The 141964-nt window shown below is 43.0% G+C and overlaps 9 protein-coding genes across 19 annotated transcripts; 2 read left to right on the forward strand and 7 right to left on the reverse strand.

Moving 5' to 3' along the window:
* Nucleotides 1-9344: 9344 nt before the first annotated feature.
* LOC106575711 (transmembrane protein 131) lies at nt 9345-45192 on the reverse strand. 2 transcript variants are annotated; one of them, XM_045698007.1, is made up of 35 exons: nt 44945-45192; nt 43660-43721; nt 42369-42409; nt 36637-36705; nt 34664-34784; nt 32177-32293; nt 31666-31869; nt 31340-31490; nt 31078-31134; nt 30762-30932; nt 30536-30644; nt 30194-30347; nt 29740-29910; nt 29121-29231; nt 28778-28912; nt 28191-28295; nt 27822-27908; nt 27320-27548; nt 26966-27219; nt 25829-25938; nt 25602-25653; nt 25325-25479; nt 24446-24588; nt 24009-24195; nt 23685-23870; nt 23260-23418; nt 22692-23101; nt 22200-22479; nt 20926-21068; nt 20581-20745; nt 19963-20386; nt 19590-19714; nt 14162-14353; nt 11949-12109; nt 9345-11194 (listed from the first exon to the last, which is right to left on the reverse strand). In XM_045698007.1, exons 1-35 carry the CDS (start codon nt 45066-45068, stop codon nt 10904-10906), a joined length of 5655 nt encoding a protein of 1884 aa, XP_045553963.1. In that variant the 5' UTR covers nt 45069-45192; the 3' UTR covers nt 9345-10903. The 2 variants fall into 2 exon arrangements, with proteins under 2 accessions (XP_045553963.1, XP_045553962.1); XM_045698006.1 differs by having other exon boundaries at nt 25587-25653.
* Nucleotides 45193-49722: 4530 nt separating this feature from the next.
* Nucleotides 49723-57112, forward strand: LOC106574741 (cyclic nucleotide-gated channel cone photoreceptor subunit alpha). Of its 2 annotated transcripts, none has more exons than XM_045698008.1 (9): nt 49723-49996; nt 52274-52412; nt 52671-52721; nt 52936-53103; nt 53357-53413; nt 54495-54581; nt 54690-54791; nt 54889-54995; nt 55098-57112. In XM_045698008.1, the coding sequence occupies exons 2-9, from the start codon at nt 52318-52320 to the stop codon at nt 56453-56455; spliced, it is 2025 nt and encodes a 674-aa protein (XP_045553964.1). In that variant the 5' UTR covers nt 49723-49996; nt 52274-52317; the 3' UTR covers nt 56456-57112. The 2 variants fall into 2 exon arrangements, with proteins under 2 accessions (XP_045553964.1, XP_045553966.1); XM_045698010.1 differs by having other exon boundaries at nt 53360-53413.
* Nucleotides 57113-58837: 1725 nt separating this feature from the next.
* Nucleotides 58838-66596, reverse strand: LOC106574742 (ubiquitin-protein ligase E3A). Of its 4 annotated transcripts, none has more exons than XM_045698011.1 (12): nt 66108-66596; nt 65304-65348; nt 64531-64845; nt 63667-64346; nt 62982-63548; nt 62672-62816; nt 62274-62479; nt 61863-62027; nt 61530-61685; nt 61356-61429; nt 61019-61162; nt 58838-60752 (listed from the first exon to the last, which is right to left on the reverse strand). In XM_045698011.1, the coding sequence occupies exons 3-12, from the start codon at nt 64817-64819 to the stop codon at nt 60632-60634; spliced, it is 2547 nt and encodes an 848-aa protein (XP_045553967.1). In that variant the 5' UTR covers nt 64820-64845; nt 65304-65348; nt 66108-66596; the 3' UTR covers nt 58838-60631. The 4 variants fall into 4 exon arrangements, with proteins under 4 accessions (XP_045553967.1, XP_014006243.1, XP_014006247.1 ...); XM_014150768.2 differs by having other exon boundaries at nt 64531-64769; nt 66108-66594; XM_014150772.2 differs by having other exon boundaries at nt 64531-64769; nt 66065-66594.
* A 14728-nt stretch (nt 66597-81324) lies between these two features.
* Nucleotides 81325-85088, reverse strand: LOC106575703 (uncharacterized). 5 transcript variants are annotated; one of them, XM_014152349.2, is made up of 10 exons: nt 84999-85088; nt 84104-84123; nt 83732-83932; nt 83348-83553; nt 83066-83113; nt 82712-82756; nt 82457-82496; nt 82291-82352; nt 81671-81754; nt 81325-81552 (listed from the first exon to the last, which is right to left on the reverse strand). In XM_014152349.2, exons 2-9 carry the CDS (start codon nt 84117-84119, stop codon nt 81677-81679), a joined length of 696 nt encoding a protein of 231 aa, XP_014007824.1. In that variant the 5' UTR covers nt 84120-84123; nt 84999-85088; the 3' UTR covers nt 81325-81552; nt 81671-81676. The 5 variants fall into 5 exon arrangements, with proteins under 5 accessions (XP_014007824.1, XP_045553968.1, XP_014007827.1 ...); XM_045698012.1 differs by having other exon boundaries at nt 81653-81754; XM_014152352.2 differs by lacking the exon at nt 83066-83113.
* Nucleotides 85089-100244: 15156 nt separating this feature from the next.
* Nucleotides 100245-106812, reverse strand: LOC106575700 (uncharacterized). Its single transcript, XM_014152340.2, has 8 exons — nt 106531-106812; nt 105678-105878; nt 105297-105502; nt 104815-104882; nt 104399-104418; nt 104013-104213; nt 103640-103833; nt 100245-102436 (listed from the first exon to the last, which is right to left on the reverse strand). The coding sequence occupies exons 2-8, from the start codon at nt 105865-105867 to the stop codon at nt 102431-102433; spliced, it is 885 nt and encodes a 294-aa protein (XP_014007815.1). The 5' UTR covers nt 105868-105878; nt 106531-106812; the 3' UTR covers nt 100245-102430.
* Nucleotides 106813-108782: 1970 nt separating this feature from the next.
* Nucleotides 108783-124323, reverse strand: LOC106575667 (importin-5). Its single transcript, XM_014152296.2, has 24 exons — nt 124134-124323; nt 122255-122335; nt 120850-121042; nt 120570-120672; nt 120305-120401; nt 119998-120102; nt 119552-119795; nt 118980-119067; nt 118056-118162; nt 117743-117867; nt 117357-117446; nt 116972-117145; nt 116330-116548; nt 116062-116145; nt 114928-115060; nt 114615-114736; nt 114266-114362; nt 113949-114121; nt 113658-113825; nt 113233-113355; nt 111337-111556; nt 110737-110965; nt 110360-110501; nt 108783-110127 (listed from the first exon to the last, which is right to left on the reverse strand). The coding sequence occupies exons 1-24, from the start codon at nt 124209-124211 to the stop codon at nt 110041-110043; spliced, it is 3282 nt and encodes a 1093-aa protein (XP_014007771.2). The 5' UTR covers nt 124212-124323; the 3' UTR covers nt 108783-110040.
* A 2013-nt stretch (nt 124324-126336) lies between these two features.
* On the forward strand, nt 126337-127495 carry nud15 (Probable 7,8-dihydro-8-oxoguanine triphosphatase NUDT15). Its single transcript, NM_001140970.2, is given in 3 exon segments — nt 126337-126606; nt 126696-126892; nt 127060-127495. Coding segments are annotated over 3 exon segments (456 nt in total). The 5' UTR covers nt 126337-126451; the 3' UTR covers nt 127164-127495.
* On the reverse strand, nt 127396-130490 carry LOC106575668 (carboxypeptidase O). 2 transcript variants are annotated; one of them, XM_014152297.2, is made up of 9 exons: nt 130274-130490; nt 130012-130078; nt 129826-129927; nt 129521-129625; nt 129060-129176; nt 128686-128779; nt 128254-128456; nt 128050-128134; nt 127396-127869 (listed from the first exon to the last, which is right to left on the reverse strand). In XM_014152297.2, the coding sequence occupies exons 1-9, from the start codon at nt 130351-130353 to the stop codon at nt 127604-127606; spliced, it is 1119 nt and encodes a 372-aa protein (XP_014007772.1). In that variant the 5' UTR covers nt 130354-130490; the 3' UTR covers nt 127396-127603. The 2 variants fall into 2 exon arrangements, with proteins under 2 accessions (XP_014007772.1, XP_045553970.1); XM_045698014.1 differs by having other exon boundaries at nt 130012-130099; nt 130274-130458.
* Nucleotides 130491-131893: 1403 nt separating this feature from the next.
* Nucleotides 131894-135121, reverse strand: LOC106591612 (carboxypeptidase O). The gene is made up of 9 exons (XM_045698015.1): nt 134890-135121; nt 134628-134694; nt 134382-134483; nt 133858-133962; nt 133632-133748; nt 133200-133293; nt 132769-132971; nt 132576-132660; nt 131894-132435 (listed from the first exon to the last, which is right to left on the reverse strand). The coding sequence occupies exons 1-9, from the start codon at nt 134967-134969 to the stop codon at nt 132170-132172; spliced, it is 1119 nt and encodes a 372-aa protein (XP_045553971.1). The 5' UTR covers nt 134970-135121; the 3' UTR covers nt 131894-132169.
* Nucleotides 135122-141964: the final 6843 nt, after the last annotated feature.

Consider the following 141964-nt stretch of genomic DNA (forward strand, 5'->3'; position numbering starts at 1 on the left):
TCTCAGAGACATACAGCTCCTCTCAGAGACATACAGCTCCTCTCTCAGACATACAGCTCCTCTCTCAGACATACAGCTCCTCTCTCAGACATACAGCTCCTCTCTCAGACATACAGCTCCTCTCTCAGACATACAGCTCCTCTCTCTGAGACATACAGCTCCTCTCTCTGAGACATACAGCTCCTCTCTCAGAGACATACAGCTCCTCTCAGAGACATACAGCTCTCTCAGAGACATACAGCTCCTCTCTCTGAGACATACAGCTCCTCTCTGAGACATACAGTCTCTCAGAGCCTCTCTCAAAGTACAATGAATAGTACTGCACACTGACTTCCAAGGCAGTCACGACTTACTATAGCTGCATGTCCCTGAATATCCAGTACCCACCCTCACACGCACACTCTCACACGCACACTCTCACTCGCACAGATTCTAGCTCAAACCTGACAGTCAGCAGCAGTACAAAGGAGCAGAACGGGTAATTACATCACAGGTTGGTGGCACCTTAATTAGGAAGACGGCTTATGGTAAAGGCTGGAGCGGAATTGGTGGAATGGTATCAAATATATCAAATGCATGGTTCCATTCGCTCCGTTCCAGACATTATTATGAGCCGTCCCCATTCGTACTGAATGACATGGAGCAGCAGCACAATGCAGCAGCACCACGATGCCTTCACTGCCTGATAGTCATGACCTTCACGGCTAACAGGACGGGTGATTGTAAAGCCAAGACAATTACCATCCCCGTATCAGGCTAATGAGCTTATTACCTTACAGCACAGCATAGGTAACCTTCTGTTGGGGTTCAATAATCACTTATTCCTGTGCGTCCCAAACGCCACATAGCCTATTCCCTACCTAGGGCTCTGGTCAATAGTGTACTATAGAAGGCTCTGGTCAATAGTGTACTATAGAAGGCTCTGGTGAATAGTGTACTATATAGGGCTCTGGTCAATAGTGTACTATATAGGGCTCTGGTCAATAGTGTACTATATAGGGCTCTGGTCAATAGTATACTATATAGGGCTCTGGTCAATAGTGCACTATATAGGGCTCTGGTCAATAGTATACTATATAGGGCTCTGGTCAATAGTGAACTATATAGGGCTCTGGTCAATAGTGTACTATATAGGGCTCTGGTCAATAGTGTACTATATAGGGCTCTGGTCAATAGTGTACTATATAGGGCTCTGGTCAATAGTGAACTATATAGGGCTCTGGTCAATAGTGCACTATATAGGGCTCTGGTCAATAGTGTACTATAGAAGGCTCTGGTCAATAGTGTACTATATAGGGCTCTGGTTAATAGTGAACTATATAGGGCTCTGGTCAATAGTGTACTATATAGGGCTCTGGTCAATAGTGTACTATATAGGGCTCTGGTCAATAGTGTACTATATAGGGCTCTGGTCAATAGTGTACTATAGAAGGCTCTGGTCAATAGTGTACTATATAGGGATCTGGCTAATAGTGTACTATAGAAGACTTTGGTCAATAGTGTACTATATAGGGCTCTGGTCAATAGTGTACTATAGAAGGCTCTGGTCAATAGTGTACTATATAGGGCTCTGGTCAATAGTGTACTATAGAGGGCTCTGGTCAATAGTGTACTATATAGGGCTCTGGTCAATAGTGTACTATATAGGGCTCTGGTCAATAGTGTACTATATAGGGCTCTGGTCAATAGTGTACTATATAGGGCTCTGGTCAATAGTGTACTATATAGGGCTCTGGTCAATAGTGTACTATATAGGGCTCTGGTCAATAGTGTACTATATAGGGCTCTGGTCAACAGTGTACTATATAGGGCTCTGGTCAATAGTGTACTATAGAAGGCTCTGGTCAATAGTGTACTATATAGGGCTCTGGTCAATAGTGTACTATATAGGGCTCTGGTCAATAGTGTACTATATAGGGCTCTGGTCAATAGTGTACTATATAGGGCTCTGGTCAATAGTGTACTATATAGGGCTCTGGTCAATAGTGTACTATATAGGGCTCTGGTCAATAGTGTACTATATAGGGCTCTGGTCAACAGTGTACTATATAGGGCTCTGGTCAACAGTGTACTATAGAAGGCTCTGGTCAATAGTGTACTATATAGGGCTCTGGTCAATAGTGAACTATATAGGGCTCTGGTCAATAGTGCACTATATAGGGCTCTGGTCAATAGTGTACTATATAGGGCTCTGGTTAATAGTGAACTATATAGGGCTCTGGTCAATAGTGTACTATATAGGGCTCTGGTCAATAGTGTACTATATAGGGCTCTGGTCAATAGTGTACTATATAGGGCTCTGGTCAATAGTGTACTATAGAAGGCTCTGGTCAATAGTGTACTATATAGGGATCTGGTTAATAGTGTACTATATAGGGCTCTGGTCAATAGTGCACTATATAGGGCTCTGGTCAATAGTGTACTATAGAAGGTTCTGGTCAATAGTGTACTATATAGGGCTCTGGTTAATAGTGAACTATATAGGGCTCTGGTCAATAGTGTACTATATAGGGCTCTGGTTAATAGTGAACTATATAGGGCTCTGGTCAATAGTGTACTATATAGGGCTCTGGTCAATAGTGTACTATATAGGGCTCTGGTCAATAGTGTACTATATAGGGCTCTGGTCAATAGTGTACTATATAGGGCTCTGGTCAATAGTGCACTATATAGGGCTCTGGTCAATAGTGTACTATATAGGGCTCTGGTCAATAGTGTACTATATAGGGCTCTGGTCAATAGTGTACTATAGAAGGCTCTGGTTAATAGTGTACTATATAGGGCTCTGGTCAATAGTGTACTATAGAAGGCTCTGGTCAATAGTGTACTATATAGGGCTCTGGTCAATAGTGTACTATAGAAGGCTCTGGTCAATAGTGTATTATATAGGGAATAGGGTGCCATTTGGGATACAGCCTTCTAGAAGAACAGCATCAGATCCTCCATGGCATGTTGTATCTGTTGTATAATTTAGTTATAAAGCCAGAGGGGTGTTGTATATGGCCAATATATTATGGCTAAGGGCTGTTCTTATGTATGACGCATCGCGGAGTGCCTGGACACAGCCCTTAGCCGTGGTATATTGGCCATGTATGGGGCGGCAGGTAGCCTAGTGGTTAGAGCGTTAGACTCGTAACCGAAAGGTTGCAAGTTTGAATCTCCGAGCTGACAAGGTACAAATCTGTCATTCTGCCCCTGAACAAGGCAGTTAGCCCACTGTTCCTAGGCCGTCATTGAAAATAAGAGTTTGTTCTTAACCGACTTGCCTAGTTAAATGTTTTTTATTTATTTAACACTTATTTTACCCGCTAAGTTGACTGAGAACACGTTCTCATTTACAGCAACGACCTGGGGAATAGTTACAGGGGAGAGGAGATGAATGAGCCAATTGTAAATTGGGGAAGATTAAGTGGCCATGACAGTATGAGAGCCAGATTGGGAATTTAGCCAGGACACCAGGGTTACCACCCCTACTCTTATAAGTAGTGCCATGGGATCTTCAGTGACCACAGAGAGTCAGGACACCTGTTTAACATCCAAAAGACAGCACCCTACACAGGGTAATGTCCCCAATCACTGCCCTGGGGAATTGGGACATTTTTTTAGACCAGAGGAAAGGGTGCCTCGATCTGACCCTCCAACACCACTTCCAGCAGTATGCGGTCTCCCATCCAAGGACTGACCAAGACAAACGCTGCTTAGCTTCAGAAGCAAGCCAGCAGTGGGATGCACGGTGGTATGCTCATACCCGTGGTATACAGTCTGATATACCACAGCTTTCAGCCAATCAGCATTCAGGGCTCGAACGACCCAGTTCATAAGGCTGGATATGATTCAGAGCACCATTTCTGAACAAGCAAAATAACCCTCAACAATTTCAACCCTTTCAGAATTTACAAATGTTCAGTTTGTCCCCCACTGCACCATAGCCATGTCCTCCACACACAGCCACGATGATGTCATCTCCCAGAGCTTATCTATTGTCAGCAGCCATCGCTCCAGCGATGGAGCAGGGACAAGGTTGTGTTCAGTAGGGTTGGGTTTTAAAATGGGTTAAAGGGATAATTCTGAATTTTGCAAATGAGGCCATTTTTCTAGTTCCCCAGAGTCAGATGAACATGTTTATGTCTCTGTGTCCAGTATGAAGGAAGTTAGAGGTCATGAATTTTAGTGAGCCATGCTAACTAGCATTAGTGCAATGACTGGTAGTCTATGGGTATGTTAAGATTCAGGGTCGTGTTCAAAGACAGGGGTTAAGATTCAGGCTTGTGTTGAAAACATTTGACAACAGTACAGGTAGAACCTCTCCGTTTCATAACGTTTTTCTCTCTACTGAAGAGGATCCATGCCTAAGGGTGGTAGGTAATGAGATGAGGGGGATCCCATTACAGAGGCCTATCAGACGTAACGCTAGGCTAATCTACACCCCATTACAGAGGCCTATCAGACGTAACGCTAGGCTAATCTACACCCCATTACAGAGGCCTATCAGACGTAACGCTAGGCTAATCTACACCCCATTACGGAGGCCTATCAGACGTAACACTAGGCTCATCCACACCCCATTACAGAGGCCTATCAGACGTAACACTAGGCTCATCCACACCCCATTACAGAGGCCTATCAGACGTAACACTAGGCTCATCCACACCCCATTACAGAGGCCTATCAGACGTAACGCTAGGCTAATCTACACCCCATTACAGAGGCCTATCAGATGTAACGCTAGGCTAATCTACACCCCATTACAGAGGCCTATCAGACATAACGCAAGGCTAATCTACACCCCATTACAGAGGCCTATCAGACATAACGCTAGGCTAATCTACACCCTATTACAGGGGCCTATCAGATGTAACGCTAGGCTAATCTACACCCTATTACAGAGGCCTATCAAACCTCAGGCTAGGCTAATCTACACCCTATTACAGAGGCCTATCAGACCTCAGGCTAGGCTAATCTACACCCAAGGAGATGGATCATCTGGCTCATCCCACTTTAAACAGTCCATTGTGTGGCTATAACAGAATGACATCACACTGTGACTGGGCTCCAATCACCGATCAAGTACAACACAGCTGGGTGATTATTAAAATGTCAGTTTGAAAAAATATATATACAGTTGTAGCCGAATATATTGGCACCATTGCACTTCTCTTAAATAATTCCCTATTTCTTTAAGAATACGTTAACTTTTGTTCTCCCCACCTTGTTATTCGATTTTCATCTTTGCGTAACCAATTTTATTTTTATGTTTCTATTTTAATTTAGAAAATAGACACATTGGCACCCTGGAGCTAGTACTTGGTTGCACGGCCTTTGGCCAAGATAACTGCCAACAAATACTTCTTGTAGCCATCAATGAGCTTGCTGCACCTTTCTACTGGCAATTTGGTCCACCCTTCAGTAGCAAACTGCTCTAATGCTTAAATGCTTGAGAGGTGCCCTCCACCAAGTGCTGTTTTCACCTCTCGCCATAGGTTTTGGATGAGATTCATATGTAGTCTCTACTGGCCACTCCAGAATCTCTTCTTGAACCATTCCAGGATACTTTTGATGCATGTTTGGGGTTGTTGTCCTGCTGGAAGACCCACAACCTTCAACAGAGACAGAGATTGAAACCCACTTAAACAAGCCTAAATCCTGAGGTAAAATGTATTTGGCAATACAAATCAGTACTGTGTTTACAGATGACCAAATGAAGCATTTAATGAAAAGAACACCCTCCCTACAATCACACGGGGGAGGTTTGATAATGCTGCGAAGTTGTTTTACTTGTATGAACATAAGATTCAACAACTGAGACATAAACTGAACAAGTTCCACAGACATGTGACTAACAGAAATTGAATAATGCGTCCCTGAACAAAGGGGGGGGGGTCAGCATTCAGGGCTCGAACCATCCAGTTTATAATACCTGGTATGTTACAGTCACTGATATCTAGATTAACAGACATGTAAATAGACAGAGTCTCTCTATAGCCCTCAGTCCACCTAGAACCCTGACGTCTTGTCAACATCAGTTGGTCTATAGAGAATCACTCTGGATTTATCTTGCCATACTGTTAATAAAGCAGTCCTCAATTGTAAGAGATATTAAGAGAATTAGGCTACACCCATTGCAGGGAACTTGTTTTATACACTACACAGTAGATCTGATTCTGCATGGGTAAGCATCATATCAGGTGCCTTGTCGGAGTAATATGATACAAGCAGTGGAGGCTCCTCAGAGGAGGACCATCCTACTCAGTGAATTTCAGAAAACATAAATAGTTCAACATTTAAAAAGTAAACCTTTTTAGATTAAACTTTAGTAAATATATTCACGTCACCAAATAATTGATTAAAACACCGTTTTGCAATGAAGGTCTACAGTAGCTTCAACAGCACTCTGTAGGGTAGCACCATGGTGTAGCTGGAGGACAGATAGCTTCTGTCCTCCTCTGGGTACATTGACTTCAATACCTAGGAGGCTCATGGTTCTCACCCCCTTCCATAGACTTACACAGTAATATGACGACTTCCAGAGGATGTCCTCCAATCTAATCAGAGCTCTTGCAGTATAAACTGACATGTTGTCCAACCGATCAGAGAATTAATGTAGTACTGAAAGCATAAACTACAGCTAGCATAAAATGTAAGTAGTTGACGCAGAGGGAAAGACAATAGTTTGTTTTGAATAATGTATTTCTTAAATTAAGGATAAGCAGCAGAGAGAAAGCTAGCGAGCTATTGTCATTGTATTTTTTTCACTTAGCTAATGCAGCGAGATAATTTAGCCTACTCAAACAGAGGAATGCTTATGTTAGCTAGCTGGCTAAGGCTATCCAACACTGGAACTCTTCCAAGCAAGGTAAGCTTCCAGTATAAATGTATTGCTAAGAGGGCCCGTCGGTGTAACTGCTAAACTGCTTACTGTACACTGCTGGTTTACTAACGTGTTACTTATAGTAGCCATGTTGACTATGTTTGTGAATAGGGTGAAATTGACAACAATGTAGGCTGTGTGTAGTGGTTATGTGGTATAAAGGTTTGGCTTGGGAAAAGAAAATTCCGCCTGGTCACAGACAGCTGCACTGAAGTCCACAAACGAAGGTTAAAGGTGAGAGGAGGAGAGCGTGTAGATTCAAGTAGGAATTATATACTGCTCAAAAAAATTAAGGGAACACTTAAACAACACATCCTAGATCTGAATGAAAGAAATAATCTTATTAAATACTTTTTTCTTTACATAGTTGAATGTGCTGACAACAAAATCACACAAAAATAATCAATAGAGATCAAATGTATCAACCCATGTAGGTCTGGATTTGGAGTCACACTCAAAATTAAAGTGGAAAACCACACTACAGGCTGATCCAAATTTGATGTAATGTCCTTAAAACAAGTCAAAATGAGGCTCAGTAGTGTGTGTGGCCTCCACGTGCCTGTATGACCTCCCTACAACGCCTGGGCATGCTCCTGATGAGGTGGTGGATGGTCTCCTGAGGGATCTCCTCCCAGACCTGGACTAAAGCATCCGCCAACTCCTGGACAGTCTGTGGTGCAACGTGACGTTGGTGGATGGAGCGAGACATGATGTCCCAGATGTGGTCAATTGGATTCAGGTCTGGGGAACGGGCGGGCCAGTCCATAACGGGCGGGCCTTCCTCTTGCAGGAACTGCTGACACACTCCAGCCACATGAGGTCTAGCATTGTCTTGCATTAGGAGGAACCCAGGGCCAACCGCACCAGCATATGGTCTCACAAGGGGTCTGAGGATCTCATCTCGGTACCTAATGGCAGTCAGGCTACCTCTGGCGAGTACATGGAGGGCTGTGCGGCCCCCCAAAGAAATGCCACCCCACACCTTGACTGACCCACCGCCAAACCGGTCATGCTGGAGGATGTTGCAGGCAGCAGAACGTTCTCCACGGCATCTCCAGACTCTGTCACGTCTTCAGTGTGAACCTGCTTTCATCTGTGAAGAGCACAGGGCGCCAGTGGCGAATTTGCCAATCTTGGTGTTCTCTGGCAAATGCCAAACGTCCTGCACGGTGTTGGGCTGTAAGCACAACACCCACCTGTGGACGTCGGGCCCTCATACCACCCTCATGGAGTCTGTTTCTGACCGTTAGAGCAGACACATGCACATTTGTGGCCTGCTGGAGGTCATTTTGCAGGGCTCTGGCAGTGCTTCTCCTGCTCCTCCTTGCACAAAGGCGGAGGTAGCGGTCCTGCTGCTGGGTTGTTGCCCTCCTACGGCCTCCTCCACGTCTCCTGATGTACTGGCCTGTCTCCTGGTAGCGCCTCCATGCTCTGGACACTACGCTGACAGACACAGCAAACCTTCTTGCCACAGCTCGCATTGATGTGCCATCCTGGATGAGCTGCACTACCTGAGCCACTTGTGTGGGTTGTAGACTCCGTCTCATGCTACCACTAGAGTGAAAGCACCGCCAGCATTCAAAAGTGACCAAAACATCAGCCAGGAAGCATAGGAACTGAGAAGTGGTCTGTGGTCCCCACCTGCAGAACCACTCCTTTATTGGGGGTGTCTTGCTAATTGCCTATAATTTCTACCTGTTGTCTATTCCATTTGCACAACAGCATGTGAAATTTGTCAGTGTTGCTTCCTAAGTGGACAGTTTGATTTCACAGAAGTGTGATTGACTTGGAGTTACATTGTGTTGTTTAAGTGTTCCCTTTATTTTTTTTGAGCAGTGTACAACAAGCAAAGTGATGATGCTGTTTGTATGTGGCTGCTATGAAAGTGAACTGTGTGTGCTGGTGATCAGGGGTGTATTCATTCCACTGATTGTTGAAAAATGTTTCTTAAACGGAAGCAAACGGAAACAAAAACGGGGATAAACCTACATGAATCTGACCAATAGAAACTCTCGTATGCAACTGTTTGAACTAATGATTACAACCTTGATCAGGCACCAACCGCTACCAGATACAAGCTGCCTTCAATACAACCTGTCTATTCTGTCATATATTAATATTATTCTATTCTAGAGCTGTGCTGCCACCTAGTGGAGCAGACCTGAAACAACTCAAAAAGGTGAGCTTGGAAGAGAGGGAGGAGCAGAGGAATGGAGGTTAGACATTTACATTTTAGTCATTTAGCAGACACTCTTAAATTGATTTACAGGAGAAAATTAGGGTTAAGTGCCTTGCTCAAGGGCGCAGACAGATTTTTCACGTAGTCGGCTTGAGGATGACTGGCTGAATGTTCTTAACTGCTAGGCTACCTTACGCCCTTAGCTATTGACTCAAGAAGTAGAATTGATTAGATAACAGGAGTTAAACGATTAAAAAGGCATACATAACACCAAATAAAGCACATTTTACACCATGATAGCTGTCTCATATGTTTTATATGGAAGCTGTGACAAATGTCCCACTTTCCAACATGTCAGAAAGAGGGGAAGCTTGTATCCACCAACATTTTTCAAACTGTTTATAAAGGAAATGAAAACCCTCTCTTTTAACAGACTTTAAAACTTAGCGTGGTCATTAAAATAACTTAAAAGCATCTCTCGCCAATATTGGCCATGAATGTTGTGAGTTGTTTGACAAATAAAATGTGTTCAGGCTTGCAATGGCATAGAAACGTAAAGTCATGGTCGTCTGATGCCAATGGCATAGAAACGTAAAGTTATGGACTTCTGATGCCAGTGGCATAGAAACATAAAGTCATGGTCTTCTGATGCCAGTGGCATAGAAACGTAAAGTCATGGTCTTCTGATGCCAGTGGCATAGAAACGTAAAGTCATGGTCTTCTGATGCCAGTGGCATAGAAACGTAAAGTCATGGTCTTCTGATGCCAGTGGCATAGAAACGTAAAGTCATGGTCTTCTGATGCCAGTGGCATAGAAACGTAAAGTCATGGTCTTCTGATGCCAGTGGCATAGAAACGTAAAGTCATGGTCTTCTGATGCCAGTGGCATAGAAACGTAAAGTCATGGTCTTCTGATGCCAGTGGCATAGAAACGTAAAGTCATGGTCTTCTGATGCCAGTGGCATAGAAACGTAAAGTCATGGTCTTCTGATGCCAGTGGCATAGAAACGTAAAGTCATGGTCTTCTGATGCCAGTGGCATAGAAACGTAAAGTCATGGTCTTCTGATGCCAGTGGCATAGAAACGTAAAGTCATGGTCTTCTGATGCCAGTGGCATAGAAACGTAAAGTCATGGTCTTCTGATGCCAGTGGCATAGAAACGTAAAGTCATGGTCTTCTGATGCCAATGGCATAGAAACGTAAAGTCATGGTCTTCTGATGCCAATGGCATAGAAACGTAAAGTCATGGTCTTCTGATGCCAATGGCATAGAAACGTAAAGTCATGGTCTTCTGATGCCAATGGCATAGAAACGTAAAGTCATGGTCTTCTGATGCCAATGGCATCGACTTGACACAGCAGTCATGAAAATGACTATTTTCACCAAAAATCCCTTTACTGCCAGTCTTAACTGATTGTAACCCTTAAATAATAATCTCTAATGGAGCGATGGTAAGGCTTAAACAATGTGCTTGATTCCAATAAGTAACTCTACTGTAATGCCAAAACAGCAGTACTAAATAATGAACAGAATATTATTTCTCAGGTTGTTCCTGATTGCGCTTAGGGCCGTCACTGCTATCAAAAACATTACTGAGGATGTATTTGAAAAAAGCAGCCGCATTTAACCACATTATGTCAGTCTGATAAGGATTCTTCTTTTATGATTCTTCTACTAATATTGTTTTGTTGATAAGTTTGCCAAGTCGTCATAGAAACAGACTAACTCTGAGGACATATTTGTGCTTAGAAATCCAACGTGTACATTATAATAGGAATTTGGTGAAATTCAAAACCAGGGAAAATGCATTCATCTTCTCAGTCTATCAGTGGGAGGAGACCGCGGTGACATCCCCTTCAGCCGGTGCTGCTGTCCGATTGGTTGGGCCAGGGCTCCGAGCTTCGTCTACTGAAGGTGGGCCTCCACATGCTCCAGGGGTTGTAGGAGGGGCTCAGCTGCGTGGTGGAGGGCTTTGTTGGGGCCGGGAGCGGGGTTCCACTGTCAGTGCTACCCATCAGATCGGTCAGGGGGGAGGCAGAGGAAGGAGAGAAGGAGTGTAAGGGGGAGTCAGAGGGGGGGCTGGTGGACCAGATGGAGGGGCTGAATGGAGGGCTGGAGCCCCACATGCTACTGCTGCCCAGGATGGACTGGATGAGAGAGGAGAGAGAGAGGCTGACCGTTAGGGACCTGGACTACTAGTACAGTCTGATGTCTTTGTGGAACAGACGTTAAAAAGGTCCAATGCAGCCAGTTTTATCTCAATATCAAATCATTTCTGGGTAACAATTAAACATACAGTGATTGTTTTAAATTAAAAATGGTCAAAAAGACAAAATATCTTCTGAGTAAAGAGCAATTTCTCAAGGAAGAATTTAGCTGGGACTGTCTGGGAGTGGTCCGAGTAGGGAGGGGAAAATTGAAAATGAGCTGTTATTGGCAGAGAGGTTTAGAACTCTTTCTTATTGGTCTATTAACTAATTTACCACATGGCGATGTCACCATGGAAGGCAAAAACTCCCTCCTACCAAAACAGCCTTAAATTTCAGGCCTTCTTTTCTAACAGCTTTACACAAAAAAAGTACATTACCATAATCTTCACAATTACACAGTATTGTGAAACAATTAATAATGTGATTTTCTGTTTTCACTAGGCCTTTAACTAAATGAAGAGTGTGACTCCAACACTGAAGATATTTCTGGTGCCATGTAAACGTCCCAAATCACACCCCGTTTCACCTGGGAAACTGCCTGCGTCTCTCCTGACAGCCATTCTACACTATAGATACTTTCGCATTTCAATGTGGCTCTGGTCAAAAGTAGTGCACTACATGGAATACTATAGGGTGTCAGGAGAGACACAGGTCATTTGACATAAGTATGGAGCAGTGAAAGAGGTCTTACCGTGGTGGGGGTAGCAGGGGAGCTGGAGCTGGGCTGGAGGGGCCAGGGCTGTAGAGGCTGCAGGGACTCGCTTGGCCAGACAGACGGGGTGGTATGTCTGAACTCAGGCCAACTCTGCTGGGGCTCCATAGCACTCCTCCCCGAGGTCATCCCACTGAACACTACACAGCACAGTCAAACATCAACTGGTTTCCATATACACTGAGTGTACAAAACATTAGGAACACCTTCCTAATATTGAGTTGCAACCCCTTTTGCCTTCGGAACAGCCGCAATTCGTCGGGGAATGGACTACATGCTGCTGAAAGCATTCCACAGGGGTGCTGGCCCATGTTGAATCCAATGCTTCCCACAGTTGTGTCAAGTTAGCTGGATGTCCTTTGGGTGGTGGACCATTCTTGATACACAGGGAAACTGTTGAGCGTGAAAAAAAAACCCAGCAGCATTGCAGTTTTTGACACACTCAAACCGGTGTCCAGGTAAGTACTACCATACCCTTTTGAAAAGGCACTTACAGTGCCTTCAGAAAGTATTCATACCCTTTCTTATTCCACATTTTGTTGTGTTACAGCCTGAATTCAAAAATGGATAACATTTATTTTCTTTCTTACCCATCTACACACAATACCCCATAATGACAATGTTTGTAGAAATGTTTGCAAATATACTGAAAATGAATTTACATTCAGGGGTATGAATGCATACGTATTCACACCCGAGTCAATACAAGTTAGAATCACCTTAGGCAGCGATTACAGCTGTGAGTCTTTCTGGGTACGTTTCTAAGAGCACTGCACACCTGAATTGTACAATATTTGCCCATTATTCTTGAAAAAAAAGTATTCAAGCTCTGTCAAATTGGTTGTTGATCATTGCTAGACAACCATTTTCAATACTTGTGATAGATTTTCAGGCAGATTTAAGTCAAAATTGTAACTAGGCCACTCAGGAACATTCCAGTGTAGATGTGTCCTTGTGGTTAAGGTTATTGTCCTGCTGAAAGGTGAATTAAACTCCCAGTGTCTGGTTTTCCTTTAGGATATCGCCTGTGCTTACCTCCATTATGTAAAAAAATGTATATTGAAAAGCTCCCCAGTCCTTAACAATTACAAGCATACCCATAACACGATGCAACCGCCACAATGCTTGAAAATGGTGGTACTCAGTAATGTGTTTTATTGGATTTGCCCCTAAAAATAACACTTTGTATTCAGGACAAAAAGTTAATTGCTTTGCCAAATGTTTTGGAATATTTTTGATTCTGTACAGGCTTCCTTCTTTTCACTCTGCCAATTAGGTTAATATTGTGGAGTAACTACAATGTTGATCCATCCTCAAGTTCTCGCCTATCACAGCCATTAAACTCTGTAACTGTTTTAAAGTCACCATTGGCATCATGGTGAAATCCCTGAGCGGTTTCCTGCTTCTTCGGCAACCGAGTTAGGAAGGAGGCCTGTATCTTTGTAGTGACTGGATGTATTGATACACCATCCAAAGTGTAAGTAATAACTTCACCATGCTCAAAGGGATATTCAATTCACTGCTCGACTGACGGACCTTACAGAAAATTGTGTGGGGTACAGAGATGAGGTATTCATTATGCACACAGAGTGAGTCCATGCAACTTATTGTGACTTAATAAAATATTTATATTGAAAAACACAATTCCACTCACTAAGGGGAATTGTGTGTAGGCCAGTGACCAAAAAATACATTTTAAATTCAGGCTGTAAGAACATAATTTGAAAGAAATACAAGTAGTGAATACTTTCTGAAGGCACTGTGAAACTTATGTCTTGTCCGTTCACCCTCTGAATGGCACACTTACACAATCCATGTCCTAATTGTCTCCAGGCTTAAAAATCCCTTCTTTAATCCGTCTCCTCCCCTTCATCTACACTGACTGAAGTGGATTTAACAGGTGACATCAATAAGGGATCATAGACTGACCGGGTGAAAGCTATGTCATGTTTTGTACACTCAGTGTAATTAATTTAACAGCCTCGTCTAGGGCCATGTTTTTCCTGGACGGTCACATGTCCATGAAAGACTCAGGGACCTACACCATGTAACAGATCACAACACATTATTCCATGCGATCTTATCTCAAAAGATGCTCAAGAGAGTGTACAGAGTGCAGGTGTTATTGTGTCCCAGTTAGACATATTCATGCACTTCACAAGCTATTCTGGCTGCTTTTTCTAACTGCTTACCTCCAGACAGGTTGAAGGTGTTGCTGGGTCCGAAGGCTGAGAAGGAGTTGACAGAGTTGAGGCTGGGTCTCCTGCCATTCCCTACAGGGCTCCACAACCCTGAGCTGTCTGATCCATCACTCTCTACAGAGGAGAGGTGTTGGAGGACATCTCTGTCTCTGCTCCCCACAGCTGTCTTCGCTGCACTACACCCTGGTGGTCGGAGGAGAGAACAGCAGGAGGTTAGCACAACGGCTACAGGAGGGGACACATTGAGCTTCTTCATTCACCCCCTAGCCAAACCCCTTCCCCCTGAAAGGACTGGATAGGTAGATGTGATATGGTAAGAACTCCACCTTGGAGGTGTGTCTCTGTTAACCTGTTTAGGATAGGGGGCAGTATTTTCACGGCCGGATAAAAAACGTACCCGATTTAATCTGCTTATTACTCCTGCCCAGAAACTAGAATATGCATATAATTTGATTTGGATAGAAAACACCCTAAAGTTTCTAAAACTGTTTGAATGGTGTCTGTGAGTATAACAGAACTCATATGGCAGGCCAAAACCTGAGAAGGTTCTATATGGGAAGTGCCCGTCTGACCATTTCTTGTCCTTCTATAGCCTCTTTATCAAAAATAGAGGATCTCTGCTGTAACGTGACATTTTCTAAGGCTCTCATAGGCTCTCAGAAGGCGCCAGAACGTTGAATGATAACTCTGCAGTCCCTGGGTGAAAAACAGTAGGGGTTTTGGAAAGTGGTCGTTCTGACAACAATGACATTGGTGCGCGCGTGCATGTGAAGACTCCATTTTCTATTTTCAACCGTCTCCCGGTTGGAATATTATCGCTATTTTACGAGAAAAATCGCATAAAAATTGATTTTAAACAGCGTTTGACATGCTTCGAAGTACGGTAATGGAATAGAATTTTTTTGTCACGATACTTATAGTAAATCTGAGTTTGGTGATTGCCAAACTTGGTGGGTGTCAAAATAGCTAGCCATGATGGCCGGGCTATCTACTCAGAATATTGCAAAATGTGCTTTCACCGAAAAGCCATTTTTAAAATCGGACACCGCGATTGCATAAAGGAGTTCTGTATCTATAATTCTTAAATTAATTAATTATGTTTATCGTGAGTAATTTAGTAAATTCACTGGAAGTTTTCGGTGGGTATGCTAGTTCTGAACGTCACATGCTAATGTAAAAAGCTGGTTTTTGATATAAATATGAACTTGATTGAACAAAACATGCATGTATTGTATAACAATGTCCTAGGAGTGTCATCTGATGAAGATCATCAAAGGTTAGTGCTGCATTTAGCTGTGGTTTTGGTTTTTGTGACATTATATGCTAGCTTGAAAAATGGGTGTGTGATTATTTCTGGCTGGGTACTCTCCTGACATAATCTAATGTTTTGCTTTCGTTGTAAAGCCTTTTTGAAATCGGACAATGTGGTTAGATAAAGGAGAGTCTTGTCTTTAAAATGATGTAAAATAGTCATATGTTTGAAAAATAGACGTTTTTGGATTTCTGAGGTGTTTGTATCATTGGATATTGGCGAGGCGTTCCGCTAGCGGAACATCTAGATGTAAGTTAACAACAGCTGGTGCACGATCTGTTATAGTAAAGGGACACTTCGGGATTTTGGAAAGGAGGCCCTTTCTCTACTTCCCCAGAGTCAAATGAACACGCGGATACCATTTTTATGTCTATGTCAGGGTTTCCGTTAGCCGGTAATAGCAGACTGTTGGCCGATATATATAGGCTTTAAAGCCTATAGATAAAACTGGTGCCAAGAAGAAAAAAAATCCCATTGCGAAATAATGCTTTTTAGCCTAAATACATTTGACTGGTCATGCTTATCAGTCTATAGGTTAATTTGCATAATTTTGTGTAATTCAATTGCCGTGTGTTACGGTATATTTGTTATGCATCTTATTTGTCACGCGTACATTATACAGATACAGAGCCTTTGAGAGGAACATATGTCAGATGCTGCAGCATCTCAAACGGCAACGGAAGGCAGGCTTCATCAGCGCATCACACACCAGTTTGCAATGAGCTGAGGCAGTATGCATTTTGAAAACATACTTCATTGTTTGAAACCTGAATGTTTTAATACATATGAGGCATGTCTTACCTTGCATCAGAGTAATCCATTAGATCTCCTCTCTTTCTACATTTCTAACAGGTATTTTCTTTTCGCATGTGCGGTACCCTTTCGGCAACAGTGTTTTGTATGAATTTGGGCTCTATTGTCCCACAACTGTCACAGAGTCTGTATGGAGTAGGCCATTTCTTTCTCAACAAGCTGACTAATAGAATAGGTCAACTGTTCTACTATTGGGGGATAGTACATTGACATAGGCTAGTGATTTTGCTGTTAAGTACTCGTCTTGTTGGCTTATTCAAAAATCTTCAAAGTGCATATCAGAATTTGGTAAGAAGGACCGCAAATTGTTGCATCCTCGACATGCATGTTCTGTTAATATGAATGATCAAAATCTAAATGTAATTTCTATCATTCTGAACACCGTGGGTGGACACCCTAATCAGGTTATGCACCCAATGCATATGGGTCCGGTAAATTTCTTAAAATGTCCGGTAAATTGAAATGTCGACGTCAAACGTCCGGTGCAACATTTTCCTGAGGGAAATCCTGGTCTCTGTGTCCAGTATGAAGGGAGTTAGCATTTGCTCACGAAACTACGTCTAACTAGCATTATCACAATGACGAAGTATATGGGTATCTACTAACATGCTAGCAGAGACATAAAAATGGTGTCTACGAGTTCATCTGACTCTGGGGAAGTAGATAAAGAGCCTCACTGCCAAAATCCCAAAGTAACCCTTGAAGGAAGTCTTGAGGTTCTGCTCGCTTCAGAATACCTCATGAGCTGTAGACCATACTATTTACCAAGAGTGTTTTCATTTACGTTTTTCATAGCTGTCTATTTACCGCCACAAACCGATGCTGGCACTAAGACCACACTCAACGAGCTGTATAGGGCCATAAACAAACAAGAAAATGCTCATCCAGAAGCGGTGCTCCTAGTGGCCAGTGATTTTAATGCAGGAAAACTGAAATCAGTCTTACCTAATTTCTACCAGCATGTCACCTGTGCAACTTGAGGCAAAACAACTCTAGATCACCTTTACTCCACACACAGAAATCTCTCCTCTGCCTCCATTCGGCAAATCTGACCATAACTCTATCCTCTTGCTTCCTGCTTACAAGCTAAAACTCAAACAGGAAGTGCAGTGACATGCTCAATACATAAGTAGTGCGATGAAGCGGATGCTAAACTACAGGACTGTTTTGCTAGCACAGACTGGAATATGTTGTTTTTGGATTCATCCGATGGCATTGAGAAATTAAACATCAATCAACGGCGTCATTAATAAAGTGCATCGACAGCCTGAAGCTATGGATTACAGGCAACATCTGCACTGAGCTAAAGGCTAGAGCAGCTGAACACTAATCTGGACGCTTAGAAGAAATCACACTGTACTCTCCCGACTAAACATCAAAACAGGCAAAGCATCAATACAGGACTAAGATCGAACCCTACTACACCGGCTCTGACGTTCGTCAGATGTGGCAGGGCTTGCAAACTATTACAAATTACAAAAGGGGAACCCAGCCACAAGCTGCCCATTGACGCAAGCCTACCAGACGAGCTAAATGCCTTCTATGCTCGCTTCGAGGCAAGCAACACTAAACCATGCATGAGCGTACAAGCTGTTCTGGACAACTGTGTGATGACGCTTTCCATAGCTAATGTGAGTAATACCTTTAAAACAGGTTAATATTCATGGTGTCAGATGGATTACCAGGACGCGTACTCAGAGCATGCGCTAACCAGCTGGCAAGTGTCTTTACTGAAATGTTTAAACCTCTCCCTGAACCAGTCTGTAATACCTAAATGTTTCAAGCAGACCACCATAGTCCCTGTGCCCAAGAGCGCTAAGGTAACCTGTCTAAATGACTATCACCCCATAGCACTCACATCTGTAGCCATGAAATTATTTTAAAGCCATCATCCTAGACACCCTGGACCCACTCCAGTTTGCATTCAGCCCCAACAGATCCACAGATGACACAATCTCTATTCTACTCCAGACTGCCCTTTCCCACCTGGACAAGAAGAACACTTGTGAGAATGCCGTTCATTGACTACAGATCAGCGTTCAACCCCATAGTGCCTTCCAAGCTCATCACTACGATCAGAAACCTCGGAATGAACACCTCCCTCTGCAACTGGATCCTGGACTTCCTGACGGGCCGCCCCCAGGTGGCGAGGGTAGGCAACAACATATCTGTCACGCTGACCCTCAACATGGGTGCCCCTCAGGGGTGCGTGCTTAGTCCCCTCAGGGGTGCGTGTAGTCCCCTCCTGTACTCCCTTTTCACCCACGACTCCAACACCATCATTAAGTTTGCTGGCGACACAACGGTGGTAGGTCTGATCACAGACGACTATGCCTCCATTCACATCGACAGGGCTGTAGTGGAGCGGGTTACAGCTTCAAGTTCCTCGGTTTCCACATCACCAAGGATCTACCATGGTCCACACACACCAACAGTTGAGAAAAGGGCACGCCTACGCCTCTTCCCCCTCAGAAGGCTGAAAAGATTTGTCATGGGCCCTCAGATCCTCAAAAGGTTATACAACTGCACCATTGAGAGCATCTTTACTGGCTGTATCACCGCTTGGTATGGCAACTGCTTTGCATCCGAACGCAAGGCACTACAGAGGGTAGTGCGTACGGCCCAGTACATCACTGGGGCCGAGCTCCCTGTCATCCAGGACCTCTATACCAGGCAGTGTCAGAAAAATTTACTCCACTCACCCAAGTCATAGACTGTTCTCCCTGCTACCACACGGCAAGCAGTACCGATGCACCAAGTCTGGAACCAACAGGACCCTGAACAGCTTCTACCTCTAAGCCACAAGACTGCTAAATAGTTACCCGGACTATCTGCATTTAACCTTTTTGCACTAACTTTAACTAATCACATACGCTGCTGCTACCGTTTATTATGTGTCACTTTATTCCTAGTTATATGTACATTCCTACCTCAATTCCCTAGGACCCCTGCACATTGACTCGGTACTGGTACCATGTGTATACTGCCCCGTTAATGTTACTCATTGTGTATTTATTATTACGCGTTTTATGTTTCTATTATTTCTCTATTTTCTTTCTTTCTGCGTTGTTGGGAAGGGCCCGTAAACATTTCACTGTTAGTCCACACCTGTTGTTGACAAAGCATGTGACAAATAAAATTTGATTGGCTAGATGGCCATATTGCTTAGACACATCCGATCATCTCAATTTTCCAAGATGCTGAGGGTGTAGGGGCTAGGCTGTAGGGGCTGGAGTGTAGGGGCGAGGGGTCCATTTGGGACATGAGTGGTCAGAGACAGGACATCTGACTGACCTGGGCTTTTGTCAAATCCAGCCGCCACCGCAGCGAAGGTAGGGTTCCCGTTCTGACCAGGTACGGAGACCGACTTGGTCAGCTTGTTCTTTATGCCTGATGCAGTAGACATCAGACCCACCTCGCTGGAAAACACACAGAAACAAAGACGACTTTGGTATTTACAAATAACCACTCTGATGTAGATTACATTATTATCTTGATCTACATATATTTTGGGGTTATTCTTTTTGCATTCTTCTTTTCATCACCCCTTAGGTTGTGTATGTTTCATGTCTCTCTGGCACAGGTAACTACACAGATAGTTGTATGACTTCTAGATCAGTTGAAGATGAAGAGCTGTGCAGGTCTCTGTTGTTGTAGGTTTGTTCACCTGGTAGCAGTGTTGACCATGCCGCTATAGGAGTCATACAGAGAGAAGCCAGACGAGGGAGGGGGAGGGGTTCCGATGGTTCTCTTCAGGAAGGGATCAGACGAGGGAGGGGGAGGGGTTCCGATGGTTCTCTTCAGGAAGGGATCAGACGAGGGAGGGGGAGGGGTTCCGATGGTTCTCTTCAGGAAGGGATCAGACGAGGGAGGGGGAGGGGTTCCGATGGTTCTCTTCAGGAAGGGATCAGACGAGGGAGGGGGAGGGGTTCCGATGGTTCTCTTCAGGAAGGGATCAGATGAGGGAGGGGGAGGGGTTCCGATGGTTCTCTTCAGGAAGGGATCAGATGAGGGAGGGGTTTCGACGGGTCTCTTCAGGAAGGGATCAGCGTTCATGGTCTGCAGGGAGATCTGCTGGAGACTGTCCACAGCTGAGAGGAAATGGGGAGATGCATTGTCATATGGTTGCCTTTATCACAATACTCAATTGGTTTGTTTTTATTTGAAAGACTGGATTGATACATGCTTGATTCAGGAAGTTAAAAAGAGTTAATATGCTAGAAGAGGTGGGGAACAGGTTTGGAGCAGGTATGAGGGGGTTGTGGTAGTGCACTACGTAACTCACCATTGTGTGCTATGTGGAGGGGTACACAGTCCCACTCCGGGGGAGGAGAGATGTCCTTCTCCCCCTCTGAGCCGCTGCTGTTCCCCAGCTCCTGCACCACCGGTTCGTTGAACAGGAACTTAGCCAGGAGAGAGGGGCGGAAGTCTTCCAGCTTCACACGAGGCACTGGGGTTTGAGAGGAGGGAACGAGAGGGCCACTTACTAGACTCAAACATAACCCTACACAGTCCTGAAAAGGTGTCTCCCAAGTCAGTGGAAAAAAAGCAGGTAGAACCCAAACAAGACATTTGCCATGTCAATGTGAGAAAACAGAAAGGTCAGTTAGCTAGAAAGGTAGTAACTGACCTCTTGGTTTAGGAGGTATGGGTCTTGTTATGGTAGTTGTTGTTGAGCTGCTGGCCAGGGCCTGCTGCAGCACCACCATGTTCTTGGAATTGAAGCTCTTGCGCTTGTTTTCCAGTGGGGTAACATATGGAAGCTCCAGTGAGCTGTGGAAAAACAACATGGAATAAAGTGGTCAATGTCTGGAAGCTCAATCACGTCTGAACAACACAAAAGGAATGCTTTACATGTGAGTGCTGTCCCTCTTTTTCACACAAGTCAGATTACTCCTGGGCTACAGAACCCAAAGATGTACAGAACTTACTAAGAGCTGAGCATGTCAGAATTTAAATTTTGTAATCGAGGTCATTGAGAAGAATGTGTACAAGCCGGAATAACCAAAGACGAACCAAACTTAAGACTCACTGTTTGTGATAGCTGCAGTTGTTTTCTAATCTTCAACTGTATCTGTAACTTCTGACAATTTGTCTTGTGTGTATTTTGTCTTTTTTGGGTAATATTATGTACCGTAATTTCCGGACTATTAAGCGCACCTGAATATAAGCCGCACCCACTGATTTTTTTGTATAAATTTTTTTTTACATAAATAAGCCGCACATGTCTATAAGCCGCAGGTGCCTACCGGTACATTGAAACAAATGAACTTTACACAGGCTTTAACGAAACACGGCTTGTAACAAAAAATAAAAAATTTGCAGTAAGCTTTAGTTGTCTTTTTGCACTGAGTCAATTCCTCACGCTGCTGTTTCCAACGTCTTATCGTCGACTCATTAAGACCAAGCTCCCGTGCAGCAGCTCTATTTCCTTTTCCAACAGCCAGATCAATCGCCTTCAACTTGAAAGCTGCATCATATGCATTTCTCCGTGTCTTTGCCATGACGCGGGTGACAAAATGCCTACCGTAATAAGTTTGAGAGCGCTCGATTTAATCTAAACAGTAAACAAAAAAGATGTTTGACCTTAACCCGTTCGGCAATTTCATTGGTCTAATGAAAGCTTCATGCCGCCAAAAAACTGAGCACGTCACAGAATATGTTTTTTTGTAGAAAAAAAAATTGAAAGCGGGAAAAATCCATATATTAGCCGCGTCATTGTTTAAGCCGCGAGGTTCAAAGTGTGAGAAAAAAAGTTGCGGCTTATAGTCCGGAATTTACGGTACACGTTGCTATTGGCCTGTTTTGCCTTCTTACCAGGTCGCCCTCGCAAAATAGGTTTTTAACCTCAAATGGGTCTTACCTGGTTAAATAAAGGTTAAAAATAAATAAACTAAACCCCACCTAGACTTTGCATCCATTTGGCTTTTCTCCTTTGTAATGGCTGCTGGCTTCTTGTTCTTGGACTTTGAGTGAGCTTCAGGAGTATCATATTTCTTCTTCCCTTTGTTGTCCTCCATTATGTCTGGGTTGGAGTTCTCTGTGGTGGTGGAGGAGCTGTCATCGTTGTCCTCCCTCAGTTCCTCTCCTCCCTGAGCTCTTCCCTTGTTCCTCTTCTCCCTCTCTTCCTTCTTCTTCGGGGCCTTGGCTTTGGTCTGCTGCACTTTCCCTTTGGCTGCACTGGCTGGAAGGAGGGAAGAAGATGAGACAGATTCATTACACTGTGTATACTGTGTGAACTGAATAAAATCCTGGCACTAATAGGAGTGTTCGTACTGTGTAGCCCTGAATGAGTCCGTTGTTAAATAAGCAGGTAATCACATTTTAAGGGCCATCCAAATTCTCAACACAAAAGCATATGTTTCTCAGGGTTAATACTAATATCCAGGTAGGTACCTTTGCCATGAACTGCATCCTGATTCCCCCCCTCCTCAGCAGACTCTGGTCTGTCCAGGTCTTTATCCATGGTCTCCACCAGGCTCACATAGTCCGAGTCCTCCGAGCTGTGCCGGCGTGGCCCATCTAGGGGACTTCTTCCTGGGGCTGAAGGACCAGCCTGTGAGGGGTGCTGCTGGTTCTCTGGAGCTGGCTGTGGCTGCTTGGGGCTCCGAGCCTTGCGGCTGGCCTGTTGGCCAGAGGAGGGGGTGCTATCGGAGACTTTGGAGCCTGGCTGGGAGGGGGGGATTGGGGGTTGTGTGGGGCCTCGGTTGTGGCCTCCTCTGGTGTTCCTGCTAGCAGCCCTGGAGGCAGAGCCTGGCATCCCTCGCAGGGAGTTGTGGTTGGCTTCTCCACTGTACCCATTCATACTGGGAGAGAAAATACTGAGAAGTCAGTAATTATAGAATAAAATAATATTTACATACTAAACATCTCTGATCTACTCATCAAACCATTTCAGATACTAAACGTCAACATAAGTCAGACACAGTTTACACAAAAACGTACATTTAGAAAACAAACTCACTGTGCATCGCTTTGAAGTCGTACTATTTCCCTGAGGTCAAAGGGCCTCCCTGTCTCCATGGAGGTGCTGGATGTTTCGAAACACATGCGTCTCTTGAACGGCTCCCAGATCCCCAGGGCCTCCAGATAGGCCGCTACAATCACCAGCAGAAACATAGAGCTGGGGACAACAGATTGAGGCAACGTTAGTTATCCTTACAGCCTTAGATACAGGGGAAATATCTGTCCAAGAAATGTAGCTAAATAAATGTATTTTGAACATGTAGAAAGGCTGATATGCCAAGATAATTCATGATATATGGGGTGCAACCTATGAGCCTAGTTCTGGATACTGGGCGGCTGAACTAATCTAGGGAACACACGGTCTAGGTGGGGTTCCGCCCATAGAATTAGAATGTGTTCTATTTGTGAGGCTCCTCCTCTCACCTCATGACGACAGAGACGATGACATAGAGCTCCAGCTCCCAGTTGGGTCTGGGGAGGACAGCAGCACAGGCAGCCAGCATGTGGTAGGGCAGAGAGGCGTTGAGGGAGAACACAAAGTAAGAGCCTCCGGTGGTGATGAACTTTAACTCCCGGATTACCCTGGAGGCTGTGAAGTCCGGCGTGAACCTGAGAGAGATGAGACACATCAACGTTGGTCATTGGAGGTACTAGTGATTAAACAAAGCAAGCACAAAACAATTGTAGTGATTCACGGGATATTTGTCTATCTATTAACTTTAAACAGCTAGCTGTAGGTTTACTTACAATATGACGATTTCTTTCGAAGCATTGGGTTTTAGTGAAAACTCTTGGCAATTAAGGACTTTAAAGCCAAATCCCTCACAGAGACGTCCGTTTATTTCAGTGGATTGAATGTTAATTTCCAGCTGTCCAGTGTTCTCTAACTTAAAGGATTTTCTCAGAGTGACGTTCGGCTCCTTAGACTTCATTTCTGAAACAAGGTTCACAAAGTTAATTAGTCACATACCTCTAACAACTTCCTCTTTCATTCATATCTATTTTTAGCTGCAGAGGGTTGTGTGTCTAGAGATCAAATATATAATTTACACAAATACACAAGCATAAACAAACTATCAAAAGGGCTCTTCAAGACTATTCTTGGAGTTCAACCCGCCTATAAGTAATGGTTTCCTGTCTGTGGATGCAGGGATCTACAACAAACTGGATTCTAGGCCACTCACTGTCTGTGCAGTCCTTCAGTAGAGACTCAGTCATCTTGAACCTGAGGAACCCCCCTGGTCCCGGGGCCTTGCCCCCTACCTTCAGCCTTTCATAGCTGCCCTGACCCTGCACCACCAGGAACTCCATTACCGTCAGGTTGTTCCTGTAGACACAGAGAGACATACACAGTTCATCAATAGAACAATAAACAGCACTTTAGATTTGATTCAAATTGCAATTCATCCACACAACCACCAATATGGCCAAGTCAACAAATGAACTTATCGAGAAAGTAAAAAAAACATTTAACAGTCAAAGGCTGTAAAAGATATATGGTCTGACTGCTGACTTCTCTCTGTAACCCTGTAGCTACTACAGCACCTGGGAGACTATATTCCTCTTCTGCCCAACAGAAATATTCATAGCTCAACGTCTCAAATCAGCACCCTGCTCCCAAAGAGGTGCAGATTTTTAGAAGCAACATCACAGCTTGCAGGAACTTCAGAGTGATCTTGACCTCAAGCAGTTAGCATAAACGGCAGGTAGCCTAGTGGTTAGAGTGTTGGGCCAGTAACCGAAAGGTTGCTAGATCGAATCCCTGAGCTGCCAAGGTAAAATCTGTCGTTCTGCCCCTGAACAAGGCACTGTTCCTAGGCCGTCATTGTAAATAAGAATTTGTTCTTCAACTGACTTGCCTAGTTAAATAAAAAGGTTAAATAAAATAAACACTGTACATTAAAATGGCACACTATCCCCTATATAGTGCACTACATTTGACCACAACCCCATAGACCCTGGTCAAAAGTAGTGCACAATATAGGGAACAGGATGCCATTTGGGACACAAACCAGAGACTTATGTAAGTGGACATTTGGTTACAGGGTATAGGGTTAACATGCCTGAGCATAAGCAGAGAGGAAACGGTGTGGTTGCTGACGGGGGAGAACTTCACACGTAACGACCTCACTTCCTCTGGCTGCAGCATTAGGTTGTAAACGTAGGGTTGTGTCGTCGAGCCCTCGGCAAAGCCTGCGCTGCCTCTGACCACGGGCGTCTGCAAAGGGGAAGGAGAGAGTCAAGTCTCAAACATTCATTGCGAAATGATTGTATTTGATCAACTGGCACGATACAGGACTAAAAGACAGAGCAAAGTAAACTCACGTGGTTTCTGTGTACCTGAAACTCCATTGTGTCAGGGGTGAAGTGTGGGAGCCTCTCCAGGGGAAACCTGGCGTGAAAGAATTAGAAGTTAAGACCATAGAATTACTTCTAGAATTATTTTCCATTCATTCTAACTCTATGGTGGAGAAACACCATCAGTGTGACATGAAACATCTTGCCAAAAGGGGTGACAGACAAAAACACTATTAGCAAACTAAAAGTGCATATTGAAGGCTACTCACATTTGTGCCAGTTTGTGGGTGACGGCCGGGAGGTTGGGATAGAGGGCTAACGGCAGGACTTGGACATAGACAGGGATGTCAGCTGGGTTCTCCAAGACAACCTCTACCTCCTGGCAACAGAAGACTGCTGGTTAGAACAGAAGGCTCAATACAGTAGCATGTACAGGACCCCGAGTTGTTCCTGACTATGTGACTTGACCAGGAAAACTCTTGGCTCTAGTTATAGCCTTAGTTTAGAGTTTCTCTGGTCACATGGTCAGGGAACCCCCCTGGGCCTGCCAATCTATCCTGAACAAAAATCTAAACGCAAAGTGCTGGTACCATGTTTCATGAGCTGAAATACAAGATTCCAGAAATGTTCCATATGCACAAAAAGCTTATTTCTCTCAAATGTTATCCACAAATTTGTTTACATCACTATTAGTAAGCATTTCTCCTTTGCCAAGATAATCCATCCACCTGACAGGTGTCAGATCAAGAAGCTCATTAAACAGCATGATCATTACACAGGTGCACCTTGTGCTGGGGGACAGTAAAATGTGCCGTTTTGTCACACAACACAATGCCACAGATGTCTCAAGTTGAGGGAGCGCGCAATTAGCATCTTGACTGCAGGAATTTCTAGCAGAGCTGCTGCCAGATAATTTAATGTTCATTTCTCTACCATAAACCACCAGAATTTGGCAGTATGTCAAAACGGCCTCGCAACCGCAGACCACATGTAACCAGGCTAGCCCAGGACATCCACATTCGGCTTCCTCACCTGCCACACAGACAGCTGATGAAACATGCGTATTTCTGTCTTTAATAAAGCCCTTCTGTGGGGAGAACGTATTGATTGGCTAGGCTCCACTGAGGAGCCAGGCCCAGTTACGTGAAATACATAGATTATTGCCCATTTTTTTTTATCAATTGACTGATTTCCTTATATGAACTATAACTCAGTAAAATCATTGAAATTGTTGCATTTATATTTTTGTTCAGCCTAGACATAGGAAAGATCTCAATTGCGCCCTGTCTCCTCCTCAAAACCCATTGGAGGAGGTTTGGCTTTCTCATCCAATGGGTTTTGAGAGGACGTGAGGAGTATGCAATTGAGATCTTCACATAGAATAGAAGTTAATGAATCCGCCTCACCGATGAGCTGGTGAGGCTGGTGAGAGGGAACAGGACCTGCTGGGAAGAGTTCATGATAGAAGGCCACTTCAGCTGAGCAGACACTCTGGTCTCAATGTTCTTCTGGAGGTCAGTGTTGGCCTCAAACACCGCCTCCGCCATGTGTCCTGAACTCTCCTTCAGTGCTTTCCATCGCCGACGGAGCATTTGATACAAATCTACGTCCACATCCCACATATCCTCCTGCATTGACAGCCCAGGCGGTCTGCTCTCAGCTGAAAGAAGATCAAGATGTTTTAATGAAGAACAAGTAAGTACAGCAGCAAACTAACCAGAAACCATTAAAGAAACACGCCAACAACCAAAAATACTCACATTTCAGAACAAACGGTACTCCCACATAACAGTGGTCGCCACACTGCAAGCTGGCGTCAAAATAAATCTTGGCGACCTTGGACTTGCGTTTGGGTTCCAGCTCGTCCCGGTTGTTCTTCAGTCTCCTGTAGTAGAAACGCGAGTCCTCAGTCAGAGAGTGGATCTGCTGCAGGGTCACTTTCTGAGAGAACGAGCTCACCATGCTTAGACTCTGCTGCACTACTTTACCCTGGGAGGGTCAGAAAACACGTAGAAAAATATTATAGAGGCAAAATACAAAAATGTTTGATATACTCAAAACAATATAGCAAACTACGACAAGTAGCTCAGTTGGTAGAGCATGGTGTTTGCAACGCCAGGGTTGTGGGTTCGATTCCCACGGGGGGGCAGCACAGACAAAAAAAAATGTATGAAATGTATGCATTCACTACTGTAAGTCGCTCTGGATAAGAGCGTCTGCTAAATGACTAAAATGGTCAAAAAAATATATAGTTAGTCTAACCGGAAAAGATGGCGGGAGGACAATGTGTTTGGGATAGCTGGTCAACGTGCCCACTGCAACGACTGCTTTCACTGGTATCGTTAATATCTGTTTACAGAAGAGGAATGAAAATCACTGACAATTCTTAAACATCACACAGGAGCAATGAACATATTAATGCATTTTATGTATTGATTTTCGTTTTTTTAATGTGTGTGTGTGTCGTTTATTTAACCAGAGAAGTTACGTTGACATTGACATCTCTATTTCAAGTGAGCCCTGGCTAAATAGAACAATTTCACAAAACTAAAATGTATATAGTTGCCGTAGCAACTCAAATAGCAGGACTTAGTGACAGTAGCACTTCGACGGGCCAGTTGACAGGTATACCTGGTAGTCTGTTGTGATGTGGATAGCTCCGTCGTAGGCCCCCTCCAGGTCTTTAGCCACCAGGGTGACCCGGAAGGCAGCGTAGTAGCCCGAGGCTAGGATCACCTGCAGGTGGAACAACAGAGCCGTCAGTCAGCCTCCTGATTTCCATCTACTTTACCTGCTGCTCTCAGACACAAGGCCACTTTGTTGGTGTTTCCTAGCAGATGAACACAGCATTCTGTAGTTATCTATACACACCTCCTTTCTACTCCATCTGTACAGGACCATGAGAGTGCTTACATACTAAATATGTAGGGGCGGCAGGTAGCCTAGTGGTTAAGAGGTTGGGCCAGTAACAGAAAGGTTGCTGGTTCGAATCCCAAACTAAGTGAAAAAAATGTGGTTGTCCCACAAAGCTATGTTAAGATGAATGCACTGAGTCACTCTGGATAACACTAAAATGTTCAAAAAATTAACTAATATTTCAAGGAAAAGAAAATGGAGAGAACATATTTCATAGCAGACTTAAATGACCTCCATTATCTCCAACCAAGTACCGCTAGATTCAGCCAGTCCAGGGACAGTAGTAGTTGTGATGCTGTTACCGTTTTGTGAGGAGAAGCTGAGGCGCTGTGTAGCTCTCTGGTCTTGGTCAACACTGTGGTTCTGTTGCCTCTCTCTATCTTCAACAGCTCCACACTCAGACTCTCTCCTGTCAGCAGCCACGGCCGGATCACCAGCTGTACGAGTGAGTGAGAAAATGACTCCTTGTCTCCTTTTCCGTCACACTAATCCAATCTGTTTTCAAACTGGTTGAGGTGAAGGAGAGATACTAGGTAGCCACCTCTAGTGAAGCATTGAAATAGTTACGCATGCATTCAAAAAGAGAGCTGTACTGCTTTATTATGGGATGTCTACAGAGCAGAGGGGTGTTGAGCGTGAGCCCACCTCGATGGGGTTGCTGTTGACAACTACAAACAGAATGCTGCTGGTGTCTGTAGCGCTGAGAACACCAAAGTCCAGGAAGTTCTCTTGCAGACTGGGCGGTAGGACAAAGGGCTGTTAGGAGGGGAGAAAGAGAGGAAGGGGAAAAATGAGAGTATACTGTTATGATATGGGGGCCAGGTCAGTGTTAGGACATGCACCAACACCCTATCCAGGGTACACTTCCACACACCATTCCTCCAGGGGGCAGCAGGAACCTTGTTCAGCCAGGTTGATAAGCACATCAGGTGATCGTCAGTCAGTGTCCCAGCTTGCAAGACATGAGGCTGCTGGTTGGTTTGATGGCCATGAGGCCTTTCGTTTTGATTTGAAATCTTTCGTTTAGGCATGCCGTTCGGAATTTTCTTTTTTGCACATATTTATGTTTAGTCACCATCTGAACAAATGATAATCTGCCTGGACTGGCGACCAAGAGGTCAAGATCTAGTTATGGGTTTCGTAACAATATGCATTTGCAGGTGTTTCCCCCACAATGTACTTGAGTGTGTGCAGGATTTTATTTGTGTGTGTACACTATTTCCCCAGTGTGTGTGTGTGTGTGTGTGTGTGTGTGTTGCAGTACCTCCAGGAATCCAGTGTAGGCGCGGACGGGGAGGTGGAACTTGGAGGCGTTGGTGACCAGCAGGATGTTGCTGTCGATGTGCTTGGAGGGCCGGACGGGCTGGAAGTGGAGGGAGAAGATGTAGCGAGACTCCTGAGGGGGGATCAACACCGGCTCACTGAAGTTCTGCACCTGAGGAGGAGAACATGGGACCGTTCATATACATACACGCTGCCACCTTAGGACACACTCAGAAGACAACAGAGCGGTTCAACACGTTTAAGACTTGACAAACCAAAGTCCCCTCAAGGATCAATAAAGTAGCTAGTTCTTATCTTAAGACTTGAGGGCCGTGATTAGTAATTGATTGAAGTTGGCTGTGTTTAAGCTGGGTTGGAACAAAAGCCTGCAAGCTTTGAGTTGGCCGACAGCAACAGGCCTCTGGAACACGATACAGTTCAAAATAGTTACTCACTAAGAACATGGTCTTGGCTTCATCTGGAAGGGACACGTCATGGATGCGGATGGCAAAGTGGAAGGTGTTGGTGAGGTGGATGGGCTTGACCACTGGCTCTAGCACACTGTCTCTGATGTGGAACAATGTGACCGTGTGGTCAAACCCCAAATACCTGACACACAGAGATGGAGAGGAGAGTTAGTGGAGACGTTTCAAATGTTCCGAAATTGTGTAATAGTGATTGGTTAAAGTAAAAAAAAAAAAGATTATTTAAAAAAAAATAATAATAATAAATTATCTTTTCACTGGTTAAATAAACTACTTGTCATTGTTATTGGTCAAGGAAACAGAAAAACCTACCCGTCTAGAACTTCAGCTAGGTATGGGATTTCAAGTTTGGAGTAGCTTTTCTCTTTCGCTTTTACTGTTATTTTACCAGAGGACTGGGAAGCTTTTTGAACTTTCGATGCTGGAAATCAAAAAAACAAAACCGTGTCAAAACAGGTTGGAACAAAAAGGCAGAGGTGCAATATGCAGGAGAAATTCCAGAAGGTATGGGGAGTACTGAGTAATATAGCTCACTTACCATCAAAACTAATACTGGCGACTTTGGTGTATCTATGTTCTCCAGCTTTTAGCGTGACGGCCTTGAAGTCTATTGTGATGGCATCGTTTGACGGCGTCGCTCGAACGCTCATTATTTGCACATCTTTTGCTCCGGAATTGAGAAGATGCAAATTCAACTGCTTTGGTCGATCTGTAAAACGTTTCAACAGAAAATACAATAAACAACTAATCAAATCACCCAAGAATCATTTTGAAACGTCCAAATCACTCAATATTTCACGAAAGCCTGACCCATTGGAGAATGAGGGTATAAACGTGAAGTGAACACAGCATACCTTGTGAGCGTAGCGTTCCAAAGTCCAACATTTCTATTGAGGAGTAGATTCCCGGTGCTGAGGACAAAGACACACAGGATCAGGAGATGTCTCAATCAGCCAGTCACAGATAAAAGTATAGAGGTATTATTACTATTGGAAATGCATGGTGAGGCGTTGCTATAGGAAACAACGTTATTGGAAACGTATGGTGTGAGGCGTTGCTATTGGAAACATTGTTATTGGAAACATATGGTGTGAGGCGTTGCTATTGGAAACGTACCCGAGGTGACCTCCACCTCTACAGGCAGGATGATGAACTCGTCCTGATTGGAGGCGTTTGTTTTGATTCTGATGAAGGCCGTGTGGTTGTCTGCGTCTCTCGACGAGAAACTGGCTCTCATCACCCCCTTCGTCTCAAACGGGGGAATCTCCTGACAACCACACAGGAAGAAAGAACAGAAAAGACATGTTTAGTCCTTCTATTCAGGGGTCAAGTAGTTGCCCAATTAAAACTCAGTTCTGGTCAGGTATTTGTCTCAATTCCAATTGTGTAGAAGTAACAGGATAATAATCTAAAAGCCCCTGACTGTCCTGATCTATACTCACCCACAGATGATGCGTTCCTCCCTGCTGCCCTGTGGGGAGCTCCAGGTGCAGGTCTCCTCCACTAGAGTACATCTCCACTACCTGCAGTGGCTCACTGTGTGGGTTGTGGATGTTTATGAGTGGAGAGAAGCTGCTGTTGACTGGGACTCGGGCCCCGATGAACGGCCGCAGCCTGTAGGGGTTGGGGATGCCCACACCAAACACCTGCAGGGGATAAGACACCAGCAACATAAGACTCATGATCTACAGCAGGGACCTACTTGATCTACAGCAGGGATCTACAGCAGGGACTAAGTGGCAGGCAAGGGAGAAAACCAGCAGAAAATGCAACCCACAAAGGATCCTTATATACAGTGTCCAGGACACACCTCCAGTATACAGACATATTACAGAACTATTAGTATAGTGACACATTATGTAAAACATACACACCTGACATGTAAACACGCCATGATTAATTATTAATATAGATATGACATATGATTCCGTAAACATATGTATTCACACACACCTGATATGTAAACACTCCATGATGCGAGGTATTAATAAATAAAGTATTCTCTACATTTCCTACTACTCGAGCGAGGAAGACCACATCAAACGACGTATTCCCCCCTGGTGGAATTATCTACAGGGAGAGAAGAAGAGAAGGGATGGGATGAATTAACTGGAGAGAAAGAATACGACAATTATCCAATCAAAAGAATGGAATCAAAAGGTCGAGCTACTTTTGGAACTGTAAATGTAACCAACCAATTAAGATCAGTCTTGGGTGTGATAAAGCAGTAAACATGAAGATTCTTGTCATGATGCCATTGATCGTTTTATAAGATACTGGAAGACAGCCAGACACAAACAAATCGGTTTAACAATAAAAATGTTTAAAGACCAGGTGGAAAGAGGGCGTATTTTGCTCCAGCCAACATTCTTCCTTATTTGACTTGATTATCCTGCACTACTCTCAGGACTCAAACATGCTGAGCAGCACAGTCACACCATTCACCATCTCCTCTGCTCAGGAGTGCACTGGATTCAGAGCAGTCATGAGTTTTACAATTCAGTTAACCTGTTGGGTCTAGGGGGCAGCATTTGCACGTCTGGATAAAAAAAATGTACCCGATTTAATCTGGTTACTAATCCTACCCAGTAACTAGAATATGCATATACTTATTATATATGGATAGAAAACACTCTAAAGTTTCCAAAACTGTTTGAATGGTGTCTGTGAGTATAACAGAACTCATTTGGCAGGCAAAACCCTGAGACATTTTCTGACAGGAAGTGGATACCTGATGTGTTGTATTGACTTTAAACCTATCCCATTGAAAAACACAGGGGTTTAGGAATATTTTGGCACTTCCTATTGCTTCCACTAGATGTCACCAGCCTTTACAAAGTGTTTTGAGTCTTCTGGAGGGAGATCTGACCGAACAAGAGCCATGGAACGGTGATGTCCCATTAGACACCTGGCGCGCTACTTCATGTTGGGTACCCTCGTTCCAATACGTTATAAAAGAGTATGCATTCGTCCACCTTGAATATTATTCATGTTCTGGTTAAAAAAGGCCCTAATGATTTATGCTATACAACGTTTGACATGTTTGAACGAACGGAAATATATTTTTTCCCCTCGTTCATGACGAGAAGTCCGGCTGGCTTACATCATGTGCTAACGAGACGGAGATTTTTGGACATAAATGATGAGCTTTTTTTGAACAAAACTACATTCGTTATGGACCTGTGATACCTGGAAGTGACATCTGATGAAGAGAATCAAAGGTAATGGATTATTTACATAGTATTTTCGATTTTAGATCTCCCCAACATGACGTCTAGTCTGTATCGCAACGCGTATTTTTCTGGGCACAGTGCTCAGATTATTGCAAAGTGTGATTTCCCAGTAAGGTTATTTTTAAATCTGGCAAGTTGATTGCGTTCAAAAGATGTAAATCTATAATTCTTTAAATGACAATATAATATTTTACCAATGTTTTCTAATTTTAATTATTTAATTTGTGACGCTGACTTGACTGCCGGTTATTGGAGGGAAACGATTTCCTCAACATCAATGCCATAGTAAAACGCTGTTTTTGGATATAAATATCAACTTGATAGAACTAAAAATGCATGCATTGTCTAACATAATGTCCTAGGAGTGTCATCTGATGGAGATTGTAAAAGGTTAGTGTATCATTTTAGCTGGTTTTATGGTTTTGGTGACCCTGTCTTTGACTTGACAAAACATTACACACAACTCTTGTAAATGTACTGTCCTAACATACTCTAAATTTATGCTTTCGCCGTAAAACCTTTTTGAAATCGTAAAACGTGGTTAGATTAAGGAGATGTTTATCTTTCAAATGGTGTAACATAGTTGTATTTTTGAAAAATTTGAATTTTGACATTTATTTGGATTCAAATTTGCCGCTCTTGAAATGCACCTGCTGTTGATGGAGTGCACCACGGGTGGCACGCTAGCGTCCCACCTAGCCCCAAGAGGTTAAAAGGCCCACGATGGCGGAATGTTGAGCACATGCCTCTTGTTTTTCAAAAAGTACAAAACCAGCACATGATACCCATAACAGCCAGGTCACATGGTCAGACTGACAGGCAGGGGAATCGGAATGGCCGGATAAATGAGCCTCTGTCCACCGACAAACACAGGGCTTATTCTTTCAGCCTTTGAACAAGCCATGCGTATGCCTGTAGAAGAGGAGACACCTCAAAACAGGCGATATCGGCTGTGTCCCAAACCAAAAGGAAGCTAGCTGCCTACCTGCCTGCTGCCTACCTGTCTGCTCCAAAAGGACCTACATTTGTAGGTAGCACTTTCCTCAGTAGGTAACTGACATTTAAGATGAAATTCGTAGGCAGCATTTTAAGGTGCCTTGGGATTGTGACACGCCAATTTTGACATCCTGCCTTGAAATGCTGCCTCAAAAAACTGCATCTTGTGGAATGGGACACAGCCATAGGGTTATACTTACTAGCTACTCACCCTGTTTTGAAAGAATGATGCATGAAAATGTGCAGTTGTTGCTGATATAGATATCAAGCTTATTTCCTCTGCACTAGGATTGTGCAAATAAACTTTCTCCATTTTTGGCATTCCAACAGGCCTGGGAACAGGAAGAGAAACAATGTTGTGAAAGCAGTCGCACAAACATATAGCTGTCAGAAACACAGCCATCAGAAACATATAGGCCTAATGGGGTTAAATGGAGTCTCAAAGAAAATCTGTTTTATTTCCATTTCCTTGGCTCTCCTAACGGATGTTGATAAAACGATCATGCTCCAGGAGGCCTCTTAACTGTGGAAATACCCAGCAGATAAGAGCACGTTTAAAACGTATCAATGCCAAGTTGTCAAATGATCTGAGAGGGTGATGCACAGAATGTGAATCTCAACAAAGTGACAGGAAGAAAATAAACAGAATAGTTGAATTTGTCCCATTTCACACATGTACAAGTCTGTATTATCAAATTGTATTGGTCGCATACCTAGCAGATGTTATTGCGGGTGTAGCGAAACGCTTTTTAAACTAGGGCTGAGCGATATGGCCAAAATATCATGGTATTTTTCACATTTTTGATGGTATTTTATGTTTTTTTGATTAATAAAAGTTCTCGTTTTGCTTTATGAGTAGTGCGTGACCCTACGGTGGCAAAACATATATTCTAAATGATTTCAATGGGTCTTTCTCCATTCTGATCGTTTTATCCTGTTCTAGTCAACTTCAACCTAAAAAAAATCCATCCATTTCTGCATTTCCTGCACTCATTTGAGATCATTTCCACACTGCCTTGATATGGGCAAAAATACTAGGCCTTATTTTTAACCAGATGTTGCAATTGTGATTTAGATCAAAACACTTGGGTGAACTTTTGGAATCGTGGAAATAGAATGTTTATTATAATTCTATAGTTAGAATATAAATAATAGTGGGCACTTTGAATACAGTGTTGTTTGACATGACAACATTTGAAAATGCCATGGACGAGTTATTGTGACAGGGTAGGAACCAAAGTGATGTTCAGTGTTTCCTAGGGGACCCTATAATCTTTGGCTACATTAAAATCTTTATTCATATAGCCAACGTATTCATGCTTTGCCTATTCCTCTTTGATTTAGAAGATACTGTTGCACAAACAACATGCTGATTTAAGTCTCCACCAGTACTGGTATCAGGCTGTATTAGCTAGCTACGTTTGATCTGACTCAGTACTTTTATTAACTGGCTAACACGATTTAGCTTAAGTTGCTAAGAAAATACAAACTAGCTGTTTGCAGATGTAAGAAACAAACGAATAATGTAATTATAGAACGCTTGTGGATTTATATTAAGATCAAAGTGGCAACATCGTTGTCATCAACATTGTTGCATATTGTGCGTTGACCATGCAGTCTGAACGAAAGTGTCGTGGTCAAGCAACAACAAATGCGGTCCTTGAGTGACAGGGGGTGGGACTAGGTCTGTGTGGAAAGCAGCATGGAGAGAGAGAGAGAGAGATGACTCAAGTAGAGGAGTAAACTATAAAAATGGACGTTACACACGGCGTATCACATTTAACAAACCAAACATTCAAATACAGTTATAGAAGGTAAAGTAAACACCCAAACCGGTCCGTGCATAAATACCGGTATATAGGAAAATACGGTCTACCGCCCAGCCCTATGTTAAACACGTGTGAATTGGAAATGTGTTTTTGTTACATAACCCAACTCTCCCTGAGACACCCTCGGACAATGGGGTGAGACACCGTCGGCGAGTGGGGTCACGGCCAGGGTCTGCCATTATCAACGGCGACCCAGGAGCAATTAGAGTTAAGTGCCTTGCTCAAGGGCACACTGACAGATGGCTCACCTTGTTGGCTTGGGGATTCGAACTAGCTACCTTCACGGTTACTGGCCCAACGCTCTAAGCGCTAGGCTACTTGCAGGTGTATCTGTAGCTAGAGGAAGTTAACTCACTGTTCATGGAAGTCCAGCATTGGCGGCTCAAAGCGTATGGGCCTGCTGTTCCCTCTCTGTAAGGGTGAGCTGTGGGAGAAAAAACAGGAACCATAGTGAGGAAGAGAAGGGAAACAAGGACGGCTTTTCATCCATGCTGCAGTCCTACTTCCTATTGCCTAACGCTCATGTTCCAGGAGGAGTGTTTGTGTGTGTAACGCAAATCATGTTAACATGTAAAAGTTCAGGGCAACCGCCAAAACAAGACAGGAAACCTGCCAAACCTGCTTTGCAAAAACAAGTGATCTACTGCAAGGTTGCTTCCCCTATATAATTTTGACTGACTATGACTACATATTGTAATTTCCCCCAAAAATAGTTTTTGCAAAGATAATTGAAGTCAGAGATATGCATTAAACAGATGTGTCATTGCATGTGTATTCAGCTCAGACAAACAAGATCTTTCCATGAGAAACAAGGCACCCAAAAGGGAAACCGCTCCCTGCACACGCCACAGACAGTATGACTTCACTGAACAACACGTATAAGCCGACAGCACACAGGCCATAAAAAGGTGTCACTGTGGATCCATGACCAATGTTATGCAACGTCAGGAACTCATTTGCTTCTTAAGTAGGAGTGCAACAAGGAATATATGTTTTTATTATTCCTTGGTTTCCAAGGCCTACACTTGGAATACAAATTAACTCTATGAAGTCATAGTTGTACATTAGAACTTAGTTGTGCTACTACTGTGGTCTTGTGTGCTCTAAGAGAGCAAGGCGGAAAAGAACTGCACATGCTCTTAATGTCGCTATGGGAGATTGACCTTCAGCTGGGTAAATCACACACACCCCTCTGTCTGTGTGTGTTTGTGTGTTTACAGAGCTATACAACCAACCAGACCTCTCCCAGAATGACTCCTCCACTCCTGCATTTTGCAGCGTTTATAATTGCGTTTGAACATACATTTGCAGGTGGCGAACAATGCAGACGGTGTTCAACTTATATTAATTGTAGATTACATTATAAATAATATGAACAGAGGTAGATTCCCTGTAGTTTTCCCCCTATAGCTTTAGAGTACAAACAAAGCCACATCATGTGTTGTTTAAATGGTCATAATGGGCCACTGACTGACTGAAAAAGGCCCCCGTGTAACAGCCAATCAATCACTCTAAATTCTTGAGGTTTCAAAACGCAAATACTAAGACATTGCTTTTCTGCGTGGCGTGCATTGGCCAACTTCTGATGTAGACTGAACGCTTAAAAAAAAAACTGTCAGCAGATAGATGGGACGCTTGGCGGTGTTAGTTCGCCGTGGGTGGAGGAGAGGTGCGAAGTTTAGCCTATAAAAAAAGATGCATCGTCAGTCAGCATCGTGACTAAAAAGCCACAAGCCATTTCCTGTTCCAACTAAGCAACTGAACAACGCAAAAGTCTCTTCTGAATATTATAGACATTGTCTAGAGAACTTTAAACCTGATGAATGCTGGCCAGGGGATAAAGTGAATCTGATAATGAATCTTCTGCATATTGTAGAGAAATGTAAAAGAAAGCTAAATGATACTGGCTGCTAGCCAGAAGAGGTGGAACCATGATAAATAGACACCTACTGCATTATATATAATAACTGGTGTGACGCCTAAGCAACGGAAAGACAAAAATAAAACAGAGAAAGGTTAATAAAATTAAGAAAACAGATTAACCACGTGTTACTAAATCTAATCTTGGCTTCAACACGATGCTGACTAGACAATGAATAACTGCTATTTACAAGCTGAACACAACTCGTCATCTGGAGAGGAAATACACAAGCCGCGGTGTTATTTCATGCTTTTGCTGGTCAATCAGTCCTTGGTGTTGTGGACAGAAACCTCAAGTCAAAGTGAAAGGAAAATTGCCAGGCTTGCGTATTTAACTTGTCTAGTTAAATAAAGGTTAAATAAAAGTTAACCATGGGGGCTCTTTCAACTGAATCGAAACTGATCTAAATAGCCAAAGCAGAACTTTGCTAAATTGCTAAATCTGTAGTGCTGGAAAAGTTGTGTCTTGATAAACCATTTGTGAGATAATCTTCAGAGACTGATGACGAAGTGCAAACACGGCATCTCAGCTGTTAGAAACAGTAGACCAGACACTCCAGTGTGTAATAGAACAGGCACCTGCAGCCATACCAGACAACCACAACATAAGGCTCTTCTGAGCACCGCCTGCATCCTCATACACACATGCTGCCCTGGAGTCAGGACATTAACCTTCATAATCAAGTCAGACTTTAAAAAGGCACATGCATACAATAACTAACAACGTACATTTTCGCTACAAAATCCATTCACCACCTTGCTTTTCCATTTGTATTGATCTCTCAATTGAATTCCTTGCTCTTCAAGCAATTCACTTTATGCAGAGAGACCCTTCAGTGCCATTCCATTTCATTTTGTAATTAAATGAATTTCTATACCTTTGAGACATCACTTCCTTCAACTGGGTTATACCAACTTCCTCCAATCTAAGTACTGGTTTAAGCCAACACTTCTAGATAAGAGAGCTATAAACGTAATTGCCCTTAGGGATGTTTACACAAACAATGGAGAGGAATCAAGTCAACTAAGAGGACAAAGGTGAACAGAGAGGGAGGCGTGAGGGGACTCCATTGACATCGATATGAGCTGTTGCTATTAGGGTCTATCAGAATGAATACATAAAAATAAAATGCAACATGTAAAAAAAAAAGTGTTGGTCCCATGTTTCATGAAATGAAATAAAAGATCCCAGAAATGTTCCATACGCACAAAAAGATTATTTCTTTCAAATTGTGTGCACAAATTAGTTTACATCCCTGTTAGTGAGCATTTCTCCTTTGCCAAAATATTCCATCCACCTGACGTATATCAAGAACCTCATTAAACAGAATGATCATTACACAGGTGCACCTTGTGCTGGGGACAATAAAAGGCCACTCTAAAACGTGTAGTTTTGTCACATAACACCCCAGACGTCTCAAGTTGAGGGAGCATGCAATTGGCATGCTGACAGCAGGAATGTCCACCAGAGCTGTTGCCAGAGAATTTAATGTTAATTTCTCTACCATAAGCGGCCTCCAACGTTGTTTTAAAGAATTTGGCAGTACGTCCAACAGGCTTCACAACTTAATTCCCAGTCTGGTGAAATCCATATATTTGGGCCAAATCAATTTATTTCAATTGACCGATTTCCTTAAATGAACTGTAAGTCAGTAAAATCTGAATGGTGTGTGTTGTTCCATTGTCATATAATTGGTACATTAACTATCAACATAGGATTAAAAATAGTTATCCAGACTGCATTTTGGCAACGTGTGTGTGTGTGTGCGAGAGATAGAGACACACACACACACACACACACACACACACACACACACACAGAGAGAACCAGTCAAAAGTTGATACACCTACTCATTCCACCTACTCAACAGGTATGCCTTGTTAAAAGTTCATTTGTGGAATTTATTTCCTTCTTAATGCGTTTGAGCCAATCAGTTGTGTTGTAACAAGGTAGGGGTGGGAATACAGAAGATAGCCCTATTTCGTAAAAGACCAAGTCCATATTATGGCAAGAACAGCTCAAATAAGCAAGGAGAAATGACAGTCCATCATTACTTTAAGACATGAAGGTCAGTCAATCCGGAAAATGTAAAGAACTCTGAACGTTTCTTCAAGTGCAGTCGCAAAAACCAAGCGCTACGATGCAACTGGCTCTCATGAGGACCGCCACAGGAAAGGAAGACCCAGAGTTACCTCTGCTGCAGAGGATAAATTCATTAGCGTTAACTGCACCTCAGATTGCAGTCCAAATAAATGCTTCACAGAATTCAAGTAACAGACATCTCAACATCAATTGTTCAGACGAGACTGCGTGAAGCAGGCCTTCATGGTCGAATTGCTGCAAAGAAACCACTACTAAAGGACATCAATAAGAAGCGACTCTCTTGGGCCAAAAAACACAAGCAATGGACATTAGACCGCAATGTCTCTGTGAGACGCAAAGTAGGTGAACGGATGATCTCCGCATATGTGGTTCCCACCTTGAAGCATGGAGGTGGTGGTGTGATGGTGCTTTGTTGGTGACACTGATTTATTTAGAATTCAAGACACACTTAACCAGCATCTCTACCACAGCATTCTGCAGCGATACGCCATCCCATCTGGTTTGTGCTTAGTGAGACTATCATTTGTTTTTCAACAGGACAATGTCCTAAAACACAACCCCAGGCTGTATAAGGGCTATTTGACCAAGAAGGAGAGTGATGGGGCTGCATCAGATGACCTGGCCTCCACAATTATTCTACAATGTAGAAAATAGTAAATACTGAGGAGAGATCCCTCTGTGAAACTTACTAAAACTCACATGATCCCATCCACCATAATAGTCTCTGTTAGTTTCAGAGCAGATGAAGGAAAGTGATAAAGGTGGAGTAAGACACTTTCAGACCAAATAGATTCGTGTGAAGGAGCCATTAAAGCCCTGGAGAGAAGCACTCAAACATCCTAACCAAGGCCTGTGCTTTGGCTATTTTTACACTAATAGATTTTTACACCTAAACAGACCTAGGGCACACACGTCGTCATGGGAAAGAAATCCTGCTGATGTTGACAATCGCCACGATGACGTGCTGCACCGTGGCCTTCCATCCCATCCATGTTTTCTGATGTGGTTCTCATGATGATCTGACCGACTTATTATGTCACGCCACATGTAGTTCTGCCTGATGGGCGTGTGCCGCCGGTGTGGAGTGCACTGTGCAGATTGAGTTAGTTTGTGACCCTAGCACAGAAACACACAGATTGCCAAACAATCCCTGGAAGCCTGTTTAGTTCACCTGTGTGTGTGTGTGTGTGTGTGTGTGTGTGTGTGTGTGTGTGTGTGTGTGTGTGTGTGTGTGTGTGTGTGTTTACTTAAGGAAAGAGACAGGCCTCTGATCTGGAGAAACCTCATTGGCTGAGGGTGACGGTTAACCTGGCCTGAGGAATGCAAGGCAGGACACACTGATTATTCAAGAGGATTAACATGTTTCAGACCGGTTCTTCTAAATGCCACCAAGGTTAAGTGTAGCGAACTGCCACCTAGTTTGGCTGAAAGCTTCATAACCGAGGTATAAAAGGGGGAACGTATTCACAGGGTGAGACTTTATGGAATCCACTTCTCTTTTTTAACGATGATGTCTGTCCACATGCTATGTAAACCTAGTCCCCTCCCGATGTGATCCTAACACTGCCTTGATGCAGGGGGGCTCTGATTGAGCCTCCTGAAAACTCTTAACATCCCTCCACTGTCTCCATAGTGACTAGGACACACACAGACCCACACCCTCCCGTCGTCTACCTCCAGTGAAACCCAGCAGCCAGTCGACCAGCTCCACCTCCCAGCAGCCAGCCAACCAGCCCCACCTCCAAGAGCATGACTATGTTGATGGAAATGAGAACAAGGTGTGGCAAACGGAGGATCAGTCTCCTACGAAGCTAAGCCGCTACATATGGAATTGGCTAGCAGCCATAAAGACTCAGGCATAGATAAGCTGAGTAGAGATGTGATTCGAATGCCAGGGTTTACCATCCCATTTAGAGTCTATCTATCTAGGTACGACTGGTGTTACATAAGGATGTTTAATGAATTAAGTGTTTACAGTCATTGTGGCCTGCAACAACAAATATGGTTCTCTCAGAGACAGTCATAGGTGCATTCAAATATAATAAAAAAAATATACATCATACCTTTTTTGATGATATGAACCCAGGTGAAGGTCAGGCTCTATCTGTAAAACAAAAAAAAAAATCAATTTCAGGTAACCCTCAGATGAGCACCAGGCGATCTTCATAGCTCTAGTCTGACATGACACGGCTCAAAATGTAGGAACAAAAAGAAAGTTATCCCACTCCTAATGATATCATCAGAACAAACATCCAAGTCTAGATGCAGAAAGTCGAAGGCAAATAAGAAAGTAAGACGTGCTGGTGCATGCAAATTTGAGCAGTACTGACATGATGATGATGTCATTTTAAAATGTTTTATAACAGCAGTCAAACAGAAGTGTTTCCACCAAAGGCCTTGTCTGACACCCATCAATTGAACCCAAACCTGGTGCCCAATTTGCATTGGATTCAGAATGTGCTGTATTAACTCTATATCCACCTCACTGCTAATTGAAAAATCATATTTTGCACTAGTGATTCAAGCATCAAAACCAGCAAAAACTTAACGTCTCTGACTATGGACCTCCTTCAATCAAACCGGCCTTTGCCATGTTTATGCATCATCTCTATTTACACAACTACTGCCCTTGTTCATCTAGGACCATTTAACCTGTGAAGTGGTGGCAGTCTACCTGTTGTTTCTTACCATTACCTCAACTTTTTTGCAATTCTAGGCCTATTTGACCATAGATAAAGAGGGGATGTTTATCTACTATGCAAACACTCCACAGGGGGGTTTAAATGAGTTGAGCCCTCAACTAATCTGTTAAGGCCAATCAGCACAGGCAGGCGAGGTGCTCAGGTGAACAGTGGTGGAGAGAGGAGGGGTGACTGACTTTCAGAGCAGTGACATGTGGGATGGACAGTGGATACAAAGATGTGCTGACCCCGCCAGGCCGACCAGAGCTAACTAGCCTCTATAAACAGTGACATGTTTGTAAACTGTGATATCTGGGTAGTATAACTGTCAATAATGTCCTTTTGGACATCTCACAAGTCCTGGCTGTGGTTTGTCTCATCTGAAACAGTGAACAGCACACGACCAAGGACACCCGATAAAGGCTAACCACAGACTAAGTGGGTAAAAATACATATAGCAGAGAAAGTGAAAGTTACAGCTTTAAGAAGATACTGATCTCATCTTAATTTTTACAGCGATTATACTTGATTTCACAGGCTGCTATTCACCTCGTGTTTACTGAGTAACTACATAGTAGCATGATAGTGTGTTCAGCTGTGCATGTTGTATAGGGAGGGTCATGTGCCTGTCTGTGGTCACTAGGAGGGGAGTGTAAGGAAACAGTGTCTTTACCTGCAAGAGGCCTCCCTCACCAAAGTGAAGTACCTCTAAGATTGTGTCTGATTGGATGAATGCTGTGGAGACACAATTTGTCAACAGTTATTAAAAGACCCCCCATAATTACATTCTGCAGGAAGTGGCAGAGTTGACTTGACAACCGTAAACACAGCAGAAAACAGATGAAAATATCCATGTCTCTGTTATTGGTAGGGTGTGTTAAGTGTGCATATAGGTCACCATTTTCAGTGCATTCCTTAAACATGTCATGATTATGTTCAGCAATGCAGAAAACAGCCATACTTTAGACAGGAAGCATTTCAACTGTGGCATTTAAACTCAACCCACCACTGCTTCACACATTGAAACTGCTGGTGGAAACAGTTCTCCTTTTCACCCTAGCTATAGGCTACATTTTTAGTTTTCAATGTTACAGTTCATTGGATATGGAAGGTGTACTAGCAAACGAATGCTTCCCTAAACAACTGTAGCCATCTAGCTAGCTACTGTGTTGTTTATCCTAGTGAGAAATGGGCTTAATTCTGACTGTATGAAACATAACGTTACTAGGATAGCTAGCTAGATAGTGGTTTGCTTTGCTAATAAGCTAAGAAAAAATGTTAACCTGCTAAATGAACACACCTAGTAAGCATGTCGTTGCACTGTACTCCAGTCCATGATGTATATAATGTGTAGCTTATATATAAAATGACAAATCAATTAACTTGAACTTGTCGGTCTTGACAAACTAAAAATACCACTTATTTCCTGGTTTAAAAGAACAGCTAAACCAGTGTGACAAGCACTAACATTAGCTACGTGAAGGTTGATGACAAGTTACTCAGGACTAGCGATAGATATCCAAATGATTACGTTAGCTAACTAAGTTCAGGATAGTCAGTGAAACATGACTGGAGCTAGCAAAACAATTGAGCTAGCTACGTTAGTTAGCTAACGTTTCCGCTTGAAATCTCAAGGGCCACTTTAGCTAGCTTGGGTAACGACGTTACCGACACGTTAAAGAAGCGACTGGACTGGTTAGGAATGTGTGACTATATTAACTAGCTAGTTTGGTCATAATGCAACCAAGTATTACATTTAGCTATTGAGCCATGTCCTTTACTAAGCCAGTCCAAATACAAGCCGACACCCCCCTCAATCACTGGACACCTTGGCTCTAGTCTTGAACACAGGCTAACGTTAGGTCGTTAACGGTAGCTAAGCTTGCTAGCTTACTAGCTAGCAATAGTACACTTGCTGGCTAAATGTAGCGAAAAAAATGACAACTAAAAATACAAACCTTGTTTATTTGCCTGAGCTATATGAAAAAGTGCAAAAAATAAAACACGAAGATATCCGAAACAAGACGTTTTTCCCCTCACTGGCAAGTGAAGGAAACTCGGTGTTCTTTCTGCTTGCGCCATTCTTCTGCTCTGACTGCATCACTATGATCGTGTGCTCCTAGCTATAAACATTGAGCGCAAGCAGTGACACGAGGAAACTTTGTGGACACTGTGAACAGTGCAGTTGGCACTTGGCAACAGCACAAGAGCAAGTACTTTGGTCTTTGCCCCTCGACCTTATCACACGTTTTAGTGTTTTTACATCCTTCATTTCTATTTTCTATTTCACTTGCAACAGTCATAAAAGTTATGTTCCATGTTCATACATAATATTTTTTATCAGCAGTTCCAGACTTCATAGATTTCACTTTTTTTAAATTATAGCAGTTAAATGTTTAACGTTTTGTTAAGACTAGACAGGCGCTATGTATAACGTGTCTTTTCTCTTAGCAGACACCATCTCTATCAGTTCACATGACAGACAGGAATTTTTAGACACAGGTCAGGCATTACTAATGCATTATGAATATCTGATTATCATCCTTACGCGTTGCTTTTCATTAAAATGATGGATGAAGATCAAGTGGAATAATACATTTCAACTCCAGAGGGCAGCAATGCTACATAATTTCCCAATCAAATTTCAATATCCCCAAATAAAGTTAGCGAGAATGGGGAAAAACACACTCACAATATATTTGTATGACCCAAATGACACCATAACCCAATGACGCCATCAAATCCAAGTTATAATGTATGACACACTTTAATACACTAAAGTAAATGTACCTCATATCATCTGTGACTCCTTCCCTGAGTTTATTTGAAGGGAGCAACAATCAGCATGCAGACATTCAATTTGTTTTGCTGATATATGGCCAATTGTTTTCCGTGCAAGGTCCATATGCCCTAGTGCTGGGTCCTAGGGGAGATAATACAGGCCCCCCAGGACACAAAGGTGTTCCTCTACCTTGACAACTGCACAGTTAGTAGGGCAGATCAGGGACCCAGTGGTGTGAATGGAGTGAAGCGAAAGATGGTTAAGCAATTAGAAATGCACATGGGTTTAGCAATTATTGTTGCGTTTACCCACAACACACTAAAATAAACAACTGCCTGGAGGCCAGTGGAGGTTGCTGAAGGGAGGACGGCTCATAACAATGGCTGGAATTGAGTGACTGGAATGGTATCAAACAGTGTTTAATATGAGCCGTCGTCCTCTCAGCAGCCTCCACTGCTGGAGACATACAGGATGGTGATGGGTTAGGCTTTACAGCACAGGGCAAGTAGATAACAGATTATGTAGATAACAGATCATGAATTTGATTGATCCTCAGTGATAAAAAGCAAAAATGTTTTGTTCATCATAATAATTTATATTATGCCACAAATGTTAAACTTTATGACCCGCCATCTGTATAAAATGTTAAAATAAATAAATAGGTGAGCCAACAATGAAGCATAATATCTAACAAATGGTTATTGTTTTACAGACACCCAGTACTGTAGTTCTCCAGGAGGACGGTTGGCCACCCCTGACCAACCTGTGGGTCTTTCCATTTTACTAAACCTGCAAAAGTGGATTGAGCCTATGAGATAATATGAAGAAACCCAAAGGAAAAGCCATGCCCTCTTCACTAATCCCAATTTACATACTCTCATGTTAACAGTCCTGTCTAGATCTGGCTGAGGATATGCACTAGATTTTATGTAGGCACTTTAATGTAAGATGTCCATGAGTGTCCTGAAAGGTGTCTGCCAAATCATATGTATGATTATTATTATTATTATATCTGGGGTATTATACAGAGACTTTACTATGAATGTCTTAGTTCCCTGATGTGTGTCCTTTGTGAGTCTTTGAATGTGTGGTTTGGTTAACACATTTGGGGTCTTATGTGCGTAGCCCATGTGTAGGGATGTTTATTAGGTACACCGCCCCATTCGCGAAAATGGTTGGCTTCTACAGACAGTGAGTCACGTGGCTTTGGCTAGCTATAAAAAGCAGGCAGACAGGCATCGAGGCATTCAGTTACTGTTCGATTGAAAGTTAGAATGGGAAAAACTAGTGACCTAAGCGACTTTGAGCGTGGTATGATCATCAGTGCCAGGCACGCCAGTTCCAGTATGTCAGAAACGGCCGGACTCCTGGGCTTTTAACACACGACAGTGTCTAGAATTTACCAAGAAGGGTGCGCGAAACAAAAAACATCCAGTCAGCGGCAGTCCTGTGGGGGAAAATAACTCGTTGATGAAAGGTCAAAGGAGAATGGCAAGAATCGTGCAAGCTAACAGGCGGGCCACAAACAGGCAAATAAAGGCGCAGTACAGGCATCTTAGAACGCATAACTCCTCGGTTCTTGTCACTCACCTGGTTCCACTCCTATCAGCTAAAAACAAAAAGAAGAAGCCCCAGTGGGCACACTATCAACAACACTGGACAATTGAGGACTGGAAAAGCATAGCCTGGTCCGACAAATCCCAGATCCTGTTGCGTCATGCTGATGGCAGAATCAGGATTTGGCGAAAAGCAGCATGAGTTCATCGCCCATCCTGCCTGGTGTCAACGTTACAGGCTGGTGGCAGTGGTGTAATGGTTTGGGGAATGTCTTCCTGGCACACGTTAGGTCCCATTGAGCAATGTTTCCATGCCCCAAAGAATTCAGGCTGTTCTGGAGGCAGAGGGGTCCGACCCGGTACTAGGTGGGTGTACCTAATAAACTGGAATATATGGAAATACTAGGAAATGCTCCAGGACAGCAGTGTATGATTTGTATTGGCCTGTTTATTCCAGCATAAAGAGATGTTTAATTGATCCCTCAGCACATTGACAATGACGCCTAGGATGGAGTGAATCATTGGTATCATGGTTAGACACACAATCTCACAAGATCAATGATTTCTCATGTGAGAGAAAAGGAAGTGGCTCCTCCATATTAGGATACATTTGGATATTTTGATAAACTGTATTGTGGGAGACCCTGAAGATCACCCTGAAAACTCTTCTTGATAACTTCTTCCCTGCTGACTGCAGTTGTCATTGCCTCTCTCGTGAATGTCCAAATACCATCAAAAGATTAGAGGCAATCTCCTTTGTAAGTACTAATCCCACAGTGACAGTGACTGCAGTCTGGCCACAAGGAGGCTTTTGGAGTACACAAGGTTCAAACGTAAAGACAAATAAAACACAAACAAAAAGACTTCAAGACAATTTCAGTCTATGGACTCTGAACCTCCATCTATGCCTCTAATATTACATCAGTGTAGATTTAGTCTACTATTTGAAGAGGGTGCCTGGTACAAATGCATGTCCCACAGTCACACAATCACTTTTCTGGCCCTTTATCTAACGTTGTATGGACAGTAAACACCTACATCTCACAACCAACAGGACAGGTCATGCAGTTTCTGGAATTGTTGTTGGACAGAATTAGCCTTTTATTAATGACTGTTAATTCAATGTCTATTTCTGAGCCCTTGATAAGTATTTATAGCTGTGGTAGTGGAGAAGCACTCTCTGAACAACTAATTAATTGCTTTACTCTCACGTTCATTCGGGTGCCTCTGCGGTTCCTTAAGTCCGTCATGACAAGCACTGACTTAACACTTGGACCAGGGAAACACATTAGTGGATCTAGGGACATGCTGGAGTCTTAAATCTAAGATTAGAACTTCTGTTCTACAGATGGAGGACGGAGGATTTCCCCTGTGTCTTCTCCTCTTTTCCCAGGTGGATGGGGCCTCTGTGGCCATGCAGTAGAGCAGCCTAGTGGGTGAGACATTCTGAACATCGGTGACATCTCACAGCAGCTCATGGCCCAGGCTGTGCTGAAGGAAAGAAGAGCCCCAACTGTGTCCTACCAAGCTAAGGGCAGAAAATGGCACTTGGCTCTTCCTGTATTTGTAAACTGTAGGTAAACTACCTGCCTGATACGACACAATACCAATCACCCAGTCCTAAATCGACCCCTACCCACAAGACACTTGTGTAGATATGAATGGAGTGGATAGGTGTCTGGAACATTATAATATTTTCACCTTGTCCTCTGATAGGCTAGGTGGAATTTACCCCATATTTCGACCACTTATCCAATCCGGTAGGGGACATTTCTTGTTATCTGTCATTATGCAGGTGAGGAGCAACACATAGCACATCTTTCAGTCCCAACGGAGGAGCATTGTTGCTAAGTGGGAGTCTAGGGACTCATTTTCAAGAAGGCAGGGAGAGGGGGTGAGTATGAGCTACGCTCTACATTTCTAATGGACTATGAGCTTTTTAGCCTCTTTAAGCCCCAGTTCATCTCATCCTTCTGACTCCTGCTCTATTATTCACTGGAGCCAAAGAATAAATCCGTCTTCCTTCTTAATATGCTCTCATGACCATGCACTTATGGCAAACTGGTCTAGAACCTTGTTTAGTCGAACCTGGTGGAAGAGCTGACATCTGGTCCAGGGCTGACTGACATTTAGGGCTCATTGCAAGGACTCTGTTGCACTACATCCCTTTGTTTCATATAACATCTAATGATAAATGATATGACTTCACCACCTGAACAAGTACTTTCTTACCTAACTGTAGGCTAATGACAAAAATTCCGACACTAAATTAATACTGCCCTTATGTGGTAGTCGTTAAACGTTGTAGAAACTTCACTTCGCAGCAAGCGGTGGCGCTCACAGATCCCTCCCTTCTCTCTCTTCTTCCCCCCAAGCAGTTTATGACTGTTCATGAAGGTGACGGAAGTTCGTTACGGTTTAAAGAAGGCTGCTTGGGTAATAAAGGACACAGGGGGAGCTGGTCTGGGTGCTGAAATATAATTCCAAGTCGTTGTGTCTACTAGTATATCATTTGAAAGTAATGTAAGGCCGTGTCTAGAGAGGAATTAATGATTTTAAAACGTTTGTGTAGCCTATGAAACGTAGGAGTAAAACATGGGATTATATCACATCGACAGTTCCTTTGACGAAGACATTTGCTTGAGGACTATCCTTCCCTAAACTATATTCAGGTACATTTAGACTAGAAATTTGCACAAATTGTGTGGTAGTCTAAAGAAACAACTGATTTATCCGTATTGTTGCAAATAATATAGGATTCATCAAATGTTATAGCTAGATAAAATGTTTTTTGTATAGCCTAAATTTAATCGGGAGCAACAATGAAGGATAGATCCAAGCAGCTTTGGCTACTTGGTAAGGCAATTTGTGAGGACGTTCTGATCAGATCACATTTAAGCAGACTACTGTGTTAAAAATAGGATGAACTAAATAACTAAATTAAATCACAATGAATTAACTCAAAGTTTGAAAAAGTCATGAAAAAAATTACAACTAGGATGTAGGCCTTATTCTAACCTTTTTGACAGATTTGTATTATTATCACCAGCTGCTGAAATAATTTATAATCAACCATAAAGACATGTTAACATAAATTATAGATACATTGGAAACATTGGAAACATCAAACATTCTGAAAGGGGAAAGGTCAATAAATTGGATTTAATTCAGTCTCCTTCGTAATTCTTAACAGTAGAGATGTAGCCTACCCGAAAGTGTTGTAAAATGTGTGGATTAATAAATTCATTCATTAATTATTCCTTGCATGCAGGTTGTAAAATGTTAGATTGAATGCGTGTGAATCCGTTATTTGACATTTTAAAAATAAGCACGAATTCATATTCCATTTCAAAAATGTTTTTCTTTCATTTCAAATAAAACATGTTGCGCAGAATAATACAATCATGCCTTACTACTGTATCAGTATTATTTTTCTAATCTCGTGTTTCATTTAATTGTTCAATTTGAGGTTCAGACAGGGCCTTTCAAAATATCATACACGGCATACTATGGGCAGGTCATGTCAATACACCGAACCATTTGCATGTAACGCTTTGGAAAGCAAAGCATTACTTCAGTGGGAGTCTATAATGCACTTGTGTGCATTGTGATTGTGGACCAACAAAAAAAAATCGTATTTTTTTTAGATCACATTTGAGTTTTTTGTTGTTGTTATTAAGCAAATGTCTTTGTCAGTACACGTCCAACGTAAAAATCGTGAAACAGTCTATATGAAGTGAGATTTTGTATGAATTCAAATTGTGAAAATAATTTGAGTCCATTCACAAAGACAGTATCCAAATAAAAACGGAATGACAAACACAAACAAAAATATACGAATATGTCATTAAATAATACAGCCATGGAGTGTACAAAACATTAGGAACACCTTCCTAATATTGAGTTGCACCCCCTTTTGCCCTCAGAACAGCCTCAATTAGTCGAGGCATGGACTCTACAAGGTGTCGAAAACGTTCCACAGGGATGCTGGCCCATGTTGACTCCAATGCCTCCCATAGTTGTGTCAAGTTGGCTGGATGTCCTTTGGGTGGTGGGCCATTATTGATACACACGGAAAAAAACAGCAGCGTTACAGTAGTTGACACAAACCTGTGCGCCTGGCACCTGCTACCATACCCCGTTCAAACGCACTTAAAACTTTTGTCTTGCCCATTCACCCTCTGAATGACACACATACACAGTAAATGTCTCAATTGTCTCAAGGCTTAAGAATCCTTCTTTAACCCGTCTCCTCCCCTTCATCTACACTGATTGAAGTGGATTTAACAAGTGACATCAATAAGGGATCATAGCTTTCACCTGGATTCACCTGTTCAGACTTTGTCATGAAAAGAGCAAGTGTTCCTAACGTTTTGTACGCTCAGTGTAGGTGTATATCTGTAGATAGATGTAATCTCTGAAACCTATTCAAAGATACAACTATTTGCCCTTCCAAGAGCTTATTTTAAACACTTGTTTCTTAGAAGACAGTGTAGGGAGTTGATCCTGTGTTACATTTAAGACTCAGCCATTCCTTATTCTAGAACAGCTTCTCAGACCATTGTTAAGTCTGTAAAAATCCCTTCTAAATCCACAGTGAGACATGTGGTTCACCATCCCTTAAAATCCCTATTCACGCTTCTCCCCTCTATGAGAGTGACAGAGTCATCCTAGACCTAGAGTTGTCCTAGAATAGATAGTTGAATCATAGTCATACACTTTATAAAGTTGTGATACATTACTATAAAATGTGGGGGTAAACAACTACTGATATGAACATTGTAGCGTCAATTTCTAGGCTTCAACATTGAAATGTCTCCGTTATAGTTGTAGGTATATTTAATACTTAAGAAACAATTGTTTTGACTTGTGAGACTGAACAATGTAAATAATCAAACCCTACATGTATCCTACTCTAATGTATCCTCACTATTCTGTTCTGTTCACAGCAGTCCACCAGCCTGATGCATTGGGGACCATAGAGTGAACCAAGATGCCTAAGATCAGCACGGAGCAGTCTTATCCCAGCCACGGCCACTGTTCGGTAAACACCCCCGACAACCTGGACCAGATTGAGAGTGGCAGCAGGTAAGAAATTTACAGGATTTTACCAGCTTGGGTTTAGTTTAGGATTTGAAAGCTTTTACTTTGAAGAGCCAACAACACACAGACTCCATTTTTGAATGCCAGTAAGCGTTCTGTGTGATCATGATTTATTTCAGTGTAGTGACACTCCAAACACAGGAAACACAAATGTTGACACGTCCCAAGCTAGTACAATTTCAGTGTATATTTTTAGCATGGTGGAGGCCTCACTCTCTTCCTGGTGTCCTCTCTACGCTGCAGCCATGAGGACCAACTGGACCCCTCCTTCACGGGGACAGGAGGCATGTCCAGGTCAGTGCAGATGTCTTTTTTCCATATCCTTATTTACATTTATGCCCATTTTGAGGACTACAATGGAAATAAGTCAATAGACTTTAATATGTTTTTTATCCTTCATAATTTATAATGTGTGTATAGTTGTTTCTCATTGTTTTATAATGCATGTATAGTTGTTTTCTCAATGTTTGAACATTGTTTGAACAACATTACAATGCATTTCTCTCAGGCTGTCTCGCTTCATGGTGTTGGTGAAGGGCTGGTCATCTCACAGTAGTCATCCCTCAGATGCCCTTCCTTTAGACTCAACCATGAAGTCACACACAGAGTTCAGAGAGGCCTGGAGGGCAGAGAGCATGTCCAACACCAGACTCTCTGACCAAGTCCGCAGGAGGAAGTGAGCCCCTGTGTGTGTGTGTGTGTGTGTGTGTGTGTGTGTGTGTGTGTGTGTGTGTGTGTGTGTGTGTGTGTGTGTGTGTGTGTGTGTGTGTGTGTGTGTGTGTGTGTGTGTGTGTGTGTGTGTGTGTGTGTGTGTGTGTGTTTGTGTTTTGCTCAATTTCTCTTTCTCTCATGTTGCAATTATTATGACTTAGAAATGAAATAGCTACTTAGATTTGAAGCTAACACGTGTATTTATATACTTGTTCAAGCAGTGGTCAATGGCCCCTTGCAGCATACAATATGAACAACTGCAACAACAAGGATGAGTAAGTGGACCAACTATAGCGTTCAGTTAGTATTCAGACCCCTTGACTTTTTCCACATTTTGTCACGTTAAAACTTTTTATTCTAAAATTAATGTTGTTTTTTTCCCCTCACCAATCAACACACAATACCCCATAATGACAAGGCAAAAACAGGTTTTTAGACATTTTTTCTGATTTATAACAAATAAAAAATAGAAATATCACATTTACATAAGTATTCAGAACCTTTCATTTACTATGTAGGTAGTAACTAATCTAATCAAATCAAATGTTATTGGTGACACACATATTTAGCAGATGTTATTGCAGGTGTAGCAAAATGCTTATAAATAAATAGCTGTATATGCTTTTGTTCCCCCCTCCCTGTCACTCTCCAAAGTATTTTGTGTTACATAATTGTGATCAGACACATATTTGTTTTTATAAATGTCATACTGGAGGACAAAACATGACAAATGACAAAGAAATATCAGGAGAAAGCCAAGAGACCTGTCACTACTCTCTTGACCCGACAGTAGCACGCTGCCCCCATCTGGTCTTGATAAATCATTGCACATAGTTTCATGCAATGGAAAATCGAATTGAAACCAAATAACACCCTCCATGAACATTACAATCCAATATCACCAAACAAATCTGTAAGAGTGACGTTAGTTCAGTTGATTAGCCTGATCCACCCTCCCGATTGCTGCGCTTTTGTTTCTTTTCACTTCGTATCAGTGGAGGCTGGTGGAAGCAGCTATAGGAGGACGGGCTCATTTTAATGGCTGGAAGGGGATAAATGGAACTGTATCAAACACATCAAACATATGGAAACCACATGTTTAACTCCATTCCATTTAATTCCATTCCAGTCATTACAATGAGCCCATCCACTCCTCCCACCAGCCTCATCTGCTTCATATAGAAAAACAGAATGTAAGCTTGCAAAATCAGGATGGTCGAACGAGGCTTGGTTGATTACACCCGCTATAGATAATCCTCTTATTTTCCCCTTGTATAATAGTGTTATGTGCTGTAGTTAGTACATGCTTCATTGAGATTGATAAAATTATGTGTGGAAAAATAATAATGTGTTCAGCAAAAAAGACGAGAAGAAGGATGAGAAGAAGCCGGATCCCCCGAAGCCACCTGATAAGAAACCGGATGAGAAGAAACCGGATCCCCCGTAAGTATATTCAGTTTCTATGGTTATATGGATGTCTTATATGTATAAACAAAAAAAAACGGATTATAAGTTAACAGGAAAAAGCTTTGTATTTTATGTTTATTTCAGTAAAGAAGTGTGGATCATTGACCCCGCCACAGATATGTACTACCAATGGCTGACAATAGTAGCTGTCCCAGCATTCTACAACTTAATGCTTCTGGTGCCAAGGTGTGTGCTGTTTTAGGATTCCAGTTTTATGGTTTCCCAAGATATTGTTGAGTAATTGTGAATGATCAATACTCTTGTGTTTCTGCTTGTCTCCCAGAGCTAGTTTCAATGATCTGCAGGCCAACTATGTAATGCTGTGGATGGTTCTCGACTACACTTCTGATGTCATCTATTACATTGACACGTTTGTGAGATCTAGGACAGGTAAAAACATTCTTGTTTAGGGTTGTTGAAATAATTTCTACATAACATAGCCTTGTTTAACAATTTAGTATTTGCGATAAAGCTTTGAAATGTCATCAACAGGTTTCCTGGAACAAGGATTGCTCGTGAAGGACCCAGTGAAACTAAAAGAACACTACCGAGCCCAGAAGCAATTTAAATATGACATCATATCGATGATACCTACCGATCTTGCCTTCATTCCATACGGTTACAACAATCCAGAGTTCAGATTCAACCGCCTCGGCAAGATGGCGCGCCTCTTTGAGTTCTTCGACCGAACGGAAACCAGGACTAACTACCCCAACATTTTCAGAATCGGAAACCTTGTGCTTTACATCCTGATCATCATCCACTGGAACGCTTGCGTCTTCTACGCCCTCTCCAAACTCCTGGGCTTCGGCTCAGACACCTGGGTGTACCCAAACATCACTGACCCCGAGATGGGCCAGCTGTCCAGGAAGTACGTCTACTGCCTCTACTGGTCCACCCTGACCCTGACCACCATTGGAGAGACCCCGCCCCCTGTCAGAGACATCGAGTACCTGTTTGTCGTCGCCGACTTCCTCACAGGCGTGCTGATTTTTGCCACCATTGTCGGTAACGTGGGTGCCATGATCTCCAACATGAATGCGGCACGCGCCGAGTTCCAGGCCAAGATCGACTCCATCAAGCAGTACATGGAGTTTCGTAAGGTCTCCAAGGTCCTGGAGGCCAGGGTGGTCAAGTGGTTTGACTACCTGTGGACGGAGAAGAAGACCTGCGACGAGAAGGAGGTTCTGAAGAACCTGCCGGACAAGCTGAAGGCTGAGATTGCCATCAACGTCCACATGGAGACGCTGAGGAAAGTGCGTATCTTCCAGGATTGTGAAGCCGGCCTGCTGATCGAGCTTGTGCTAAAGCTGCAGCCGCAGGTCTTCAGCCCCGGAGACTACATCTGTAAGAAGGGCGACATTGGCCGAGAGATGTACATCATCAAAGAAGGGAAGCTGGCTGTGGTGGCGGACGACGGGGTCACACAGTGGTGTGTGCTGAGCGATGGGGCGTACTTCGGAGATCTCAGTATCCTGGGCATCAAGGGCAGTAAGGCTGGCAACAGAAGAACAGCCAACATCAGGAGCGTGGGTTACTCTGACCTCTTCGCCCTGTCTAAAGATGACCTGATGGATGCACTCACTGAGTACCCTGACGCCAAGTACGCTCTGGAGGAGAAAGGCAAGGCCATCCTGATGAAAGACAACCTCATTGATGAGGAATTGGGAAACAGGGCCGACCCCAAAGAAATGGAGAACAAAGTCCTTACGATGGAGACCAACATGGAGGTCATGACGATCAAGTTCACCAGAATGATTGCCGAGTGGGCAACATACCAGGCCAAGGTCAAGCAGCGCATCAGCAACATGGAGGCCAGGGTCAAACCCCTTAGGCAGGGGGATGGATGAGGTGATGAAGGACAAATAATCACATGCAGAATATCTACTCTACATATTTGACAGACACGGACATTAAATGTAAATCTATAGCCCATACTCACAATTTAAATCTGGTTAAATCTAAATAGCTTTCCATCCAAGTGGATTATAACCATAAACTGTATTGTTGACTAGTCAAAAGCAGTGAAGGCTGGTGGGAGGAGCTATAGGAGGACAGGCTCATTGTAATGGTTGCAATGGAATAAATAGAACGCAGTCAAACATGTGGTTTCCATATGTTTGATACCGTTACATTTTTTGCATTCTAGCCATTACAATGAGCCAGTCCTCCTATAGCTCCTTCCACCAGCCTCCACTGGTCAAAAGTATACCTAGATTCAAACAGCCAAAAACTCAGCCAAAAAAGAAACGTCCTCTCACTGTCAACTGTGTTTATTTAAGGCAAACTTAACATGTGTAAATATTTGTATGAACATAACAAGATTCAACAACTGAGACATAAACTGAACAAGTTCCACAGACGTGGCTAACAGAAATGGAATAATGTGTCCCTGAACAAAGGGGGTGTCAGAATCAAAAGTAACAGTCAGTATCTGGTGTGGCCACCAGCTGCATTATGTACCGCAGTGCATCTCCTCCTCATGGACTGCACCAGATTTGCCAGTTCTTGCTGTGAGATGTTACCCCACTCTTCCACCAAGGCACCTGCAAGTTCCTGGACATTTCTGGGGGGAATGGCCCTAGCCCGTACCCTCCGATCCAACATGTCCTAGATGTGCTCCATGGGATTGAGATCCGGGCTCTTCGCTGGCCATGGTAGAACACTGACATTCCTGTCTTGCAGGAAATCACGCACAGAACGAGCAGTATGGCTGGTGGCATTGTCATGCTGGAGGGTCATGTCAGGATGAGCCTGCAGGAAGGGTACCACATGAGGGAGGAGGATGTCTTCCCTGTAACGCACAGCATTGAGATTGCCTGCAATGACAACAAGCTCAGTCCGATGATGCTGTGACACACCGCCCCAGACCATGACGGACCCTCCACCTCCAAATCGATCCCGCTCCAGAGTACAGGCCTCGGTGTAACGCTCATTCCTTTGACGATAAACGCGAATCCGACCATCACCCCATGTGAGACAAAACCGCGACCCGTCAGTGAAGAGCGTTTTTTCCAGTCCGGTCTGGTCCAGTGACGGTGGGTTTGTGCACATAGGCGACGTTGTTGCCGGTGATGTCTGGTGAGGACCTGCCTTACAACAGGCCTACAAGCCCTCAGTCCAGCCTCTCTCAGCCCATTGCGGACAGTCTGAGCACTGATGCAGGGATTGTGCGTTCCTGGTGTAACTCGGGCAGTTGCTGTTGCCATCCTGTACCTGTCCCACAGGTGTGATGTTCGGATGTACCGATCCTGTGCAGGTGTTGTTACACGTGGTCTGCCACTACGAGGACAATCAGCTATCCGTCCTGCCTCCCTGTAGCGCTGTCTAAGGCGTCTCACAGTACGGACATTGCAATTTATTGCCCTGGCGACATCTGCAGTCCTCATGCCTCCTTGCAGCATGCCTAAGGCACATTCACGCAGATGAGCAAGAACCCTGGGCATCTTTCTTTTGGTGTTTTTCAGAGTCAGTAGAAAGGCCTCTTTAGTACCCTAAGTTTTCATAACTGTGACCATAATTGCCTACCGTCTGTAAGCTGTTAGTGTCTTAATGACCGTTCCACAGGTGCATGTTCATTAATTGTTTATGGTTCATTGGACAAGCATGGGAAACAGTGTTTAAACCCTTTACAATGAAGATCTGTGAAGTTTAGGATTTTTACAAATTATCTTTGAAAGACAGGGTCCTGAAAAAGGGATGTTTCTTTTTTTGCTGAGTTTAGTTATTTGTCCTGCTTGTTTGATAGGTTTAAAGTGATACCAAAATGTTTATATATTGTAATAAATACAGATTATCCAAAATTGGTCTGTATTTGAATCCAAAAGATACTGGTAGTTGAATTTTGCTGCTGGTGTGCTTTTGAAATGTCTAGGTCAGTTGCAATGGACATTATCAGAAAATAATTGGATGTTTTTGGCTTACTATCATTTCCAAGTCATTTTCACTTAAACTCAGATTGTATTGTACTTGTTAAAAATAAAAAGCTTAAACTGTAAAATCAAATGCAAACATATTTATTTGAACTTTCAGTAATATGTTCTCTTTTCAGAGGTTGAACAACTTGGCTCTTTTAAGCCAATCGACTGAATGTATGGTCTTGATTAACTTCACTGGGGTACGAGACAGTAAAAAAGTGGGAAAGTATTTCAGAATCATAAATGACACATTCAATTCCTCAAAAGTCTTACAAATCCATCTTTTCGCATGTTTAAATTAACTTCAAGTACAAGTTGGAAAAAAGCAGTCACTTTTATTTAGCATGTTTTCATAACACTTGATTTTAAGCCTTCTTATCAATTACAGTTTAAAAAAAAAGGTAACAGTTAATTCAAACCAACCTATAAACTGACTGCTTCCATTCCAAGACCAGGGTGAACGTTTTCCATTCTCTGGGCCCTGGAGTCCTTTTCAATGTACAGGCGAGCAGCAACTTCAGCAGTACAAAACAGAGATACAAATAAATGAGGTACAGCAGAAACCCAAAGAAGCGATGGAGGGGAAGGCTCAGGCCACAATATCTGAAATGTATTTGTTGGGGCAGGTTCTTCACAAGCAGCCCTGAGCACCGTTGTTAAGTGGCATTACTGCGAGCTGGCTGACTGCTTATGCCCCAACAGACTGAAAGACGGCATCAGGATTCATTGACATTCCTAAGCAGTGATTACATCCCTATGGAATTGTCCAGAAACTTAAAGACAAAGAAACAAATCAACTGTTTACTGTGCCAGTGCTGAGGGAATTTTCAGAGCTAGCATTTTCCAAATAAAAAATTAACAATTTTAAAAAAGGGCTGTCGTAAGTTATTTTCTACCCGGAGACAAATCTTCTAGATCGCTGAAGAGGATCACTGGAGAGCAAAGATTTGTCACTGACACTTGGCAAATGTCTGTAGACATTTCATTTAGTACAAAATGCCTTGATTCTAAAAGGAAGATGCCCTAGCTAAACCTGGGACATATTTGGGGTTGGTCTTCTAGAAGTGTAGACAACCAGAATAAATGCTATTCTGATTATATAAATGTACTGAGGATTACAATATAATACTGGTTAGACAAGGGCAACACAGGAAGACTTTAGAAAAAAAATATTTGAGAACAATCATGTACTTGTGGCCAAAAGAAATGAACATTCTGAAAATGTCTAAGTGCACTTACAACAGCTCCGACAAAGTTTCAGTCTACTCTCAGTGCTCCAATGGTGAAAATAATGGTATGTGTCCCAAATGGCACCCTAATGGGCCCTAGTCAACAGTAGAACACTAGATAGGGAATAGGATGTCATTTAGGACAGATGCTCAAGGTAAACATTTTCTGAAGATGCTGTCTGAATGAAATTACTTCCCAAGTTCCAAACACTTCCATAAAAAAACGGAGTCTGGTTCGATTGGCTAAATAATATGGAAGGTGTGGGGGGGGGGGGCAGGACATCATATACACTCCAAGAGCTCACGGTTTCCCTCGACACATCAGCATCTGACTACAGCGATGCTACCGAACGATCGCAAAGTAACAGATTGCAATGAGGACTGCGATGCATGAATGAATGCAGCCTTTTCTGTCTCACAAATGGTAAAAGGTTTCTACATTGTCATTGTCACAATCCAGATTATTAAATAATCCCAGCCCTCCCCTTTCCCAACAAAAAAAGGTGTTAATCCAGTCAAGCATCAAAATAACCGATTTCAACCTTAAAATAAATAGTAAGGGGGAAAACAATCCTCTGTACATAATCAAATAAGATAAAGGATGCGTTCAGAACACATTCACACAACGTGGGAAAGGAAACGTACGTTTGATCACATGAAGTTCAATGAAGCTGCTCCAAGAGATCGGGAAGCTGGCACGGACAAATTCGACTACTAGAGCGCTCTACCTTTATATGAACCATTGTGTTGATTTTCGGCTTTTCTCATCTCGAATCTTAAACGATTTTGTGGGTTGGTCATCTTTCGTTTATTTTTTCTGATATGGGGGAAGGAGGGAGATTGTGAAAAGGAGTCCTTTTTCAGTGTGGCAGTCATGGCCTCAGAGCATGCCAAACCCTTTGGCATAGAGGATGGCTTTGAGCAGTCTCTCTCTCAGCTTCTCCTTGGTGTCGTACTCTGGGAGCAGCAGCACGTTGAAGCAGGTGTGAGATGTGGGTAACCTGCAGAAAGGGGCAGAGGAGAAAGAAGGGGTCAAAGGCCATTCCAATTGTTAAGGCCAACAGGCCATTCATTTGGAATGGGATTACCTTGAAGTTCCACTGTAATCTGAAGCCAATTCATCAATTTCCCCAAAAAGCCAAATGCATACAAAGTACATGGTTATTTATATTTATTTATATATACATAATTAAACACATTTGCTAGCTGCATGTTTCCAAAGTGATGCGAGTGAGCTCTGTGGGCTGCAGAAGGAAGACATCCTCACCTGTCTGTGTCGGGGCCGTTCTTGGCGATGATCATCTTGAGCTTTCCCAGGCCTCCGACAGGGGCTCTGTCTGTGCCCGTGGTGAACTGCAGGAACAGCCTCTTCTGCTCCTCAGCAAACGAGTGTAACGTCTCCCAGAACTCCCTGGTGGGTCAAGTACAGACGAGGCTTTATATTAGTGTCATATTCAGGGTTTTGGGTCACTGTCCCTGATGTCAGCAGCAGATCAAACCGCTGAATTTCAACATTTTTGGACTTTCTGCAGTCAAGTCCCTTTTGAAGTAATGGTCCATCACCTCCACACACACACACACACTAAAATAAAGCAATCCCTTACTTAATGATGCGTGAATCTCTGCTGTAGCCACCATCATATTCTGTCGTTTCTTCAAGTGCTTGAAAGTCTAGGTTCTGTGTGTGATAGACACATTATGGAGAGTTAAAATCATATTTAAAAACCACCAAAAAATTATAAATACAAAACCACTAAATTCTCTTTTCAACAGCTTACCCTGCTTCCACAGATGAGCAGCTCGATTTCCTCCGGCCGGAATAAATATTTCAGCGGGGACTCGTTGGTGACCATGTGAAAACCTCTTCTGAAGGCTTTGAACTGCTTCTCAACGCTCTTATTCAGCATGTACTCTGCATACTGAGCTACAAACTCCTGTCGACCACAAGATGAAACAACGGCATGATTCTCTGGACGGAACGCTACCTCATACTCTATTCAACCCCACTGGTCAAATAAGCTACATCTAAAATAGAAAAACCCTAATAATTAAAATGTCTAAAAGCATGATTTTGAGTGAAATCATTTTCTCCACAAATTCTTGAAACTCACTTTTCTGTTCTCGTTGGTGACTGGAATTTGATCACCATTTTCCCTTAAGTCGTACATGAGGGGGTTTCCGAACAGGTCCGTCTGGGATATCTGGAAGGTGATCATCATGTCCTCCTCCACACTACCCTCGTACTCTAACAGCTCCTTCAGACTCTGGTACAGAACCTGCACACAGAACAGGACACAGGGGAGAGCAGACAGAAACACGTTATCAATAACACCTTCGTACATACCACCATTTCAATGGTATTTATCTGTTAAAGTCTATATTGCCCTGAAAGAAACTAAGTAAAAAGAAATGTAACACCATAGGAGTCTACAGCCATGTCGCAGCACATTGGTTTAAATACCACTCTGGAGATGAATATCATTAAGCTAATTTTATTAATAAACAGGACATCAAATACTAACCGGATTGGAGTCTGCGAGGTCCCGGAAGGTTCCTTTCTTGCCCATGAGCTTTCTGTAGACCACCATGGGGAAGTGAACGTCCAGGATGCAATTGTTGTAGATGGCCAGGCCAAGGACGATGCCGATCAGCGTGAACTGACCCTCGTTCTCAAACGACGACGGGTTGAACCAGAACATCTTGGTGCGCTCGTCGTACGCAAACATTCCTGAGGAGAAGGAAGCTGTGTTAAGGACAAGGATCAACCTTCACAATATACAACACAAACCAACCACATCCACTGCAGTAACGACGAGGACCTTTATAAAACACAACAGCAACACAAATCAACCACATCCAATCCCAGTCTCACAGTGACGGTTCAGCAACGTATCGACCGACTGACGACTTTGTTTCTCACCAATATCTGGGTTGAAGATCTCCTCCACGACGAGCTGAAAGAACTCTTTGGAAACCCCTCCTTCATCTACACCTTGCTCTCCTTCAAACTCCACATACAACTGCTTCTTCAAGTCTGCAGGATTCTCCATGGCGATCATCTCAAGCTAACAGGAAGAACAGAATGATCTAAGACTAGTGTGAGGAATATAGTGGACACTCTCTCCAGTCAGTACAAACACCACTCCAATGCTTTTAAATCCTTGAGGGATAGTAGACAAAACAAGTGCACACATCGGGGTGGGAGAAACTAAACAGGGCCTTGGACTTACCCTGACGAGGGCATCATCGATGATGTGGTCTCGGCGTACTTTAAGCCTCAGGTAGGGGTTGAGCTGCTGTCCCTGCACCAGGCTGTAGAGTACTGTGATGCGGCGCTCGCTGTACATGCGGATGCGGTTGTCGTAGTACAGGCCCAGGTTCTTGGTCACGGCGTTGAGGATGAACGGACACGTCATGAAGGAGAACTTGTTCTCCGTCTCCACTTTAAAGAACGTGTAGTCCTTGTCCATCTCTAGGACTTCATTCAGGGGCTCGTTGACAAACTCCTGGAAGGGGATGAGGGGCCGCCGGCTGTCGGACGTCCGGATGGTAAGCTCAGTCTCCAGGGGGTCCACCCGGGGGCCCTTCTTGTTTCTCCTCTCCTCGCCCAGCAGCTCCTGCAGCGTCAACTCGCTGGACTCAGGGATGGGCTCCTCGTCCTCCTCTTCGTTGTGCTCCGTGTCCACCTCCCCTCCCATGACATTTGCATAGTAGACGATCTTCAAGCACTTGGTGGCTGCCACCACTGCATCGTCGTCGTTCACCAGGTTGCGGCTGTTGAACTCATTGCTGACAACCTTAGTAATTAAAATAACAATACATTTAATTTGTATAGTGCCTTTCATTACAGAGGAATTGCATAGCTCTATGTAGGCCGAAAAAAGAAAAGACAAAATGCCAGGAGAATCTAGCTACCTTGTATGTGATGAGCTGCTGGAAGGTCTCCATTATGCGGTGGATCTGTTCAGCACTGTAGTGAGACCACAGGCGGGCCAGCTTGGCCAGCGCGGGTAGGGGCAGCTTGCTCATGGCCCTGCAGAACTGGGGCAGGGCGATCTCCAGGTAGTCTGGGCTGTGGAGGTTACTGTTCTCCATCACCACCACAAACAAGTTCAGGTAGTTGGGGTCCCGGGAGTAGACGTTGTGGTACGTCAGGTCACATTCCACGTTGGGCGACAGGTAGACCAGTGCGTTGAGGAAGGCAGCTTCGATCTTATCGTTGGACAGCAGTCTCTGGTAGACCCTCCTGACCGCGTCGATGTCCACAGACACCTCGTCAGGACCCAGCTTCCCCACATCATTGTCCCCTGATGCAGCGCCGTCTAACCGGGATGAGGAACCGGGCGAGTCCTCCTCCATAGCAGCAGCGGAGCAGGCGGCCGCTTCCTCCTCGTCCTCGTCTTTGTCCTCGTCCTTGCTCTGGAGGGACTTAAGCTCCTCCTTGGTGGGTGGTTTGGACCGGCGGAAGCTCTGCACCAGGCCCTCTGCGCTGGAGAACACCCGTCCTATGACCCGGATCAGAGGGGAGTAGTCCTCCTTCTCTCCACAGATGTGTAGGATCTCATACACTTTCTCCTCTGTTAGGTAATTCACATCTGGAAACACATCAATGTAATACAGTTAATTAACGCAACACGTAATATTCAGTTACGGCTAAAAAGTTAACCGTTTCAGTTAAGTGTTCAGTCAAGATCGACGGTCTGTTTCTGAAATTCTGCACTACAATTGAAACACTCCAAAAAGTATTGATGCACGAATGAGTCACTTATGCCAACACACCTTTGAAGTCGTCCCTTACACAATGGTTCATTGTGGTGCCTTTCTTGGAGGGGTGTGGGTCGCACAGTTTGGCATTGATCTTGTACAGCTCCAGGGCCTTGACGGCAGCTGCATTGTTGTCCAAGCGGTGGGAGCCCCGGGACGAGGAGCACCACGCGTTCGAGCAGGAGTCATTTCCACAGCCCTCCGTTAACTGGTGGTAGTAGCGCTCTATTAGATGCTTGGCGGCTGCTCGCTTCCTGAATTGGAGGCCGTTCAGATTGGAAGCATGGAGAGTTATGAAACTCATGGCTGCGAGTCTCAATCAAAACAGCACTGAAATCAGTCATATCAACATCCAAAGTAGTAAACATATAAAAAAATTACAAAATTAAACACAAAGGGAACATAATGTCATATATTAATATCAATGTGTTCTACATTGGAAATGAGATAAGCCCCTAAACATTTAAGAATGAAGACGTTCATTTTCATTGGGAATTTGTGGACTGTGAGCATACACTGTGAGCCTGCTGCAGTCAGCAGACATAGCAGGAGGGATGGTGTGTGGAAGCCAAAGAACAACATTAATAATATGAAGGTCCTTGGATGGTGACAATGACAGAATGACTGTGGACATTCATTGGATAGTGAAAGGAGGGAGATATTAAATATTAGTATTCCATAGATAAAGGACATTCCATACTGAAGTGCGTGACTAAATTAACTTACTGTACTGTAGCTAGCTGCTGTATGTTAATCACAGAATGACATGCCTGTTAAAATAAACTTACATTCGGCTTGCTTCAGTGTTTTCTATGTCAGACTCCTCTTGTATTCTAAACAAACAAACACATCAATAGCGTAGGTCAGGAATATGTAGCTAAATCTGTTGACAGCCTAGCCTACCTACTACAGCTGAAAAATTAACTAACTTGTCTAGCGAGTAAAACGAATTTTACTACTGTAGCGTTAGCTAGCTAGTTAAGATAGCCACAACAACTAACATTAACATTAAGTGATCGCTAGTTAATCTTAGGTTAATGTAAAAACATGTCTTACTGTTGATGAAATGGCTATAGGAACAGCGAATGTAAATCCAGCAAAAGACCGATACAAGTAACTAACGTTGGCTAGTTAGCTAACGCAGACAGAGTTATGACAGTGCAGCTTGCTTGCTAACTAGTTAGCAGGCAAAGTCGTTCAGGTGATAGACAGCTGATAATACAATAGTGAGTTAACTAGCTAATGTTTTAGGTAACAGTTACAATTCAGCAATACATCGTCGTAACTGTACGTTAACTCAGAACAGCAAACTAACTAGCTACCTAACAGTTATGTTAATAACTAGCTAAGTAGCATTGCTAGCTAGCTGTTGCTAAATTCACTTTTCAGGCCTAGTCTAGCTAGATGGCTACGTTAGCTAGCTACCTACATACCTGGAAATCTGCTGGAATGTTGCACTTTTACGTCATTTTACATTTCAGTTACATAGCTAGTTAGCCGTGAAACCACAAGTTGGGAAACATTTCATTGCTACGATACAAAAACATACATCCTTCCCCAAACCACGACACTCTATTTATCTCCATGCCGACCTGTCGTATCCTCCTGCAGGGGATGTCTCGGCCTGTGGTAGCTCACAGTCCCTCTCGTCGGAATTCATACGAGATGTTCTCCCGCAGTTGCTCGTGATCCTGTGTAACTGTATGAATGAACACTTTCTCCACAGGTTGGATAAATTTTCAACAAAACGTTATGTTACTGCTAAAGGCTCTTGACGGTGATGGGCGATTGTATTGAATAAGGAACTTCATTTAAGGCCTATTTCATGCTCAAGTCTCTGTTTGGTGTTTACAGCCATCTTGACTTCAACAACCCGACCAGGGACACGTCCCAGAATGCAATGTTGCGGTTGGAATGTTATGTTCAAAAGCCTTTTCCCTAACTTTTGAGCTCAGTTTGTCATTGAGCAACTGCAAAAAACTGTGAATCCTTTGTATGCCTGTTACAAACGCCTCCAAAATAATTGCTATCCCTATTAAAGTTGTGGCTATCAAGTTTTCCTTGAGTCAGGCAAACCGGGTTCCGCTACTGTTCACTACACCGGTGTCAGAAGTGGGATACATGTACTAACGTTTTAATTATTAAACGTCTAGGCTTTGGGGACCCCTTTAGGTATATAATATTTTTGTTTAATTATTTGATAAAATATTGAATTTGGCCTTTAGTACTATAGCCTATAGAAACGCATTGAATAACACATTCATAAATGGCAACAACAAAAAAAGACAGCAAAAAACATTATCACAAGAAATAAGGATTTGAAGTGTCTGTCCTATATCTAAGCGAGACAAGAAAGCTCAGGAAATATAGATATGTTTTTTACACACATACAGTATTTAACCCCTTATTTTTGTTACTTATATTTACGCATAGACTCTAGCATTTAACCAGTGATGTTGAGACTTGTGCCCTTCCACAGATCCTGTTTCTTCTATATTATTTCCATTTTATTGTTACATTGATACAGCCAGGCTAATTCCATACATTAACACTGTAAATTATCTGTACTTCATCAAGTAGGCCTAAATTACATGCAATTAAAGATGTAATCCATAACATTTTTTCTGTAAGGGAATTGATAATCACTTTTACAGAAATCATACTAAATATTATCACGTGTTAATGGTTGGGCCAAAAGTGGATCGTCTTCATTTCTGGAATGTGGTCTTGCAGAGTCACGTGGATCTTGAAAGGATTAGGAAACATAAAACACAAGATGTTAGTGCTGATTTGACCTGTGATGATTACTGTAATTACAATGACAATATTAATGAATGCTTTAAACCTACTGGAACCTACTTTTGTCTGAGTTGAGCTCCATCACAGAAGGGCAGTTGCAGCATTGTAAGCACTGGAAATAAAATAATTATTTGAAAGTGACCTGCCTGCTTCAGAGATAGGCTGCAGTTCTGAATTTTCTTTAAATAGTTACATTATGGCAGATGTCTCCCCAACACTAGACAGGAAGATATTTAATAAACACTGAACAAAAATATAAACGCAACATGTAAAGTGTTGGTTCAATGTTTCATGAGCTGAAATAAAAGATCCTGGAAATGTTCCATACGCACAAAAGGCTTATTTCTCTCAGATTTTGTGCACAAATTTGTTTACATATCTGTTAGTGAGCATTTCTCCTTTGCCAAGATAATTCATCCACCTGACAGGTGTGGCATATCAAGAAGCTTATGAAACAGCATGATCATTACACAGATGCACCTTGTGCGGGGGACAATAAAACACCACTTTAAAATGTACAGATTTGTCACATAACACAATGCCATGTCTCAAGTTTTGAGGGTGTGTAATTGGCATGCTGACTGCAGAAATGTCCACCAGAGCTGTTGCCAAATAATTGAATGTTAATTTCTCTACCAAAAGCCACCTCAAACATCATTTTAGAGAATTTGGCAGTACGTCCAACCGGCCTCACAACCGCAGACTACGTGTAACCACGCAAGCCCAGGACCTCCACATCCGGCTTCTTCACCTGCAGGATCGTCTGAAACCAGCCACCCAGACAGCTGATGAAACTGTGGGTTTGCACAACCAAAGAATTTCTGCACAAACTGTCAGAAACCGTCTCAGGGAAGCTCATCTGCGTGCTCGTCGTCCTCACCAGGGTCTTGGCCTTACTGCAGTTCAGCGTCATAACCGACTTCAGTGGGCAAATGCTCACCTTCGATGGCCACTCTGTTCACAGTGTGAGTGCCCCATGGTGGCGGTGGGGTTATGGTATGGGCAGGCATAAGCTACGGACAACGAACACAATTGCATTTTATCGATGGCAATCTTAATGCACAAATATACTGTGACGAGATCCTGAGGCCCATTTTGTGCCATTCATCCGCCGCATTCACCTCATGTTTCAGCATAATGCACTGCCCCATGTCACAAGGATCTGTACACAATTCCTGGAAGCTGAAAATATCCCAGTTCTTCCATGGCCTGCATACTCACCAGACATGTCACCAATTGAGCATGTTTGGGATGCTCTGGCTCGACGTGTACAACAGTGTGTTCCAGTTCCCGTGAATATCCAGCAAATTCGCACAGAGGAGTGGGACAATATTCCACAGGCCACAATCACCAGCCTGATCAACTCTATGTGAAGGAGATGTGTCACGCTACATGAGGGAAATGGTGGCTACACCAGAGACTGACTGGTTTTCTGATCCAAGCCCCTACCTTTTTTAAGGTATCTTTGACCATTCATGTAAAATCCATAGATTAGGACTTACTGAATTTATTTCAATTGACTGATTTACTTATATAAATTGTAACTCAGTAAAATCTTTGAAATTGTTGCATTGTTTATATTTTTGTTCAGTATAGTAGTTGATGAAGTATAGTTACTTTTATAATTTGCAATGATTTGACATACCTTGAAAATGTTTAGAAACCAAGCTACTCTGCAACAATTTCTAACCTGTAAAAAAAGGAGAGGAACAATGAGTACATCAAATACAGAGATACTGTATTCAAAATTATGATTAATTGACATCATACCATGTCAAGCTTCTGCCTAATCTGTTTGACTGCTGCATCATTTTGAGGAGACTGCAGTAGTCCCTGGCTCTCATGGAACAGACAGTCCACTGTGAGTATTACATCACTTCTGGTCACTAGTCTGCTGCTGTCAGGTACAGTGTAGTCTGGGTTGGAGGTGTGATGCAGCACTACCAGAACGACATCTTTACCAGCTGTCAAGAGTATATGTAAAAATAAACCAATAAGCCTCTCAAATAAACTATTTAGTCATGTAATTTATAACATTGGCACAATGAGTAAATCTGGTGTGGAAAGAGAATATCTGGTATAGAAGGAAATAACATTGCTTGGGAAGTCATATTTGGGATGAGTTACTGTACTTGGAATCTGTTGCAGTGCTGCTTCAATATCAGTCCCGACGCGGGAGACGATGGGACAGAAAGCCATGATGACATCACTCTCCACTGGCGACTTCACTTCCGTAAAGCATCTTGTGGTGTTGTTGAATTGTCTCATAAACTGAATATGAGAATCCAAAGTATTGCCAGTCTCAACTGTGAAGTACTTCATCTTGTGTGCCACTGATTTTAAGGTCAGAAAGGTCATTGATAAAAGTATTAATGTTGGTGTTAATTGGAACATTGTTCATCGTTCAGCCAGCTATATGGGTATTGTAGGTTTAACCATTTACTTTATAGTGCACCCCTTCATAAAAATATTACATTATACAAAAGAGTCCTGTTGAAAATTACCTCTCCGTTCCAACTTGGATCTATAGAAAGTGAATGAACAGACAAAAGGGTTTATTAGTCTAGATAGATACATTCAGGATAGGCAAACATGTACAACAAGCAGTGTGCAAACCATCTATCTTATACATTAATTCCATTATTTGACTTTTAGATTGTAGTGAATTGTTAGATACACTGTTGGAGCTAGGAACACAAGCATTTCGCTACACCCGCAATAGCATCTGCTAAATATATGTACACAACCAATAAAATTTGATTTGATCTTTCTCCATGGTGCGAACTGCATACATCAGCGTGAAGCTATTTCACATTCTAAACTTTCACTTTCACTCTCTTATCTTTCACAATATCTTCTCTACAGTACTTCACCACCTAAATCCTCCCACTGGACCACATGATTTCTTGGAATTAGAAAGTGAAAGTAATGTGTTATTGTAAATGTACTTACTGCCTCAGTTCTATTCTACATTCATAGAATTACTCATCTAAAAAACATTCCATTAATTTCTGCACTACCAGTTTCCACTTAACCATGTCTACTGTTTAATTCCTGTTGTAGACATAGAATATTAAATGATCACAAAACCTTTCATGACACCCACCCAACTGTAAATGATAATTATGGTGTTCATATTGAACATGAATAGTCAATGAAAGGAAATGAGGAAAGTAGACTTACCCTGCAGCTATGGGATTATTTTCTGTCAACTGTATTGCAGTTGTGACTTGAAGTGATCTGTTCTAATAGCAAAGAGAAAGTGAAACTAAACAGCATGTGATAATAAAGGGAGGGGGCAATTTTTTCAGAAAGTCACAAATGCTGAGTTTACACAGGCAGCTGCATTCTGATTTTTCTTCCACTAATTGGTCTTTTGACCAATCACATCAGATCTTTTTCAGAGTTTATCTGATTGGTCAGAAGACCAATTGGTGAAAAAAATATCAGAATTGTGCTGCCTGTGTGAACACAACGATCTAGGCTATAGTTTAAACAACAAAGTGGGCACCACAGATTTGGTAAAAAGCTGAGGGGTGGGGCTGAAGAAATGTTACCACACTCACATTGATAGACAGAGCTATGGATGCTCCACCATCCATGATATAGAAATGATAGTTTTAGCCGTGGTTTGAGGCTATACAGTGTTTGTTAACAATTACATATTTAAAAACAATGGAATAAAACAAGTTTATATTTTGGGTTCTGATGGAGTTGACAGTTGAAGTAATCTCATAGTGCAATTAGAATGTATAGTCTTTAAGAATCAATGGGTTATTGACTTATGTATCCCTGCACATTGACTCGCTACCGGTACTCCCTTTATATAGCCTCGTTATTGTTATTTTATTGTGTTACTTTTTATTGTATTTTTTACTTTATTTTATTTGGTAAATAATATTTTTACTATTTCTTGAACTGCATTGTTGGTCAAGGGCTCGTAAGTAAGCATTTCACGGTAAGGTCTACACCTGTTGTGTTCGGCACATGTGACATTTTTGTTGTTGTTGATTTGATAGTGACACTGGCTGTCTGCACTCCTGGCACTTGCGGTAGAATGTCATTAGGCTGAACTGTAGAATTAATGCCATGTTTCAAACAACTGGGAGCTTGGAACTCGGAAATCTCAGACTTCAGGGCGTTCAAAACAACTGGTAATCTGAACAGAAATAGGGGAAAAAAATCGGTTTGAATGGTCATTTAACTATTCCAATTCGGGAACTCGGGCCTCTTTCTAGAGCTCCGACTTTCCGACCTGAGGATCACTGACATCATGGTTTGACCTCGTATTTTTTCTAATTCCCAGTTGTTGTGAACGCAGCAAAAAATTATTATTATATATTTTCTTTTGTCCCCCTTTTTGTCCCCAATTTCGTGGTATCCAATTGGTAGTAGTTATTGTCTTGTCTCATCGCTGCAACTTCCGTACGGACTCGGGAGAGGTGAAGTTCGAGAGCCATGTGTCCTCCGAAACACAACTCAACCAAGCCGCACTGCTTCTTGACACAGCACACATCCAACCCGGAAGCCAGCCGCACCAATGTGTCGGAGGAAACACCGTACACCTAGCGACCTGGTCAGCGTGCACTGCGCCCGGCCCGCCACAGGAGTCGCTAGTGCGCGATGAGACAAGGATATCCCTGCCGGCCAAACCCTCCCTAACCCGGACGACGCTGATCATGATTCATGTTCTATATTATGGAGCTCCACCCCATAGGGGATCTCTGCTCCTAGTGATTTACACCACTGCCGAGGCAGCGAATAGCCTGAGAAAAAATTATGCACACACCTGCAGCCAATGGGAATACAGGTGTCCCTGTATAAGGGGATGCTTCCCCTCAATCAGCCTCCCATTATCTTCCGCGACTGGATTGAAGGCGAGAAGAGAAGAGAGAAGATAAGTCTCAGGACGAACCCGCTGTCGATCTCCAAGTCTCAACGTCATCCTTCTAAATGAGCACACCATTTCCACCCAACCCAACAGCTCTTTTAAGAGCTCAGTGTCGCTGCTCCACTATGGCGGCTGTGGACTCACAACTTATGTTTCGTGTGCCTAGGATCACAGCAAGCTAGGGGCGGCCTCACAGATCCCCCGGAATACCCTAGCATGTCGCTTCTAGAGAAGACGAGGATATTGGGAAGTGTGTGGATTTTTCTCTTGAACCCCCTCCCTACGGAGAGTGCAACGTTTTTCTCATCTTTGGGCGAGGAAGAGACGGGCTCTGAAATTCAGCAGCCCCCTCCTACGCAACAGCCTCTCTGCGCTCTGGTTTTCCAGGGCTCATTGAGCGGGCTGCGAGCCGGCTGGAGATCACGCTGCTCCCCATTCCCTCCAACGCGGAAGTGGATATGATGGAGGGCGGCCCCTACTAGATGCCACTGGCACCAGCCATGCTCTCGCTCGATAATTATGTGGAGAGTTCATGGGGTCACCTTTGACAATCAGCGAGCCGGCAAAAAGCTTACACCCCATTCACCAGAGTGGACGGCAGACAACCCCAGGGGATCCCCAGGCTCCAGGACACCATGGCTGCGTACCTCGTCCCGGGTACGAGCTCCTGGCCGTCGCCCATAAAACTCACAACAAAGGACATGCTCACAGCTCAGCTGGTAAAGAAGTCCTTTGCACTAGATGTCCAGGCTGTAGCAGCAGCGAATAATATTGCCCTCCTGGCAGCCTCTCTGTCCCTTCTCACCACGGGTAAGACTGAGCTGTCAGGAGAAGAGATAGAAGAGGCGTCAATAATTTTCGGCGCCATACTTCATCTCACCCAGGCGTCGGCTGTGTGTGCGCGGAGGTCCATGGCCACTTCGGTGTTCGTGGAATGACACCTCTGGCTGTCTTTGACGGCCATGAAGGAATCCGACAAAGCCGCCCTCTAGAACGCCCCCACGACAGAGCGTTTTGGGAAGACAGAGGAAGCAGCTATCTAGACACCTGCCATTGGCAGGAGGGTCTAGATCACTTCCCAGAGTGCCTTCCAACTTCACCGTCTCTAGTAGACCTGGGTCTACAGCCAGACGGAGAGCCCGTCGAACCACAGCACCTTGGTGGGCCAGATGGGCCCCGCCCCTCCAGCCCTCCTGCAGCACCAGGCAGAGCAGGCGCTCCGCCGGCGAGAGAGGTGGTTGTGATGTCACCCTTGCGACACCCTAAGGGCGGCCAGAAGAGACGAGGGGGAGAGAGCACAGCGCCCTGTACAACGGCATCCACTGTCCCCCCCCCCCAGCCCTGCAAAGGCTGGGGAGGAGCCAACAGGGGAGCCAACGTGTTGTTTGTTTAATAAAGATTGGATTCCAATTGACTTTGTCACAAGAGAACCTCTTTTCCATACCAAACCAGAGACCGTTCAGTCTCAGTCTCTCTCAGCCCACCACGGGTGTGTAGCTGAGCATACACATGAGGACGCTGTGAGAGGGAATGATAAGAGGGCAGCAAAAAGGACGCTCATGATAAGCCGCCATGCTATACCTCATAAAACCATACACCGCAGACTCCTAGGAGTAATGTGGCTCAGGGTTTAAAGAACAGCCTGTGTACACAACCCCATGTTGGGTCGATGACGCAATCACTGTTGGGAGATGGCACACTAACTCAGGCAGGCGCCTCAGTGCAGTTCAGACCCGTGCTGCGTTCACAGAGGGATGGAACCACAAGGTTACGAGTATGACCAACGTGTCGTTGCCCCCGTTTCTCACAGAATGTGCTAATATTTCCTCCCCCTTTCGAGGGGAGCCCACCCTGGGCTGTGCAACCACTTCAATGTCAGGGGACAGCGGCGTCATGGGCCATAGAGGAATACAGTTCCTTCCTACTGAATGCACCACAACTTCGCGCTCTCCCACTCTCAGAGCATTATTGGGAGTGGCAGCGAAGTTGCACCCTCTCCCCCTGGCTAAGGGTTATGCCATCCAATTCCACCGGACTCCTCCCCCATTTTTGGGCATGGTGGAAACGGTGATGAAATTGCCAGAGAAAGTAGCCGCTCTTGTGAAAGAGATTACAGAACTTTGGGCAAAGGAGGTGGTCACAGTAGTTCCCCGAGAGCAACGGAACAGCGGGCTATATTCGCCCTACTTCCTAGTGCCAAAAAAGACGTGGGGAATGAGGCCAATATTGGATCTACGCACTCTCAACGAGAGCGTAAGCCAACGGCCCTTTCGAATGCTTATGACAAAACGTCTGCTGGAATGTGTCCACAACAAAGACTTTTGTATAAGCATAGACCTAAAGGACGCGTTCTTCCATGTACCGGTGCATCCGCGTCACAGGAAGTTCCTGCGTTTTGCCTTCCAAGCATCCCGGAGTCGCCCCTTCACTGTTGACAATGAGACTGGTGTTTTGCGGGTACCATTTAATGAAGCTGCCAGTTGAGGACTTGTGAGGCGTCTGTTCCTCAAACTAGACACTCTAATGTACTTGTCCTCTTGCTCAGTTGTGCACCGGGGCCTCCCACTCCTCTTTCTATTTTGGTTGGAGACAGTTTGCACTGTTCTGTGAAGGGAGTAGTACACAGCGTTGCACGAGATGTTCAGTTTATTGGCAATTTCTCGCATGGAATAGCCTTCCTTTCTCAGAACAAGAATAGACTGACGAGTTTCAAAAGAAAGCACTTTGTTTCTGGCCTGTAATCGAACCCACAAATGCTGATGCTCCATATACTCAACTAATCTAAATAAGGCCAGTTTTATTGCTTCTTTAAGCAGGACAACAGTTTTCAGCTGTGCTAACATAATTGCAAAAGGGTTTTCTAATGCTCAATTAGCCTTTTAAAATGATAAACTTGGATTAGCTAACACAACGTGCCATTGGAACACAGGAGTGATGGTTGCTGATAATGAGACACTGTATATCTAAACTCAGCAAAAAAAGAAACGTCCCTTTTTCAGGACCCTGTCTTTCAAAGATAATTCGTAAAAATCCAAATAACTTCACAGATCTTCATTGTAAAGGGTTTACAGTTTTTTCCAACTGCTTACACACAAAATCTTTTCATGTCACACGATTTTTGAAACCTCTCACTCAAAGTGCAAAACTACACACCAAATATCCAAAACCATAAGCTATTTCTCAGCCTTTGACTCAGTTGTCAATTGCATAAAACACTTTTTTCAAAATACTACACACAATTCTCTACCTAAAACACAAAAATCTAACAGGAAGTGACTTGCTTTCCTTTTCCAAACACAACCAATCAAAATGCTACACTTATTCACCAGGTCACACACACACTCCTCACATGTGCAAACACTAATTGCTTAACTGATCACTAACCAATCACTGCTTTACTGTAGTATAGGCCTATAAATAGGTCAAAGGTCAGATTACCTGTTTTGAACAATGGATGCCAACAATGGACAGAGAGCAAGAGGAGTAGGAGGGAGAGGCAGGGGACAACAACGAGAACAAATTCAAAGATGATGAGTTGGAAGAGGAGGAGTAAGAGGAGGACGAGGGCAAAGAAGAGAAGGAAGGAGAGCCATCTCTGATGAGATTAGGGCAACACTTGTTGATCGTGTGATCAACCACAGTTTGACCATGAGAGAGGCTGGACTGAGAGTCCAGCCCAACTTGAGTCGATTTACAGTGGCGTCCATAATTCGAACCTTCAGAAATGAGAACAGGTATCCAGCTATCTATTGACTATTTTAGCATTACAGTAATGTACTGTAAAATACCTATGACTGCATAGTATTGCATAAACATTTGTAACTCTAAGCCATCCATTTACTGCACTGCATTGAATGAATGAGGTTGGTTATCATGCTGTACTACCTTTTTTTTTGTACGTTGTTTACAGTTCCTACGCTGAACGCATACTGTGTTTGAATTCTGTTCAAAGTGGAAAGGCAAAGACATCATGGAGGACGAGGACGCTTGTTTACAGATGTACAAGAGACAGCAATTATAAATATGGTTTTGGCCAACAATGCAATTAGGATTCGAGAGATAAAAGCATATCTTGAATAATGACACCATATTTAACAACATCAATGCTGTAAGCCTGTCGACCATACAACACATCCTCCAACGGCACCGAGTGACGATGAAACAACTTTACAAGGAGCCATTTGAGAGAAACTCTGACAGTCAAGAATATGTGACATGACTTTGTAGAGGTATGTATGCAACACTACTTCCAGTACTTCAGACATACCATATTTACTCATCTGTATATCCTTTTGTCTGTTACAGAGTATTGGAGCTGGATGCCCATGTAATTCGCCATTAATTTATTTATGTGGATGAGGTTGGCTTCAACCTCAACAAAACCAGGCGCCGCGGAAGAAATGTAATAGGCCAGAGGGCAATTACCAATGTCCCTGGACAGCGTGGGGGTAATAACTGTGTGCTGCCATCACTCAAAACGGGGTCCTCCATCACAATGCCACACTGGGTCCGTACAACACCGGCCATATGCTCACTTTTCTGGATGCAATTTACACAATGCTTGTCCCTGATCCAGATCAGGAGCCTGCTAGATTTGTGGTTTTATGGGACAATGTTAGTTTTCACCGGGGCTGTTCTGGTCCAAAACTGGTTTGCCACCCATCCACAATTTGTAGTTTTGTACCTACCCCCATATTCACCTTTTCTAAATCCCATAGAGGAATTCTTCTCAGCCTGGCGCTGGAATGTGTATGATCTCCAACCGTATGCCCGCATGCCGCTTCTCCAGGAAATGGAGGACGCATGTGGGAACATAGCGGTTGCCTCTGTCCAAGGTTGGATATGCCATGCTAGGAGATACTTCCCTCCATGTTTGGCAAGAGAAAACGTATCTTGTGATGTGGACTGCCCCCCCGGGACCCACACACAATTGTGTTCTTTACTGTATTCTAAAGAATATACTTTTGGTTTACATACGTTTATGGTTTTGTTGTATGCTACTGTATACAACAGTAATGTTTGGCCGAATAAACATTTTCGGTTTCTACATTGTATTGGTGTTTACAGTGTACTTGTTACCCCTCTCAGCAGATTACTTTCACTGTAGAACATTGTATTGAAATGTAGATATAAGCCTATGAAAGACCAAAGAGCTTTAGATTTAGAACAGTGTTTACATGGTATATCCAAAAATGTACTATTATGAAAGCAGTGTTTGCCATTTGCAAATGCTTCATTCTGACTTGTTTATGGCATTTTGAATGCAGTGTTATTTTGAAGGAGATGTGAGGCGTTTTGGGAATTGTGTGTAGAGTTTTGAAAAAAGGAGACGGTTCTGAAAACGTGTAAGCAGTTGGAAAAAACTAAACACAGTTTCCCATTCTTGTTCAATGAACCATAAACAATTAATGAACATGCACCTGTGGAACGGTTGTTAAGACACTATCAGCTTACAGACGATAAGCAATTAAGGTCAGTTATGAAAACTTAGGACAACAAAGAGGCCTTTCTACTGACTGCAAAAACACCAAAAGAAAGATGCCCAGGGTCCCTGCTCATCTGTGTGAACGTGCCTTAGGCATGCTGCAAGGAGGCATGAGGACTGCTGATGTGGCCAGGGCAATAAATTGCAATGTCCGTACTGTGAGATGCCTAAGACAGCGCTACAGGACGGACAGCTGATCGTCCTCGCAGTGGCAGACCACGTGTAACAACACCTGCACAGGATCGGTACATCTGAACATCACACCTGCAGGACAGGTACAGGATGGCAACAAGTTCCCGAGTTACACCAGGAACGCAGAATCCCTCCATCAGTGATCAGACGGTCTGCAATTGGCTGAGGCTGGACTGAGGGCTTGTAGACCTGTTGTAAGGCAGGTCCTCACCAGACATCACCGGCAACAATGTCACCTGTGGGCCAAACCCACTGTCACTGGACCAGACAGGACTGGCAAAAAGTGCTCTTCACTGACGAGTCGCGGTTTTGTCTCACCAGGGGTGATGGTCGGATTCGCGTTTATCGTCGAAGGAATGAGCATTACACTGGGGCCTGTACTCTGGAGCGGATCGATGTGGAGGTTCCGTCATGGTCTGGAGCTGTGTGTCACAGCATCATCGGACTGAGCTTGTCATTGCAGGCAATCTCAACGCTGTGTGTTACAGGGAAGACATCCTCCTCCCTCATGTGGTACCCTTCCTGCAGGCTCATCCTGACATGACCCTCCAGCATGACAATGCCACCAGCCATACTGGTGGCAGATACTGTTACTTTTGATTTTGTTCAGTTTATGTTTCAGTTTATGTCTCAGTTGTTGAATCTTGTTATGTTCATACAAATATTTACACATGTTAAGTTTGCTGAAAATAAAAGCAGTTGACAGTGAGGGGACGATTCTTTTTTTGCTGAGTTTATATTTGACTTGGCTTTCCTCAATGACCGTATAGATGATTTGGCTTTGCTCAATGACTGTATATCTATGACTTGGCTTTGCTCAACGACTACCTACCAAAGGTTCCACTGTGTCCATTACAATGGAGAAAAACACGTCTCTTATTGAAGATGCCCAAACTTCAGAGATAACAATAGAAGTCAAAGATACTGGTTTCCATCTGGGGCAATGCGTTTCCCTAAATTCTTATGACAAGTCCAGCTCCAGAATAGCCTAATATTTAGAATACAGTGTAGTAAAAAAAACCAGCAACAACAGATAACATTAGCTAGCTAGAGCAGAAGGAGGAATTCCATTATGTAGCGTTTTGTTGATGGAAAACCCTGCTCAGGTGCCACTCCAGAATCTCCCATAAGTGTCCAAATGGGTTGAGCCTGGTGACTGAGACTGACACAAATACCCTTTAAACCCACTGTATTCCATTGAGACCTCTCTTTCAAAGCAGAATATATATGTATATAATGAGATGTTCTTGTCTCCGCCCTAACAATGGGAGTCGATGTCCCTAAGTTGAGAAGGCAGGAGGTCTGCTTAATAAACAGAATGTAGTATTCCCACATGGCTAGATTTTGATGGGATTGGACCCTTTCTCTTCGCTTCTTCCGCTCTGTTAAAAGTCACTGAGATCTCTTCTTCTATCCACAGCAGCCAAAATAATGGCAACTGGGCATTTCTCTGCATGACCGTAAGCGCGTTGTGATGTTAATTGCTTAATTAACTAAGAAACCACACCTGTATGGAAGCACCTGCTTTCAATATACTTTGTATCCATCGTTTACTCAAGTGTTTCCTTTATTTTGAGAGTTACATGCACATAACAGTTCATACAAGACTCAGTTGTTGGTGATCCTGTGTATCAAACATCTGTATGAATGTCCACTTCCTACTCAGGCTGGATAACATTTCAGAAAAACGTTATGTTACAGCTGAACACTCTTATTGAACAAGGAACGCTATTTCAAGGGCAATTCCTCCACATATTCATCATCACCAAACCAGTGGTGAAAACAGCGTGTTTCTATGATCTAGAAAGATAAGGCCCTAAAAAAATATTGTCTGTGACATCAGGGTAGGATTAAAAGTAAAAAATTGTAATTTTAAAAACCTGCAGTGAGTTTCTAGCCAAAGGGAGGGTATTTTCTTGATTCCTACGTCACAGCGAATCAGTGTTTGAAAATCTGCATTTTTAAATGTGCTTCATGATGTCATCAGGTATAACTTTTTAACGTTATATTTTTTCCTACAAAACGTACAAATGCTACTGCATGACTACATGACCAAAAGTATGTGGATAACAGTACTTCCACACTGATCTCGACAAACCATTTCTGTATGGACCTCGCTTTGTGCACGGGGGCATTGTCATGCTGAAACAGGAAAGGGCCTTCCCCAAACTGTTGCCACAAAGTTGGAACTACAGAATAGTCTAGAATGTCATTGTATGCTGTAGCATTAAGATTTATTTTCACTGGAACTAGGGGCCATACCGCGACCCATAAAAACAGCCTCGGACCATTATGCCTCCTCCACCAAACTTTACAGTTGGCACTATGTGTTGGGGCAGGTAACTTTCTCCTGGCATCCGCCATACCCAGATTCGTCCGTCGGACTGCCAGATGGTGAAGCGTAATTCATCACTCCAGAGAACGACTTTCCACTGCTCCAGAGTCCAATGGCAGTGAGCTTTACACCACTCCAGCCGACGCTTGGCATTGCACATTGTGATCTTAGGCTTCTGGCGGCTGCACGGTCATTGAAACCCATTTCATGAAGCACCCGACAAACAGTTATTGTGCTGATGTTGCTTCCAGAGGCAGTTTGAAATTCGGTAGTGAATGTTGCAATCGAGGACAGAGGGATTTTTATGCACTACACGGTTCAGCACTCGGCAGTCCCAATCTGTGAGCTTGTGTGGCCTACCTCTTCGGCTGAGCCGTTGTTGCTCCTGGACGTTTCCACTTCACAATAACTGCACTTACAGTTGACCAGGGCAGCTCTAGCAGGGCAGAAATTTGACAAATTGACTTGTTGGAAAGGTGGCATCCTATGATGGTGCCATGATGAAAGTCACTAAGCTCTTCAGTAAGGCCATTCTACTGCCAATGTTTCCCATGGAGATTGCATGGCTGTGTGCTTGAGTTTATACACCTGTCAGCAACGGGTGTGGCTGAAATAGCCGAATCCACTCATTTGAAGGGGTGTCCACATACTTTTGTATATATAGTGAATGTTGACACTGGTATTGTGCTGTAGATAATGACAATTAGGTTGAAAGTGGTGGAGTTGCCCTTCAAGGATTTTATAGAGTAAGGAACTTCATTTAAGGCATATTCCATGCTCTCGTCTCCGTTTAGTGTTTACAGCCACCTTGACTTTAACAACCCGACCAGGGGACACGTCCCAGAATGCAATGTTTTGTTCAAATGCCTTTTCCCTCACTTTTGAGCTCAGCTCAGTCATTGAACTAAAAAATGAAGCCTTTGTATACCTGTTACAAACTCCTCCAAAAGAGAAAGCTATCCGTGTTGAGTTTGTGGCTAGAAAGTTTTTCTTGCGTCAAGCAATCTGGGCTACCCCCCACTATTTGCTACACTGGTGTCAGAAGTATGATGCATGTGTAAACTAGCAGGGATGTTGAGATGCATCCCCTTCCACAGATCCTGTTGCTTCTTTATTATTTTCCATTCATTTTTATTAACATTTTTAATATCGGCCACAATTTCTATACATTACAACTGCAAGTGCTCTTAACATCAAAAGTAAAGACATTTTCTTAAGTAGGCCATGAAATTAAAGATGTAATCCATAAAAACAATTAACATGTCTTCATTGTTGGTACAAAAGTGGAACTGCTTTCATCACTTCTGGAACGAGGTCTTGAAGAGGGACATGGATCTTGAAAAGATTAGGAAACATGAAACACAAAATGTTAATGGTCCAGATTTGACCTGTGATGGTTACTCTAATTACAATGACCACATGAATGACAACCTACAACCTATTTTGAACCTACTGGAACCTAATTATTGTCCAAGAAGCGCCGCTTCACATATGAAAGCCATGTACAGACGTAGTTGTAGACTGTAGACACTGTGCACTGGAATGACAATAATGACAGGTGTGAGATCCACAGCAGTACTGACTCTTGTTTAACAGCTCCTTTATGACAGACACCATCCATACGTTTCACTTCTATTGATCTTTCTTTATAAGTGTCTCCCTGAAGAGGCACATGATTGATGATGTATAGTTTTATCATTTGGCAAATATTTGACATAGCATTATATACTGTACAAACTCAATAATAGAAAGGTGTTCATCATGTTTGGTATACTAAGTGTACAGTGTACAGATGTAGAATCTTAATTTGAGCCAGTTTACTACATCAGGAAAACAATCCTGCAGCAACAGGAAATGTGAATTGTTATGTGGACTATAATTAATGGACATTTTTGTAGGGGTTGATATTTTTTGTTAGGGCAAATCAAGTCTGAAATTTCATAGTGGAAATTAAAAACTTTAGAAGCCTTTTTAAAATGCAAATACACTACCAGTTTGCATTTCAGCATCAAAAGAGTGACCAAATTAATATCCTACATCTGTAGTTGTATCATTTGCAATGATTTGACAAACCATTATATTGCTCCAAGTCACAGATAGACTGTCAGAACGAGGTCTTGTAGAGGGACGTGTATCTTGAAAAGATTAGGAAACATAAAACACAAGATGTTAGTGCTGATTTGACCTGTGATGATTATTGTATCACATTGACCACATGAATGAACACAATAGAACTTACTGTGAATGAAAATGTAGTTGTAGACTGAAGACACTGAACACTGGAAAGAGAATAATAACTTTTGTGAGATCCACAACAGTTCTGACTGTTGTTTAACAGCTCCATTAATTCATTTATTTCAATTGTCTGATTTCCTTATATGAACTATAACTCAGTAAAACCTTTGAAATTGTTGCATGTTGCGTTTATATTTTTGTTCATTATAGTAGTTGATGATGTATAGTTACTTTTATCATTTGCAATGATTTGACATACCATGACAATGTTTTGAATCCTAACTAGAAAGCCATGACTTCTGGTCTGTAAAATAAAGGAGAGGAACAATGAGTACATCAAATACAGAGATACTGTATTCAAAATGATGATTAATTGACATCATACCATGTCAAGCTTCTGCCTAATCTGTTTGACTGCTGCATCATTACGAGGACAGTTCAGGAGTCCTCCCAGTCTCTCATGGAACAGACAGTCCACTGTGAGTATTACATCACTTCTGGTCACTAGTTTGCTGCTGCTCAAAATGATGATTCATTGATACAAAACCCCAATCACAATCTGTGTGACAGCAATAGAGATCAGTAACAAAGTCTTCATTGTGAATGTACTTACCAGCATGTTACCCTGTTCAGGGATACTGATCCATTCTTCAGCTCCAATCTATAGAAAAGACTCTATACTAATATTTGATCCATACTACAACCATTTATTTTCTCTTACACTATCAGACCCTGTGTAGTAAAATACTCTGGTCAACTATATGGTTGAGCATTTTGTGCTATTGAATGTTATTCATTGACAGTTATTGAACATGGTTGTAACCATACAGCAGAGGCTGTTGCAGGAAGAATGGGGAGAGTGGCCCTCCCTGAACCTTGAATTAGGGTTGGCTACCTTTGGCTGTATGTTCAGCCTCTTCAGAATCGCGCAGACTGCTGCATCATTACGAGGACAGTTCAGGAGTCCTCCCAGTTTCTCATAGAACAGACAGTCCACTGTGAGTATTACATCACTTCTGGTCACTAGTCTGCTGCTGTCAGGTACAGTGTAGTCTGGGTTGAAGGTGTGATGCAGCACTACCAGAATGACATCTTTACCAGCTGTCAAGAGAATAAGGGAACACGTCAAAATTAACCAATAATCCTCTCAAATAAACTATTTAGAAATGTCATTTATGCTGTTGGTACACTTTGAGTAAATCTGGTGTGGAAAGAGAATATCTAGTATAGAAGGAAATAACATTGCTTGGGAAGTCATATTTGGGATGAGTTACTGTACTTGGAATCTGTTGCAGTGCTGCTTCAATATCAGTCCCGACGCGGGAGACGATGGGACAGAAAGCCATGATGACATCACTCTCCACTGGCGACTTCACTTCCGTAAAACATCTTGTGGTGTTGTTGAATTGTCTCATAAACTGAATATGAGAATCCAAAGTATTTCCAGTCTCAACTGTGAAGTACTTCATCTTGTGTGCCACTGATTTTAAGGTCAGAAAGGTCATTGATAAAAGTATTAATGTTGGTGATAATTGGAACATTGTTCATAGTTCAGCAAACTATAATAGTATTGTAGGTTTAACCATTTACTTTATAGTGCACCCCTTCATCCAAATATTACATTATAGTAAAGAGCCCTGTTAAAAATTACCTTTCCGTTCCAACATGTATCTATAGAAAGTGAATGAACAGAAAAAAGGGTTCATTAGTCTAGATAGATACATTCAGGATAGGCAAACATGTACAACAACCAGTGTGCAAACATCTATCTTATATATTTCTTAATTCCATTATTTAACTTTTAGATTGTAGTGAATTGTTAGATATTACTGCACTGTTGGAGTTAGGAACACAAGCATTTCGCTACACCCGCAATAACATTATTTATTGCAACCAATAACATTTGATTTGATCTTTCTCTACAGTGCAAATTGCGTACAGCAGCGTGAGGCTATTTCACATTCTAAACATTAACTGTTTTGCTCTTTCACAATATCCAGCTCCGGAGTACTTTTCCACCTCGCTCCTACTGACCACATGATTTCTTGGAATTACAAAGTGAAAGCAATGTGTTATTGGGGCAGCAGGTAGCCAGTAACCGAAAGGTTGCTATTTATTTGAATTTTTACCTTTATTTAACAAGGCAAGTCAGTTAAGAACAAATTCTTATTTTCAATGACGGCCTAGGAACAGTGGGTTAACTGCATTGTTCAGGGGCAGAACGACAGATTTACCTGTCAGCTCGGGGATTCGATTTTGCAACCTTTCGGTTACTGGCCCAATGTTCTAACCAGTACCCTACCTGCCACCCCGATATCGAATCCTCGAGCTGACAGGTAAATGTGTCGTTCTGCCTCTGAACAAGGCAGTTAACCCACTGTTCCTAGGCCGTCATTGTAAATAAGAATTTGTTCTAACTGTTGTAGACATAGAATATTAAACGATCACAAAACCTTTCATGACACCCACCCAACTGTAAATGATAGTTATGGTGTTCATATTGAACATGAATAGTCAATGAAATGAAATGAGGAAAGTAGACTTACCCTGCAGTTATGGGATTATTTTCTGTCAACTGTATTGCAGTTGTGACTTGAAGTGATCTGTTCTAATAGCTAAGAGAAAGTGAAACTAAACAGCATGAGATAATAAGGGGAGGGGGCAATTTTTTCAGAAAGTCACAAATGCTGAGTTTACACAGGCAAATTGCCCCCTCCCCTTATTATCGCATGCTATTTCGTTTCACTTTCTCTTAGCTATTAGAACAGATCACTTCAAGTCACAACTGCAATACAGTTGACAGAAAATAATCCCATAACTGCAGGGTAAGTCTACTTTCCTCATTTCATTTCATTGAAAATTCATGTTCAATATGAACACCATAACTGCATTCTGATTTTTCTTCCACTATTTTGTCTTTTAACCACTCACATCAGACCATTTTCAGAGCTGATCTGGTGGAAAAAAAGATCAGAATTGGGCTGCCTGTGTGAACGACCATCTAGGCAATCTATAGTTCAAACAACAAAGTGGGCACCACTGATTTGGTCAACAGCTGAGGGGTGGGGCTGGAAAAATGTAACCACACTCACATTTATAGACAGAGCTATGGATGCTCCACCATCCATGATATAGAAATGATCGTTTTAGCCATTACACATTTCAAAACAATGGAATAAAACAAGTTTATATTTTGGGTTCTGATGGGGTTGACAGTTGAAGTAATCTCATAGTGCAATTAGAATGTGGTGTATATATAATTAATTCAAAAGTCCAAAAATGTATGTACCAATAGCAGATTGCCACTTTAATAAGGTGCATAACAGTAGTTAGACCAAGCACGATTTCAATTTGTTTGCTTGCCTCAATTGCTTAAAAATCTGTCCTCACATTGACTCGGTACCACTTGTGTATAGCCTCGTTATTATTATTTTATTGTGTTACTTTTTATTGTATTTTTTACTTTACTTAATATTTTCTTAACTATATTTCTTGAACTGCATTGTTGTTAAGGGCTCGTAAGTAAGCATTTCATTGTTTTCGGCGCATGGGACAAATACAATTTGATTTGATAGTGACACTGGCCTTCTGCACTCCTGGCACTAGCGGTAGAAAGTCGTTAGGCTGAACTGTAGAATTAATGCCGCGTTTAAAACAACTGGGAGCTCGGAACTCGGAAATCTCAGACTTCAGTGCGTTCAAGACAACTTGTACTCAAAAACAAAATGAGCTCCGACTGGGAAAACTCGGTTTGAACGGTCTTTTAACTCTTCCAATTCTGGAACTCGGGCCTCTTTCTTGAGCTCAGACTTTCCAATCTGAAGATAACTGACATCATGATTTGAACTCGTAATTTTTCGAGTTCCCAGTTGTTATGAACGCGGCATATTTTCAACCACAGATCATGATTTATGTTATTGCCCTATCATTTAGGCTTAAAACCCCGGTGTGTCAATGTAAGTAAGATAAAAAAAATCATAATCAAAATCAAGTCAGTTTAAACTAGAGATATGTTCCTTTTTTTTTTTGCATTTGATGCGTCTCAATCCACCACATCCGCCGATGTCTCACTTCTGCAGTGAAAGGTGGCAGAGCAAGAACTCGGTCTTATCACGAAAACGGCTGTAGCATCCGAACATTTGAGCTACAAACTAATGTGACCCCACTGTGGAAAGGGGAGATTCTCACGAACATTTTCTCTATGACCTCCACAAGTGTCAGGAAACTCATCTGAAGGTAACCAGTGCCAGTTTAAAAAAAAATGAATGGAAGTATGGAGGTACAGTAGTTTTGTGCCTACCCCAAAAAGGGTGTAAACAATATATACAGTATAGCCTATATATTTCCTTAGCTTTCTTATATCTCCTAGATATCGGACAGACACTTCAGAACCTTATTCCTTATGATACATTTTTGGTCTGTCTTTTTGCCATTTCTGTATGTTTTAAGCAATGCATTTCTAAGGGCTATAGTAGTAGGTGAAATTCAATATTTTAGGATGTTTTTATTTTTAGGGGGGATAACTAAAGGGGTCCTAAAATTCAAAATCAAATAGCTAAATGATCCATAGTATGACCCAATTAAAACCATTTCATATGTCAACCCCCCAACAGCTTAGACTTTTAAGAACTAAATTGTTAGTACATGCATCCCACTTCTGACACCAGTGTCAGAGGGCAACATTGCATTCTGGGATGTGTCCTGTGGTCAGCTTGTTGAAGTCAAGTTGGCTGTAAACACCAAAACAGAGACTAGAGCATGAAATAGACCTTAAATCCATGGAAGACCATCTTAAAACAATTCCATGTCAGCTTAGACAGAAAGAATAACCGTGAATTCATAGAGGCAGGAAGTGGTCACCCCATGACATGTGGTCACCCCATTCCCCAGTCCTCCAGTCAAGACTCCTCCCGCTACAGCAGCTGGGTCCTACCAAGTCTGACACTTCTAGGAGTTTCTAACACCTGGGTAAACATGTCATTTTCACATGAGCAAAACTACACCAGTCAATCTTGTCGTGGAAAGGTTTAAAAGTCTAATTTCATCATAAAACCAGATATTTCTTAATAGTTTAACAGGGTGTAGAAGAAACTGGATTAATACTTGTGTTCATTTGTTTTCCCTTTGTGCAGGTGAGACCAACAACGCTCCAACCGTCAGGATTCAGGAAGAAGAGGGTGTAGACCGCTCCAGTGGGCGTCAACACATTAGTGACTTAAAGGGGAGGGGTCATCCTCTGTAGGGGGCGGGGTCTCATTGACAGTCGCTCACAGACAAACCAACCTGGTCCCTACAGTTAGTCGAGTGCAGGGGAGACTGACTGAGGGGATAGGGAGGGGGGCGGCAGGAGGCTGCAGTGAAGTCCACACACACGCTACAGATCAGAGCTGGAAAAGGAGGTGGTGATCTAGGAAGGAGGAGATCCAGGAGCTAGATGTTTAAACATGGTCTTGTTGCTTTCCAACAAACAAAGGAAGGGGATAAGGCTTCTCAAGCGGTGTTGAGGAGGTCCTGGATGGCCTTCTGTTGAGTCTCATTCAGCATCGCTACACACTGTGTCCACACGGGGGCCAGTCGTATGTAGCCATAATGTACATTTTGTTGACCTTTTCTGCTGCTTTTGAGACAAGATTTGATCCCTCCTTGGGGCACTACTTGTTGAGTAAATAAAACACTAAACAATCGGGGGTTTGGAGGGACGTCATGTGCGACTGACGTGTTTTCAGTTTGCTCCCGCAGTATTCTTAAAGTGTATGTGAATTTTGCAGAAGAACCGTATTTATTTTCAAATATTAGTTTGGTGATCCCTTTCCGTAAAAACCAAGACTACTTTGCTTTCGAATGTCAGCATGTCAACGAAACATAAGGTCAAATACATGACTTTGAGAAAACCCGGCCTACAAGACCCACTCTCATCACCGCCCTCTCCTGAGTCTGAAGGCCCGGGGATTCACACTTTACCCGGGGGTGCGGCTTGGCCTGGCGGCGCTGAAATTACCATTCTCGAGGCCATCAAACTACTACGCACTGAGATAATTGAAATGAAAACAGAGGTAGTTGCTACGATTGAGGCCCAAATACAGGAGGTTTCTGATACGTTAAAAGCAGATCTAACTATCCTGCGGAACGAGACGGTGCCAACAATCACATCACTCAAAACAACAACAGAGTTGCACACTACAACGATTGCAGCACTGGAGACCTCCGCTACCAATGTCTCCGACTTAACTACCTCTCTGGAGGCTGACGTGAAACGCCTGGCTGCGGATTTGAAAAAGGTGCAGGAGAGTTGTGTGAGTTTAGAGGGATTCTCTCGCCGCAATAACCTGAGACTGGTATCGGTCCCAGAGTCAGTGGAAATGCCTCGCGCCACGGATTTTGTTTCTGGGCTGCTGAAAGATGTTCTTGTGTTGGTGCTGACATCTTCAGGACAGGAATACCGGTTTACTTAACAGAGGAATAAACACACATGTTCATCATTGGTGTTTTAACAAGAACGGGGGAAAATGCACTTTATTTATTTTCGCACATGCGCAGTCATACATCTCTCATAGGGCATGACTGTACCAGTGTAAGAACACAACTCAACAACATATTAGTCCACATGCCAACACCCCCACTTGCTCTTATACTGTACAAGTCGTATTCAACCTAACTTTATCAACACATTTAGCTTACAGTTATTCATCTCACAAATGTCAGTTTATATTCCAAACATGTAACCCAAGAATTTTTCATTTTTGAACTTCGTTACAGGTTTAGTCAAAACATCTGCAGCCATGTCTGCCGTTGGACAATATTCAATACTTATTTTACCATCACTGAGTGCAGATCGAATGAAATGATATCTGATGTCGACATGTTTACATCTCTGACGACATACTGGGTTCTTTGACAGAGCAATTGCACCTTGGTTATCTTCAAAGATTGTTACTGGTGTATATTGGCACTCACTATCCATCTCGCCCAATAACTGTACAAGGTACAAACTTTCTTGTGTAGTAGCAGCCAGTGCCATGTACTCTGCTTCACATGTAGATAAAGCTACTGTTGGCTGCTTCTTAGACCTCCATGAAATGACAGGTCCACATTTAGTTAAACTAAAACAATACCCTGTTATGCTTCGTCTGTCACTTTGATCTGCTGCCCAATCAGCATCACTATATGCTACGAGGTTGAGTTTTTCCACCCCCTTTTTGTAACACAACTCCTGATTCATTGTTCCCTTCAAGTACCTCAACACATGTTTAGCTGTTATCCAGTGTTGCTCTTTTGGTTCTGATAGGTATTGTGACAGCTTGCTGACAATCCAACTGATATCCGGTCTTGTACATGTCATCACATATATCAAGCTGCCTATCACTTCACGATACCTTTTTGAATCAATAAGTTCACCATCACCATCAAAGTTTAGTTTTTGTTCACATGGTGTTGACCTTGTTTTACAGTCTGACATACCAAACCTTTCCAGTATCTTGGTTATGTACCTTGTTTGGTTCATCTTTATTTTCCCTTCACTTTGTGTAAAATCAATGCCTAGGAAATGTCCAAGCCTCCCAAGATCTTTCATCTTAAATTTTTCACTTAACATTTATTTTACACTTGTGAGTGAGTCACTATCACTAGCAGCGATAATTAGATCATCGAGCCAAATTATCAAAATGATCCTTTCTGTTGCAGTTTGTTTGTTATAAACATAGTGATCAGCTGGGTTCTGTGTAAAACCATTTTCACTAAGGTGATCATGCAACATTTTGTTCCAGTTCCTTCCTGACTGTTTCAGGCCGTACAGTGACTTGTTCAGTTTGCAGACTAGTTGCTCACCTGTATCTGACCTGACTTCAAAACCCTCTGGTTGCTCCATGAACACTTCACAGTCAATAGGAGCATGTAGATATGCTGTTTTGACATCCATCTGATGTAACTAAGTCATACTGAGCTGCTAGCTGCATCAAACAGCGTACTGATGTCATATTTGCAGTTGGAGAAAAAGTCTCCTTATAGTCTATTCCTGCCACTTGACTATACCCCTTTGCAACATATCTTGCCTTGTATGTCTCAGTCTCATCTGAATTGTTTTTGACCGCATAGACCCACCTGCCCCCCACTGCATTTTTACCCTCTGGCAGTGTGGTTAATGTGAATGTATCATTTTCCCTAAGGGAATCCATCTCCTCCTTCATAGCAGTAGCCCAAATCTCTGATTTTGGTGAAATCATTGCTTCTTTGAAGGTTTTTGGTGCATTGCACATTACTCTGTAGCAGTAGTCAACACTAGGTGGTATCTGGTCATCACATTTCACTTTACACTCATAGTCTTTTAAGTACTGGGGTTTCTTCCTCGCTCTGTCTGGATAGCGTGGACTCTGACCATCTGAAGTCTCAATTTGCACATCTTGTGTCTCTTCTGAGTTTTGATCTGCCATCTTGGCTTTCGGCATGGGGTTTTCAAATCTCTCCCCATGAAGATCATCACTGATTTCCAAATCTGTCTGAGTTTGGTGTTCGACTACACCTTTTGTAACACACTTGACTAATCTGTTTTTAAGAACTTTCCCAGTGTCTGGATAGTAGACTAGGTATGCTGGACTATTTTTATCATACTCGACAAAAATACCCTTTTCACATCTTGAGTCTAACTTTTTCTTGTTCTGTCTATATGCATAGCAAACAGATCCAAATTCTTTCATCTTTGTAAGATCAGGCTTTCTCCCAGTAAACATGTAGTGTGGAGTCTGTCCTACACGCTTATTGTAACACCTATTGCGAATTGCTGCAGCAGTCATTACAGCATATGTCCACAAGTTCTTTGGTAGGTTGCTTTCAAGTAGCATGCATCTTGCCATTTCGAACAGTGTTCTCCAATTTCTCTCAGCGGTCCCATTTTGATGGGGTGAGTAAGGGGCTGAAGTTTCATGTCTTATGGCGTTCTTACTGAGCAGTGACTGGAACTCTTTGGCTGTGAACTCTTTGCCATTATCTGACCTGACACACTTTATTTTCCCATAAGGGGCCACATCAGCAATAAACTTCTCAGTAGCTTTTACAGTATCACTCTTTGCTTTTAGGAAATACACAAAAACTGCCCCTGAATAATCATCCGTAAATGCTAGAGTATATCTGAACCCATCTTTCGCCTCTGGCTCAATAGGGCCAGCCAAATCAGTGTGCACAAGCTCAAGAGCCGCTTTTGCCTTTTCATCAGGCTCTCTGTTTCTGTTCTGAACAAATTTTCCCTGAGTGCAGATTTCACAGTTGAGGGTAGATTTGTCAATCTTACCTGTGATTTTCATTCCCTCTATCACATTTTCTAACTTTGACACATCCTCAAAATTACAGTGGCCAAGAATTTTGTGCCATGTGTGAATATCATAGCACCCATGACATCCATCATCATTTTCATCACTTACAGTGTTAAGATAGTAAAGTCTATCGTACTCCTCAATGTCAAAAGTGGTACCGTTCTTGTGGATGAGCTTGTTACACCCCTGTCGAAAGTTGACTGAAGCTCCGTTGGCTGTCGCTGCTTTAACAGAGAAAATGTCCTGTGGAAACGACGGCACGTACAGCGCCTTCGTCAGCGTTGTTTTTACCCGACGACCCGTGTTGTCTCTCAGGTAAACCTCCGCTGCACCTCTCCTCTCCGCGACACCATTCGTTCTTGTTCCGTCAGCCAGCTTCACGGAATGTTTTTCCGGTTTGAAAGTCTTGTCAAACTCCTTAAACTTCCCGATGTCCGTGACTATATGTGACGTTGCTCCCGTATCAACCATCAGCCCTTTCTGTTTCAGTCCACTAACCTGACAGTCACTTAGTCTGAATGCAAATGTGTGGCTTTCAGCATCTGTTGCTTGTTTCACATTGTCTCTTCTTTTTCGTCTGCAATTTGCGTCAGTATGAGTGGAGTTCTTGCAAAAACTACACCACTGTCTCCGTTCTTTGCGCTCTCCAGTAACGGTACATTCCCTTGAAATACATCCACAGGTACACCTCCAATTGACTCAAATTATGTCAATTAGCCTATCAGAAGCTTGTAAAGCCATGACATAATTTTATGGAATTTTCCAAGCTGTTTAAAGGCACAGTCAACAGTGTATGTAAACTTCTGACCCACTGGAATTGTGATACAGTGAATTATAAGTGAAATAATCTGTCTGTAAACAATTGTTGGAAAATTGACTTGTGTCATGCACAAAGTAGATGTCCTAACCGACTTGCCAAACTATAGTTTGTTAACAATAAATTTGTGGAGTGGTTGAAAAACGAGTTTTAAATGACTCCAACCTAAGTGTATGTAAACTTCTGACTTCAGCTGTATATATAATTAATTCCAAAGTTTAAAAAATGTATGTACCAATAGCAGATTGCCACTTTAATAGATGGTACATAACAGTAGTTAGACCAAGCACAATTTCAATTTCTTTTCTTAACTTCTTAAAATTTCAATATTTTCTTAACTCTATTTCTTGAACTGCGTTGTTGTTAAGGGCTCGTAAGTAAGCATTTCATTGTATTCGGCGCATGGGACAAATACAATTTGATTTGTTTTGACAGTGACACTGGCCGTCTGCACTCCTGGCACTAGCGGTAGAATGTCGTTAGGCTGAACTGTAGAATTAATGCAGCGTTTAAAACAACTGGGAGCTCGGAACTCGGAAATCTCAGACTTCAGTGCGTTCATGACAACTGGTACTCCCCCCCAAAAAATGAGCTCCGACTGGGAGAACTCGGTTTGAACGGTCTTTTAACTCTTCCAATTCAGGAACTCGGGCCTCTTTCTTGAGCTCAGACTTTCCGATCTGAAGATCACTGACATCATGATTTGAACTTGTAATTTTTCAAGTTCCCAGTTGTTTTGAACGCTGCATATTTTCAACCACAGATCATGATTGATGTTATTGTCCTCTAATTTAGGTTTAAAACACAGGTGTGCCAATGTAAGTAACATAAAAAAAATCTAAATCAAGTCAGTTTAAACTAGAGATATGTTCTTTTTTTTGCATTTGATGCGTCTCAATCACCACATCCGCCGATGTCTCACTTCTGCAGTGAAAGGTGGCAGAGCTAGAATGATATTTGTCAGACCACTAGAAATATTATTTTATTTATTTATTTATTTCCCCTTTATTTAACCAGGTAGGCAAGTTGAGAACAAGTTCTCATTTACAACTGCGACCTGGCCAAGAATAAAGCAAAGCAGTTCGACACATACAACAACACAGAGTTACACATGGAATAAACAAAACATACAGTCAATAATGCAGTTGAAGAAAGTCTATATACAGTGTGTGCAAATGAGGTAAGGCAATAAATAGACCATGGTGGCGAAGTAATTAAAACAATATACGTATGTGCAGAAGATGAATGTGCAAGTAGAGATACAGGGGTGCAAAGGAGCAAGATAAATAAAGAAATACAGTATGGGGATGACGTAGTTGGATGGGCTATTTACAGATGGGCTATGTACAGGTGCAGTGATCTGTGAGCTGCACGGACAGCTGGTGCTTAAAGCTAGTGAGGGAAATATGAGTCTCCAGCTTCAGTGATTTTTGTAATTCATTCCAGTCATTGGCAGCAGAGAACTGGAAGGAAAGGTGGCCAAAGGAGGAATTGGCTTTGGGGGTGACTACAGATATATACCTGCTGGAGCGCGTGCTACGGGTGGGTGCTGCTATGGTGACTAGTGAGCTGAGATAAGGTGGGGCTTTACCTATCAGAGACTTGTAGATGACCTGAAGCCAGTGGGTTTGGCGACGAGTATGAAGCGAGGGCCAGCCAACGAGAGCGTACAGGTCGCAGTGGTGGGTAGTATATGGGGCTTTGGTGACAAAACGAATGGCACTGTGATAGACTGCATCCAATTTGTTGAGTAGAGTGTTGGGGGCTATTTTGTAAATGACATCGGCGAAGTTGAGAATCGGTGGAATGGTCAGTTTTACGAGGGTATGTTTGGCAGCATGAGTGAAGGATGCTCTGTTTTGTGAAATAGGAAGCTGATTCTAGATTTAATTTTGGATTGGAGATGCTTAATGTGAGTCTGGAAGGAGAGTTTACAGTCTAACCAGACACCCAGGTATTTGTAGTTGTCCACATATTCTAAGTCAGAACTGTCCAGAGTAGTGATGCTGGATGGGCGGGCAGGTGCAGGCAGCGATCGGTTGAAGAGCATGCATTTAGTTTTACTTGTATTTAAGAGCAGTTGGAGGCCACGGAAGGAGAGTTGTATGGCATTGAAGCTCGTCTGGAGGGTTGTTAACACAGTGTCCAAAGAAGGGTCAGAAGTATACAAAATGGAGTCGTCTGCGTAGAGGTGGATCAGAGACTCACCAGCAGCAAGAGTGACATCATTGATGTATACAGAGAAAAGAGTTGGCCCAAGAATTGAACCCTGTGGCACCCCCATAGAGACTGCCAGAGGTCCGGACAACAGGCCATCCGATTTGACACATTGAACTCTATCAAAGGAGATGCCCAATCTTCAGAGATAACAATAGAAGGTGAAGTCTAAGTTACTGGTTTTCATCTGTGGCAATGCTTTTCCCTAAATGCTTACGACAAGTCCAGCTCCAGAATAGCCTAATATTTAGAATACAGTGTAGTAAAAAAAAAAAAACAGCAACAACAGATAACATTAGCTAGCTAGATAAGGTTAACGTGCTAGCTAGCTACATTGACAGCTGTCAGTTACCTATTTGTTGATGTTTGTCCGCTCCACGTGGAAGTCACCCACTGCATTCCCACCCACAATTCGTGAATATGTAGGCCTATAAGTAGTCCGAGTCATTTTTCGGAGGTGGAAACTAAACAAGAATATAGGCAGCAATTACGTCAAAATGAGGGCGACATTGCCCTCTGATGGGTCCTTTAATATAAGGTAAAGTACAGGTAGGCCAAAATAAAGGAAACACCAACATAAAGTGTCTTAATAGGGCGTTGGGACACCACAAGCCGACAGAAGAGCTTCAAAGCACCTTGGCATAGATTGTACAAGTGTCTGGAACTCTTGGAGGAATGCGACACTATTCTTTGGGGAGGAATTCCATAATTTGATGTTTTGTTGATTGAAAACCCTGCTTCAGGTGCAGCGCTAGAATCTTCCATAAGTATCCAGTTGGTTTGAGCCTGGTGACTTAGACCGACACAAATACCCTTTAAATCCACTATAATCCTTTGAGACCTCTCTTTAAAAGCAGAATATATATATATGTATATAATGAAGAGATGTTGTCTCCGCCCTAACAATTGGAGTCGATGTCCCAAAGGTGAGAAGGCAGGAGGTCTGCTTAATAAACAGAATGTAGTATTCCCACATGGCTAGATTTTGATGGGATTGGACCCTTTCACTTCGCCTCTTCCTGTCTATTCAAAGTCACTGAGATCTCTTCTTCTAGCCATGGTAGCCAGAATAATGGGCAACTGGGCATTTCTATGCATGACCCTAATCATGATGGATTGTTAATTGCTTAATTAACTAAGAAACCACACCTGTGTGGAAGCACCTGCATTCAATATACTTTGTATCCCTCATTTAATCAAGTGTTTCCTTTATTTTGAGAGTTACATGCACATAACAGTTCATACAAGACTCAGTTGTTGGTGATCCTGTGTATCAAACATCTGTATGAATGTACAATTCCTACTCAGGCTGGATAACATTTCAGAAAAACGTTATGTTACTGCTGAAAACTCTTATTGAACAAGGAACTTCATTTCAAGATCAATTCCTCCACATATTCATCATCACCAAACCAGTGGTGAAAACACTGTGTTTCTATGATCTGTGATTAGACAGATAAGATCCTTAAAAAAAGCTTCTCTGTGACATCATAGGGTAGGATTAAAAGTAAAAAAGTGATTTTCAAAACCTGCAGTGAGTTTCTAGCCCAAGAGAGGGTATTTTCTTGCTCCCCACATCATCGCGAATCAGTGTTTGAAAAGCAGTGTTTTTAAAATGTAACATTATATTTTTTCCTACAAAACGTACAAATGCGATGTTTTCACATACACTACATGACCAAAAGTATGTGGACACCTGCTCTTTGAACATCTCATTCCAAAGTCATGGGCATTAATATGGAGTTGGTCCCCCCTTTGCTGCTATAACAGCCTCCACTCTTCTGTGAAGGCTTCGGGGACTTGCTTCCATTCAGCCACAAGAGCGTTAGTGAGGGCGGGCACTGATGTTGGGCAATTAGGCCTGACTCACAGTCGGCGTTCCAATTCATCCCAAAGGTGTTCGATGGGGTTGAGGTCAGGGCTATGTGCAGGCCAGTCATGTTCTTCCAAACCATGTCTGTATGGATCCTGCTTTGTGCACGGGGGCATTGTCATGCTGAAACATGAAAGGGCCTTCCCCAAACTGCTGAACAGTAGCATGATTCTGATTGCTTGACAGGCGAGAGCAGGATATTCTCCCACTACGCTGCACCAGAACTGTGGCAGTGTCATTTCCAGGATGCGCATGCTCAGTCCGGAATCAAATGACAGCTCCACCAGCTGATCCTCTTCGTTGCTTGGCAACGTGACGCTTCCCATCTCCACTCGAAAGGGGTCCCGTCGTCTCGTTTCCTGTTCTCCTCCGGGAAGAAGTCGCAAAACTTTCTCTGCAGCTTGACAAGATGCTGTTTAAAAAATGTTTTTTCAATGTGTCGCCGTGAGCTTTGTTGATCAGATTCTGAATCTTAAAATCAGCATTAGGAAACATGATTTGCCCAAACGCTATGCTTCATCTTGAAGGCATCCACTTTGTCCCTCTATTCTAATCGATTGTGACCCCTCCCTTGCATTGACACATTGTGTTAAAGACACTTTACAGTTGGCACTATGCATTGGGGAAGGTAGCGTTCTCCTGGCATCCGCCATACCCAGATTTGTCTGTGGGACTGCTCCAGAGTCCAATGGCAGCGAGCTTTACACCACTCCAGCTGACACTTGGCATTGCGCATGGTGATCTTAGGCTTGTGTGCAGCTGCTCGGTCATTGAAACCCATTTCATGAAGCACCTGACAAACAGTTATTGTGCTGACGTTGCTTACAGAGGCAGTTTGGAACTCGATAGGGAATGTTGCAACCGAAGACAGACGATTTTTATGCGCTATGCGCTTCAGCACTCGGCAGTCCCATTCTGAGCTTGTGTGGCCTCCCTCTTTGCAGCTGAGCCGTTGTTGCTCCTGGACGTTTCCACTTCACAATAACAGCACTTACAGTTGACCAGGGCAGCTCTAGCAAGGCATACATTTGACAAATTGACTTGTTAGAATGACGGTGCCACGTTGAAAGTCACTGAGCTCTTCAGTAAGGCCATTCTACTGCCAATGTATTTTTATGGAGATTACATGGCTGTGTGCTTGATTTTAATCACCTGTCAGCATTTGAAGGGGTGTCCACATGCTTTTGTATATATAGTGTATGTTGACACTGGTATTGTGCTTGTATTGTGTTGGAGATAATGTAAATGAGGTTGAAAAGTGGTGGAGTTGCCCTTTAAGGATTTTATTGAATAAGGAACTTAATTTAAGGCATATTTCATGTTCTAGCCTCCGTTTGGTGTTTACAGCCACCTTGACTTCAACAACCCGACCAGGGGACACGTCCCAGAATGCAATGTTTTGTTCAAACACCTTTTCCCTCACTTTTGAGCTCAGCTCAGTCATTGAACTAAAAAATGAAGCCTTTGTATACCTGTTACAACCTCCTCCAAAAGAGAAAGCTATCCGTGTTGAGTTTGTGGCTAGCAAGTTTTTCTTGCATCAAGCAATCCGGGCTACCCCCCACTATTTGCTACACTGGTGTCAGAAGTATGATGCATGTGTAAACTAGCAGGGATGTTGAGATGCATCCCCTTCCACAGATCCTGTTGCTTCTTTATTATTTTCCATACATTTTTAATATCTGCCCCAATTTCTATACATTACAACTACAAGTGCTCTTAACATCAAAAGTAAAGAAAAGTTCTCAAAAAGGACATGAAATTAAAGATGTAATCCCTAAAAACAATTCTCATGTCTTCATTGTTGGTACAAAAGTGGAACTGCTTTCATCACTTCTGGAACGAGGTCTTGAAGAGGGATGTGGATCTTGAAAAGATTAGGAAACATGAAACACAAAATGATAATGGTCCAGATTTGACCTGTGATGGTTACTCTAATTACAATGACCACATGAATGACAACTGTGGCAAACCTCTTCAAAGTTAGGAGCGTTTGTCACAAATTAAGTGGGAAACTGTCACCAAAGTCAGCCCAGAATGAAAGTTCTTTCGAACATGACAGTACCTGTGTGTTTGTTTCGCTGTCCTGGTCCACCCAGGCCGCAGGTAAGGTCAAGGATAGCAGGGTTCGGTACACAAATCTGGTTCTCGGTAGGTCCAGGTCTAAACGCCAACAGGTAAGTCCAAAACAGTCCAGCTCGTACACGGTAAATCCAGCCAATGTAGATTGTCTCTTTCTCTATGGTTCATAGATCCTTCCCGCCCTCTCTCTCTCTTCCTGGTTTTTCTTGACCTTTTATCTGTCGGTCGGCTCCACCTTCTGAGGGTTCCCCTTGCTTCTGGGAATTGTTTTGGCAGTCGGCCATTTTGTGGTCTGTAGTTCTGATCGGGGTGGCCATTTTAGTGATCGGGCAGAGCCCATTTATTAGTTCTGCCCTCACATATCTGCCATTTATCACTCGACCCCCTTCTTTGCCACACAACCTACAACCTACTTTGAACCTACTGGAACCTAATTATTGTCCCAGAAGAGCCGCTTCACATATGAAAGCCGTGTACAGACGTAGTTGTAGACTGAAGACACTGTGCACTGGAATGAGAATAATGACTTGTGTGAGATCCACAGCAGTACTGACTCTTGTTTAACAGCTCCATTATGACAGACACCATCCATAAGTTAGACTTCTATTTTATTTTAAAGAGTCGTCCCGAAGAGGCACATGATTGATGATGTATAGTTGTATAATTTGGCAATGATTTGACATACCATTATATAGTTCATTATTAGGAAGATGTTCCTAATGTTTGGTATAGTCAGTGTATACAGATGTAGGAGCCAGTTCATTTGAGCCAGTTTACTACAACAGGAAAATTATCCTGCAGCAACAGGAAATGTGAATTATTATGTGTATTATAATTAATGGACATTTTTGTAGGGGTTGATATATTTTTCATTAGGCAAATCAAGTCTGAAATGTAAAAGTGGAAATGACAAAATTTAGAAGCCCTTTTAAAACTCAAATACACTACAAGTTTGCATTTCAGCAACAAAAGAGTGATGAAATTAAGATCCTACATCTGTAGTTTTATCATTTGCAATGATTTGACAAACCATTATATTGCTCCAAATCACAGATAGACTGCCAGAACGAGGTCTTGTAGAGGGACGTGGATCTTGAAAAGATTAGGAAACGTAAAACACAAGAGGTTAGTGATATGACCTGTGATGATTACTGTATTAAATTGACCACAATAATGAACACAATAGAATCAAAGAATACTAACTTGTGTGAGATCCACAGCAGTACTGACTTTTGTTTAATAGCACCATTCATTTATTTATTTCAATTGACTGATTTCCTGATATGAATTGTAACTCAGTAAAATCTTTGAAATTGTTGTATGTTGCGTTCATATTTTTGTTCAGTATAGTAGTTGATGAAAAGTTACTGCAATGATTTGATATACCATGACAAAGTTTAGAATCCAAGATAGAAAGCCACGATTTCTGGCCTGTAAAAAAAAGGAGAGGAAAAATGAGTATGTAGAGGAAATTCTTACACAGGGACACTCGAAGTCAATCTTAAATGAATCGTTGTTTATTGCGCTGGAGAAGTTCCAACCAACTCAATGCACCACAGTTCACATGTCAATCAGGAGCTCTGGATGGGCAGACCCAGCAGTTGTCTTATATATGGCTATTCACAGACAAGTTATATTTGCATGATTTAGCATAACTAATTAATCAATACCATTCTGTTTCATATCATGTGACAGACCAACACCTCACAAGGCTTCTTTCTCTCTAAGCTAAGACCTTTAAACTGAGATATCGTTTGTTTGTTCTCAAAACAAGGTCTGGAAGTACTGCCAAATTGCAGCTACTGACAAGAGGAGGATGTGTTCAGTCAACTACTTGCATGAACACATAAATTGGTTTATAGAACAGCACATGAATTGAAGACAGAAATGAGTTAAAAGAAAACCACAAACATTAAAATTCCCATTACATTCCATCCTCTTATCACTATGTGTGATAATAATCATTACATTTTAAATGTAAGCATTTAGATTTTAGCTTCTATATCAAAATATTCTATACTCTATTAAAGTAAGGAAAATCAACACAGAAAAAAAACAGGCACGTCATCATTTCAAACCCTTCATTCTGGGTTGTACAATCCACATAGTATGGTAATACTATAATCATAATAAACGTTATACTTTATTAATGGGAGTGAGTATCAAAAATGCACACACAGACACAACACATCTGTAGATTCAGAGGTGAATAAATCTGTTAATGTAAACCATTGTTTCGATATTTCTTACCACAATCGGGTTGCATTAACCTATGTTTTCACTAATTTAGAAGGCTAATCCTTAGGGAGAAATCCTGACCATCCAGCAGACCCAATCTGGTGAGATTTGTTATTGATGCAAGACAAAAACATAGAAAAGAAAACAACAACAGCAATTCACATATATCACTGGAGGTGGGGAAAACTTCAATTCACTTAGATTAACTGTCATCCATTGCCAACATATATTTTTCCTTTTACTGGCAGGCTTGTGAAGGAAACAATTAGCATATTTACCAAAGGGCCACAGGGGACTGGTAATTCCCCCTTTGGACACATGACTCACATCGTGATTCATGCATCCGAAAAAAAACAACAACACTGCCTTAAATATAAAAAATTAAACATTTAAACTTAATTATGTCTTGATAATTTCATAAGGAAATGGTAAAATAGGATCACACATAGGACTATTGATAAATTATAATGTCACGTCCTGACCCTAGTAAGATGTCATTTTCTATAGTAGAGTAGGTCGGGGCGTGACAGGGGGTGTTTTGTGTTCTATGTTTCCTATTTCTATGTTTAAGTTCTAGTTTTTCTATTTCTATGTTGGGGTTGATTGGGTTGATCTCCAATTGGAGGCAGCTGGTCCTCATTACCTCTGATTGGAGATCATATTTAAGTAGGGTTTTTTTCTTCCTGTTTTTGTGGGTTATTATCTTTTGAGTAGTGTTTGTTTCTGCGTCACGGTTTGTTGTTTTTGTCAATTCAGTTATTTATGTTTTGCAAAGTTTCATGGATTAAATAAAATGTGGAACTACAAACACGCTGCACCTTGGTCCGCTCCTTTCGACAGCCATGACATATAAACTTCTTCTTAATTATTTGTTTTTACATAGCCCATAAAATAATGTTTCCTGTCTTCCTAGTAAGGGTGATCAGGACTCACCAGGAAGTCAGAACAGAGGTCAGAGGTCAGTCAGCCCAATTAATTGAGTGTTTGTTTTCCTGAACCTCAGATATCATTTAAATTTCAAACATTTGAAACATTTTGTGTATCAGGTTTACATTGGGTTTTTCAGTACATGTCTTCTAATCAACAGAATTTACATGTGTGCAAACAAAACTCTGTCAATTAAAACTTTAATTTGTGTACAGCATCCTTTCTAACCTGTGAAAAACTCACACAAAAAAGACCCCACACTTCTAAATCAAACAGAGTATTAACCACTAACAAATATTAATTAATAGGTGGGTTGTGTGTGGGTGCTGGCATGTGAGTGGCAAAAATTGTAGGGTAAACACAAACAAAATGGCCTTGCTTAATTTGGGAGGTCCCTTAGAAGCTGGATCAGGGCACTTTTAACTGCTCTCCCAAGGCACCTGCCTCAGGAAGCCTTTCAAAGGGAGAGATACAGAATCATTGATAAAAACGAAGAAAAAAAACTTGGTAGTGGACATTCCATCAGTCCTGGAAGAAAGAAAATAAACATGTAATTAGTTTCCACTATGCTTCATTTTAATCAGTCCTAAAAATTCTTATTCATTAATCGGGTTTACTGCATCTTAGGCAGGAAGTCTTAATAAACCCATGCGTATACAGAATTATATTTCATATACATTTATACTTCAGAAACATCAGATGATGAAGATGTAAAGCTGAATTGGGCACCTTCTAAAGTAAACAACTCTCTTGTTATTGTAATCTTTTTGACCTGTTGCATTGACATACAAATCTGTACAAACTGTCCCTAATTTTCCCACTGTGTCTCAAAGCTTTTTGAGTTCAGTGTGTACTAGCGGCTATCGTTCCACAGGGAGGCTATCTCTAATCCAAACAACAGCTGACTTAAACAGAAGAGCAGTGGACCAAGCCTTGAAGAGTGAAAAGCCTCTAATTGAATATCAGTCCCAATGCTCAATCCCTCTGTTTTACTCCTTCAAATTACTAAAATATTACATTATCGGATTGCTATCTATAAGCCAAATACCATTCTTTGTTACTTTCACTAGACTCCATAAACTTCCTTGCTAATAGGAATACCTCAATCACTACTGCTTAAACACACAGAACACTCTCAAACCACATTTTGCTTTTCCCCTTATTGCAAGGTTTAAAACAAAACAAAACAAACATGATAACTATATTGGAAGGCATTGTTTTCATTTTAGTATACCTTCAAAAAGTTACTCTATATTTTTATTACCAATCTCTGCTGGATATTAACTTTTTGCTTCAATATTTATTAAATGTCTATTATTTTAAGATTTGTATGTAATGCTTTGGAGGGATCAATATGTATTAACTGGGTGGTCACGGTCTAAGTCCCCAGTAGATGTCCCGCTCCATCCATAATAAATCTGGCACCTGAGACAACAGGGAAACAGATGCCGTCTCCATTTTGCCTACTCACAAATTGGTTTAGAACGTCATCATTTGGGATACCAACGAAAACAACATAGAGAGTTCAATAAATTGTAGCCTTTTAAAGTTAACAGAAAATCCTGTTCAACATTCATTGGTTCTATTTAACAGGGTATAGTATTTCAAAATGCATTACCAGGGTGGAGGAAATCTTCTAAGCATTTATAGTTTTTAATGATTAGGGGTAAGTCCCGAAAAATGCTTGTACAGAGATACTGTATTCAAGATGATGATTAATTGACATCATACCATGTCAAGCTTCAGCCTAATCTGTTTGACTGCTGCATCATTGCGAGAAGAGTCCAGTAGTCCCTGGCTCTCATGGAACAGACAGTCCACTGTGAGTATTACATCACTTCTGGTCACTAGTCTGCTGCTGTCAGGTACAGTGTAGTCTGGGTTGGAGGTGTGATGCAGCACTACCAGAATGACATCTTTACCAGCTGTCAAGAGAGTGAGGGGAAAAGGTAAAAATTAACCAATAATCCTCTCAAATAAACTATTTAGTAATGTCATTTAAGCAATTGGTACAGTCTGAATAAATCTGGTGTGGAAAGAGAATATCTGGTATAGAAGGAAATAACATTGCTTGGGAAGTCATATTTGGGATGAGTTACTGTACTTGGAATCTGTTGCAGTGCTGCTTCAATATCAGTCCCGACGCGGGAGACGGTGGGACAGAAAGCCATGATGACATCACTCTCCACTAGCGACTCCACTTCCGTAAAGCATCTTGTGGTGTTGTTGAATTGTCTCATAAACTGAATATGAGAATCCAAAGTATTGCCAGTCTCAACTGTGTAGTACTTCATATTGTGTGTCACTTAGACAAGGAAGAGAAATTAAAAAGGTAATTGAGAAATGTAGTAATGTTTCGTTAATTGGCACAATGGATATGTGTTCATAGTTCAGACAGCTGTAATAGTATTTTAGGTTCAACCATTTACTTTATAGTGCACCCCTTAATCAATATATTAAATTATATAAAAGAACCCTGTTGAAAATTACCTCTGTGTTCCAACATGGATCTATAGAAAGTGAATGAACAGACAAATGGGTTTATTAGTCTAGATAGAAACATTCAGGATAGGAAAACATGTACAACAACCAGTGTTCGATCCAAATATTAAGACAGAGACTATTTAATCATATAATAGAAGCATATTTAGTCAAGCAGCTGCATGGGAGATCTATCTCTGATTTCACAGGGAAGAACTCAAAGAATAAATGGTTAGATGTTTCTTATATAGTGGGATGTGATCATACAATCATACTGTTTACACAACAGTTCCTTATACAAGCAACAGTTCCAGAACACAATGGCCTTGTGTTAGGGTGCAGACATACCAGGAGTCTACTGTATGAAAGGCATAACGTCACAGTCCAACACAGAACATATCCCTTGAGAAGTTACAACAACTCACCCAAAATTGTACCACAACACCATTACAACACAGCTCAGAATCACAGCTGGAACGGCAAGTTGTCTGATCTGTACAAAGAGAAAAATAAGAAAGAGTATCCAGTACATCAAATACAGAGAGATGCTGTACTCAAGATGATGATTCATTGATACAAAACCCCAATCACAATCTGTGTGACAGCAATAGAGTTCAGTAACAAAGTGACTCTGCTCAAGGATTCTGATCTGTTCTTCAGGTCCAATCTATAGAAAACACTCATTACAAATACTAATATTTGATTCATACTACAACCATTTATTTTCTCTTACACTATCAGACCCTGTGTAGTAAAATACTCTGGTCAACTATATGGTTTAGCATTTTGTGCTATTGAATGTTATTCATTGACAGTTATTGAACATGGTTGTAACCATACAGCAGAGGCTGTTGCAGGAAGAATGGGGAGAGTGGCCCTCCCTGAACCTTGAATTAGGGTTGGCTACCTTTGGCTGTATGTTCAGCCTCTTCAGAATCGCGCAGACTGCTGCATCATTACGAGGACAGTTCAGGAGTCCTCCCAGTTTCTCATAGAACAGACAGTCCACTGTGAGTATTACATCACTTCTGGTCACTAGTCTGCTGCTGTCAGGTACAGTGTAGTCTGGGTTGAAGGTGTGATGCAGCACTACCAGAATGACATCTTTACCAGCTGTCGAAAATGAGGGAAAACGTCAAAATAAACCAATAAGCCTCTCAAATAAACTATTTAGTAATGTAATTTATGCTGTTGGTACATTTGAGTAAATCTGGTGTGGAAAGAGAATATCTGGTATAGAAGGAAATAACATTGCTTGGGAAGTCATATTTGGGATGAGTTACTGTACTTGGAATCTGTTGCAGTGCTGCTTCAATATCAGTCCCGACGCGGGAGACGATGGGACAGAAAGCCATGATGACATCACTCTCCACTGGCGACTTCACTTCCGTAAAGCATCTTGTGGTGTTGTTGAATTGTCTCATAAACTGAATATGAGAATCCAAAGTATTGCCAGTCTCAACTATGTAGTACTTCATATTGTGTGCCACTGATTTTAAACAGACATGAAAGAGGAAGGTCAAAATGGTCAAAATGGTCATTGATTAAAGTATAAATTATTTTGTTAATTGGCACAATGGATATTTGCTTCATTGTTCAACCAGCATTTATAGTGCACCTCTTAATCAAAATGTGAAATTACACAAAAGAGCCCTGTTTTAAATGACCTCTGTGTTCCAACATGGACCTATAGAAAGTGAATGAACAGACAAAGGGATAAACTATCTTTCTCTACGGTGCAAACTGCATACAGCAGCGAGGCTATTTCACTTTCTAAACTTTCACTTTTTTGCTCTAATCTTTCACACTATCCAGCTCCACAGTACTTCACCACCTCACTCCTTCCACTGGACCACATGATTTCTTGGAATTAGAAAGTGAAAGTAATGTGTTATTGTAAATGTACTTACTGCTTCTGTTCTATTCTACATTCATAGAATTACTCATCTAAAAAACATTCCATTAAATTCTGCACTACCAGTTTCCACTTAAACATGTGTATTGTTTAATTCCTGTTGTAGACATAGAATATTAAATGAAAACAAAACCCTTCATTACACCCACCCAACTGTAAATGATAGTCATGGTGTTCATATTGAACATGAATAGTCAATGAAAGGAAATGAGGAAAGTAGATTTACCCTGCAAATGTGGGATTATTTTCTGTTGACTGTATTGCAGTTGTGGTTTGAAGTGATCTGTCCCAATCGCTAAACTAAGTGAAAGTGATACTAAACAGCAGAGATAAATAAGGGTTTCCACTAGTTACCACAGTCACAAAGTCAAAATTGGCTCTATCGTAAAAATGATTGAAAAATAAAACGTGCCTTTGGTCTTTATTTAAGGTTTGGCATAAGATTAGCTGTGTGGTTAAGATTAGGTAAATATTATATTCAAAACAATTTAAAAAGATAAATTGCAGAAATAGACGGGGTTGATGACTGTGTTTGTGGTATCTAGTGACGACCGATAAGGGGAGGCTATTTTATTAGAAAGTCACTATAGTTCAAACAACAAAGCAGAAACTCGCCACATATTTGGTAAACAGCTGAGGGATGGGGCTGGAGGAAGGTGACCACTCTCACATTCATAGACAGAGCTATGAAGGCATGGAACGACTGACCATCCATCCATGACATCAACATGATCGTTTTAGACATGTTTTGAGGTTATAGTATACAGTGTTACTTCACAATTACACATTTAAAAACAATGGAGTAAAACAAGCTTATATTTGGGGTTCTGATGGGGTATGGCAGTTGAACTAAACTCATAGTGCAATAAGTTAGTATTTTGATACTTATACACCCATTAATTCTTAAGGTCAGAAATGAACGTACCAATTACAGAATGCCCATTTAGTATAAGGTAAAGTACATAATAGCAGTTCGAACAAGCAAGATTTAAATTTGTTTGGTTGCCTCAATTGCTTAAAAATCTGTCCTCCACTGGAAAAGGAAAAGCCTTGAGAAGTGAAAACAATGTCGTGGAAGCTCATTTTTACTTCATTGTCTTATGTCAGATAGCGCAATGGCCGTCTGCACTACTGGCTCTCGCAGTAGTAGAATGTCTTTAAGCTGAAATGTAGAAATCTTTTCAACCACAGATCATGATTCATGTTATTGTCCTGTCATTTAGGTTTAATGGTCCTGGAAACCTAGCAGTCATAGTTCTGTTTAGTTTCATGCAACTTCCCTTATTCACTAGATATACTGAACAAAATATAAATGTAACATGTAAAGTGTTGGTCCCATGAAAGCAGAAATGTTCCATACTCACAAAAAGCTCTGATTTCGTGCACACATTTGTTTATATCCCTGTCAGTGAGCATTTATCTTTCGCCAAGCTAATCCATCCACCTGATATGTGTGTCATATCAAGAAGCTTACTAAACAGCAGGATCATTACACAGATGCACCTTGTGCTGGGGACAATAACAAGGCCATTCATTCATTTTTAATTCATAAATGTGCAGTTTTGTCACAGCAATGCTAGAGCGAGCAATTGGCATGCTGACTGTATGAATGTCCACCAGAGCCGTTGCCAAAGAATTGAGTGCTAATTTCTCTACCATAAGCCACCTCCAGCGCCGCAGACGACGTGTAACCACGCCAGCCCAAGACTTCCATAGCCGGCTTCTTCACCTGCAGATCGTCTGAGACCAACCACCAGATGAAACAGTGTTTGCACAACCGAAGAATCTCTACACAAAACTTATCTGCGAGCTCGTCGTCATCGGGGTCTTACCTGACTGCAGTTCGGCGTCGTAGCCGACTTCAGAGTGTAAATGTTAATCTTTGATGGCCACTCTGTTTAGTGGGAATACAGTGCCCCATGGTGGCTTTGGGGTTATGGTATGGGCAGGCATAAACTACAAACTCAAATGCATTTTATCGATGGTCATTTGAATGCAAAAATATACCGTGATGAGGCCCATTGCCATCACCCAATGTTTCAGCATGATATCTCACTGCCCCATGTCGCAAGGATCTGGAAGCAATTCCCGGAAGCTGAAAATGTCAGTTGTTCCATGGCCTGCATACTCAGACATGTCACCCATTCAACATGTTTCAGATGCTCTGGATCGACGTGTACGACAGCGTGTTCCAGTTCACTCCAATATCCAGAAACTTCGCACAGCCATTGAAGAGTGGGACAACATTCCACAACCAACTCTATGCGAAGGAGCGATGTCGTGCTGCGTGAGACAAATAGTGGTCACACCAGATACTGACTGGTATGCTGATTCATGCCCCTACCTTTTTTCATTTATTTTTTGAGGCATCTGTGACTAGACGCATACCTGTATTCCCAGTCATGTGAAATCCAGATTAGGGCCCAATTTATTTAAATTGACTGATTTCCTTATAAGAACTGTAAACTTAGTAAAATATTTAACTGTTGCATGTGGTTTATTTTTTGTTCAGGGTAAAATAAACCAACTTTACTTATTTCAATAATGTATAATAACCCAACATTGCAGTGAAAGTGACAACCCATGCATTACATTAATGACAAATTCTGCCAATCTGAAATGTATTGTTGGAATCCACCAAATACCTGCAGGGGTGCTAAGGTTCTAAACCAAATTTTAGCTGAGGATGGTTAAACACATTAAGAAATTCTCTTCCATGCTTCTTAACCCAGCACATTGTTGCAAAGACACTTTATACTAAGCCAACTTCTCATTCATATTCAATGGGTGTATTTTTTCCATGAACAAACCTTTCTACAGGGTTTCAAGGAAAGGAAAATAACACCTAAGGGTTTGTTTTAAATCTCCCAGACAGATAATCATGATTCCCTCTCACTCATTTATTAAAGGAGAGCTCAAGTTAGCCACTGACACACATGCTGTTAGTCTTGATAATAGACAGATTCAGATCAGTGAGCCGGTGGCATACAGAGGCAGTTTCCTCCAGGTGCCACTGTGGGGCTCCGTCAGAAAGACAAACAAAAAAAGCCTAGAGAAAAAAAAAAAATCCAAAAAAAAAAAATCATAGAGGCAGGAAGAGGTCACCATGACATGTACACTATCCCACCCCTTCTAGTTCCCAGTCAAGACTCCTCATACAGCATCTGGGTCCTACCAAGTCTGACACTTCTAGGAGTTTCTAACACCTGGGTAAACATGACATTTTCACATGGTTCCACAGAGCACAACTACACCAGTTAAACTTGTCGTGGAAAGGGTTAAGTCAATTTCATCAAGACCAGATACTTCTGAACAGTCTAACAGGATGGAGAAGAAACTGGATTAATACTTGTGTTCATTTGTTTTCCCTTTGTGCAGGTGAGACCAACAACGCTCCAACCGTCAGGATTCAGGAAGAAGAGGGTGTAGACCGCTCCAGTGGGCGTCAACACATTAGTGACTTAAAGGGGAGGGGTCATCCTCTGGAGGGGGCGGGGTCTCATTGACAGTCGCTCACAGACAAACCAACCTGGTCCCTACAGTTAGTCGAGTGCAGGGGAGACTGACTGAGGGGATAGGGAGGGGGGCGGCAGGAGGCCGCAGTGAAGTCCACACACACGCTACAGATCAGAGCTGGAAAAGGAGGTGGTGATCTAGGAAGGAGGAGATCCAGGAGCTAGATGTTTAAACATGGTCTTGTTGCTTTCCAACAAACAAAGGAAGGGGATAAGGCTTCTCAAGCGGTGTTGAGGAGGTCCTGGATGGCCTTCTGTTGAGTCTCATTCAGCATCGCTACACACTGTGTCCACAGTCCTCCAGATCCCTGGGGGGGGGGTAGAGGAACACAAGAAGCTTTTAGATGAAGAAACTGCTGACTGACTACTAGACCTAGGACATTTCAATGTGGAACACTGACAAGGTGTTTCAAATTAACCTGCTTGGTTCAAGCCAAGATTCAGTATTCCTTAATGATTTGCTCAGTTTGATCATTGACCAAAAGCAGAAGTTTCTAAATAAAACAAAATGTAACTCTGGCAAGTAGAGCAATCGCTGACCTGCACTTGGCGGATGACATTTGCCAATCTCTTGCTGCATGCATCCTCACTCTTGACCGACTCATTGGCGACCCCTTCAGCGATGATCTGGAATATCTTGGGCAGATTTGCATTGTCTGGTCCGAGGACAATAGGATTGTTGCTGTTGGGAGGAAAATACATTAACAAAGAACATCTATACCATAGACATATCAGCTGCAACACTTGGGTCATGTTCATTAGGCGACAATGGAAAAGGTCTACAAGCTAAGCAACGGAAAACTAAATAAAATGTCTTATTGGCCAAGTTCAATTAGGCCACTCCCGTTTGTCAGTTGTGCCCCGTTCGGAGCCTATGAACACAAACCAAATCAGTAATATTAAAGTCAGTCCCCCACCTTTCGATAAGGTCACAAAGGAAATCAAAGGTGTGCACGGCTTCCTCCTTGTCTTCGTTGAGTGGCAGCCAGGAGAGCCAATGGGGAAGGATCTCGTTGACATTGGCACACTCAGGCCTGAATCTCATGACCTTGCCCACGGCTGAGATGCAGTTCTCCGTGGCGTTGACGTTCTCCTTGACCTTGGAGTCTGGAGACTGGATCACGCCCAACAGCGTGGGCAGGGCCTCTGGAGAAGAGAGGATGACCAGATTCAGGAAAGGGAAGAGACAGACAAATGTCGACAGTGCAATAAGCAGGCTATCCATAGTGGGCTGTAGCCAAGTGAGCAAGTCTAGATCATGATTTGCCCACTGACTAGGTTCAAAGGAATCAAATTAGATGAATGATGCAATTTGGGTGAAAGACATATTCCTAGATAAATACAGATTGCCTTCAGAAAGTAGTCATAACTCCACTTATTCCCAAATTTGGTTGTATAAAAATAAAGCAATCAATTTAAATCCCACCTTGTAACTCAAAGCGTAACAAGTCAAGGGTGTGAATACTCTCTGAAGGCACTAAATGGCTAGATGACATGACCCTGATTGTGTCAGGTACCGGTGCAGAAGGGTCGGTAGTTCTCTCCTCCGTACTGAGCCATGACTCCTACGCCGTAGGCTGCAGCTTGTCTCACTTCAGGGCTGGTGTCACACAGCGACAGGGCCATGGCCCGCAGGAAGAGTTCAGCGTATTTAAAGGAAGAGGGGCTGCAGTGCTCGACCACGTCGTCAAAGATGCACAGACCCCACTGCCTGTCTGCCCATGGCCTGCTAGGACACTGGAGACAACAGCAAGAGGTCAAAGGTCAGCTCTGTAACAGCACCAAGCTTCTGTTGATCAAATCCTACATGGTGTGGCACACCAATGTGACCCCACCTACATGGTCATGTTCATTAGGCACCAAATAGAAGAAAACTGCCTAACAGTGAAGACTAGAAATGCTAGTTTTCCACTAGGTTTTGTTACGGTGTGCCCTACTGAACACGACCATGTTAACCTGTTTAGGATAGGGGGCAGTATTTTCACGGCCGGATTAAAAAAAAAAACGTACCCGATTTAATCTGGTTATTACTCCTGCCCAGAAACTAGAATATGCATATAATTATTTTATTTGGATAGAAAACACCCTAAAGTTTCAAAAACTGTTTGAATGGTGTCTGAGTATAACCGAACTCATATGGCAGGCCAAAACCTGACAAGATTCCATACAGGAAGTGCCCTCTGACCATTTCTTGGCCTTCTATAGCCTCTTAATCAAAAATAGAGGATCTCTGCTGTAACGTGACATTTTCTAAGGCTCCCATAGGCTCTCAGAAGGCACCAGAACAGGGAATGATTTCTCTACAGTCCCTGGGCGAAAAACAGTAGGGCTTTTGGAAAGTGGTCTTTCTGAGAACAATGACACGGGCGCACGCATGCATGTGAAGACTCCATTTTTTATTTTCAGTGTTTGAACGAAAACAAGGTCTCCCAGTCGGAATATTATCGCTATTTTACGAGAAAACGCATAAAAATAGATTTTAAACAGCGTTTGACATGCTTCAAAGTACGGTAATGGAATATTTCAAAATTTTTTGTCACGATACGCGCCGGCGCGTCACCCTTCGGATAGTGTCTTGAACGCACAAACAAAACGCAGCTATTTGGATATAACTATGGATTATTTGGAACCAAAACAACATTGGGTGTTGAAGTAGAAGTCCTGGGAGTGCATTCTGACGAAGAACAGCAAAGGTAATCCAATTTTTCTTATAGTAAATCTGAGTTTGGTGATTGCCAAACTTGGTGGGTGTCAAAATAGCTAGCCATGATGGCCGGGCTATCTACTCAGAATATTGCAAAATGTGCTTTCACCGAAAAGCCATTTTAAAATCGGACACCGCGATTGCATAAAGGAGTTCTGTATCTATAATTCTTAAAATAATTATGTTTTTTTTGTGAACGTTTATCGTGAGTAATTTAGTAAATTCACCGGAAGTCTGCGGTGGGTATGCTAGTTCTGAACGTCACATGCTAATGTAAAAGCTGGTTTTTGATATAAACATGAACAAAACATGCATGTATTGTATAACATAATGTCCTAGGAGTGTCATCTGATGAAGATCAAAGGTTAGTGCTGCATTTAGCTGTGGTTTTGGTTTTTGTGACATATGCTAGCTTGAAAAATGGGTGTGTGATTATTTCTGGCTGGGTACTCTCCTGACAATCTAATGTTTTGCTTTCGTTGTAAAGCCTTTTTGAAATCGGACAATGTGGTTAGATAAAGGACAGTCTTGTCTTTAAAATGGTGTAAAATAGTAATGTTTGAAAAATTTAAGTTTTGGGATTTTTGAGGAGTTTGTAATTCGCGCCACGCTCCATCATTGGATATTGGCGAGGCATTCCGCTAGCGGCACATCTAGATGTAAGAGGTTAATGTTTGTCTGTTGGAGTGACTGTTGGAACGATCCTCACCACGAGCTGTACGATGAGCTGCAGAAGCTGCTCAAACCACGGCAGCACTTGTTCCTTGTAGCTGCTGAACACAGAGTGCAAAATGTCTGACACTTTGGTCAGTATGTACACATCGTTTTCATCCTGCAGAGAACACAACAATCACATGGTAGGAAACACTGCCAGGGAAATGGGAACAGAAGATGGTTCATGCAGAAACGCATCATGCAAGGCAGAAATATGTTGATTCATTCTAGAGCTGAATAAACACTTAGAAAAAGCAGGTGTGAACACAAACACTGCTATTGGACAGTACAAACTTGACATGGCTCACATCAGTGCAGTCACTATTGCTGTAAACTTGAACATTTAAACACCAAGCCACATTACTTTGCATCTAACAATTCACTAAAATGCTCAGAAGGTCCGTCGTGAGGAACGCTCACCTCGTCTTGTAAAGTTTCCTCCATCCCCTCGTCGTAGTCCTCGTCCTGTCGTTTGGCCTGTCTCAGCTCCTGGTTCTTAAAGTGTTCCTCCAGCTTCCCCTTCAGGATCCCTCCCAGCTCTTCAAAGTGCTCATTGTTCAGGCAGCCCTCTCCCATTAACTCAATACACTGGAGGGCAACCACAGTCAGCATCTTTCCACATCAAATACAACTAAAATTCATAAGATGTGTGAAGATGCTACATTCTACAGACAATATAATCAGAGCACATGTGGGATGGGGGTTGGTTACCTTGGCAAACGAATGCATGATTTCTGATAGGACATCCGAGTCTGGCTCTGTGCCAATGGCCTTGATGAGGGCGTCGCACATGAAGTGCCACATCTGTGTGAGATAGCCTGGGCCTCGTACCCGCGCACACTCCAGTAGCAGGGGCATGGACTCTGCTGCTGCCACCCGCACACGTACAGACAGGACAGTCAAGGACCAACCACAGTAGACGACAACAGTCCCATTCAGAGACCTTACACAGACAGCCCAGCCAACAACAGTCTTCAATAGAGCACATGACGTCCAACACGTAGCGAGCCCTCCCATTAAAAGGATATCATCGTGGAAGTAGAACTTGAGCAGAGGAACCATCAGCTTGACCACCTGTTCTGTGTACTCTACAAACCCTTCCTTCAACTCTTTGGCATAGCACACCTGGAGAACACAAGGACAGGCTTTTAGAAAGAAGACCTGCTGAGTTTATTAAAATACAAGACAGCTTTTTCTTTGTCTTGGCAGGGAGACAGGGTTAGCCTGAAAGCAGAGTTTGGGTAGTGTCCAGGATGAAAATGGAAATTCATCTAATCCCTAAACTGGAAATGACTCCAAATCTAAAGCAATATGGCAGCCATGTTTAAATGAAGTTAGCCGTCTGTGTGAGCAGCACTGCCCCTCCCCCAGTCTCACCAGCATCTGGCAGGCGGTGGCCTTCTCTTCCAGCCCGGCTGTCTTGATGCCGAAGCTCTGCTGGTCTCCCAGGTTCACAAACTCCCATCCGTCATCCTCTGACATGTTCTCCATGTCCTGGGCTGGGGAGGGAAGCCAGGAGAAAAGGCTTAGTTAGCCACAGGACACTACCCTTCCCACAAGCATAGCAAACCAGTTGAACTGCATTTCCATCAGGTTTAGACTTCAATAATTGAGATTCTATAGTGACTCTGGGAACCCTGCAATGTTCTATACGAGTCTGATCCCAACATCCAACCAGCGTAGAACTTACTGTCCAGGAGGGCCACCTCTGGCTTGATAGAGGCAGTCTTCATTAGGGGCCCCATGACCACAGGTAGGTACTGCTGGAACTCTTTCCCCAGGATCTTACACATTCTGGCCCAGGCTGAGATCATGTAGGAGATCTGAGGGAAGAGAACCAGGGGTTCGTTCGGTATGGAGAAAACTGTTTGAAATAACATTTTATTTGGCACATGCGTCAAATACAACAGGTGTAGACCTTACAAGTCCTTAACCAACAAAGCAGTTAACTTCTTGAGGGCCGGGGGCAGTATTCAGATGACTGATGTGCCCAAAGTAAACTGCCTGTTATGCATATCCTAGCTTCTGGGCCTGAGTATAATTGGTAGTATTGGATAGAAAACACTGAAGTTTCTAAAACTGTTAAAATAATGTCTGAGTATAACAGAACTGATAGGGCAGGCAAAACCCCAAGAATCCATCCAGATTTTTTGGGGGGGCATCTGCCCATTCATGAGAAATTCAAAGGAATAGCTCCCAGATTGCAGTTCCTAGGGCTTCCACTAGATGTCAGTCTTTAGAAAGTTTCAGGCTTGTTTTTTATTTAAATGAGCCAAAATTTGTAGTTTTTCTAGGTGGCTCTCATTTTGACTCTGGTATTGTGGCACGCGTGGATGAAGGTGCACACTTCATTATTTATCTCGGGTAATGAACATAATATTCTCAGTCAATTTTTTATAGTTTATTTACATATTAGGGTACCTGAGGATTGATTAGAAACGTTGTTTGACATGGACGAAGTTTATTGGTAACTTCTGGGATTCCTTTGTATGCATTTTGAACAAGGGAAACAGGTGGATTATTGAATCAAGCGCGCCAACTAAACTGACTTTTTGGGGATTTAAGAAAATATTTACCAAATAAACTAGAGTAAAAAAATGAACAGGAACAAAATGGGGAGGCACTACCAGACCGTGTCCAATAACAGATTTTCAATTTCAGTTGCAAAACGTTTCACTACAGTGTTCTCTACTGAACATAACCCAGCAGTTCAGTTCCCAAAACGATGCAGATAGAAATGCAACAATTGCAGCAGGCAACATTCCCCCATTCTGATGGATAATCATATCCATTCTAGACAACACATGTCTATCTGTAAACACACCTGTGGGTCATCATCCTCCAGGTCATTGAAGTCGGTCTGGGTCTTCAGCAGCAGCTGCATCACAGCTGACGCATCAGGCATGAACTGAGACAGAAGGGCAATCAGTCAACGTTTCACCAAACAGACAAATACAAAATGGATGGAGAGGAGATATCACCTAACGTATGGGCATTGAGCATGTATGCAATGCTTGGTGTGTGACAAATCCTCATGCATAAGAAACATGTACTGAACACCTGGTAGACAAAGCAGTGTGTGGGGTGTGTACCTTGTCCTTGCCGACAGCCAGGCCGATGAGGCTGATGCACTCGATGGTCTTCCCTCGGAGCAGCCTCAGCTCCTTCTGCACTGCGTTCTCCACGATGTGTTTGAGGGAGGGCATGAACAGGTCGTAGTAGGGAACAAACTTCTCCTCAGCCGTGTCCGCCACAGACGCTATGGACGTCACCACCTGCTCCAGAACCAGCTTGGTACCCTTCTGGATCAGCTGGGACGGTGGACAGAGGGCTTTATTAGGTTATTGCCTTGATGAGTAATTCAGTGGCTTAAAGCGTTCACAAGTTGATATGGTCATTGATCATGACCTACGAAAGCCCATTAACAAAGACGTACGTCTTTGCGCTGCAAAACAGATTAGACGGACATGTTTGATATCAACAAAGATTGGTAACACTCAAAGCTGAAGCGCCGTCGATGACATCAAGTACATAGATTGTAGATGTAGTCTGACATTAAGTAACAGATTCCTACAGCGAGAGAACCCAGTGGTGGAGAACAGACCTTTAATCTCCCAAAAAGGTCTTACTGCTAAACCATAGAGGACTGTCGCAGAGAAATACCTTGTGGGTGGAAATGTTTTTAATACACGCACTAAGACAGACAGAAAAACCGCACACATTGACAGACAGACCTCCTGTAGTTTGGCCACCATGATGACATGTAGGTGCTGGACCAGGCTGTCCAGATAGGGGATCAGGAGGGACTTGGGACAGTCCTCAGTGAAGTTGATAAGGGCCGCGGCAGCGTGGGCCTGAACACGGGGGTTGGTCTGGTCCTCCATGGTCTGCAGTAGGGCAGAGATCACCTGGTGGGAGAGGAGGGCACAGGGTCAAAGGTCAGCTGACAAATATAAATTTGCATCAGTGATGAGTTCGATAAGCTGCGCAGGCCTAAGACCCTGTTTGACACTGCCAGTTCCACCACCTCTTGTAAAGAAAGTGCCCATGTAAAAACAATGAACGTGTTCTCATAATCCAGTTTGACAAACAGTGTTTGAGTAGAAAAATCCATTATACCTTATCGTGGAATTTCTTTTGGAAGGTGGGGGCGAAATCGGTGGCCATCTGCCCGATGGCGTTGCATGCAGCATAGCGGACTCTGGGGTGCTGGAAACGGAGACAAAGGGTCAACAACAAATCACATCAGGGAGAAACCACAACTTCAATGTTAAACAGATTAAACCGAAGTACTTTGTGACAACTGCTGATGTAAAAGGTCTTTACAGACTGTAGCTCAGTAGGTACAGCAGGGGTTTTCCTGCAACGCCATGATAGTGGGTTTGATTCCCGCGACCACCCATACTTAAGTTACGCACGCATGACTAAGTCTCTTTGGATCAAAGTGTGTGCTAGACGGCACGTATATTATGTATGAAGGCATTTGATTGGTTGAATAAACTCACAGGGTCCTGACAGAACAGTAGCAGGAAGCTGACGATCTCGTTGAGGATGGCCTCCATCTGTTGGTGGCAGCCCTCCCCGATGGCAGACAGAGCCATGAGGCCGGCGTGGCGGTACTTCCAGTCAGCTGACACACAAACATACAGTTACTGACGTGTTGCTCGATAACATCACAGCTGGGTCATACCTGCCACTCTATGGTACATGATCCTCATGACCGAGGCCATGTCGAAGAGGGTCTACAATATGCAGTTGTTAGTGGTTCTGGATATGACTGATGTAGTAGAAGTGTTTGAAATCAAAGATAAGACGTACGGTTCTGCAACATAGTCATGATGTGCTGTTTGATCATGGGCAGCACCATCTTTCCTCCCAGCCCACAGGCCATTCTGTCCAGAGCACTCTCTCCTGCAACTGCATTGCTGTGAAACCCACGCAAAAATACAACAAGTTAACAACCCCATCCGATATTTCCATGGACAGATTATGCCTTCCACCAATCACCTTTGAACCATTTTTTGCTGGGGTAAATCTTGCAGTATGCTTCATCAGCAGTGCAGGAAATACAGGTTTTGTAGGCTGTACCAGTTGAAGATTGTGTCCATGTGATGTAGCTGACATGTGATGTAGCTGACAGAGATGGAATGAATAGAACAGGCTTGGAACCTCTAACCCTAGCAATTTGACTGGTAAACTTATGGGTACATTCACAATGGCTGTCTGGTATTGTGATGCAATAATTTCCATGGTAATGCAGAATGTTTATTCAAATTATGCTAATTGATCAAATTCAAATCAAATCAAATTTATTTTTATATAGCCCTTCGTACATCAGCTGATATTCTCAAAGTGCTGTACAGAAACCCAGCCTAAAACCCCAAACAGCAAGCAAAGCATGTGAAAGAAGCACGGTGGCTAGGAAAAACTCCCTAGGAAAAACTCCCTAGAAAGGCCAAAAACCTAGGAAGAAACCTAGAGAGGAACCAGGCTATGAGGGGTGGCCAGTCCTCTTCTGGCTGTGCAGGGTGGATATTATAACAGAACATGGTCAAAGTGTATATGCAAGTGTATACATTTGTTGTAATGTCAGTTGAATCAAACCACAGCACAGATTGATGGTACACTTCCTGCTTAGCTCCTCTATGAGTAGACTCGCAATTGGCCACCAGACCACCCACCATTGACTTGAATGGGGATACCTGTTCTATTCATTCCATTTCTGTAGTAGCTAGGCTGTACCTGTCAAAGTCATCGTCCTCCAGCTCATCAGCCATAGACCACTCCTCGTCCTCCTCCAGATCCACCATCATAGCCAGCATCTGGGGAACTGCACAGACAAACACCACACCAATACATCACTGACTTTACTATGACCACAAACAATGGTGAACACTTAGTCAACAGCAAACTACAAATACTTTTCTACATTTGGACTAAACTACCCAATAGTGACAAACCTCCAAACTAAATGCTAGCTTCTGCTGCTGAAACAACCCTCAAATGAGAAAATAAACTGTTCAAACAGCTATTCAGTTGCATTTTTAGCCTGCAGTCAAAAGGAGTCAGACTGAAATAGCACCTTGAAGTGCTACAGCACACGGCAGTGAGTTGATTTAGACACTTCCCAAAAGGACATTTCCTTTAGCTGCATCCAGTTTACCTCTGAAGAGAACATAGATTGACTGCATCTCCACTGGCATGAGAGAAAACGTACTTCCTGCCAAGCCTTACAAAAATACATCTGAGTGAATCAGTACACCTCAGACAGCAGACTGGGGGTGATGAGACCGGGTGGTTTGTCCATCACTCACCGCTGGATGCCACGATGGCGGTGTGTTTCCTTAGCATGGCGGCGGCGGTCTCGGACAGCGTGACGATAACCTCCAGGGCCAGCTGCCTCTGCATGTTGGTCAGGGTGGTGTCAGCACACAGCTTCAGGCTGAGCTGCAGGGTGGCCTCCAGGTTGGGTCGCAGGTACTTGGGGGCCGTGTCAGCTATCTCAACCAGAGACTTCAGCACGGAGTCATCTCCCTGGTAGCACGACTCATTCACCGCCTTAACAGAGACCAAGAGAGACCGTTACACCAGCGGAATGGGTAAAGCTACATTACAATAAAACAGCACCTCACATTTAGAGATTAATCTGATTTGGATTCATTATTAAAATCGCTAACAGACAATATGTAAGGGTACATCTGTTAGTGATTTGACTGGAAGAAGCCAATTTCCCCAGAGCAGACGTGGGGGCTTGTCTCACCTGCAAGATGCCTGGCAGCAGGTCAGAGAAGTGCTTCAGCAGGGCAGTGTTGCCCTCGTTGGACAAGACGAAGGAGGCTGCAGCGCGGGCAGCTAGGGTACGGATCTACGAGGGGGGGAGAATAAGGGAGACTGAATGACACTACCACTTGAAGATCAGGTCAGGTCAAAATAGTTTAGACTAGAGTTATCCTTCATCTATCCTTCCAAGACAGGAGCTGGAGTGACTGAAAGTTTTAAAGTGTCTGCAGAGTTAGCATTATCTATTCAAATGGAGGTGTGGAGTGTTAGCCCTGCATGGCACTCACCTGTGGGTTCTCCTGGTCCTGCATACACTGGACCAGCATCCTCTTGATCACCTCCATGTAGTGCTGCTGCTGGTTGCCAAAGATACCTGGGAAGTTCCTACAGAGGAAAACCAGAGCATAGTGGGAGTTATGACGAAGGCTGCATACGCAAAGCTTACGCTATACTCACGTCATCGTAGAAGAACAGATCAACAAATAGTCATTAATACTTTGTTTTCAGAATAAATCCTGAAGGTCTTAGGGGGTATTGGGTTGGGTTTCTCACCAGAATATATGCAGGGCGGCCTCTCTCAGGCCAACGTTGTCAGAGTTGACCGAGTCAAACAGGAACTTGAGCAGTTCTGGCCACTGGTTGTTTCCATCATCATCTAGAGGAACCATGTAAAGACAAGAGAATGTAGTATACCAGACTGAGCTGAAGGAGCCTGTCCATATCACTCCAAGAGGACACAGAAAGTGTTTCATAGTTTTCAACAGTCAAAACCGAGGTTATGCATGGACCAAGAGGTCAACTGCAGATCCCCCTCAGCTGTCCCTTAACCAACCTAGGAGGTTGCGGCAGAGCTCTGCAGCGATGTCGGCGACCTTCTTGCGAATGTTGGGCGAGGCCTCTGTCTGGATGCTGGTGACCAGCTCTGTCTTGATGGCCATCTGCATGTCCACCGTCAGGCCGGGGTAGATCTCCTCAAAGGAGGACGACAGCAGCCGACGTAGCAGCACCGCCGCCATCGTCTTGACCTGGGGGACACATTTCATGGTTACACCAGAGGTCAATGCCTCCATTTGATCAAACAAAGTTCAACACGATTAAAGTCTACCGTTTCAGTCAGTCAAAGGTGTGCCGCAATAAGTCTCCCTTGGCAGCCAGTCCTTAACCCTGCCATGTAGATATCCCAAAGGGACAATTGGAAAAGCAAAACAACTTCTCTCAACATACGTTTGACATCGAGACAATGACATCCCCCTGAGCAAAGCCTACCTCTCTGAAACAAAGACCTAAACATGTCACGTAGACAGCAGAGTTATGCTGTTCCCGGTCGAGTTCCCTGTCCTGCTCCCGTTTCACCGCTCTATAAATACTGTCACGAGAGAGAGGGGCATGGAGGGCCAGGCCGCCCAGCCCATCCAGTGCACTACTTTTAACTAGGGCCCATCGTCAAAGGTAGTGCACTATATAGGGAATAGGGTGCCATTTGTGACACAGACAGAGGAACAGCTAACAGATGCTGCTCAGCAATCACACCCTAACCTGAATAAATGCCAAGAGGACGACTCACTGACACTACGGCATGACTGTCACACTGGTCACGTTCCCCTACTCAGACGCTGATCGCGTCGACCAATGGTTACGTGCCACATCGACTATGCTGTCAGGCACCAGATTGCTATAACTTGTGGGGTTATCCGAAGTAAAATACCTATCCAGGCGTTGTAAGATCTGGCATTTGTCAGCAACATCCGAGCAGGGCAGCATGACCAAAGTGACGTGACAACTGCCATGTCTGAGTTATTACACTGTTACTGTGCAGGTTGGTGTTAGCGCATCAAAACAGCAGGGTATTTGAGCTGATGCAATGCAAAAGGATGCTGAAATGACTACAGGATTACAGGATTCCTAGGATAGAATGGATGCTGCACGACAACAGTATTACGCAATAAGAATTTGGCTACAGAAGTACTGTGACACAGCTTTGTCTTGTGACTAAATTTCCTTCCAAGACTTGTTTACATGAACTCATTCTCCTCAGAGACATTGTTCATCTTTAAGAGTCAATGGGCAGCAGGTAACCTAGCAGTTGGGCCAGTAACCGAAAGGTCACTGGATTAAATCCCTGAGCCAACAAGGAGAAAAATCTGCCGATGTGCCCTTTAGCAAGGCACTTGACCCTAATTGCTCCTTTAAGTGGCTTTGGTTAGGAGAGTGTACCAAATGACTAAAATGTAACTAACCTCTTCTGCGCAGGCTGCATCTCTGATGGCCTGCAGCAAAAATGTGATCTTTGTCTGACCAGGGATGGTGTCATAAGCTTCCTGCAAAGAGAGAGAATGCGTCAGTTAGAGGAAGCATTAAAGTGTGCTCCTGAAAGCCATTGGCCTGATAAGGTGTGTGGGGGTCATAGATTGAAATTCAGGTTTATGAAAATCTCCTTTGGGGCAAAGGAAGTTAGAATGACAACTCGTATTAGTCTAACTAGAAGCTACTCATTAGTTGTTTGTCTAATGCGGCAGCTGTCTGACATCTGGTTATTAACACTATGCCACTAGGGCTGTTGCTGGGTGCTTGGTGACATGGGGGGGGGGCTAAATTGTGACTGCCACTGCACATTTTCTCTCTCAAACAATGTGGATCAGGAAAACACTGAATTAGTTCTGGTTCATAGGTGGCATCTAATCTTTTAGTTTCTGCACCCGGCACCTTGATAGAGTCAGCAACGAGCACATGAGCCCACCACAGGATGGTTGGGATTGAATGGTGCAATATATAGTTTTAGGTTAATAAGTGCAATTACATCTAGCTCAGAGTATCTTCACAGTAGATTACAATGCCCATAGCATTGACCAACGACAGTATTTCAAATGGACTCATTGAATGTAAACTTGTTTTATTCTATCCCTGCTGTCCAGTAGGTTGGTAGATATAATCCTGATCTCCATGACGTTCTCTCTGTGTGACTAAAGGATTCCGATGAGCTTAACCATCGGCAGACACTCATTGTCTTTCATAAAGGAAAGTGCTGACCGCTGGTGGGGGATGAGTGCGATAAGATTCAAGTGAAACGCAAATCCAGAGCCCCGGTGAAGAGACCGTCCAAAACAATGCGCTACGGATCCCAAGCTCGGCTTGATCACGGATAAGTATGTCTAGTCAGTGGGAAACAAGATAATTAACGTTAGCTGCTAATCCTGGTAGCTAGTGTCAGAAAGTCAGACCAGGCTATCCATAAAGATTACCAACTAGCTGACACAGCTGGCCAGGTAGATGTGTGGATTACACGCATGGTAATACAGGCGTGCTCATATGACCTGTATATTTACCAAGCTAGCTAGTTATCGTGTTAGATACCGACTCAGTTGCGACACCGCGCACCCGAAACAAAAAACCCACAGGTCCTGACTGCCTAATCTGTTATATATGTAGATTAGTTAGCGGACGTAACGACTGTATAGCTAACTAGGTTGTTAGCCATTTCATAACTAAAGTTATGCATCGTCACACCAGCTGGCATTACCTAGGGAGTAAGCGAGCTAACTAACAGTAGTTTGTAGCTTCGGACTATAAATGTATTGCAACATAGCTGGCTAACGTTAGTTACATTTCCGACCGGGGCCCTCGACAATTTTATATTGTCGATTAACGTTGCTTTAGATAGCGTTACTTAGGTCGATTTCTCAAGTCTTCAGGTGTGGAACTAAAATATTTAACTACATAAAACATAGCTAGTTAAACTAGTAACGTAGTATCTACTGTAACCGACGTGGTGATGTGCATATCAATGTGTGTCTCTGTAACTTGCTAACTAGCTATGTAACAAGCTAATTAGCTTAATCCAAATGAACACGACTGTAGTGTTAGCTACCTATAGAAGGGCCTTTGAAAAATCGTTGACGAAGCCTTAATGACTTGCTTACTAACAACGTTTCATGGATAAATTAATTGTGCCATTTCTACATGCTACATGGTTAGCCAACTAGTTAACGTTAGCTGCTAAGCCGTAGACTAGTCCACTTCAGCTTCACACGTGGGCTGGGCTAATCGCAAATTGGCTAACTCTGGCGAGTAGCCTCAGTGCGGTGCTATTGACCTAGACAGTATATTTTGAGAGCTTACCTCGGACTGTTTCCTGATGTCGTTGTCAGGGCTCATTAGGTTGCCCAGCAAGATGTAGAACTGCTGCTGCTCCGCCATTGCAGTGAGATCCAGAAACCGCTCAGCCAAGAGAGACCGCGGAAAGGAAAGCCGGCAGACGTTGCGACCCCTTGCACCGGACACAAAACACCCCAGGTTCTGATTGGCCTCTATTATCAAAGCTACCCTTCGTAGATTGGTTAGATATATTGGGATATACGTAGATGATAGGTGTTTTGTATATGGGTTGTTCTTATTGGACAGTGAAAATCCTACCACGAAGCGATTGGTGAATTTTCTCGGCGCACTCGCGTGTAAAATGAAATGGGCGTTTCCCTCGTTATTTCGATGATGTCATTACAAAATATTACAAAAGCGCGGGAAATTAACACATTGTGGGAAAATAGCAGATAGGAAGTCTTTGAGCGCAGTGAACAGGGTTGTGGCTAGATGGGATACAGTTTATGTGAAATTGACGACAAAAATAGATGTTTCTTTTGCATTTTAGCCAGTGGTGGAAAAAGTACGCAGTTTTCATTATTGAGTAAAATTAAAGATACCTTAATAGGTTCATGTAAGAAAACTGTGGCAAGACATCAGTAGATTTATAATTGAACACTTTTATGAAGGTAACACTATTGTGGAGAGATGTACTGCTTGGATTCTTTACCTACGATAGGAATAAACTGAAACATTATTATGTAATTAATTTCATTATTCTTTTGGCCAAATTTCATATTCACAAATGTAAATTTCCAAACAAAAAAACACATTTTCTTACCCTACAAAAATAAATTGAACTGTATTTTAAGACAATTAAATACTCTACTAACAAAAAAGCTGTTAGAATTATAAGTGTATGTATGTCCCTTAAGGTCCTTGTGTAATGTGATATTGTAGCCCCTAGCTCAATTGTCCATTGTATATATTCTATATATACACTTGTGTTCCCTCGTGTACTTTCTGTATTGATTTGTTGTTAATTTAAAAAAAATTATATATTTTTTAAAGATACCTTAATAGGATATTATTCAAGTTAAAGTGAAAGTCACCCAGTAAAATACTACTTGAGAAAAAGTCTAAAAGTATTTGGTTTGAAATATACTTAAGTATCAAAAGTAAATGTAATTTCAGAAATGTACTTAAGTATCAAAAGTAAAAGTGTAAATAATTTCAAATTCCTTATGTTAAGCAAACTAGTTGGCACAATCGTTCGTGTTTTTAACAAGGGATGTTCTCTTGATACGTGTGTGAATTGGACCATTTCTGCCCTGCTAAGCATTCCAAATGTAACGAGTACTTTTGGGTGACAGGGAAAATGTATGGAGTAAAAAGTACATACTTTTCTTTAGGAATGTAGTGAAGTAAAAGTAAAAGTTGTCATAAATAGTAAAGTACAGATACCCCCAAAAACGACTTAAGTAGTACTTTAAAGTAATTTTACTTAAGTACTTTACACCACTGATTTTAGCTAACCTTAAACATTTTCAGAACCTTAACCTAATTCTTATAACACGTTACGTTAATTATCCTAACTTGCTGCGTAAGTTCTCCTAACCTACTACGAAAAACCCATTCTGGTCAATTCTGACAAACTGTTTCCCTTCTAGTCAAAACGAGTGAACAGCCAGCAAATATCATCTGCCACACACAAAATACATAACAGTATTAGAATACTGTGTGTAGCCTAATTAGGCGATGTGTTTATGTTGCCATCAATTCAGAAAAAAATTGAATGTGAGACGTTTTCATTGTTCAGCAGTTTCTGTTAGCCGGCGGCCGCCTAAAATGGGGTAGCTTGCTCTGACAAATGTGACTGCTGCAAAGCAGCCAACAATCTGTGGTTACATTTTTGTTCCAGTTCACTGTTGTAGGCTACTACTAAAACTATAATAAACTATCTCTGGCTACACTATGGACTATCTGTTGTGGTGGTCGCCCTACACTTCCAAAATAACATTGTGATGTAATATCACATCAGGGCAATAAAGGGACGGTTATAGATAGGGAACCATAGCATACACGTTTGTTTATAAATATTTCCATCTGCTTTGTTTAATGTATCTACATTTCTAAGATAACCCAGATAACTTTGCCTGATACGCAACAACAACAAAAATGTACCGGAAGTGATATTCACGTGACAACCTAGCTCGTTCCGTTCGTTGTTGAGCAGGAGCTGTGCGTGCGTGGTGAAGTTGCCAGAAACGATAGAAGTGCATATGCCATAGCATGTGTTTATAGTAGCGCTATTTGCTTATGGTTTTACTAACTGAATTACCGTGGTCTGATTTGACGAGATGACAGAAAACTGCAGACCCCTCAAGCGCCCTGGTGTCGGAGTAGGGGTTCTTGTCACAGATTCAGCTCACTCCAACTGCGTCCTCGTAGGGAAGCGAAAAAGTGCAATGGGCAAAGGAACGTATCAGCTACCTGGCGGTCATCTAGAATTTGGGTCAGTAGCTAAGTATTTCTTAATGTAAACAAGTGTGTGATATTCATTTGATATTAAAGTTGACCAATAGTTATCTTTTTCATTTGAAGAGAGACCTGGGAAGAATGCGCACACAGGGAGGTGATGGAAGAGGCAGGAGTGCGCCTGAAAGAAGTCAGGTTCGCATCCGTGGTGAACTCCATCAAGCTCGAGGAGCAGTACCACTACATCACCATCATCATGCAAGGAGAAGTGGACAGGAGCTACCCAGCAGAGCCAGTCAACCTCGAACCAGAGAAAAATGAAGGTGAGAAACCTGGCTATCCCAGTCTCCTAGGTTCCCAGGAATTCCAATGGTATTACTGTATTTGGCCTGCACTATTTACTACACTGGCAAGTTAATGATGTAATGATGTGTTAATGATGTATCTGAGTTTATGTAGATATTTTTGCCTCTCTGTCTGTCTGTCCCAGGTTGGACATGGACACGGTGGGACCAGTTTCCTCAGGAGGACCAACTCTTCCTGCCTCTGGCCTGCCTGAGACAACAGGGCTTCCAGCCGTTCAACACCACTTAACACTGCTGCTACCCAGAAACAGAGAAGAGACGGGCGAAGCACAGGGATAGAAGACGCATACATTAGAACTGCTTTGTAGGACCTAATCAAGTCAGGCAGTTGGGTAAACATGGTAACGGTTGAACTAATGTTGATCAGCACCTTTGGTTGGGTAAACATGGCAACGGTTGCTGGACTTATGAGGGGACAACCCATGGATCTAACAGAAGAAGGAAGTTATGACAACAGATCATTACAGTTTGAGTGTATTTATATCACTGAAATGTTAATTCAAAACACACTGTACTACAAATAACCTGTATGTGTTTTGTCAATATTAAAAGTAACATTAGAAGTAGATGATAATTTAACAGTTTTACAGTAGAGTTTTAAAGACACAAGTAACATACCACACTTGACAAAATAAGTGGGTCTCATCTGACTCCTGCAGTTCTCCCAGTTTACAGCAGGGTGGCGCTAGAGACCCAGGCTGCCAGCAGTGTGGTCGACAGTGTTGCCGTGACGGTGGCAGCATAGCTGTAGAAGACCTTGTCGTGTGCGTAGGTGATGATGTGGTGTGCTCCGGCGTAGGCCTCCTCACAAGTGGGCTGGATCTGGTCCTCTGGGAGCTCGAAGCCGTGTTCGCCCTTGTCCCTCAGCTCAAAGGTGAAAGACAACGGGATGCCGATCAGCCTGGCAAAGTCCTGAGACGAGCCCGAGAAGGGATCTGGAGACAGAGAGAGACAGAGAGAGAGAGAGAGTTTTATAGGCCAGTAGTTGTATAGTCTCTTCCCATTGGATTGCCATGTGTCTTGAGTATAGATGTCGGTCTTGATAAAATGGGATTAACCAGGCATTGCTCACTCCAGTGTTTGGTGACTCGTTGTGTTCCCTCAGCCTTACTTACACAGGATATCAGGTGAGGTGCCTACAGTGTACTCCATCCCATGGACAGCCTTTATAGCCGTGGCTGCTCCCAGACCCACTTCCATCTGGCAACACAGAGACATACTGCAGGTTAACATGGTCAGAAAACACGCGCACCCCTGTTGATCCCCATTTTAAAACACTTGTCTATTACAACACAACTTATTTTGGGGGGCGGGCATACCAGCTCATCATGGTTGGGTGCTGAAATGTTGGGGTGTCCGTAGGGCACCAGGAGCTGCTGGCCATAGGAGTGGATGGTGAGGAAAGCCAGGATGTCTTCGCTCATCTTCCCCAACATGTCTGTGACGGCCCAGGCCTCAGACTCAGAGAGAGCCTTGGTGCCGCAGTAGAACAGATTGCAGCAGTCTGTCGAGACACCAACCACTGCACAGACAGGAGAGGAAAACACAGTTAGGATGTGTGTGTGTCAGGGTTGGGGTCAATTCCATCTCAGTTCCAGACAATTCAGGAAGTAAACCAAATTCCAAATGTTCCTTATTGAAAAGCATTGAGAATTGGAATTTCAGTGTAATATCTGAATTCAATGGAATTGAAATGGAATTGACCCCAACCCTGGTGTGTGAGTGTGGTTTAGAGTAAGAACCGTACTCACTGCCCCAGTTAGCGTAGAAGTTACGATTGAGGTCTGTTCCATAGCAGGTACAGCCTCCTGTTCCTGGAGATCTGGACTTCCTCCACAGTCGAGTCTACAGAGATGAGAACCACTAGTCACTAACTGGGATGATAATACTGTCAACAATAATATTTCTGTAACAATATGACACCCAAGCCAATAGATGGCGCTCTTGTTACTTGTAAAGTCTACTCATATATTGTACCAGCATGTCTAGGTCTATTGTGGACTATGTACTGTACTGATAACACCTGGCAGAGGTGTGACGCAATTAAATACACAATTTGTCATATTTCCAGTAGTTTCCCAGAATGTGTCAAAGCTGGTCTGAAGTAGCATTAATCAGTACTTACGCTTTCATTATGCCAAGAGTAGATGTAGCCATCAACGTTTAAGACTGGTGTGATGTAGAAATCCAGATTTTTCATCATCTCATTCACCTTGGTGTCTGTTTTGTACGTTCTCAGGATCTGTTGGTAGAAATCAAGGAGGAGATTCTCACCAGTACTGCTTCATGCTCTTTCATTTATATGATAGTACACACACAATGTGTTGTACAGCTAACCTTGTGGGGACACACAATTCAGTCCCATTCAAAATCCTATTTTGCTTAACTCCTAACCCAAAAACCTAACCTTAAACCTAACCCTAGCTCCTAACCCAAAAAGTAACCCTAGCACCTAAACCTAATTCTAACCTTAACCCTAAACCCCCTATAAATAGCATTTGTCCCCAGTTGGTTACATTTTAGTTTGTTTACTATTCTTGTTCGTTTATTTCTGGTCCCCACAATAATAGTTAAACAGGTCCACACCTCTTTAACAAAGTACTGGCAGAAAGCAGGAGTGATCCATTCTCTGGCGTGGATCCCACAGTCCATCCAGATAGCCTTCTTCCTCCCAGTAGAACTCAGACCAATCTGCAACACAACAACCAACAGGAGATCTCCATTGAGCTGCAGACATTGGCCTCTTGGGTCTAGTCAAAGCAGAAGAACACTAGTGATGAAAGCTATTTAGTGGTTTCCATGTAAGACTGACCTAGCCAGGGCCAGGCACGCTGAAGACAGTGAATGCAGAGAGAGAGAGAGAGAGAGAGAGAGAGAGAGAGGTGAAGAACCTTCAGTAAGGTGATGTCCCTCCTCTCATAGGTTTGACCGTAGACCATGGAGGACACAACATCTGGGTTCTCCCTCTTCATCTGCTCCATCCATGCTGTAATCTATAGGGAGAGGTACCAGTGTCTCTATGCAGTGAGGACTCACTCATTCTTTGTGTGTGTGTGTGTGTGTGTATTCTCTCTCACCTCTGACATATTGTGGTACCTGGTGTAGTAATTCCTCTCAGTCGTCTCCGCTCTACTCCAGACAGCACTGTACATTGACACACACATACTGTATACTGTATGCACATCGAACGAATACATCTTGGTTTGGTGGTTATAAATTGGTTGTAAATCAGCTACCGATGTATGAATTTTTTATACAATTCCTGTTAGTCTGACTTGTTAAGTCATCCTTCATAGGAGACTAACTGTAGTAGAGTTACAGTATCCCTCCCAGACTCACCTGTCCTGGGCTCCATGTCCACTCTGGACAGCCAGAGATAACAGAACCAATCCAACAGACCCCAGACCCAGCATCATCATCAACAATGTCCCTCTCTCCTTTACTAACAGGTCTCACAACTCACTGTGTCTTCCAGCTGTCAAATCAGTCACCTGGGCAGCAGGGAGAGGACTTTATACACGTCCCCATCTAGATGAAGACACGTGCAGCCCCACATCTAGATAAAGACATGATGTAAGAAACTGTTATCTCTGTTATCTCTGTTATGTCATTACAAGAAAGAGAAAAGAAAGAATGGCGCTGATCTAGTGGTAATAAAATAAATATGTAAAGCCACACCTTTATTTACCTTGATCAGAAGAACTCACTAGTCTGATGACTGTGATTATCTCAGACGCACTAAAAGCCAATTTATGCTTGATCCGAAAGAATGTTAGAAAGTTCCGTATAGAGGGTCTGATGCAAATTGCGGAGCATCTGGAGGCATGTTGATAAGGACTCCATGAAAGTGCTAGCCACTGCCCTCATTCAATGCCATTTTGACTACGCTAGTACTTCCTGGTTTGGGGGCTTATCTAAGCTTATGAAGGGGAAGCTCCAGATAGACCAGAATAAGCTGATCAGGGTAGTATTGAAGGTGAGTCCACGTACTCCCATAGGCAGGAGCTGCTTTCAGAAACTGGCTGCCTGTTGAGGCTAGGGTGTCTCAGATTAGACTGGGTTTGGTTTACAGGAGTATTTATGGTTCTGCGCCCAGATATCTGATTACTTTCCCCATGTTAGGGATGCACATAATCACAGCACCAGATCAGGTGTTGCTAATGTGTGGTTAACTGTGTTCGATGTTGCCTAGCAATCTTGTCTCAAGAGGACCACAATGGAAATAAGTCCCAGACTTTATTGTGTTATCCTCCATGATTTTACTCAAGTGCATGTATGGCTTTTTAAGTTTTATGGGTGCTTGTTTTTTAAAATGGTCGAATTAATAAACTAAACTAAACAGAAGCCAAATTGAGCTCTGTACCACATCACTGCGCCTCCCAAATTTTGTAACGATGCGGAGGGGTCCATATAGCTCCGTATAGGTTCGTATAGCTCTGCATTAACATGATTGGTTGACAGTAGGTGGGGGCGGGAGGTCCTGTATGAACACAAGCTCACTTCCTTGACAACTGTCCTCACAACAGCTCTGCGAAGTGCAACAAGTATGAATGCCCTGACTTCTGCAGAGGCTGTATCACCATAAATACTGCACGGCCAATGCAGACAACAGATTGACCATGCAGCACCTTTAATGCTCCTCAGCTACGCATGGACAGGGGAGAGGGGGTCAATGTAACCTTCTGCTACCCAGGAACAGTGTGTTTTTGTTCTACTTTACTTTTTTATACAAACAAATGATAGTACTACTGATATTGATTACCGCATTGTTGGGAACGAGCAAACAAGAAAGGTATTTCACTGTACTTGGGCACGTGACGATAAAAACTAGAAACCTGACAGAGGTGAAAGCAACTGGACACAATGGTGATCCGGAGCGGAGAGGTTGATCTAATGTTGAGCTGGACCTTTACTGAACTCGTGGGGCTCAGTAACAGAAGCAGGACGTTACGACAACAATACATAGCAGTTGAGTATATTTATATCACTGAAATGTTCATTCAAAATATACTACTGTACAAACGTGTTTGTGTTTGGTCACTTTTAACGACTGTTTAACATATTTTACAGAAGAATTGTAGAGAAACAAATAACAAAGCACAGTTAATAAAATAAGTGATTGAACAAATTAATATAGTCTATCTGACAGTTTATCACTTTTGTCCAAAGTCTCATTTCTGAATATACTGATAAACTGCCACCATCTCCTGGCCTGACTCCTGCAGTTCTCCCAGTTTACAGCAGGGTGGCGCTAGAGACCCAGGCTGCCAGCAGTGTGGTCGACAGTGTTGCCGTGACGGTGGCAGCATAGCTGTAGAAGACCTTGTCGTGTGCGTAGGTGATGATGTGGTGTGCTCCGGCGTAGGCCTCCTCACAAGTGGGCTGGATCTGGTCCTCTGGGAGCTCGAAGCCGTGTTCGCCCTTGTCCCTCAGCTCAAAGGTGAAAGACAACGGGATGCCGATCAGCCTGGCAAAGTCACGAGACGAGCCCGAGTTGGCATCTGGAGACAGAGTATAGGCCAGTGGTTGCAATAATAGAGAAACACAAAAAAGGATTTGTTGAATTGTTAACAGTGCACAGGATATTCATGTAACTACAGCCACTTAGAAGTCACAATATCCTCTCAGCCTCACTACTTACACAGGATATCAGGTGAGGTGCCTACAGTGTAGTCCATCCCATGGACAGCCTTTATAGCCTTGGCTGCTCCCAGACCCACTTCCATCTGGCAACACAGAGACATACGTTATTAGGGGCAAAGAAATTGCACCCCTGTGCGTCTCCAAAAGCAGAATTGAAAAACCTGGTCTACTTGTGTGTGGAATAGGCGTACCAGCTCATCGTAGTTAGGTGCTGAGATGTTGGGGTGTCCGTAGGGCACCAGGATTAGCTGGCTATAGGAGTGGATGGTGAGGAAAGCCAGGATGTCTTCCCTCATCTTCCCCAACATGTCTGTGACGGCCCGGGCCTCAGACTCAGAGAGAGCCTTGGTGCCGCAGTAGGTCTGAGAGCAACAGTCTGTCGAGACACCAACCACTGCAAAGACAGGAGAGGAAAACACAGTTAGGATGTGTGTGTGTCAGGGTTGGGGTCAATTCCATCTCAGTTCCAGTCAATTCAGGAAGTAAACCAAATTCCAATTCCAAATGTTGAAAAGCATTGAGAATTGGAATTTCAGTGTAATATCTAAATTCAATGGAATTGAAATGGAATTGACCCCAACCCTGGTGTGTGAGTGTGGTTTAGAGTAAGAACCGTACTCACTGCCCCAGTTAGCGTAGAAGTTACGATTGAGGTCTGTTCCATAGCAGGTACAGCCTCCTGTTCCTGGAGATCTGGACTTCCTCCACAGTCGAGTCTACAGAGATGAGAACCACTAGTCACTAACTGGGATGATAATACTGTCAACAATAATATTTCTGTTACAATATGTCATCCAAGCCAATAGATGGCGTTACTTGTAAATCTAGCTTAGCATATTGTCATGTCTAGGTATTTGAACCTCTTTCCTAGGCTCAATTGCAACAGAGAGAGAGCTGGCTGGTGGGTGAGATTATGTCTTGGATGTTGTAGACATACACTGTATGCACACTACCTGTGAGGTAGATATGTTTGAATTAAAGCCTTGTCTAAGATTTCCAGTAGTTTCCCAGAATGTGTCAAAGCTGGTCTGAAGTAGCATTAATCAGTACTTACGCTTTCATTATGCCAAGAGTAGATGTAGCCATCAACGTTTAAGACTGGTGTGATGTAGAAATCCAGATTTTTCATCATCTCATTCACCTTGGTGTCGGTTTTGTACGTTCTCAGGATCTGTTGGTAGAAATCAAGGAGGGTACCATGATTGGTACTCACACCCCTAGACACAGTACTGACAGAAACAAGGATATGTTCACTGTAATGGACATACAAACACACACACCTCTCTGACAAAGTACTGGCAGAAAGCAGGAGCGATCCATTCTCTGGCGTGGATCCCACAGTCCATCCAGATAGCCTTCTTCCTCCCAGTAGAACTCAGACCAATCTGCAACACAACAACCAATAGGAGATAAGTACATCTGAAATCTGCAATACAACAACCAACAGGAGATAAGTACATCTGAAATCTGCAACACAACAACCAACAGGAGATAAGTACATCTAAAATCTGCAACACAACAACCAATAGGAGATAAGTACATCTAAGCTCTATATCCTTCAGTAACTGAGTGGTGGCCATTGTCTCCTCGGTTTTTCTCCCAGGAGACATCTATTGTGCTTCTGATTCTGCACAGTATATTAGGACTAGAGGAACTCCTCTGTAGTCTATAGAGAGGGTCAGGTATGTGCCACCACCCTGGCTTTCCAGGAACTCTGAAGACAGTGAATGGAGAGAGAGGGAAGGAGGGAGAGAGAGAGCGAGAGAGAGAGCACGAGAGAGCGCGAGAGAGAGAGGTGAAGAACCTTCAGTAAGGTGATGTCCCTCCTCTCATAGGTTTGACCGTAGACCATGGAGGACACAACATCTGGGTTCTCCCTCTTCATCTGCTCCATCCATGCTGTAATCTATAGGGAGAGGTACCAGTGTCTCTATGCAGTGAGGACTCACTCATTCTTTGTGTGTGTGTGTGTGTGTGTGTGTGTGTGTGTGTGTGTGTGTGTGTGTGTGTGTGTGTGTGTGTGTGTGTGTGTGTGTGTATTCTCTCTCACCTCTGACATATTGTGGTACCTGGTGTAGTAATTCCTCTCAGTCGTCTCCTCTCTACTCCAGACAGCACTGTACATTGACACACACATACTGTATACTGTATGCACATCGAACGAATACATCTTGGTTTGGAGGTTATAAATTGATTGTAAATCAGCTACCGATGTATGAATTTTTTATACAATTCCTGTTAGTCTGACTTGTTAAGTCATCCTTCATAGGAGACTAACTGTAGTAGAGTTACAGTATCCCTCCCAGACTCACCTGTCCTGGGCTCCATGTCCACTCTGGACAGCCAGAGATAACAGAACCAATCCAACAGACCCCAGACCCAGCATCATCATCAACAATGTCCCTCTCTCCTTTACTAACAGGTCTCACAACTCACTGTGTCTTCCAGCTGTCAAATCAGTCACCTGGGCAGCAGGGAGAGGACTTTATACACGTCCCCATCTAGATGAAGACACGTGCAGCCCCACATCTAGATAAAGACTCACCTTTACCTTGGTCAGAAGAATCCACTAGTCATAGGCTCCGTTAATATTTAATCAGGAGTCTAATAAAATGGAGGAGGGTGGACATATCACAAGAGGGGGAGAGGGGGAGAGGGTGGGGGAGAGAGAGAAAGAGAGGGAGAGAGAGAGCGAGAGAGAGAGAGAGAGAGAGGTAGGGAGAGAGAGATGAGAGAGAGAGGGGGAGGGAGGGAGGGAGTGTGTAAGAAAGAGAGAGAGAGAGAGAGAGGGAGGGAGAGAGAGAGGGGGAGAAGGAAGGAAAGAAAGAGGGAGGGAGGGAGAGAAAGAGAGGGGGAAAGGGGAGAGAGAGAGGGGGGAGGGAGGAAGGGAGTGAGTGAGGGAGGGGGAGGGAGGGAGAGAGGGAGGGAGAGATAGGGGAGAAGGAGAGAGAGAAAGAAAGAGGGAGAGAGGGAGAGAGAAAGAGGGGGAGGGAGAGAAAAAGAGAGAGGGGGGGAAATAGGGAGGGAGGGAGGGAGAGAGGGGGAGGGAGGGAGGGAAAGAGAGAGGAGGGAGGGAGGGAGGGAGGGGAGAGGAGAAGGAGGGAGAGAGAGAAAGGGGGAGAAGGAGGCAGAGAAAGAGAGAGGGAGGGAGGGAGGGAGGGAGGGAGGGAGGGAGGGAGGGAGGGAGGGAGGGAGGGAGGGAGGGAGGGAGGGAGGGAAGGGGGAGGGAAGGGGGAGGGATGGAGGGAGAGAGGGAGAGAGAGAAATAGAGAGAGGGGGGAGGGAGGGAGTGTGTGTGAGAGAGAGAGAGAGAGAGAGAGAGGGAGGGAGAGAGAGGGGATAAGGAGGGAGAGAAAGAGAGAGAGAGGGAGGGATGGATGGAGGGAGGGAGGGAGAGAGAGAGAGAGAGAGAGAGAGAGAGAGAGAGGGCTATTTGGCCCTAAGCTGAGAGTACACCGTGGCAGAATGCCTGACCACTGTGACTAACCCAAACATAAGGAAAACTTTGACTATGTACAGACTCAGTGAGCATAGCCTTGCTATTGAGAAAGGCCACCGTTGGCAGACCTGGCTCTCAAGAGAAGACAGGCTATGTGCACACTGCCCACAAAATGAGGTGGAAACTGAGCTGCACTTCCTAACCTCCTGCCAAACGTATGACCATATTAGAGACACATATTTCCCTCAGATTACACAGACCCACAAAGAATTTGAAAACAAATCCAATTTTGTTAAACTCTAATGTCTATTGGATGAAATACAACCGTGTGCCATCACAGCAGCAAGATGTGTGACCTGTTGCCACAAGAAAAGGGCAACTAGTGATTAACAAACACCCTTCTAAATACAACCCATATTTATGTTTATTTATTTTCCTTTTTGTACTTTAACTATTTGCACATCGTTACAACACTGTATATAGACATAATATGACATTATAAATGTCTCTATTCCGTTGGAACTTCTGTGAGTGTATTGTTTAGTGTTCATGTTTTATTGTTTATTTCACTTTTGTTCATTGTCTATTTCACTTGCTTTGCCAATGTTAACATTTGTTTCCCATGCCAATGAAGCCCTTTGAATGGAATTGAGAGAGAGAGAGAGAGAGGGAGAGATCAAAGGTAATAGCACATAACTGAGAGAGTGGAAAGCCTGGTTTATTACCTCATCATAATACGCAAATCGCTGATGACATCAGAGATACAGGGCCTGTAACCCCGACAACAACACAACGAGCTCCCATGTCCTCAGCCTTGGAAAGAGAGTCACGGGGGAACGGTTAATTACTGAATGAATCAGTTTGAATGGTTTTATACCAGAAATCCCCAGCCCACTCTGTCACATAACGAGTTATTGCCAGTAGCCAATGTTTTGTCCTCACCTGTTCCATTACACCATGGTCAAAACAGTTTGTTGTGTTTGTAACGGCTTAACGAGTTCTGGTCCGTTTTCAACTGAATGTTCACAGGAAATCAAGTCCTGGTTTGAGGCAGTGGACAAAACTTCATCCATCACAGGCTAGTGGTATGAAAAAGTCTGGATTTGATTGATAAATTGGATACATCTAATATTTGGAATTTGTTTCAGGGTTTATGAGAACCATGTTTAGAATGTTCCATTGAATCCTCTGACCTCTTTTAACCCATTTTGATTGGGTCGTTTTTCTTGTGGGCTTGATGAGCCATTATTAATAAGTAGTTATTGATTTCTATAGTGCATGATCGACTTGTGAAATGTAAGTGGTTGATATTGCCCTCATTACATTGTTCCAGTTTATTGATGGGGAAATAAGGCCTTTAACCTCCCATTCAACTCATGCCCTCCCGCCCGACATGTCCCATCCCTGACCAGCAGAGGGCAATACGCTCTAGCCACAGAGACCACTGCATACATGAACAAAGAAACACGCTTTGAGTGAAGTTGCCCTCAGGTATTAGGGTGGGCAACAACATGCAAGTGACCTTACTTAAATCAATGTCTAAAGGCAAATTCATCTTTCCCAAAAACCCAGGAAAGAAGAATCCAGATAATGAGTCCCAAATGTAGAGTTTGTCAGAGAGGTAAAAACATGACGTTAGTGAGACCAGAAACACCACGTTCATCCCCTGCCAAATGGACAGTGACATGTGAGTCTGTTGGTCACTCCTTGAGCTAGGAGCTCACATGACCATCTCTCTCTCTCTCTCTCTCTCTCTCTCTCTCTCTGTGTGTGTGTGTGTGTGTGTGTGTGTGTGTGTGTGTGTGTGTGTGTGTGTGTGTGTGTGTGTGTGTGTGTGTGTGTGTGTGTGTGTGTGTGTGTGAGAAAGTGCAGTAGAGACAAGCTGGTGATCACAGCCCAGACTGCGAGATGCACAGATGTCATATAGACAGTTCCATTTTAAACCCGTTGTTGACATCAGTGTTGGTGTGGTAGCCGTGGTAACGCTGGTGGTTAATACTGTACAGTAGACAAATGTGGAGGTCGGTCTGGGGTCATCATAAACTGGCAAATGAAAGAGGAAGAGAATCTGAAATATAAGGGTATACATTACGGTCTGCCCTTCACCTCTCCTCTAGTTCTGGACAGTGATGAAAGAGACTAGCTACGTAGATTACAGTACACAAGCCCTCCTCCTCTCCTGGGCTTCGCTCACGTTGTTCATACCAAAGGTGAGGTGAAAGCTTATGACAGAGGCAACACAACCTCCAACTTATTCTCATTTTCCGTCATAATTCAATATGATGTCACATAGTGCTTGTACAGAAGGTGCCTGTATAAAATAATCCAGGACCTTGAAGGTATTACTTTAATAGTGATTTAAGTTAGGATTGAGGAGCAGAACACGGAAATCCTAAACTATCAGTAGTGGAGAAACATTTACAACTGTCCACTCTTATCATTGGAGATGTTCTGTAGTCGGAGGAGAGTAATGTTCTAAGAGCTGGAACTGTTCTGTTCTCCAAGACGATTACATTACGACCTTAGTGTTTTCATAACAGCTTTCCAGGTATACAGCCAAATAAACCTAAAAGAACACAAAGTACATACTACATATGGTCTTTCTCCAGCCTGGCCAATATCACAGACGTGGTGTTCTGACATTTTTGACACCCGCCAAAACATGTTCCCCTGGGGGTCTTACGGGACTTTTGGTTCCCGACCGAACCTTTGCGATCCACACGAGAGCCATTGAAGCGCTTGTGAAAGAAAATGTAACTTATTTTTTTGTCTGTTTGGGAAAGCATTGGAATGAGCCCTACTAAAGCTGTAATGGTAAATACATTACCCACATGATGTAAGTGAGTGATTGAGATGCTGACAGGGTGGTACTGAAGAGGAGTGTACCAGGTGTAGTGTACTGGAGAGGAGTGTACCAGGTGTAGTGTACCAGGTGTAGTGTACTGAAGAGGAGTGTACCAGGTGTAGTGTACTGGAAAGGAGTGTACCAGGTGTAGTGTACTGAAGAGGAGTGTACCAGGTATAGTGTACTAGAGAGGAGTGTACCAGGTGTAGTGGACTAGAGAGGAGTGTACCAGGTGTAGTGTACTAGAGAGGAGTGTACCAGGTGTAGTGTACTGGAGAGTAGTGTACCAGGTGTAGTGTACTGAAGAGGAGAGTACCAGGTGTAGTGTACCAGGTGTAGTGTACTGGAGAGGAGTGTACCAGGTGTAGTGTACTGGAGAGGAGTGTACCAGGTGTAGTGTACTGAAGAGGAGTGCACCAGGTGTAGTGTACTAGAGAGGAGTGTACCAGGTGTAGTGGACTAGAGAGGAATGTACCAGGTGTAGTGTACTAGAGAGGAGTGTACCAGGTGTAGTGTACTGGAGAGTAGTGTACCAGGTGTAGTGTACTGAAGAGGAGTGTACCAGGTGTAGTGTACCAGGTGTAGTGTACTGAAGAGGAGTGTACCAGGTGTAGTGTACTGGAGAGGAGTGTACCAGGTGTAGTGTACTGGAGAGGAGTGTACCAGGTGTAGTGTACTGAAGAGGAGTGTACCAGGTGTAGTGTACTGAAGAGGAGTGCACCAGGTGTAGTGTACTGGAGAGTAGTGTACCAGGTGTAGTGTACTGAAGAGGAGTGTACCAGGTGTAGTGTACTAGAGAGGAGTGTACCAGGTGTAGTGGACTAGAGAGGAGTGTACCAGGTGTAGTGTACTGGAGAGTAGTGTACCAGGTGTAGTGTACTGAAGAGGAGTGCACCAGGTGTAGTGTACTGAAGAGGAGTGCACCAGGTGTAGTGTACTAGAGAGGAGTGTACCAGATGTAGTGTACTGAAGGGGAGCGTACCAGGTGTAGTGTACTGGAGAGGAGTGTACCAGGTGTAGTGTACTGAAGAGGAGTGTACCTGGTGTAGTGTGCTGGAGAGGAGTGTACCAGGTGTACTGTACTGAAGAGGAGTGTACCAGGTGTAGGGTACTGAAGGGGAGTGTACCAGGTGTAGTGTACTAGAGAGGAGTGTACCAGGTGTAGTGTACTGGAGAGGAGTGTACCAGGTGCAGTGTACCAGGTGTAGTGTGCTGGAGAGGAGTGTACCAGGTGTAGTGTACTGAAGAGGAGTGCACCAGGTGTAGTGTACTAGAGAGTAGTGTACCAGGTGTAGTGTACCAGGTGTAGTGTACTAGAGAAGAGTACACCAGGTGTAGTGTACAGAAGAGGAGTACACCAGGTGTAGTGTACCAGGTGTAGTGTACTAGAGAGGAGTGTACCAGGTGTAGTGTACTGAAGAGGAGTGCACCAGGTATAGTGTACTAGAGAGGAGTGTACCAGGTGTAGTGTACTAGCGAGGAGTGTACCAGGTGTAGTGTACTGGAGAGGAGTGCACCAGGTGTAGTGTACTGAAGAGGAGTGTACCAGGTGTAGTGTGCTGAAGAGGAGTGTACCAGGTGTAGTGTACTGGAGAGTAGTGTACCAGGTGTAGTGTACCAGGTGTAGTGTACTGGAGAGGAGTGCACCAGGTGTAGTGTACTGAAGAGGAGTGTACCAGGTGTAGTGTACTAGAGAGGAGTGTACCAGGTGTAGTGTACTGGAGAGTAGTGTACCAGGTGTAGTGTACCAGGTGTAGTGTACTGAAGAGGAGTGCACCAGGTGTAGTGTACTGGAGAGGAGTGTACCAGGTGTAGTGTACTGAAGGGGAGCGTACCAGGTGTAGTGTACTGGAGAGGAGTGTACCAGGTGTAGTGTACTAAAGAGGAGTGTACCAGGTGTAGTGTACTACAGAGGAGTGTACCAGGTGTAGTGTACCAGGTGTAGTGTGCTGGAGAGGAGTGTACCAGGTGTAGTGTACTGAAGAGGAGTGCACCAGGTGTAGTGTACTAGAGAGTAGTGTACCAGGTGTAGTGTACTAGAGAGGAGTGTACCAGGTGTAGTGTACTGAAGAGGAGTGCACCAGGTGTAGTGTACTAGAGAGGAGTGTACCAGGTGTAGTGTACTAGAGAGGAGTGTACCAGGTGTAGTGTACTGGAGAGGAGTGCACCAGGTGTAGTGTACTGAAGAGGAGTGTACCAGGTGTAGTGTACTAGAGAGGAGTGTACCAGGTGTAGTGTACTGGAGAGTAGTGTACCAGGTGTAGTGTACTGAAGAGGAGTGCACCAGGTGTAGTGTACTGGAGAGGAGTGTACCAGGTGTAGTGTACTGAAGGGGAGCGTACCAGGTGTAGTGTACTGGAGAGGAGTGTACCAGGTGTAGTGTACTGAAGAGGAGTGTACCAGGTGTAGTGTACCAGGTGTAGTGTACTGCAGAGGAGTGTACCAGGTGTAGTGTACCAGGTGTAGTGTACTGAAGAGGAGTGCACCAGGTGTAGTGTACTGGAGAGGAGTGTACCAGGTGTAGTGTACTGGAGAGGAGTGTACCAGGTGTAGTGTACTACAGAGGAGTGTACCAGGTGTAGTGTACCAGGTGTAGTGTACTGCAGAGGAGTGTACCAGGTGTAGTGTACCAGGTGTAGTGTACTGAAGAGGAGTGCACCAGGTGTAGTGTACTGGAGAGGAGTGTACCAGGTGTAGTGTACTGGAGAGGAGTGTACCAGGTGTAGTGTACTACAGAGGAGTGTACCAGGTGTAGTGTACCAGGTGTAGTGTACTGCAGAGGAGTGTACCAGGTGTAGTGTACCAGGTGTAGTGTACTGAAGAGGAGTGCACCAGGTGTAGTGTACTGGAGAGGAGTGTACCAGGTATAATGTACTGGAGAGGAGTGTACCAGGTGTAGTGTACTGGAGAGGAGTGTACCAGGTGTAGTGTACTGGAGAGGAGTGTACCAGGTGTAGTGTACTGGAGAGGAGTGTACCAGGTATAGTGTACTGGAGAGGAGTGTACCAGGTATAGTGTACTGGAGAGGAGTGTACCAGGTGTAGTGTACTAGAGAGGAGTGTACCAGGTGTAGTGTACTAGAGAGGAGTGTACCAGGTGTAGT

Source organism: Salmo salar, chromosome ssa16, assembly GCF_905237065.1.
Source record: "Salmo salar chromosome ssa16, Ssal_v3.1, whole genome shotgun sequence".
NCBI lineage: Eukaryota > Metazoa > Chordata > Actinopteri > Salmoniformes > Salmonidae > Salmo > Salmo salar.

Bases quoted from the DNA above. Each gene is read 5' to 3' on its own strand.
- LOC106575711 (XM_045698006.1), bottom strand. From the start codon at position 45,068: ATGGCGCAAGCAGAAAGAACACCGAGTTTCCTTCACTTGCCAGTGAGG. The intron at 42,410-43,659 runs GTAAAGACACTG...TTTGTTTTACAG, and splicing joins GTGAGGGAGGCCTCTTGCAG to ATAGAGCCTGACCTTCACCT. The intron at 29,911-30,193 runs GTGAGTAACTAT...TCTCCTCCTCAG, and splicing joins AAGCCAAGACCATGTTCTTA to GTGCAGAACTTCAGTGAGCC.
- LOC106574741 (XM_045698008.1), top strand. From the start codon at position 52,318: ATGCCTAAGATCAGCACGGAGCAGTCTTATCCCAGCCACGGCCACTGT. The intron at 52,413-52,670 runs GTAAGAAATTTA...TCTACGCTGCAG, and splicing joins CAGATTGAGAGTGGCAGCAG to CCATGAGGACCAACTGGACC. The intron at 54,582-54,689 runs GTAAGTATATTC...TGTTTATTTCAG, and splicing joins GAGAAGAAACCGGATCCCCC to TAAAGAAGTGTGGATCATTG.
- LOC106574742 (XM_014150768.2), bottom strand. From the start codon at position 66,175: ATGAATTCCGACGAGAGGGACTGTGAGCTACCACAGGCCGAGACATCC. The intron at 65,349-66,107 runs GTCGGCATGGAG...TTGTTTGTTTAG, and splicing joins CCTGCAGGAGGATACGACAG to AATACAAGAGGAGTCTGACA. The intron at 64,770-65,303 runs GTAAGTTTATTT...CCTCCAATTCAG, and splicing joins AACACTGAAGCAAGCCGAAT to GAAGCGAGCAGCCGCCAAGC.
- LOC106575703 (XM_014152349.2), bottom strand. The intron at 82,353-82,456 runs GTAAGTTCTATT...AATCTTTTCAAG, and splicing joins CAACTACATTTTCATTCACA to ATACACGTCCCTCTACAAGA. The intron at 81,755-82,290 runs GTTTGTCAAATC...TTGTCATTCCAG, and splicing joins TGACTTGGAGCAATATAATG to TGCACAGTGTCTACAGTCTA.
- LOC106575700 (XM_014152340.2), bottom strand. From the start codon at position 105,867: ATGAAGTACTACATAGTTGAGACTGGCAATACTTTGGATTCTCATATT. The intron at 105,503-105,677 runs GTACAGTAACTC...CATTTTCGACAG, and splicing joins AGCACTGCAACAGATTCCAA to CTGGTAAAGATGTCATTCTG. The intron at 104,214-104,398 runs GTAATTTTCAAC...TCCTTGTCTAAG, and splicing joins ATCCATGTTGGAACACAGAG to TGACACACAATATGAAGTAC.
- LOC106575667 (XM_014152296.2), bottom strand. From the start codon at position 124,211: ATGGCGGAGCAGCAGCAGTTCTACATCTTGCTGGGCAACCTAATGAGC. The intron at 119,068-119,551 runs GTGAGTGATGGA...TTGTCTGTGCAG, and splicing joins CGCCATCGTGGCATCCAGCG to TTCCCCAGATGCTGGCTATG. The intron at 114,363-114,614 runs GTGAGACTGGGG...TGTGTTCTCCAG, and splicing joins CCACCGCCTGCCAGATGCTG to GTGTGCTATGCCAAAGAGTT.
- LOC106575668 (XM_045698014.1), bottom strand. From the start codon at position 130,353: ATGATGATGCTGGGTCTGGGGTCTGTTGGATTGGTTCTGTTATCTCTG. The intron at 129,177-129,520 runs GTGTGGACCTGT...TTCTACCAACAG, and splicing joins GCCAGTACTTTGTTAAAGAG to ATCCTGAGAACGTACAAAAC. The intron at 128,135-128,253 runs GTATGCCCGCCC...CTGTGTTGCCAG, and splicing joins CACCCAACCATGATGAGCTG to ATGGAAGTGGGTCTGGGAGC.
- LOC106591612 (XM_045698015.1), bottom strand. From the start codon at position 134,969: ATGATGATGCTGGGTCTGGGGTCTGTTGGATTGGTTCTGTTATCTCTG. The intron at 134,695-134,889 runs GTGAGTCTGGGA...GTCAATGTACAG, and splicing joins GGACATGGAGCCCAGGACAG to TGCTGTCTGGAGTAGAGAGG. The intron at 133,294-133,631 runs GTAAGTACTGAT...TCATCTCTGTAG, and splicing joins ACTCTTGGCATAATGAAAGC to ACTCGACTGTGGAGGAAGTC.